At 44.1% G+C, this 144,179-nt stretch overlaps 1 protein-coding gene across 1 annotated transcript; it reads right to left on the reverse strand.

Annotated features, from left to right (window-relative positions):
* Positions 1-15,566: 15,566 nt before the first annotated feature.
* alox12 (arachidonate 12-lipoxygenase) lies at positions 15,567-76,219 on the reverse strand. Its single transcript, XM_063048764.1, has 14 exons — positions 75,811-76,219; positions 66,368-66,566; positions 63,503-63,584; positions 60,940-61,062; positions 58,153-58,259; positions 53,698-53,867; positions 51,948-52,091; positions 43,727-43,930; positions 41,609-41,695; positions 32,473-32,642; positions 27,200-27,321; positions 24,653-24,759; positions 21,466-21,636; positions 15,567-18,484 (listed from the first exon to the last, which is right to left on the reverse strand). The coding sequence occupies exons 1-14, from the start codon at positions 75,958-75,960 to the stop codon at positions 18,305-18,307; spliced, it is 2,016 nt and encodes a 671-aa protein (XP_062904834.1). The 5' UTR covers positions 75,961-76,219; the 3' UTR covers positions 15,567-18,304.
* Positions 76,220-144,179: the final 67,960 nt, after the last annotated feature.

Here is a 144,179-nt window from a genome sequence, read left to right on the forward strand (position 1 = left end):
AACACTACCTGCCCCTCCAATAAGTTTTATATCATCTGCAAACTTGGCACCAAAGCCATCTATTCCATCATCTAAATCATTTATGTACAGCATAAAAGGAAGTTGTACCAACACTGACCTCTGCGGAACTCCACAAGTCACCGTCAGCCAACCAAACAAGGATCCTTTTATTCCCACTTGCTGCCTCCTACCGATCAGCCAATGCTCTAACCATGTTAGCAACTTTCCCGTAATACCATGGGCTCTTAACTTGGTAAGCAGCCTCATATGTGGCACCTTGTCAAAGGCCTTCGGAAAGTCCAGATATACGACATCCACTATGTCCCCTTCATCTCCTTAAAGAATTCCAACGGGTTCGTCAGGCAGGATTTTCTCTGAAGGAAACCATGCTGTCTTTGTACTGTCTTGTCCTGTGTCACCAAGTACTCCATCACCTCATCACACCACAGTCTCTAATGCTACCTCTTTCAGAACACTAGGGTGCAGTTCCTCTGGTCCGGGTGACTTATGTACCCTTAGGGCTTTCAGCTTTTTGAGCACCTTCTCTCTTGTAACAGTAACTGCACCCACTTCTCTTCCTTCACACACTACAACATCAGGCACACTGCTAGTGTCTTCCACAGTGAAGACTGATGCAAAATACTCATTTAGTTCATCACCATCTCCTTGTCACCTGTTATTTTTTCTTCTTTCTGATTTTCTCATGGCCCTATATCCACTCTCATTTCTCTTATATTTTTAACATACTTGAAGAAACTTTTACTCTCCACTTTAATATTATTTGTAAGCTTGCTTTCATATTTCATGTTTTCCCTTCTAATGATTTTCTTTTAGTTGTTCTCTGTAGGCTTTTAAAAACTTCCCAATCCTCTATCTTTCTGCTAATTTTTGCTTTGTTGTATGCCCTTTCTTCTGCTTTTACAATGGCTTTGACTTCCCTTGTCAGCCACAGAAGTACCATTTTACCATTTGAGTATTTCTTCATTTTTGGAATACACATGTCCTGCACCTTCCTCATTTTTCCCAGAAACGCACACCTTTGCTGCTCTGCTGACATCCTTGCCAGCAGCTCCCAATTTACTTTGGCTAACTCCTCTCTCATACCACTGTAATTTCCTTTACTCCATTGAAATACTGCTACATCAGACTTTACTTTCTTCCCATCAGATTTCAAGTTGAACTCAATCATATTGTGATCACTGGTTCCTAAGAGTTGTTTTACCCTAAGCTCCCTAATTGCCTCTGGTTCATTACATGACACCCAATCCAGTATAGATGACAAACTGCTCTACAAAGCTATCCCTTCATGTCCTGACTAATCAAGAATCTGTCAACAATCTGCTTTAAATATACTCAATGACCTGGCCTCCACAACTGCCTGTGGCATCGAATTCCACAGATGCACCACATTCTGGCTAAATTCCACCTCATCTCCGATCGAAATGGATGTCCCTCTATTCTGAGGCTGTGCACTCTGGTCCAAGACTCCCCTACTACAGGAAACATCCTATTGACATCCACGTTACCTAGGCCTTTCAACATTCAATAGATTTCAATGAGATCCCCCCTCATTCTTCTAAATTCCAGTGAGTACAGGCCCAGAGCCACCAAATGCTCCTCATATGATAAGTCTTTCAATCCCGTAATCATTTTCGTGAACCTCCTTTGAACCCTCTCCAATATCAGCACATCCTTTCTTAGATAATGGGCCACAAACTGCTCACAATACTCCAAGTCAGGCCACACCAGTGCTTTATAAAGCCTCAGCTTAAATTCTTGCGTTTCCATTCTAGTCCTCTCAAAATGAATGCTAGCATTGCATTTATGTTCCTCTCAACAGACTCAACCTGCAAATGAACCTTCAGGGAAACCTGCTTGAGGACTCCCATGTCCCTTTGTACCTCAGAGTTTTGAATTTTCTCCCCATTTAGGAAATAGTGTTGGGCATTTGGCCAAGTGGTTAAGGCGTTCATGTAGTGATTTGAAGGTCGCTAGTTCGAGCCTCAGCTGTGGCAGTGTGTTTGTGTCCTTGAGCAAGGCACTTAACCACACATTGCTTTGGTGTCTGTGCGAGGAGTAGCACCCCACACAGACTTCCAATCTGCGCTTTGTAAGGCATGAAAATGCCCGATGCAGGCCTCTCATGGTCTGAGTTGACGTTCCCTCCCTCCCTCCCTAGGAAATAGTCTGCATTTTTATTCCTTCTAGCAAAGTGCATGACCATGCACTTCCAGACACTGTATTCCATCTGTCATTTCTTTGCCCATTCTCCTAATTTGTCTGTCCTTCAGCAGCTTATCTGCTTCCTCAACACTACCTGCTCCTCCACCTATCTTCATATCGTCCACAAACTTGGCCACAAAGCCACCAATTCCATCATCCAAATTGTTGATATACGATATAAAAAAAGGCAGTTCCCACACTGACCCCTGCAGAACACTACTAGTCATCGGCAGTCAATCAGAATGGGAATCAGGTTTATTATCACCAGCATGTATTGTGAGATTTGTTAACTTAGCAACAGCAGTATAATGCAACATAGAAAGAAAAGAGATACATAAATCAATCAATTATAGTAAGTATATATGTGTATTGGATAGATTAAAAACAGTGCAATAACAGAAATAATATATATTAAAAATGTGAGGTAGTGTTCATGGGTTCAATGTCCATCTAGGAATCAGATGGCAGAGGGGAAGAAGCTGTTCCTGAATCGCTGAGTGTGTGCCTTCAGCCTTCTGTACCTCCTCCCTGATGGTAACAATGAGAAGAGGGCATGCCCTGGGTGATAGGGTCCTTAATAATGGACGTCGCTTTTCTGAGACATTGCTCCTTTAAGATGTCTTGGATACTGCGGAGGCTAGTACCCAAGATGGAGCTGACTAATTTTACAACTTTCTGTAGCTTCTTTTGATCCTGTGCAGTAGCCCTCCCCCCATATCAGACGGTGATGGAGCCTACCAGAATGTTCTCTGCAGTACATCCAAAGTAGTTTCGAGTGTTTTAGTTGACAAATCAAATCTCTTCAAACTCTGAATGAAATATAGCCACTGTCTTGCCTTCTCTTTCGCTGCATCGATATATTGGGGCCAGGTTAGATCCTCAGAGATCTTGACACCCAAGAACTTGAAATTGCTCTGTCTCTCCACATCTGATCCCTCTGTGAGGGTAGGTTCATGTTCCCTCATCTTACCCAATCAGAAAGGGCTCCCTTTATTGCCACTCTTTACTTCCTGCCCATCTGATATTGCTCTGTCCATGCTGGTATCTTTCCTTTATTATCATAGGCTCTTATCTTGCGAGCAGCCACTTCATCAAAGTCATTTTGAAAATCCAAGTACACAACATCCACTGATTCTTCTGGCCTATAATTTACTTTCTTCTGCCTCCCTCGCTTAGAAACATAGAAACACAGAATACCTACAGCACAATACAGGCCCTTCAGTCACAAAGTTGTGCCAAACATGTCCCTACCTTAGAAATTACAGGACTTCCTCATAGCCCTCTATTTTTCTAAGCTCCATGTACCTATCCAAAAGTCTCTTTAAAAGATCCTATCCTATCCGCCTCCACCAACGTTGCTGGCAGCCCATTCCACGCACTCACGACTCTCTGAGTAAAAAACTTACCCCTGACATCACCTCTGTACCTACTCCCCAGCACCTTAAACCTCTTGTGTCCTCTTGTGGCAACCATTTCAGCCCTGGGAAAATGCCTCTGACTATCCACATGATCAATGCCTCTCATCATCTCATACACCTCTATCAGGTCACCTCTCATTCCCCATTGCTCCAAGCAGAAAAGGCTGAGTTCACTCAACCTATTCTCATAAGGCATGATCCCCAATCCTGGCAACATCCTTGTAAATCTCCTCTGCACCCTTTCTATGGCTTCCACATCCTTGCCGTAGTCAGGCGACCAGAACTGAGCACAGTACTCCAAGTGGGGTCTGACCAGGGTCCTATATAGCTGCAACATTACCTCTCGGCTTCTAAATTCAATTCCACGATTAATGAGGGCCAATACACCGTATGCCTTCTTAACCACAGCGTCAACCTGCGCAGCTGCTTTAAGTGTCCTATGGACTCAGACCCCAAGATCCCTCTGATCCTCCACACTGCCAAGAGTCTTACCATTAATACTATATTCTGCCATCATATTTGACCTACCAAAATGAACCACTTCACACTTGACTGGCTTGAACTCCATCTGCCACTTCTCAGCCCAGTTTTGCATCCTATCAATGTCCCGCTTTAACCTCTGACAGCCCTCCACACTATCCATAACACCACCAACTTTTGTGTCATCAGCAAATTTACTAACCCATCCCTCCACTTCCTCATCCAGGTCATTTATAAAAATCACGAAGAGTAAGGGTCCCAGAACAGATCCCTGAGGCACACCACTGGTCACCGGCCTCCATCCAGAATATGACCTGTCTACAACCACTCTTTGCCTTCTGTGGGCAAGCCAGTTCTAGATCCACAAAGCAATGTCCCATGCCTCCTTACTTTCTCAATAAGCCTTTTATGGGGTACCTTGTCAAATGCCTTGCTGAAATCCATATACACTACATCTACAGCTCTACCTTCATTAGAGAGTTTAGTCACATCCTCAAAAAATTCAATCAGGCTCATAAAGCACGACCTACCCTTGACAAAGCCATGCTGACTATTCCTAATCATATTATACCTCTCCAAATGTTCATAAATCCTGCCTCTCAGGATCTTCTCCATCAACTTACCAACCACTGAAGTAAGACTCACTGGTCTATAATTTCCTGGGCTATCTCTACTTCCTTTCTTGAATAAAGGAACAACATCTGCAACCCTCCAATCCTCCGGAACCTCTCCCATACCCATTGACGGTTCAAAGATCAATGCCAGAGGCTCAGCAATCTCCTCCCTCACCTCCCACAGTAGCCTGGGGTACATTTCATCTGGTCCCAACGACTTATCCAACTTGATGCTTTCCAAAAGCTCCAGCACATCCTATTTCTTAATATCTACATGCTCAAGCTTTTCAGTCTGCTGCAAGTCAGCACTACAATCACCAAGATCCTTTTCCATAGCGAATACTGAAGTAAAGTATTCATTAAGTACCTCTGCTATTTCCTCCAGTTCCATACACACTTTCCCACTGTCACACTTGATAGGTCTTATTCTTTCACATCTTATCTTCTTGAAGAGTTGAGTAACATTTGCAATTTTCCAGTCCTCCAGAACCATTCCAGAATCTAGTGATTCTTGAAAAATCATGACTAATGCCACCACAATCTCTTCAGCTACTTCTTTCAGAACCCTCAGATGTAGTCCATCTGGTCCAGGTGATTTATCTACTTTCCAAGCACCTTCTCCCAAGTAATAACAACTGCACTCACTTCTGTCCCCTGACACTCTTGACCATCCGGCATATTGCTAATGTCTTTCACAGTGAAGACTGATGCAAAATACTTTATCAGTTTGTCTGCTCTTTCCTTGTTCCCCCATTACTACCTTTCCAGCTTCTTCTTACCATGGTCCCAGTATCTACTCTTGCCTCTCTTGTATCTTTATATATCTGAAGAAACTTTTGGTATCCCCTTTTATGTTAATGGCTAGCTTACCTTCATATTTCATCTTTTTGCTCCTTATGGCTTTTTAGTTGCCTTCTGTTGGTTTTTAAAAGCTTCCCAACCCTCTAACTTCGCACTAATTTTTGCTACTTTAAATGTCCTCTCTTTTGCTTTTATGTTGGCTTTGACTTCCCTTGTCAGCCATGGTTGTGTCATCCTGCCTTTAGAATGTTTCTTCTTTAAGATGTATCTATTCTATGCCTTACGAATTGCTCCCAGAAACTCCAGCAATAATCCCTTCTAGTATTCCCTTCCAATCAGCCTTGGCCAGGTCCTCTCTCATACCGCTATAGTTCACTGTAGAAACATAGAAACATAGAAAATAGGTGCAGGAGTAGGCCATTCGGCCCTTCGAGCCTGCACCGCCATTCAGTATGATCATGGCTGATCATCCAACTCAGAACCCTGCACCAGCCTTCCCTCCATACCCCCGATCCCTTTAGCCACAAGGGCCATACCTAACTCCCTCTTAAATATAGCCAATGAACTGGCCTCAACTGTTTCCTGTGGCAGAGAATTCCACAGATTCACCACTCTCTGTGTGAAGAAGTTTTTCCTCATCTCGGTCCTAAAAGGCTTCCCTATTGTCCTCAAACTGTGATCCCTCATTCTAGACTTCCCCAACATCGGGAACAATCTTCCTGCATCTAGCCTGTCCAATCCCTTTAGGATTTTATATGTTTCAATTAGATCCCCCCTCAATCTTCTAAATTCCAACGAGTATAAGCCTAGCCGATCCAGTCTTTCATCATATGAAAGTCCTGCCATCCCAGGAATCAATCTGGTAAACTTTCTTTGTACTCTCTCTATGGCAAGAATGTCTTTCCTCAGATTAGGGGATTAAAACTGCACACAATACTCCAGGTGTGATCTCACCAAGGCCTTGTACAACTGCAGTAGTACCTCCCTGCTCCTGTACTCGAATCCTCTTGCTATAAATGCCAGCATACCATTCGCCTTTTTCACCGCCTGCTGTACCTGCATGCCCACTTTCAATGACTGGTGTATAATGACACCCAGGTCTCGTTGCACCTCCCCTTTTCCTAATCGGCCACCATTCAGATAATAATCTGTTTTCCTGTTTTTGCCACCAAAGTGGATAACCTCATATTTATCCACATTAAATTGCATCTGCCATGAATTTGCCTACTCACCTAACCTATCCAAGTCACCCTGCATCCTCTTAGCATCCTCCTCACAGCTAACACTGCCGCCCAGCTTCATGTCATCCGCACACTTGGAGATGCTGCATTTAATTCCCTCACCTAGGTCATTAATATATATTGTAAACAACTGGGGTCCCAGCGCTAAGCCTTGCGGTACCCCACTAGTCACTGCCTGCCATTCTGAAAAGGTCCCATTTATTCCCACTCTTGGCTTCCTGTCTGCCAACCAATTCTCTATCCACATCAATCTTACCCCCAATACCGTGTGCTTTAAGTTTGCACACTGATACTGATACATCTGACTTTAGCTTATCTCTCTCAAATTGCAGGGTGAATTCTATCATATTATGATCACTCACTCCTAAGGGTTCCTTTACCTTAAGCTCCCTAGTCAAATCCGGTTCATTACACAACACCCAAAGCTGATCCCCTCGTGCACTCAACTGCAAGCTGCTCTGAAAAGTAATCTCTTAGCATTCCATAAATTCTCTCTCTTGGTATCCAAAATCAGTACCATCCTGAGTTTCCCAATCTACTTGCGTATTGAAATCCCCCATGACTGTCGTAACATTGCTCATTTGATTTGCAGTTTTTTAAATCTCCCATTGTAATTTGTAGGCCACATCATGGCTACTGTTTAGAGGTCTGTATATAACTCCCATTAGGGTTTTTTAACCCTTGCAGTTCCTTAACTCTACCCACTATGATTCTTTATATTTCAGTCCTCTGTCACCTCTTTCTAAAGATTTGATTTCACATTATACCGACAGAGCCACGCCACCCCTTCTGCCTACCTGCCTGTCCTTTTGATACTATATGTATCCTTGGGTGTTAAACTCCCAACTATAATCTCCTTTCATCCATAATTCTGATGTCCACAACATCACCTGCCTGCTATTCCCTAACTGCACTGCAAAATACTTTATTTCATAAACTGCGTACATTTAGATATAACACCGTCAGTCCTGTATTTAGCACCCTTCTTGATTTTGTCCCCATGTTACACTGCAGCTCGTTCCACTGACTGCAGTCTTGCCCAATTATCTGCCTGTCCATCTCATTACACACTGCCTCTGCTTGTATACCAACTGCCCCGTCCTCAGCCCTGTCACTCAGTTTCCCACCACCAAATCAGTTTAAATCCTCCCCAAAGTTCTAGCAAACCTGCCACAAGGAAATTGGTCCCCTTTGGGCTCAGGTGTAACCTGTCCTTTCCCGTACCTTTCCCAGAAGAGATCCCAATGATCCAGAAATCTAAAACCCTGCCTTCTGCACCAGTTCCTCAGCCACACATTCATCAGCCAAATCATCCTATTCTTAACCTCACTGGTACGTGGCAGACAATATTCTAAAGATTTCTACCCTGGAGGTCCTGCTATTCAGCTTTCTACCCAGCTCCATAAATTCGCTCTTCAGGACCTCCTCCCTTTTCCTACCTGTGTCACTAGTGCCAATATGTACCAGGATTTCTGGCTGCTCACCATTCCCTTTAGAATACTGTGAACCCAATCCAAAGCATCCTTGATCTTGGCACCTGGGAGGCAACATATCATCTGGGTGTCTCTATCAGATCCACAGAATCGCCTGTCTATCTTCTAAATGTGGAATCCCCTATCACTACTACAGTCCTCTTCTCCGCCTTTTCCTTCTGTGCCATAGCGTCAGATTCAGTACCAAACACCTGACCGTTGTGGGTCCCCCTGCCAATAGTATCTAAAGAGGCATTCTTATTGAGGGGAAAAGTCACAGGGGTACTCTCTTGACAATCACCCATGTACCACCCTCCTGCGACTCGTGGATGACCACCTACCTGTAGCTCTATCTATCACCTCCTCAGTTTCCTGTATGAGCTGAAGGTCATTGAGCTGCTGCTCCAGTTTCTGAGGAGCTGCAGCTCGGTGCACCTGGTGCAGATGTGGTTATCCAGGAGGCTTGATGTCTCCCAGAATTCCCACAATACAGTCTCTGGAGCCATTCTCATTGTACTAAAGAGGAATAATGAAGAAGAGAAACCTTGCTAGATACTTGCCTCACCCAAGCCTGATGAGCCAAAGCTTCCCCACTCTAACACTGGTCCGCTCACACAATGGCTGCTCCGCCTGTCCCTGCCCTATTTTTATTTTCCCGTGAACGAATCATGATTTCAGCGGACTGCCAGAAAACAGTGAAAGCCCCAGACACTCCTTTTTTAAATCTCACTTACAGACTTGTGAGTAGCCTCCCCTCTTGTTCCTGATTCAACTAGGCTGCCGGAAAAACTGTGCTGTGCTGCTGTTTTCAAAAACTTAATGCTCATAGCATTTATACCCTGGGCCTTTGTATATATGACAATAAATTTGATGTTGAACTATATTTCTAATCTTGGTAGTGTAAAGCTGCCTCAGAGATCCAGAGCAACACACAACATGCCTCAGCAAGCCAGGCAGCCTCTATGGAGGGGAATGAACAGTCAATGTTTTGACCCAAGACCCTTCATCTGGGCTGGAAAGTAAGAGGATAAGAAAGTAGGAGAGAGCAGGTGAGGGGGAAGGTGGGGGAGGGATATGTTGTGAGAAGCTGGGAGGTGATCGGTGGAAGAGGTAGGAATCTGATAGCAGAGGACAGTGGACCTACCCATCACCTCTCTCTGGTTCTCCACCTCCAACCCCTTATTCCATGGTCTACCTTTGGAGCTGTCTGCGTGGAGCTTGCATGTTCTCCCTGTGACCATATTCCTCCCTGTGTATATAAACAGGGTCATCGAGCACTTCAGCAAAGAAACAGGCCATTAGGTCCACCGAGTCCACGTTGACCATCAACCACCTATTTCAACCGATCCCATCTGGGTCTCCCCGCATTCACATCAACCCCAACCCCCCAAATCCTACGTCTCACCTACACACTCGCTGAGATTTGCAGTGGGCAATTAACCCGCCAGCTTTGCACATCAGATAGTTGTAATGTGGGAAGAAATCGGAGCACCCAGGTGAAACCTGTGTAGTTACAATGAGACCTTGCAAACTCCGCATAGACAGTGCCAAAGGTCAGGATTGAGCCCAGGTCTCTGGCACTGTCAAGCAGCCACTCTGATGCAGCACCACGTGTTGAATGCAGAGCACCCTAATCTGCATGTAAGACCATAAAATATAGGAGCAGAATTAGGCCATTTGGCCCATCGAATCACCATTTCATCATTGCTGATCCATTTTCCTTCTCAACCCCGATCTCCCGCCTTCTCCCTGAATCCATTCATGCACTCTCTAATCAAGAACACTATAGTACACTAACATGGGCTTTATTATGGTTTTCAAATGTTAGCTTCAGTGTAATCAAAAAAATACAGTTTCCAGTTAAAATGGTGATGGTGAAGCTAGGCAACTGCTTATCGGTGGTAAACAAAACAAAGAACACAAATACATACTTCTTAATAACACTTTTCCTTGTAAAATTTATGGCAAATGATTGCCACAAACAACGGAGAGGTGGGTGAAGGCAGGTTTGAGGTGAGACAAAGTCGGGGAAGCAGGAGCGAGGCAGAGTCGAGGCCCGTCAAGACTGAGGAAAAATCTGAGGTTTGATCGATCTAAGCACTGGGCCGATTTGGAAAGGTTGGGTATGGCTGAACCGTGCCAGTGGGGTCCAGGCCCAGAGTGTATCTAGGCCTGGGTGCTGGAGCAAGGAACGACCCATTGTTTGGGCAGTCGGAACACCAGGACAGATTGAAAGGCAGGGTGTTAGGACCAGAGGCAAGGATTGGGCCTGTTCCGCCCACTGCTCAGCAATGTTTACTTGACTCTGCCTCTGCACTGAACTGAGGTTGTGGCCTGTTCCAGGCTTCATGACTGTGGAGTCACTTTCATTCTGAATGCCATTTGTTTACTTTTATTGTTTGCACAATTTGTTTTTTTTTCCCCTCTTTGCTCATTGGGTGTTTGATGGGTTGTTTTTTAATGGGTTCTGTTGGGTTTCTTCGTCTTGTGGCTGCCTGTAAGGAGACAAATCTCAAGGTTGTATAATGTATACATACTTTGATAATAAATGTACTTTGAACTTTGTACAATTCTTATATTAAAATAACACCTTTAACACTGCCCCTAAGGTTACAAATTAATAACAAAGAAAAAAATCTCTGTGGAAACCTGATTTAGAAACAGTTTCTTCCCTTCTGACATCAGATTTCTGACCAGTCCATGAACCCATAAACACCACCTCACCATTTTACACAATTTATTTATTTATTTATTTTTATTTATTATTGTAACATGGTAATTTTTGAATGTATGGAAATATATCTGAATCGCCAAAGTTTTTATGAATTTATAACTTTTGTGAAATGTAATGTGACAAAATGGAATCTATGTGACCCCAAGGTGCTTTGCTGGTTTGCTGATATGGTTGGATGGGAAGTTTGCAAGGATATGTTATTTATAGCAGGGAGTGTTTTGACATAACATGATTGAAAGGTGAGAAAAACTGGATGCAGCTTTTGGGGGAGAAGCCTCAAAGATAAATGGGCTTACTCAAGACAGATAAGACAGGAATGCAATTAAGGGATGAAATTACCTCAAGGACATGGTCGATGAATTACTGGACTCTGTTAACGTACAAGGTTATCTGTTTTGAGTTGGGAGATTGAAGCTATTTACCGATGACTTAACGTACGGTGGTAGTCTTCCCTTGAAAGTAATAAACTTCCCTTGAAAGTAGTAAGGATAATTTGATCCACTCCGAGTTTGTTGTTGTTTCTTACTGTCTGTTTAGAAGACCTAGCTGAACAGTACATGAGAAATGTATCGCACTATACTGCTAGCCTCAAAGCAACAAATTCCACAACAAATACAAGGAAATCTGCAGATGCTGGAATTTCAAGCAACACACAAAAAAAAATGCTGGTGGAACGCAGCAGGCCAGGCAGCATCTAAAGGAAGAGGTACAGTCGACGTTTCGGGCCAAGACCCTTCGTCAGGACTAACTAAAAGAAGAGATAGTAAGAGCTTTTTTTAAATGTCAGTGGTAATAAACTTGATTCTGATTGTAATCTGTCTGCTGGATGAACCAGGATATTTGTGATTTGTATTGTTTATTCATTGAGGTAACAGTGTGGAATAGGCACTTCTGTCCCACTGAGCCACACTGCCCATCAACCCCCGATTTAACCCTAACCTAATCACGGGACAATGACCAATGACCAATTAACCTACTAACGGGTAGTTTTTTTGGCCTGTGGTAGGAAACCAGAGCACCCAGAGGAAACCCATGGAGTCACAGGGAGAACGTACAAACTCCTTTACAGATAGTGGTGGGAATTGATCCTGCATCGCTAGTATTGTAAAGCGTTGTGCTAACCGCTACGCTACCTTGCCACCCTGATTTTCAAGTTCCTTATTTACATGGTCAATCACCAATCAGTATGGTAATACAGGTTTTAATAACCAATTGAATCTACTCATTAAAGGCTAATAATACTTCAGAAATAGTACAGTAACTGACCAATAGTCAAGTTTATTGTCATTTAACTATATACCGTCAAACAAGACAACATTTCGCCAAACCAGAGCATGAAACACAGTAGTATACATAAAACACATAAGACGCAATAACTTATGAAAGTAACGATGAAATCTACAGATGGATTACACATAAACGAGCCAAAGTTCGTAAATTATATATTGTAAGGTACAGAGAAGATTATCCAGTGACACTTTGAATGTGAAGCAGCAGGGAGTTCAGAAGCCTAATGGCCTGAGGGGATAAACTGTTTCCCATTCTGACCGTTCTTGTTTGTATGCAACTTCGTCTCCTGCCTGATGGTAGAAAGTCAAAGAGGACGCTGGATGGATGGGAGGGATCCTTATTAATACCAAGGGCCCTGCAGACATAACGCTCCTGATAAATGTCCCCAAATGTCCCTATGATCCTCTCAACCATACTCACAGCTCTTTGCAGGGACTTCCGGTCCGATGCTCAGCTGCTCCCATACCAGATGGAGATGCAACTTGTCAGGACACTCTCGACGGTGCTCCGAGGTGTCACTCTAGAATTCTTCGTTTGTGTTCTTGTCGTGGTATGCCAAATGGATCTGGTTCCTGCTGTGCGAAGGGAAGCCCTAAATCTGTGGCATCTAGAGCTGGCACCCAGATTCATATAAGGAGTCCAGGTACTACCTTCGAGAGGCCATTGCAAGCACAGAAATGATTTTGCACTAAACTGCAATGACAGATAGTTGTCTGAAAGCAGTGGTGAGTGTTGCACAATATAACTTCCTACAAGGTGAAATCCATGAGCAACTCAGTCCCGGAGAGGTCAATGCACTTTATACATGGTTTGAAGGGGAGGGAGAACTATTTTACACCCTCGAGTGGCCCCACATCTCCAGATGACCCTGTAATCTCTTCTCAAAAATGACATTAGAGCATCCTTCAAGAAGGTGGATCTGGTCCAGGCAGAGTACTGAAGACCTGTACAGACCAGCTGGCTGGTGTCATTACAGACATAAACAACCTCTCACTTTTGCAGTCTGTGGCTCCCTGCTTCAAGAAGGCCTCTATTACCCTTCAACCATCAGAGTCCCAAACCTGGCTCTTGTATCAGCATGGATAACTTCACTCACATCTGCACTAAACTGATTCCAGAACCTATGGACTGGAACACAGAGTCAAAAGTCAAAGTAAATCAGGTGTTCCCGACCTTCTTTATGCCATGGACCCCCACCATAAATCGAGCGGTCCATGAACCCAGTTGGGAACACCTGAAGTAAAATTATGATCGAGGTACATATGTATAACCATATACTACCTTGAGATTCAATCTCTCGTGGACGTTTACAGTAGAACAGAGAAATACAATAGAATCAGTGAAGAACCACACACAAAGACAGACAAGCAACCAATGGGCAAAGGAAGACAAAGTGTACAAATAGAAATAAAGAAATAAATAACACTGAGAATACAAGTTGCAGAGTGAGTCTGTAGGTTAAGGATTCAGTTCAGAGTTGAGGAGAGTGAAGCTATCCTCGTTGGTTCAAGAGCCTGGGAGTCGAATGGTAATAACTATTCCTGAACCTGCTGGTGTGGGTCCGAACACTCTTGTACCTCCTTCCTGATGGTGGCAGCAAGAAGAGAGCACATGCTGAATAGTGGATATCATCTCGAAATATACTACCTTGAGATTCATTTTCTTGTACGAATTTACAGGAAAGTAAAGAAATACAATAGAATTTGTGAAAAACTCTGCATTAATTTAAATTAAGATTGACAATAGATAAACTGTGCAAATTAAAGAAATACATATACATAGTATACACACACACATATGTATATGTATGTATATATTTTAAAATTTATTTATTTATTGAGATACAGTGCTGAATATGTTCTTCAGGCCATTTGAGCTGTGTCGCCCAACAATCCCCCTATTTATTCCTAGGCTAATCATGGGACAACTTACAATGACTAACTAACCTACCGACTGGTAGATCTTTGGACTGAGGAAGGATAATATACACATACATACACACAGTATATCAAGGATTATATATATGAATCTTGAGAGTGAGTACCTAGGAAGTGGAATCAGGCTCACCTAGAGTCTGTGTGTTAAACCCCTACTTTAATCTCCATATATACTGTGTGGCCAAGCACAACTCCATTACCATATATAAATTTGCCTACAGTGACGCTGTTTTCAGAAGAATCACAAGTTGTCTCCTTCTTAAGTACCCAGAGATCCAGCCTTTAGCTCCCTCTGGGATAGAGAACTCCAGAGGCTCACCATCCTCTGCAATAAGCGGTCCCTCTGCACCTTAGATTCAAATGCCGGTGGTAAAAGACCAGATATAAATGAGAGTACAGTTACAATGGGCCAGATGGCTTCCTCTGACTTCCACATCTTGAAAAGTGAAGTCAAGAAATCCCTTTATCTTTGGGAGAAGGCTCAGTCCTTTCCTGTTCTTTCACCATCTCCTCTCCCCTCCTTTATTAGTTTTATTTGAGGGTGAGATGTCCATTGGGGATGAGTGCATGCGGTGAAGAAAAAGGGAGAGGACGTTTGGAATCCCATGTTCCTTTAAAGTCCTTTCAATATCCCATTAAAGCTTGATGTTGAATCCATAAGTAATCCAAGAGTAATGTGAAGGGTTAGTTTACTTGTTGGCCAAAAGCCAGCTGTCGATTGGCCATTTGAAGATACAGCAGCTCTTTCCCATTGGATGCCTTGTGTGCCATGGCACTGGTGTCCAGATTTGGGCATCTCACGGGTATAAAATAGCACATGCCAGAGACTCACTCTGTTTTCTTTGTCACCAGGGGCTCCTCTTTGCACTGAGATTGCGACTATGCTGAAGTACCATTGAGAAAGTGCTGGAAATAAAGGAGGGCCCACACGCATACTTGGTTAAGAATCTGTTGAATGTTTAGCCTTGTAGTTGTGTAACTTGAGACTTAATGAGGTACCTGTTGAGTTTGAAGTGTCACTGAATGTTTAGTGTCATAGTTTATGTAACTTAGGGTGACTTAGATATTTGGTTGAATGTTTTACTGTTTGTCTGTATATAACTGGTTAATATGCTTATTCATAATCAGTGCCTTCTGTCTCACTCACCAAACCTGTGAACCTACTTCTAATACCAAGTTCTAATACCTACTTCAAAAACCCACCTTCTCATCACTACTTCCTCCTGTTCGAGACTTTCCCATGAGTGGAAACATAAAACCATAAGATATAGGTGCAGAATTATACCATTTGGCCCATTGAGTCTGCTCTGCCATTTCATCACAGATGATCCATTTCTCCCTCTTATCCCCAATTTCTTGCCTTCTCCCCATATCCCATCACGCCCTGACTAATCAAGAATTTATCAATCACTGCTTTATACATCTCACCATCTAGCCTCTCATAGCTTATCTGAAGATCTTATTAAGATCACCAATCATTCCTTGAAATTCCAGTAGTATCAGAACTGTTTTAGATCATCTTAAGACACAGACACAGCAGCTGGAGAATTGTGTTTTATTGGCTATCAGCAGTAGTGAAAGAAATGAAATTAATTTTAAAATAATAATGCATTCTTCAATCAATAACAGGGATTATTGGAAAGTTACAAAGATCTATAGTAATCTTAATAAAAAGGTCTTTGAGAGATCTGGTTACATTACCCAACTCATTCTGTAAGTGCAAGAGATTAATTATCTCATCACTGACAAAAAGCTTAAAGGATGTGGTTTAAAGAGCTTTAAAAAATTTGGTATGACACAGTGGTGTAGCTTGTAGAGCAGCTGCCATACAGCTTCAGGGACTGTAGTTTGATCCTGACCTTGGGTACTGTCTGTGTGTGGAATTTGTACTTTCTCCCTGTGATCATGTGGATTTCACCCTGGTGCTCTGGTTCCCACCCACATCATGGAGGTTTCATCCCACATCCCAATGATGTGTGGGTTAATGGGCCCTGCAAATTGAGTGATTGAGGGGTAGAATCTGGAGGGAGCCAACGAGGATGTGGTGAAAATAAAATTAATTAGTGTAAGTGTTTGGTCGTCAGCACAGGCTTGATGGGCTGAAGGGCTTGTTTCTTTACTGCATCTCGGTATGACTCTAAGCCTAAGGGAAATCAAGGGTTATGGGCAACACACACAAAATGCTGGAAGAATTCAACAGGTCAGGCAGCATCTATGAAGAGGAATAAAGCCAATGTTTTGGGCCGAGACCCTTCATCAGGACTGGAAAAGAAGGGAGAAGAAGCCAGAAGCAAGTCTCAGCTCAAAATGTTGACTGTTTATTCTTCTCCATAGACGCTGACTGACCTGCAGAGTTTCACCAGTATTGTGTGTGTTTGTTCTGGATTTCCAGCATTTGCAGAACGTGTGAAGTGTTAAGGAGTCAGTGAGGGGAGGTGACACAGAGATAAAAGAAAAGCTCTGAATGGGACAGCAGGTATGATGGGCCAAATGGTCTTCTTTTCCTTCTGTATCTGGGAAAGGTAAATGTCTAGAAATCCTTCAACATCTGGAGAAGGCTCGCTCTCTCCCTATTCTTACCTCATCTCACCTCCCCTTATTAGGGGGACAGTTCGGAATGAGTGGATATATTCGAGAAAGAGGGAGAAGATGTTTGGAGTCCCATATCCTGCGTTAAAGAATGGTGTTGAAACCAGAAGGTACCAACAGCATATTGTCTTCAACCAAAGGGCGTTCGTGCAAAGTCAGATCATCAGTACGAGACTGGGAAAGTTTCACTACCTCAACTCTAACCCTAATGTTCACCTCTCTTAAGAATTGGCCAGTCTCAGCTCCAGCAACTCCTACCTCTAACCACAAATCCTAACCTTTAACATTGATCCTTAATCCATGATCCCAAAGCTTGAGTCACAAGCTTTTTCCTCTATTTAACTGAGGCAGAGCAGGAAATTATAGTCTTACAAACACAACAAAAAATCTGCAGATGCTGGAAATCCAAAGCAACATACACAAAATTATGGAGGAACTCAGCAGATCAGGCAGCGTGTGTGGAAAAGAGTAAACAGTCGGCATTTCAGGCTGAGACCCTTCTTCAGGATTGGAAAGGAAGGGGAAAAGACAGCGTAAAAGGTGGGGGGAAGGGGAGGAAGAAGTACAAGGTGGAGGGTAACAGGTGAAACTAGCGGGCTGGTAAAGTGAAGAGCTAGGAAGTTGACTGGTGGAAGAGATAAAGGGCTGGAGACAGGGGAATCTAATAGGAGACCATGGAAGAAAAGGAAGTGGGAGGAGCACCAGAGGGAGGTGATGGGCAGGTAAGAAGAAAAGGTGAGAGAGGGAACCAGGAATGGGGAGTGGTGAAGGAGAGGGAGGGCAATCACTAGAAGTTCAAAAAATTGATATTCACACCATCAGGTTGGAATATAAGGAAAATATAGCCTTCTATCAGTGGTAGGGATATGATTAGAGAAAATCTTAAGGGGTAGATTCTACTCGTATTTGGAATGGCATCAATTTATTTGGGATAGTCAGGATGGCTTTGTGCAGGGAAGCTCATATCTTACGAGCTGGAAGGAGTCTTCTGAGGAGGTCCCGAATGTCTTTGGGACATGGAGGAAAAGGAAACTGAAGCATCTGGGGGATACCCACATGGTCATGGGCGGAAAGTACAAACTCCTTACAGATGGCGATGCTGCAACAATGTTACACAAATCACTATGTGCCACGCCGCATATACAAGGAAAGGTTGAATAGGTTTGATCTTACAGAGGCATACTAAATTATGAGAGTATAGATATACCTGTGTTCCTCCTCTGCTGGAGTGAGATTACAACTCGATGCCATAAGCTAAGGGTGAAAGGTGACACCCCGAAACATAGGACCCAGGAAGTGAAGGGGTACTCTGGTTCCAGTGGTTGGGAAATGGGGAGGGTCCCGGTGGTGAGTAGTTGGGACATGGGGATGATCTCTGGTTTTTGGTTGACATGGGGAGGGTCCCAGTGGTGAGTGATTGGGACATGACAGGGTCTCTATTGTGAGTGATTGGGATGTGGGGAGGGTCCCACTGGTGAGTGGTTGGGTCCTGGTGAGAGTTGATTTCAAATACTGATGCTGTTCTCAATGTTAGTAGGCAGCAGATATTGGTACTTGAGTTCAAGGTTCTGGTTTCGGTCCTCAATCTGTCGCTTGATCTTCTCCAGATCCCGCTGGAGCTCCACTATGATTTTCTTAGCATCTGGCTCGGTGAAGTACTCCTCCTCGAAAAAGCCCAGGAGGATCTGGGGGATGGGGTAGAAATCCTATTGAGATCGAGCGATTGAACATACTCACCAGCCACCACCCTATGGTCCCATCAGCTAGGCTGCCCCCCTTTCTGCGTAAAAAGATCATGTGCGGGAAGTGCCCATTGTCCCAGGACAGGGATTTGACAGGAGGGGAAGGGGAGGTGGTGGGAGAGAGAGAAATAAACAATAGACAATAGGTGCAGAAGTAGACCATTCGGCCCTTCGAGCCTGCACCGCCATTCTGAGATCATGGCTGATCAACTACTATCAATACCCGGTTCCTGCCTTGTCCCCATAACCCTTGATTCCCCTATCCATAAGATACCTATCTAGCTCCTTCTTGAAAGCATCCAGAGAATTGGCCTCCACTGCCTTCTGAGGCAGCGCGTTCCACACCTCCACAACTCTCTGGGAGAAGAAGTTCCTCCTCAACTCTGTCCTAAATGACCTACCCCTCATTCTTAAACCATGCCCTCTGGTACTGGACTCTCCCAGCATCTGGAACATATTTCCTGCCTCTATCTTGTCCAATCCCTTAATAATCTTATATGTCTCAATCAGATCCCCCCTCAATCTCCTTAAATCCAGTGTGTACAAGCCCAGTCTCTCTAACCTCTCTGCGTAAGACAGTCCGGACATCCCAGGAATTAACCCAGTGAACCTACACGCTGCACCACCTCCACAGCCAGGATGTCCTTCCTTAACCCTGGAGACCAAAACTGCACACAATACTCCAGGTGTAGTCTCACCAGGGCCCTGTACAAATGCAAAAGGATTTCCTTGCTCTTGTACTCAATTCCCTTTGTAATAAAGGCCAACATTCCATTAGCCTTCTTCACTGCCTGCTGCACTTGCTCATTCACCTTCAGAGACTGATGAAATGGAGGGGAGGGGGATAGGATGAGAAGGAAGTGTGAGAGATGGAGGGGAGGGTGGCGACGGAACAATGGCAAGCAGAGATGGAAAGGTGTAAAGGACAAGAGGGGAGAGGAATGGTGGGTTATGGAAGAGGGAGTGGAGGGGATCAGGGAGGAAAGACGAGTGGGAAAGGAGAGTGGAAGGGGAGAGTGAGAAGTGGGAGGGAGAGGGAGGATAAAAGAGTGAGCGGACAGGAGAGAGGCCAGGGAACAGGGAGAGGGAGGGAGGCAAAAGGGGAGAGGTGGAAGAATAGAGAGGAAGAGGGTGAAGAGGAAGAAAGAGGAGAGAGAGTGGAGAGGAAAGGGTAGAGTAAGGGGAGGAAAAGAGAAAGGGAGGGGAAGAGGTGAGATGGGAGAGTGAGAGAGAGATGAGTGGGAGAAAGAAGGAGGGGGGAAGGGAGAGGGGGAGAGGGGGAAGGGAGAGAGGAGAGGGGGAAGGGAGAGAGGGAAGGGAGAAGGAGAGAGGGGAGGGAGAAGGAGAGGGGAAGGGAGACGGGCGGAAGGGGGAAGGAGAGGGGGAGAAGGGGAGAGGGAGAGGGGGGAAGGGGAGAGGGAGAGAGGGGGAAGGGGAGAGGGAGAGAGGGGGAAGGGGAGAGAGGGGAGGGGGAGGGGAGAGAGGGGAGGAGAGGGGAGGGGGAGGGGAGAGAGGGGAGGGGGAGGGGAGAGAGGGGAGGGGAGGGGAAGGGGGAGGGGAGGGGGAGGGGAGGGGAAGGGGGAGGGGAGGGGAAGGGGGGAGGGGGAGGGGGAGGGGGAGGGGGGAATGAGGAGTGAGGGAGAGGGATGGAGAGATGAGAAAGTAAGGGGAGGGGAAGGGAAGAGGTAAGGATGAGTGGAGGAGGAGGGAGATGGATGGGAAGGGTAGCAATGGAGGGTGGAGCCATTTGTTGTACCATTCCCAATTTGATGGACAAGGTATCAGGCAGGGAGCAAACGATCAGGATGAGTGATTGTGGCTAACTGGCTGAGGATACCACCCCCCACCCAACAGTTTCTTCGCCCTCTCAATACACCCAGACAGCCCTGGAAAACAATCCATGTGTTCATACAACACGCATGTGCATGGGCATCAATGAGTGAGCGTTGTTTACATGTCCTGACGTACACACCAAGGTCGGTCGGATGCTGGGCAGCAGTGAGTGGCCACTCTGACTGGAGGATGGGGAGGCAGGGGTGGGCTGAGGTTGTGTTTGGTCTGGGGTATTGGACAGACAGGGTGGCCAGTTGAGGCAGTGGTGAAGAGAGATTGGGATGGAGAGCAGGAAGCAACCTTGGGAGGGAGAGGTGTCACAGCAGCCTCTCATTCTGTGGGTGCGGAGGGTTAGTAGGAAGGGAATACACCCCCTCCCCAACACTCCTACCAACCCCTGGGGTTTGGAGGGGCTCTATATCGGATACCAATGAGGCTCCTGCTCCAGCCTCTATGGCTGTGCTACTTATGATATACATGTATTGTATAGGTAAAGGTAGATGCATAGCTTGGGAGGTATGACACTATCCATCCCTCTGCTGCTATCCTGGGATGCCGGCAACATTCCCAATCCATGAAATATTATTCCAAGCTCAGTTCTTGAGCTCCCATCACTCATATGAAAAAAATATACACATGTACACATACATACACACAAGTACACACTCACACCCATATACACATGCAGGCACACCCTCTAAGAGGACCACAACCTTGTCATAGGGTTTGGAGGCTTGCATGCTTCAATGACCCGGAGGGCTGTTTTGGTTGGTGTCAGGGCCTTGTGCTTTGGCTCTCGGTAGGGTCACCCATGCCAAATATGTCAAAGGGTAGAGGCCAGACTAAGAGTGGCCCACCAGTCCTCCTGGTTTAGGGTTCAGCTCAGGATTAACAACCCTGAGTGGTCAAAAAAATATTGTAACAGAAACACCAATGAAGAATCCTTCTATTTCTGTGTCCGATGGTATATGGCCAAGGAAAACAGAGATGGAGGACCTTAATTTCTCCCCTAAGTGCCAGAGGTGTAAAGGGCAATAACTAAGTAACTACACACACATACAGACATGCACACACATAGCTGCACTGCCCACCTTGTCGGGTAAAGGCCGACCCAGGTGCCATGTGAACGCCATCTGAAGAGCGGACTGACTCATATCGGGTAGCGTGTCCATGAGCTGCTCGATTGAGAGGTCTTCCTTGGAGGAGGGTGGAGGCTTCCTCATGGTGCAAGGCGAGTTTGGCACCCAGCAGCTCCAATCATACTGTTAGGGGCAAGGTCAAAATTCAAGGGTCAGAGAGTAATGGTGAAATAGCATGAAAACTACAGATGCTGGAAACCTGAGACAAAATAAAAAACATGCTGGAAACACTCATCAGATCAGGCAGCATCTGTGGAGAGAGAAACTCAGTTGATGTATTCAGATTCTAATTGAAGGTCATAGAACTAATTAGCACTGTTCCTCCTTCTGCAGATGCTCCAGAGTGCTTCTGGTGTTTCTTGCTTTGATTAGTTTTAATTTGGAGAGAAGATGTGGGCAGGGATGGGTTAGATTTTTAAGATAAGATTAGCACTACTTGTCACATGTACATCAAAACGTCGACAAATACTGCAGAAAGGCATCATTTGGCTACAATGACCAACACAGTCCAAGTGTCGCCAAGCTTCCAGTACTAACATAGGATGCGCACAGTTTGCTAACCCCAGCCCAAACCCTGAACATCTTTGCAATGTGGGAAGAAACCGGAGCAGCTGGAGGAAACCCACACGGTCATAGGGAGAACATACAGACTCCTTACAGACAGTGGCGGAATTGAACCCGAGTTGCGGGTGCTGTCATAGCATTACATTAACTGCTGTGCTACTGTGCTGGCCTATGGATGTGGGCAGGAATGGATAGGACAAAAGGGGTATATGTGATAGGACAGGTTAAGTAAGTACAAGTTGTTAATGGTGTAGTTAGAGGGTGATAAAGAAGTGGGCTCTGTTGCAGATAGTAGGTCAGGGTGTTCAACAGGACATGGAAGATAGCTGGTCCAAAGGAGGAGGAAGGGGGAGACAAGAGGCAGCAGGAGATTGGTAGACTGAGGAGGGGTGAAGGATGATGGACAGGTGGATGAGGGGGAAAGGTATAGAGTTGGGATGAGATGGAGGTAGACAAGGGGAAAATAGAGCCAAGTGAGGGGAGGGTGATGGGGCAGACACAGGCTAGGTGGTGGTGATGATAAAAGTGAACACAAGGTTCAAAGTACATTTATCAAAGTGTGTATACATTGTAGAACCTTGAGATTCATCTCCCTACGAGCAGCCACAGAACCAAAAAACCCAAAAGAACCCATTAAAGACCGTCAAACACCCAGTGCGCAGAGAGAGAAGAGGAACAAATCGTGCAAACAATAAAAGTAAGCAAATAACAATCAGAATAAAAGTGAGTTCATAGACACGAAGTCCGGAGCAGACCACAGCCTCAGTTCAGTACAGAGTCGAGTAAATGTGTGTCCGACAGAGTGATCAGCAGCACTGGGGCTCCACAGGGGGCTGTCTTGTCTCCCTTTCTCTTCACCATTTACACCTCAGACTTCAACTACTGCAGAGTCTTGTCATCTTCAGAAGTTTTTGGATGACTCTGCCATAGTTGGATGCATCAGCAAGGGAGATGAGGCTGAGTACAGGGCTACGGTAGGAAACTTTGTCACATAGCGTGAGCAGAATTATCTGCAGCTTAATGTGAAAAAGACTAAGGAGCTGGCGGTAGACCTGAGGAGAGCTAAGGTACTGGTGACCCCTGTTTCCATCCAGGGAGTCAGTGTGGACATGGTGGAGGATTACAAATACCTGGGGATACGAATTGACAATAAACTGGACTGGTCAAAGAACACTGAGGCTGTCTACAAGAAGGGTCAGAGCCGTCTCTATTTCCTGAGGAGACTGAGGTCCTTTAACATCCGCCGGACGATGCTAAGGATGTTCTACGAGTTTGTGGTGGCCAGTGCGATCATGTTTGTTGTTGTGTGCTGGAGCAGCAGACTGAGGGTAGCAGACACCAACAGAATCAACAAACTCATTCGTAAGGCCAGTGATGTGGTGGGGATGGAACTGGACTCTCTGACGGTGGTGTCTGAAAAGAGTAAGCTGTCTAAGTTGCATGCCATCTTGGTCAATGTCTCCCATCCACTACATAATGTACTGGGTGGGCACAGGAGTACATTCAGCCAGAGACTCATTCCACCGAGATGCAGCACAGAGCGTCATAGGAAGTCATTCCTGCCTGTGGCCATCAAACTTTACAACTCCTCCCTTGGAGGGTCAGACACCCTGAGCCAATAGGCTGGTCCTGGATTTATTTCATAATTTACTGGCATAATTTACATATTACTATTTAACTATTTATGGTTCTATTACTATTTATTATTTATGGAGCAACTGTAACGAAAACCAATTTCCCCCGGGATTAATAAAGTATGGCTATGAACTATGACTACTATGTCGTGGAGCAGCAAGCCTACCATTTCCAAGTAAGGAGGGTGACAGTGGGAACTATTAGGGGTAAGATGTAGGGCAGATGGAACCAGATGGTGAAGGGATCCAGTGGTGAAATGTGCGGCTGATAGGTGCAGAGGGTGGTGAAAACAGGTGATAATCTCCATATTGCAGCATCTGTAACCTCTTGGGTTTACTGATTACTTTAAGTGATGCTTAGCAGATGCTTAGTATTCATCTAAGGAAGAGAAGCTCTTCCCATTGGTGCTCCAAATGCTTCTACTGAGGCAGGGACCTCACTCACCCTGGGACACCACAGCTCTGACTGGCTTGTCTAACTGTCAGCAGTCTCCCCTGCTACGTGTCCATGGAGCAAGAATGACAATGGAGTAGTATGATAAAACGTTTTTACTGAGTAATGTGCAGTCTTAACTGAGTCATGATGGTACAGGCTGTGTAACTTTCAGTGCGGGAGCTACAAACCAAGGCCACTGAGGTGAAAGGCCTGTGCACTTGAAAGCCTGCGTGATCTGGAGGCCCAATCAATTTACTACAGGATCAACTGACCGCATTTGAACTAGCCACCTTCTCGCAATTGATCTGATATGGTTCATTCCCCACCACCACTTTTATCCCCCACCACACCCCCTAGATCTTTCCCCTCCCACACCAAGGTCAGACAGCCCAACCTGGAACAGGTGACCGAGGGATCCCCCGGGTGCAGAGAGGTTGAAGAAGAGATGGGGGTACATTGGGGACAGGAGGATGTAGGAGGAGTTGATAAGAGACCCAGCCCTTACCTGACCATTGTTCACCGCAGCATGCTGGGCCGAGCAGATGAAAATCACCACAGTGAGGAACTTGAACAGCTCCTCCCTGGTCTGAAAGCTCGTCGGCATCCCTGAAACTAGTACAGACAAGATTAGATGCTGGACACCAAAAAAACACCTCGGGGCGCTCACTGTAAATCAGCCGTTTGGCTCTGTGGTTTTATCAGACATTCAGACATAGGACATACCTCTCTTCAGCCCCATACTCAATCCTAGCCTCAACCCTCCACACTTTCCTACTCCTTTACCCTGCCTTTCTTCCTCCCCTCTCCGGTAGCTGATCCTTCACATAACTGTGAGCGAGAGTGTGCTGGGCTTTGAATGTGGATGGGCTTGGACCAGTCACGTGGCAGATTGTAGCTGTTGGAGGGAGGGGTGAGGGGTTGTCTGAGATGAAGTGTTGGGATGGACAGTAGTTTCTGATGGACTCTAGATCATGGTCTCTGTGGGCTTGCTTTTGCTTGCACGGTGGGTGGGGGGTGATGCGTTTCGATGAACAAATCAGGGGAGGGTTGATGCTTTGCTGATGCTTGTGTGTGGGAGGGAGGCTTTGAGGTTCTAACATTTTTCTGTCACCCATTCTGTTTCAAGGATGTTTGTGAAGAGTAAGGATTTCACGTTGTATACTGTACACATTCTCTGTCATTGCATTGAACCATTGAACCATGCATCTGTCTTGCCCTCTCTGGGAACACATGGTTACTCCAGGAGTTCCCAGGGAGGGGGAGGGTTCTCCAAATTTGAAATTCCCGGTCTCCGAAAGGCAAAATTCTGCAGGTGACAGAAATCCGACAGAAAGTGCTGGGAACTCTCAGCAGGTCAGTCAGCGGTTGAGGAGACAGAACCAACAGTGATGTGTCAGGTTCTGGTGGAAGGCCGTCAGACTGACTCATCCACTCCCTGGAGATACTGCCGGATCTGCTGAGGATCTGGATTTGAATTACGGTAACAACCCCTTCCACCCCACCGAGTCCACACTGTCAAATTACACTCACGTAACCAATTAACCTTCTAACCTGTAGGATTGGGAATGTGGGAGGAAGCTGGAGCACCTGGAGGAAAGCCACATGATCATAGAGGGAACATACAAACTCCTTGCTGACTGTGCCGGAATTGAACCTAGGTCTGTTCTTATTATTCAGCCTCCGACAGCATCCCTCACACTGAAATTCCTTCAATACCCCTCTGGTTCTGAGGACCAGTACCTCCTTATTGCAGACCCCCTTTGGCTACCTACAGTACTGTGGAAAATTCTTAGGCGCATATATATTTTATATAGCTAGGGCGCCTAAGACTTTTGCACAGTACTGTAGTTAATTTTTGTATTGCACTGTACTGCTGCTGCTGCAAAAAAAGCAAATTTCGTGACATATGTGAGTGATGATAAACCTGATCCTGATATGGGTCCCTATTGTGGACTGAGAGTGGGAAAGGCCTGAGTACATTACAGTATATCCCAAACTCTGGTACTCCCTCCCTAAACTGCTCTCTCCGTTCCACCTCCCCCGAACCACCTGAGGAAATGTCATCAATAAATCTATCTCTTTGGCCAAGCTGTTGGTCAGATCTCCCTGTATTGCAAATTGCCCCGTGATTAGGCTAGGATTAAATTGGGGGATTGCTGGGCCCTGTGGCTTGGAGGTCTAGAAGGGCTTATTCCGTGCTGTATCTCAATAAACAAACAAACAGCATTCAGCAACATAATTTGCTAAATTAATCCTAGTATGTAAGGGTTAGAACCTGGGGACAGCTAATGGGAATTTGGGGAGAATAAATTGGGATCAGTGTAAATGGGCGCTTGATGGTTAGTAAGGACTCAGTGGGCTGAAAGGCCTGTTTCAATGCTCCATGATGCATAGACACCTAAGGGAAATCCACTTGGTCACAAAACAGGAAAACTCCACATACAGATATTACCCAAGGTCAGAATTGAACCCAGAGTCGCTGAGACACGGAGGCAGTAACTTTATCACCTGCACCAGGGTGCTGCCCTCAATACTGTGGCTACATTCGGGTCATCAAACAGACATCAGCGAGAAAGCAGGGAAAAGTTATGAGCCAAGTGTCTGAGCGGCTGGAACGTGTATCGAGGCACACACCCACAGTACGGTAGCTGGAAAATTTATGGCCTTTAATAAACCTACTCTAACACGCCGACCCTGAAGTTACAATGAAAACCCCGGGGACAGAGACCAGCCACTCTTCCTCCTCTCCCTTCTACATGACTCCAGACCCAGAACGACAGCTGAGACTTAAACACCACTCACCACCACACCCCCCCCCCCCAGGGGGCAATGAACAATCGGTATTGCTGACAGCGTCCTTATCTCAAGAGAGGTAAAACCCTGGTGGTCACTTCATCTCTTTGATCCAGGTTCCAAACAGAGAGGATACAGTGGTTCAGGACAAGATCCATTTTTTGGAGAGGTTGACAATGGGGCATCACCTGGAGCTTCTCTTTTCTCACCTGATTGCTGTCCCTCCCAACTATACCTCAAAACCAGAACTTCCACTCACCAATTCCAGGGAGCTCTGCAAATCCCTCTTGGACCACATCCTTCAGCCAAGCCTGCAACTCCACGTCTTTAAGTACGTCGGAGTCACTCTTGTAGTAGAGCCCCATGATGTTCTTCACGTACCTGTGGGACAGAAACATGATTAAGCAGCCCCCTTCATCTTGTCCATCTGCAAGACCCTTCTCTGAGAAACCCCTCTGTCTAACTCTATCTCTGGTCTCAGCCTGGAAATACATTGCTGTTCCTCCATCGTCCATGGGTCCAAACCCCATGACTCTCTTTCCAACATTACTGTTCACCAGAGGAGTGACATTTAAGCCAGATGTGTGCAGGAGAGCAGAGATAACTGGTAAATTTGTGAATTGATAATTGGCTTTATTATTGCCCCCGTTGGAAACCACTGTTTTTTAAAATAATGCTTTTTATAAGACTTGTACTTTTTAACAAACTTGTGTACTTTCCAGAGTATGTGATGGTTCATCTTCACTCACTGGCAGAAAGTGATATAAAGGCTAAACAGTTTATGACCCATCTCATTTTTCATTGGCTAAGTATTAGCACATTACCCACATGATGTAATTGTTTTAATTATGTAGCCTATTAACTAGTTTATGCCTATCTAAGGAATTTTCCTCAACTTATCTATAAAAATGATGCAAGTGCGAGGAGCTAAAGATAGCACCAGGTGTTTTTGAACCTGGGTGACTACTTCAAGTTCATTGGCGAAACAGTTTAAATCTTCTGCTCTCATGTCTTTTTTCCACTTTTCAAGGTGGCTGAGGTCCCGTCAGAGTCTATAATCTACATCTGCACTCAAATTATGTTCTTCACGGACGGTAGTTTCTTTCTCTTCAGAACTTGCTGAGTTTCGGGATCTCCAGGATCTTGGAAGATGAACACCTTTGGGGTGCCACCCTGAGGGCGACCCAATTCCTCACCAAAGTCGCCTGCTGAAGCATCATGGGAGATTGAAACATCAAGACAGTGGGTGCAGCCGTTGGAAGCCCCTGCACACGAGCAACAAGAGAGTCTGCTGATTCTCAAGTCGGGGAACTCGAGTAAACAGCACTGAAGACTGCAACGTCGAAACGTGAGCTGTTGGCCTCCTCTTTTACTGTGGCAGGAGTGATATCTCTCTCTCCCCCACTAGAAAGAGAGACGGTGCCTGCTGAGATGTTGATGTGTTGGGATGGACAGTAGTTTTTATGGTCTCTGTGGGCTTGCTATTGCTCACATTGTGGGTGGTGGGGTGGGGGGGGGCTGATGCTTTTTGATGGAACAAATGGGGGAGGGGGAGGATTGATGCTTTGCTGTTATTGTGCGTGGGAGGGGAGAAAGGGGGCTTTGGGATTCTAATGTTTTTCTATCATTCATTCTTCGTTTTTTTCCCCCTCTGTTTTGTGGATGTCTGTGAAGAGTAACAATTTCAGGCTGCATATTGTATACATTCTCTAACATTAAATTGAATTACTGAAGCCACTGATTTTTCTAAGGCATCATCTTTATTCCTTTTGTCTTCACATTCATTTATTCATCTCTTAGCATTGTTTCTCAGCTCTTTATTTAGTTTGCTTAGTATCTGTATGTTTGCTGTACTCTAAAGTGAACTATTGCTAGAATTAAGACTGCTCATCATTCCTGACACCCAGAAGAACCCTAGGGATCAGAAAATAAACAGAGTTCCAACACCATATATACTGATCCATCACATGCCATCCATTTCATCACATCAGTACACTGAGGTAGTGCAAGCGAAAAGCAACAACAGGATGCAGAATAGAGTGTTACACTCACAGAGGAAGTGCGGCACAGACAGACAACATGGTGCAAGGGTCATAACGAGGTAGATTGTGAGGGCAAGGGTCTATCTTATTGTACTTGGGATATGTTCAGTAATCTTCTAACATCAGGATAAGTGCTTTCAGGCTTTTGTATCTTCTGCCCAATAAGGGGAGGGGAAGATGGCTCCAGAGGTTTTTATCGACCCAGGCAACTTCTTCCAGATCGTCCACAAAACAGCTCATTCTTCCTTTCTCATGTCTTTCTTTTCCTTTCATGGTGACTGGGGTTCCATCGGAGCCCATGATCTGCAGTTCAAACTACGGTTCTTTGCAAGTGGTCCTGGCATTTCGATATCTCTGTAGCGCCTTGGAGATGTGCGCCTTTGGGGGGGGGCAGCCCATTGGATAACCAGATTCCTCACTGATTTCGCTGACTGAAGCGTCGTGGGAGACTGAAACATCGCTCGAGCAGGCAGTGTGCGCTACTGTCGGTAGAAGGGGGGCGAGCGATACCTCCCCCTTCCCCCCTCGATAGTGAATTACAGCCTATCAGTCCTTGAGTCAGAGGGTGGGGGAGCTTGGAGAAGTGACACAGAAGACTGTAACATTGGAACAGCAAGTTGCTGCTCTCTCGCTCCCGTTGTTGCAGGAGTGATCAGTCTCTCCCTCGCTGGTGAGAGAGAGCCTGTCTGAGATACCATAGTGCTGGCTTATGAACTGTAGTTTGATGGACTCTGGATCAAGGTCTCTTTGGGGGATTTTGCTATTGCTTGCATGGTTGGGGGGGTTGGTGCTTCTACTGGGTAAGTGGCTGGGAGGGGCGAGGAGGACGGTCGATGCTTCTGCTGCTGCTTGTGCGTTGGGGGCGAGAGGGAGCTTTGGAGTTCTGATATTATCATCATTCATTCCTTGGGGTTTCTTGTGACATGCATGTCTGTGAAGAGTAAGAACTTCAGGTTGTATACTGTATAATTTCTCTGATATTAATTTGAACCATCTGAAAGATAGGATGTCTGAGGTGTGTGTGGCCATTGACTATGCTGGCTGCTTTAGCGAGAACTGTAGACGAGACTGAATTCTAGACCAAGCTATGTCCACAACTCTCTACAGTTTTTTTGTTTGTAGAGTATGGAATTTTGGGTTGAAGGGAACAAGAGACTTTTGAGAAAATATGTGAGAAAGCTGCAGAGAGTCACCAAGATCCAGGTGATAGAAACAGGAGGCAATTGACACTTTCTAAAGTGAAATTGGAGAGGCAAGAATAATTTGCCACACTATTGTGAAAGTACAGGCAAGTGGGCTGATGGGATTGTTCTACCAGCATAGAGTCAATGGGCAGAGTGGCCTTCTTTCCTGCTGTGACAAGTCCTCTCATTTCTGCAGGCCAGCCCATAGCAACTGTGAACCAATAACAATCTTCTGAAGCAATTCAGCAGGTCAGGCAGCATCTTTGCAGGGAAACCGACGGAGGAATGTTTCAGGCCAAGACCCTTCATCTGAAGAAGAGATCTTGCTCCCTCTCAGATTAGAGTGGCTGCCAGTGTGTTGGCTTCTTCCCAACGTGGAAACCCATATTGATGCAGCTACAAAGAAGGCACGGCAGCGGTTGTATTTCATTAGGAGTTTTAGGAGATTTGGTTTGTCACCAAAGACGCACATCTGTACAGATGATCATGGAGAACATTCTAACTGGCTGCATCACTGTCTGGTATGGGGAGGGGGGGCTACTGCACGGAGCAAAGTAATCTGCAGAGATTTATAAACATAGTCAACTCCATCGCAGACACTGGCCTCCGTAGTACCCAGGACATCTTCAAGGAGTGATGCCTTAAAAAAACCAGCTTCTATCAATAAGGACCCCATCACCCAGGACATGCCCTCTTCCCATTGCTACCATCAGGGAGGAGGTACAGGAGCATGAAGGCACACACTCAGTGATTCAGGAACAGCTTCTTCCCCTCTGCCACCCGATTTCTGAATGGACATTGAACCTGTGAACACCACCTCACTACTTTTTTTATTTCTATATTTTGCACTACTTATTTCATTTAACTATTATTTATATAGTGATACACATTTTTTTCTGTATTATTGTGTTGCTGCCTCAAAGACGACAAATTTCACGACACATGACAGTGATATTAAACCTGATTCTGATTCCTGAAACGTCGACTGTCCATTTCCCTTCACTGATGCTGCCTGACTCGTTGAGTTCATCCAGTGCTTTGTCCATTGCCCTGGATACCAGTGTCTGCAGTCTCTAGTTCAATGTTGAAAGTAATTTTATTATCAAAGTATGTACAGTATTGTGCGAAAGTCAGGCACATACTATGGTAATTTTATGTATTGCACTATACTGCTGCAAAACAAAACACACACCACAAATTTTGCGACATGTGTGAGTGATAATAAACCTGATTCTGATATGGGTCTCTATTTTGGACTGAGTGTGGGAAGGGGGCAGGGAAATCATGGTTGGGAAAAGGGGAGGGAAGGGGAAGCACCAGAGAGACATTTTGTAATGATCAATAAACCAATTGTTTGGAATCAAATGACCTAGCCTTGTGTCTCAGGGCTGGGTGTGTCTGCATCTGCACCATCCCCCACTCCAGCACTCCTCTGCCACCCGTCCCACCCCCCCCCCACGATGCTCCACCCTCACCATTCCCAACATCTTTTGCTCCTACCAGATTTACAAACCCGCTCTTTGCTCCATGTTGACAAATACAGTGCAAAAGTCTTAGGCACCCTTTCGGACTGAGACTGTTCATCAAGTTAGATATCGGCTAAACCTTGAGAGGCAACTGCTGGTGTTATACAGTATGGAAACTGGCCCTATGGCACATCCTGAATCCACAATGACCACCATTTACAGCCTCCCCTCCACAGACTATTGTCTGCACTTCTTGCTGCTTCAGTGAAGCAGCCAGTATAATCAAAGACCCCACCAACCCTGGCCATTCTCTCTTCTCCCCTCTCCCACTGGTGAGAAGATACAAAAGCCTGAAATCATGTACCACTCCTGAGGTAGACTCTTGATTGATAAAGTAGATTCTTGGCCCCTTGACCTCACAGTCACCTTGTTATGATCTTGAACTTTATTGTTTACCTCCACTGCATCTCTTCTGCTGCCTTCCCACTCTCAGTCCACAATAGAGACCCATATCAGAATCAGGTTTATCATTACTCACATCTGTCATGAAATTGGTATTTTTTTGCGGCAGTAAAACATGAATACATAAAATTACTACAGTACTCTGCAAAAATCTTGTGCATCCTAGCTATATATATGTGCCCAAGACATTTGCACAGAAGCATATGTGACTATATACTACCCCAGGTTCATTTTATTGAGGGGGTTCACAGTAGAACAAATAAATACAATATATTGAAATACAAAAACAAAATGAAACTCTACAAACAAAGACTGGCAAACAACATGTCTCCAATTAAAGATGTAATCCAGTTATCCCTGACTTCCAAAGGAACTTACTTGCTGATGGCAGCCCAGATTTGGAGTCCATCAGCCTGGTAGAAGTATTCCTTCAACCCCTGGACTCCACGATCCTCCAAGTTGTCAGGGAAACATATGGACCTGTAGGTGAACGTCTTAAAGGCTTTCTGGGCAACAGCATCCAGGCCAGGGCCACCCGAGGCCACTACCTGGGAGGAAGAAATATCAAAGCAGATTTCTCCAATCAGAATTTAATTGTTTCTTGGAGACATAGAGGACTTAAGTGCCTCTCAAACCTGGTCCACTGCATAATAGGATTAAGACTGATCTCATCATTACCTCAATTCCCTATATCCATTTATTGCCCCCTTCCACCGTAAGCCAACACCAATCATTTTTCACCCCCCTTACTTAGCAAGAACAGTAGCATAGTGGTTAGTAATAACAGTATTACGCTGCCAATGAACCAAGTTCAATTCCCATCACAGTCTGCATGGAGTTTGTACATTGTCCCTGCGGGTTTTCACTGGGTGCCCCTGTTTCCTCCCACATTCTAAAGATAGGTTAGTGGGTTAATTAGATCTATTGAGATACTGTGTGGAATACATCCTTCCAGCCCTTTGAGCCACACCGCCCAGCAAACCCCGGTTTAATCCTAGCCTAATCATAGGACAATTTACAATGCCCAATAATCTACCCACCGTCTTTAGACTGTGGGGGTGAAACAAGAGCACTCGGAGAAAACACACGTGGTCACGGGGAGAACATACAAACTCCTAACTGGAGGGGCGGGAAATGAACAGGCTCATGAGTGCAATTGGGTAGTGTGAGCTCATTGAGCTGGAAGGGCCCGTAACTGTGCGAAATAAAGAAAGAAAGAATTGAATTCCCCTTCAGCCAGTTGAGCCGCTGCTGTCCCATTTGCACTAATCCTACATTAAAAATGTCCTCATCTGCCCCTCACCTCCCTCTGGTGCCCCTCCTTCTTCCCTTACTCACATGGTCCTTTCTTCTCTCCTATCAGATTCATTCTTTTTCAGCTCTCTCCGCTCCCATCTATCTTTCTTTCCTCCCTTGTTTCTCTCCTCCCATCGCTTCTTCCCTCTGCAATAAACTAATTTTTTCTCTAATTCTTGCATCCTTTCTGGTTTTATTTTTTCTTTTCTCTAAATTTTGCCTTGTTTCTTTCTCTCTTTACATTAACTCCCTTTGTCCTCCCTTAATACAATACACAATAGGTGCAGGAGTAGGCCATTCAGCCCCTCGAGCCAACACCGCCATTCACTGATCATGGCTGATCATCCACAATCAGTACCCTTTTCCTGACTTCTCCCCATATCCCTCCATTCCGCTATCCCCAAGAGATCCATCCAACTCTTTATACAATACCTTCTTGCATTCCTTCCATCTTTCCATTCTTTATTCTTTCACCCTTCTTTCCTCCCCTTTCTCCCATGGTGTACTCTTCTCTCCTATCAGTTTCCTTCTTCTTCAGCTCTAACTTTTCCACCTATCACCCCCCAGCTTCTAACCTCTTCCCCCCCCCACTCCACACTTACCTCACTTCAACTCACCTATCCTGCCATGTACTTCTTCCCTTCACACCCCTTAGTAATTTAGGCTTTTTTCCTCTTTCTTTCAAAGATTCAAAGTCGAAGTACATTTATTATCAAAGTACATATACAGAATACAACTCTGTCATTCTCCCTCCCATAGACAGCCACAAAACAAAGAAACATCATGGAACCTGTTCAACCAAACATCAAACAAAGTGCAAAAAAGAACAAATTGCACAAATGGCAAAAAGCAAGTAGACAACACATAGAATATCAAACATCAAACCAGGAATCCAGTAGTATTCAGGTTAGTTCAGTTCAGTGCTGTGCCGCTAGCCCATTGCAGGCTGCAAGGCAAAGTCCACATTGATCACCCCAATCAAACTGCTTAAAAACAGCAAAAAGAAAGTAACCAGAATCGATCATGGGCTTGCAGCCTCAATGCCTCAATCAGAGAGAAGTAATGGACTTAATCATGGGCCCACGCCCTATCTCCAGGCTGCAGACTCCACTCAAGTCTTCACAGAACTCCTTCAGAGGCAGCAAAGCACCAGAATTCTCAATCAGCCCCCAAAAAAACCCCATCAAAATGTAAATCACAGGTTCCAATTGCACTCAGCTTAGCCGTAGAATCATATTTTAAAGAAGAATAAGTAAAAGAAGTAGTTTTGTGAATTGTCTGAAGGATGTCACCATTGGTCGCCTTGTTTGATGGGTGCCATTTTGAAGCTTCCCAGGTTTGGCCCAAAATGTCAATTGTTTTCCTCCATTGATGCAGCTTGACTTGTTGAGTTTCTCCAGCACTTGTGTGTGTTACATTAAAACCATTTTTTATTCTCCCCACAGTCTTAAGGACTCCCACCCGGATTCTACCAATTCAGCTCCACTTACAAAGGCAAATGAACCCATGGACGCTGCAATTTGGTGAGATGTGGTAGGAAACTGGAGCACAAGGGAGAAACCCACGCGGTCACGGGGAGAAGGTTCAAACTCCACAAAGAGACAGTGCCGGAGGTTGAGATCGAACCTGGATGTCTGGTGGCAGTCCTGCGAGTTGCACCACTGTGCTTTTCTCACATGTTCATAGACCCTGCAGCCACACCACCCTTTGAGGTAGAGTGTCCCAAAATCTCATCATAGTCTTAAATGGAGTCTCCTTCTTTTAGGGATCTTGGGCTACAAGTTGGGAAATATATCAATAAGATCAAAAGAGTGTAGAAAACATTCATGAGGATGTTGTCAGGACTTGAGGACCTGAGTTATAGGGAAAGGTTGAATAGGTTAGGACCTTATTTCCCTGGACCGCAGGAGAATGAGGGGAGATTGGATAAAAGTATACAAAATTATGGAGGGTATTGATAGGGTAAATGCAAGCAGGTTTTTTACCACTTTGGTTGTATGAGACTAGATCTAGCGGTCATGGGTTAAGGGTGAAAGATGAAATCTTTTAGGGAAACATGAGGGGCAGCTTCTTCACTCAGAGGATGGCGACAGTGTGATGCAAGTTGCAAGTGGAAGTGGTGGATATGGTTTCAATTTCAATATTTAAGAGAAATTTGGATAGGTACATGGATTGGAGGGTTATTGAAGGCTATGGTCCAGGTGCAGGTTGATGGGATGAGGCAAATTAATATTTTGGCATGGACCAGATGGGCTGAAGGGCCTGTTTCTATGCTGTAGTGTTCTATGACTCTAGCTCCCTGAAAGTGGCAACACAAGCAGATAAAAAGCTTGCCTTCATACATCACGGTGTTGACTATAAAAGTTGGAATGCCATGTTGTAGCTGTATAAAACTTCAGACATGCCACATCTGGAGTCTTGTGTGTAGTTCTGGTTGCCCTATTACTGAAAAGATGCGGAGGTTTTGGAGAGGGTGCAGGAGAGGCTCATACAAATGCTGCCTGTACTGGAGAGTACTAGGTATAAGAAAAGGTTAGACACACTTGGGTTGTCTTCTCTGGAGTTTCAGAGGCTGAGTGGGGGTATGAAACCTGATAGAGCTACGGTACTGTACAAAAGTCTTAGGTACATAAATAGAGTCAAGAATCATTGAAAAGTACAATACAGAAACAGCCTCTTCAGTGCATCTAGTCCGGACCGAACCCTTTAAATTCCCTAGACCTGTCCACGTGCACAGGGACCATTGCCCTCCATACCCCTCCCATCCACGTACCTATCCAAATTTCCTTTAAACAGTGAAATTCAGTTTACATGCACCACTTGTGCTCATTCCACATTCTCCCTGAGTGAAGTTTTCCCTTAAATATTTCACCTTTCACCCTTAACCCATGAATTCTAGTTGTAGTCCCACACAACCTCAGTGGAAAAAGCTTGCTTGCATTTATCCTATCTGTATCCCTCATAATTTTGTATACCTCTATCCCTCATGTAGCTAGGGTACCTAAGACTTTTACGCAGTACTGTATTTGTCAACGTGGAGCAGATAGCAAGTTTGTAAATCTGATGGGGCCAAAGAATGGTGGGAATGGTGAGGGTGGAGCACCATGGGAGACGTGTGGGAAAAGTGGCAGTAAAGGAGTGTATGGCTGGGGGAGGAGTAATGTGGGTGCAGACACACCCAGCCCTGAGACACCAAACAATTGTTTTACTGATCATTACAGAAAGTCTCTTTGCTGCTTCCTGCTCCGTCCTGTCTCCCTTCCCTTTTTTCCCCAACCATAATTCCCCTCTCCTTACCCACTTCCCACTTTCAGTCTACTATAGAGACCCATACCTGAATCAGGTGTATTGTCAATCACATCTGTCATGAAGTTTGTTTGTTTTTTTTCCAGTGCAGCAGTACAATGCAAAACATAAAATTACAGTACTGTGCAAAAGCCTTAGGCACACATATATAGTAATAGTGCCTAAGACTTTTCCACAGTACTGTATACAAAGTTATGAGTGACTTGCTGATCAATTACCTAGGGTGAATATGTCAAATACTAGAGGGCATAGCTTTAAGGTGAGATGGGGAATGTTTTAAAAGAGGTTTCTGGGACAAGTTTTTTTGTTACACAGAGTGCATTGCCTGCGGAGGTGGAGGAAGCAGGAATTTTAAGAAGTGTTTAGACAAGCACACGGACAGGCAGGGATATAAATTATGCACTGGTTAATGTGCATTTTAAATTGGTGTCATGGTTAGCAATGACGTCATGGCCAAAAGGCCTGTGCCTGTACTGTAATGTTCTATGTTTGAGATTGTCCACACAAAGAAACAAAATCTTCACATCTTCCCTGCCCCCTCTGGAACTATCCAAGGTGCTGAATTCAAGATCAGCCATTAAAGGACACCAGGTGCACTGAGATGCAGCTCCCTAAAGACTGTTAGGGAATTGGAGCTGCAGCTCAATGACTTTCAGCTCATTGGGGAAAGTGAAGCTGTGGTAGACAGGAGCTACAGGGAGACAGTCACCCCAAGGCTACAGGAGACAGATAAATGGATGATTGTCTGGAGAAGGAAGACAAAACATCAGATAGTGGAGAGCACCCCTGTGGCCATCCCACTCAACAATAAGTACCACATTTTGAGTGTTGTGGGGGTCGACCTATTTGGGGAAAGTGACAGTGGCCTTGACTCTGGCACTCAATCTGGCCCTGTGGCTCAGAAGGGCAGGAAACTGAAGAGGATGGCAGCATCAATAGGGGGCTCTATACTTAGGGGGACAGATAGGTGATTCATAAAAAAGAAACATGGATGGCAGTTTGTCTCCCAGCTGCCAGGGTCCATAATGTTTCTGAACACATCCATGATCTCCTGAACAGTGAGGTTGAGCAGCCAGAAGCTGTGGTACATATTGGTACCAATGACATAGGTAGAAAAAGGGAGGAGGTCCTGAAAACAGAATACAAGGAGATAGGAAGGAAGCTGAGAAGCAGGACCTCAAGGGTAGTAATCTCAGCATTGCTACCAGTGCCACGCGACAGTGAGGATAGCAATAGAATAAGGTGGCAGATAAATATGTGGCTGAAGAATTGGAGCAGAGGGCAGGGATTCAGATTTCTGGATCATTGGGACCTATTCTGGAGCAGGTGTGACCTGTACAAAACAGACAGGTTGCAGTGAATCCGAGGGGGACCAATATCCTTGCGGGCAGGTTTACTAGAGCTATTGGCAGTGATTTAAACTAATATGGCAGGGGAATGGGAACCAGTATGATAGAGCTGAGGGTGAGCCAGCAGGTTTACAAGTAGATGATGTAATATGTAATATGAAGGAAGGAGAAGCTAATAATTGGGTACATCTACAGACTGAGCAAAGAGTTAAGTTGTACCACAGAGGCAAAATTCATAAGGATGAAGAATGCAGGACTGAAGGTGCTGTATTTAAATGTGCATAGCATTTTGAATAAGGTGGTCAAACTCATGGCATAATTAAAGATTGGTCGGTATGACATTGTGGGCATCACTGGATCGTGGCTGAAAGAAGGTCATAGTTGGGAGTTCAACATCAAAGAATATACTTTGTATCGAAAGGACAGGAAGGCATTTGGCGATGGTGTGGCTCTATTGGTAAGAGATGGAATTACATCTTTGGAAAGACATAACATAGGATCAGAGAATGTTGAATCTTTGTGGGCGGAGTTAAGAAACTGCAAGGGTAAACCATTACAGGAATCAGATATAGGCCTCCAAATAGTAGCCAAGATGTAGGGTTGAGATTGCAAAGGAAGCTAGAAAAGGCATGTAATAAGGGTAATGTCACAATTATAATGGGGGACTTCAGTGTGCAAGGGGATTGGGAAAATCAGGATGGTGTTTGGATCGAGAGAGGAGGAATTTGCTGAGTGCCTATGAGATGGCTTTTTAGAGAAGCTTGTGCTTGAGCTTACTAAGGGAAAGGCTATCTTAGATTGGGTGTTGTGTAATAACCCAGATCTTATTAATCAGCTTAACGTAAAGGAACCCTTAGGAGGCAGTGATCATAATAAGATTGAATTCATACTGCAGTTTGAGAGGGAGAAGCATAAGTCACATGTATGAGTATCATAATGGAATAATGGGAATTACAGACACATGAGGGAGGAGCTTGCCAGGTGGATTGAAGGGGGTTACTGAGGGGAATGATAGCAGAACTGAAGTTTCTGGGACTAGTTCACAAGGCACAGGATAGATATGTCCAACAGAAGTTGTTCTCAAATGACAGGGCTAGGCAACAGTGGCTGACAAGGGAAGTTAGTTAAGGACTGCATGGAAGCTAAGGAAAGGGCAAATAGGGTAGCAAAAGTGAGTGGAAGTTGGACAATTGGGAAGTTTTTAAAATCCAACAGAAGGTAACTAAAAATGCTATAAGAAGGGAAGAGATGAAATACGAGGGCAAACTAGCCGATAATATAAAGCAGGACACCAAAAGTTTTTTCAGTTATATAAAGAATAAAAGGGAGGCGAGAGTTGATATTGGACCACTGGAAAATGACACTGGTGAGGTAGTAATGGGGGACAAAGAAATGGCAGATGAGCTTAATAAGTATTTTGCTTCAGTCTTTACTGTGGAAGACACCAGTTGTATGCTAGAGGTCTGTAGGTGTCAGGGAGCAGGAGTGAGTGCCATTGCTATTACAAAGGAAATAGTGCTAGGCAAACTGAAAGGTCTTAAGGTGGATAAGTCACCTGGATGAGAAGGACTACATCCCAGAGTCATGATAGTGGTTGCTGAAAAATAACAAATGCATTGGTCATACTTTTTCAAGAATATCTTGATTCTGGTATGGTCCAAGAGGATCGGAAAATTGCAAATGTCACCACTCTTTAAGGGGGGAGGAAGACAAAAGAGAGAAAACTATAGGCTACTTAGCCTACCGTTGGTGGTTGGGAAAGTGTTGGGAGTCCATTATTAAGGACAAGTTTTCAGGGTACTTAGAGACTAATGATAAAATAAGTCAAAGTCAGCATGGTTTATGTAAAAGGGAATCTGTTAGAATTCTTTGAGGAAGTAACATGGAGGGTGGACAAAGACAAGGCAGTGGATGTCATTTACTTGGATTTTCAGAAGGCATTTGATAAGGTACCTCACATGAGGCTGCTTAACAAGATAAAATCCTATGGTGTTACAGGAAATATACTACCATGGATAGAAAAATGGCTGACAGACAGAAGGCAGTGAGTGGGAATTAAGGGGGCCTTTTCTGGTTGGCTGCCAGTGACTAGTGGTGTTCCTCTGGGGTCAGTATTGGGACCACTACTTTTCACATTGTCTGTCAGTGATTTGAATAATGGAATTGATGGCTTTGTGGCAAAGTTTGCAGATGATACAAAGATAGGTGGAGGGGTAGGTCATGCCGAGGAAGCAATGTGTTTGCAGCAAGACTTAAATAAATTGGAAGAATGGATAAAAAAAGTGGCAGATGGAATACACTGATGGGAAATGTATGATAATGCATTTTGCTAAAGGAACAATATTGCAGACTATTATCTAAATGGGGACAAAACTGAGGTGCAAAGAGATTTAGGAGTCCTCATGCAAGACTCTCAGAAGGTTAATTTACAGGTTGAGTCTGTGGTAAAGAAGGCAAATGCAACAGCTTCAAGGGGAATAGAATATAAAACAAGGAGATAGTGCTGAGGCTTTATAAGACACTAGTCAGGCAGCACTTGGAGTATTGTTTTGGGCCCCTTATCTTAAAAAGGATGTATTGTCATTGCAGAGAGTTCAGAGAAGGTTCATGAGGATGATTCCAGGAATGACAGGGTTAACATATGAGGAGTGTTTGGCAGCTTTGGGCCTGTACTCACTGGAATTTAGAAGAACGCCTGGGGATCTCATTGAAAACTACCTAATGTTGAAAGATGGATGCGGAGAGTATGTTTCCTATGGTGGGGGTATCCAGAACTAGAGGGGACAGTCACAAAATTAGAGGGGCAACTTTTAGATCAGAAGTAAGGAGAAAATTTTCTAACCAAGGACTGGTGAATCTGTGGAAAATTCTGCCAAAGAATGCGATGGAAGCCAAGTCTATGGGTATATTCAAAGCAGAAATTGATAGATTCCTGATTGGTCAGGGCATCAAGGGATATGGTGAGTGGGCAGGGGTATGGGGTTGAATGGAATCCAGGATCAGCCATGATGAAATGGTGGAGCAAACTCAGAGGGCTGAATGGCCTAATTCTGCTCCTGAGTCTTATGGTCTTATGGACCCCATCTGTCCAGTCAGAAGATTGGGGAAGACTGCAACGAGATTCTGCATGTGTTGAGTGTGGTTCAAACAGATTTTGAAACCCCGCATTGACAGATTTGAATGCCCTTGATTCAAGATTAAAGATAAGCTTTATTTGTCACAGGTACATGGAAACCTACAGTGAAAAACGCCATCTGCATCAAACCAAACCAGAGAGATTGTTCTAGGCCACCTGCAAATGTCACCATGCATCTGGTGTCAATATAGGATGCACACAACTCACTAAACCCAACCCAATGTCCTTGGAATGTGGAAAGGAACTCAAGCACCAGGAGGAAATCAATGTGGTCACGGAGAGAATGTAGAAACTCCTTACAGACCGAGGGTGGAATTGAATCACAGCGCTACGACCAGCTTTGTAGTAGTGTCACAGTCACCACTACACTACCCTGCAGCACAAAATTTCAGCAGTTTGTGATCAAGGCTGCAAAGGAGAAACTTACTCTGGCAATGACACCATGCTCACCCAGGAGCTCGTTTCTGGCCCTTGTGTTTATCTCCAACGTGTATCTCATATGTGGAGACAGAAGCTGAGGAAAGAAAAGAAGGGTCACCAGGTTGTTTGACACGAGGTTGGGACTGCAACCTAACTCTGGCCTGTGCTGACAAAGGAGCTTCCACACAGAAACATTGGAAAAGATGGTGGAAGGTGAGGCCTATTGTTGGTGAATTGCCCTCTCTCATTATCTCACCAGTAGATGAGGTAAAAAGGGCAAGGAGAGTGTGTATACCATGGTTCTAGCCACTCACACAAATAATCCCTTTTTATTTGTCATTAAGGAAGCTTCAATTGGGACCAGGAAAATGATCTTCATTCAGTAATTTTTCATTCAAATTAGGTCTCAGTACAGTTTCACCCACCATAGCCATGAGTGAATCTCTGCCCATCAATATCTAGTGAAGCTCTGCCCACTATTGTCCCCGGTGAAGTCCAGCTCCCATAGCCCACAGTAGTCATCCGCAAAAGTCCCCAGTGAAGCCCCTTCCACCATAGACCACAATGAAGCCCCTCCCTTATGGTTCCCCAAACCCCTCCCACCATAGACCCCAGTGAAGCTCCTCTCACTATAGTCCCAAATCAAGCCCCTCCTACCATAGTCCAAAATCAAGCCCCTCCCACCACAGACCCAAATCAAGCCCCTCCCACCACAGACCCCAGAGAAGCCCCTCCCACCAGTCCCAAATCAAGCCCTTCCCACCACAGACCCAAATCAAGCCCTTCCCACCACAGACCCAAATCAAGCCCCTCCCACCACAGACCCCAGAGAAGCCCCTCCCACCATAGACCTGAGAAGCCCCTCCCACCATAGACCTGAGAAGCCCCTCCCCATAGACTCAAATCAAGCCCCTCCCACCATAGACCCAAATCAAGCCCCTCCCACCATAGTCCCAAATCAAGCTCCTCCCACCACAGACCCAAATCAAGCCCCTCCCACCATAGACCCCAGAGAAGCCCCTCCCACCATAGTCCCAAATCAAGCCCCTCCCACCAGTCCCAAATCAAGCCCTTCCCACCACAGACCCAAATCAAGCCCCTCCCACCACAGACCCAAATCAAGCCCCTCCCAAACCACAGACCCAAATCAAGCCCCTCCCACCATTGTCCCAAATCAAGCCCCTCCCACCATAGACCTGAGAAGCCCCTCCCACCATAGACCCAAATCAAGCCCCTCCCACCATAGACCTGAGAAGCCCCTCCCCATAGACTCAAATCAAGCCCCTCCCACCATAGACCCAAATCAAGCCCCTCCCACCATAGTCCCAAATCAAGCTCCTCCCACCACAGACCCAAATCAAGCCCCTCCCACCATAGACCCCAGAGAAGCCCCTCCCACCATAGACCCAAATCAAACCCCTCCCACCATAGACCCAAATCAAGTCCCCCCCACCGCAAATCCAAATCAAGCCCCTCCCACCATAGTCCCATTTAATGTTGCCCTCCAAAGCCTCAGTGTGTCTCCACCCTCTATTGTTCCACCCATGTAGGTAGCAGTGAAAACAGGGTAATACAGGGAGGGAGGGAGAGTAGGAATATGGAGGGAAAGGGTAAGAGAGGGGCCAAAGGAGGGAGGAACAGTGGGGGGGGAGGAGAGGCAGAGGAGGAGCACAATGGGATATCTACAGTATCAGCTGATGGGCAGGGAGATTGATATCTGTGGGGCAGTTCACAATCTGGGTGTGAGAGCTGCAGAAAGCACTCCACAGACTGACCTGATATACATAGAGACGGGAAGGGGGAGGGGGAGGGGGAGGGAAAAAGAACAGAGCGAGAGAGAGAAAAAGAGAACAGAGAGAGAGAAAGAAAATAGAACAGAAACTGGGGAACAGAGAGGGAGACGGGGAGATATACAGTCACAGAAAGATAACCAAATGAAGGGAAAGAAATAGAGATGGAGAGGAGGAGATGGTGGTAAGTGGGAATGGAGAATGGAAGGGAGAGAAAAGGACAGAGGGATCCTGTGAGTGAGAGAGAGAGAGAGAGAGAGAGAGAGAGAGAGAGAGAGAGCAAGAGGGATAGATAAATGAAGAGGGAGGGAGAGTGGGGGGGGGTGTTCACTCACCTTGAAGACGGGATGCACGGCAGGAAGCTGCCTCAACATGGCGATGCAGAACACCTCCCCCAGGAGGTGAGTCCCACACAGGTGGAAGCCGACCTGATGCAGCTGGAAATCGGAGCTCCGCACCCAGATCTTGGCCAGCAGCCAGAGGTTCTCCGGATCCGAGGGCAGAAAGATAGGATTGTTGGGCCCAGGGTTCTGGCCTAGCTGCAGGGGAGGGAGGGTGAGGGTGTGAACCAGTATGAAATGTTGGCCTGGAATAAGAGCCTCTGACCCTAAGCTCCTGAAGGCACCCAATGCTACTTACTCACCCTTTCTGGTTGTTGTACATTGCCAGAGAACACAGAAGGTCATTCTCTCCACCTAACTCCCTGTCACTTTCCCTCTCCCTCAGCTTCAAGCTCACTTTTACTTGCATTGCCCCATGGGAGCCCTTCTCTTTCTCCAATCCAAAGCTCTTCTCTCTCTCTCTCTTTCACACACACTCATGCTCTCTCTCACACTCTGAGGCACTCTTCTGTGGCTATTTGACTCTTCTCTCCATATATTTTATATTTATATTTGCTTGGCCTCTGTGTCCTTACTGTATCTCTGGTAGTCTGGTAGCCAGAGGTGTTAGCCATTGCTTGACAGTTTCCAGGCTTTGGCTATGGACATATCTCTGTACTTCCTTAGTACCTGGAAGAGTCTTTGATCTTCACAACTTTCTGCAGCTGAGAGAGTCTGCTGACTTCACCCTTGTGGTTGTCATCTTGGCTTCCAATTGTCGTCTTCGGGGGAGGGAGTGGGGGGGCGCAGGTTATGACAGTACTCTCCACTGTATTTCATTTGGTAGCCCAGCATTTCTAGAATTGTTGCTGCTGATGCATAGATCAGGTTATTGGTCTCAGTTATGTTGGAGGCTGCAATTGTGAGTAGTGCTTCATTGGTTGCCACTAGCATGCTGTTTGATGGAATTTTATAACCAAGTCTGGGAAGCCTAGTTCATTGAGAAAGTCACCAGTTTAGCCATGATCTTCTCTTTGATTGCAGCAGCCAGTGTCGATATGCCCCGATGTGATATTTCAACTTGCATTTCCTGTGTACAAGGAAATGCTATTACCTTTTTGCCATCTGTGAGTTGTGGAGGTGGGGTTTGAATTTGTGTTTCCTGATCGGCTCAGCTCGGCTCTGCAGTGATGTTGCTGTGGTGCATCGTAATTGTACATCTTCCAATTCAAGATGTGACAGCAATCCTCTGTTGACAATATTTGATCACTGGGTAACCAATTGTTTTTCAGTGAATGCGAACGACGGTCTTCGTTGTTGCCAGAGTCCCCACATGTGTATCCTCTTTCATGTGAGTTGCTGTTAAAGTAGCATTCCATTAATTCCATTTGTCCAGTCTAGTCTATTTGTGGTTTGATCTGGTAGCCAATTTCTCACTAGACGGCAAGAACCATTGGCACAGACCCACAGACCTTATTAATCCAACAAGGGTGTACAGCAGAGACGTTAGATGTCATTTCGACTGGAAATTGCAGCCGGATGGCAGTGAAAAGAGGCAAACTCATCAAGACTGAAGGAGTCAAGTTACCTGAAGGCCACATTCAAGGAGTACAGGACAGTTACAAATACCTGGGGATCCTGCTGGGGCATGAAAACCACGATGAGGGCACAACGAAGGCTGCAACATCCAAGTACCTTCAAAGAGTGAGACAGGTCCTAAAAAGCCAGCTGAATGGGAAGAAGATTAGAGCCATCAACACATTTGCCTTACCAGTCATCATCAGAGGGGTAGCACCTCTGGTGACGGCGGGGGGGGGGCGCCTTCCGTGCCCTTTTCAGGGCAGCTCGTCCACCTTTGGTCCCCACCTGGCGCTCAGCTCTCACCTGTGGCTCCAAGGAGCTACAACACACACAGTGGCCACACCCCGGTAAACATGAGGAATTCTGCAGATGCTGGAAATTCAAGCAACACACATCAAAGTTGCCGGTGACCGCAGCAGGCCAGGCAGCATCTCTAGGAAGAGGTACAGTCGACGTTTCAGGCCGAGACCCTTCGTCAGGACTAACTGAAGGAAGAGTTAGTAAGAGATTTGAAAGTGGGAGGGGGAGGGGAAGACCCAAATCGTCTCGGCAGACGGGGCAAACCAGGTGAGGGTAGCCGACAGGTCTTCGACCCTTGGTGAGGTGGGGGATCTGTCTATCCCAGCGTGTGAAGTCTGGCCCTGGCAGCTTGAGTGGAGGAGACTAATTAATGGTCCAACTGTTAAGGAGGCCGGCCCAGCAGGCGTTGTGGAGCGCTAAGAGCACGGCAAGACACTGCCTGATTTGTACTTCTGCACAACACGTCGCCGGAGGTACTGCGTCGCCGCAAAGCCGACGCGGAACCCTATGTGGGAGCCTGTGTTGCTGCGACGTGCACCTCTCCTAACATGTAACCGCACGTCGCAGCAACGCACAGCCGTGACTGGTCCGCTTGGTAGCATCGCATGCAGTAGCTTCCCATTGGGCGACTGAAGGGCAGGGAAGGAACTCTGGCTGCAATGCTTTCCATAAAGCTTTACAGACCTCCGAAATTAGGAGGACACATTTTGCTTTTACGAAAGAAGACGATCGCATCTTGTTTACTCCGAGAAAGACTACCATGACCATGAAGCCTTGCGCGGGCAGGTGTGTGCACATGCGTGGCATGCGTGAATTGCAGAGCGACGCAGACACAACAACGCACAAGTATAAATGCTCAAATTGCGCGTAAGTCACTTGCGTAGGTTACGGCGTACTGTTAACGCAGAAGTATAAATCAGGCTTTAGACGTCCTGGTCATCCACTGCAGCAGGAAAGGTCTCCAGCCGTAACGGTTGTCCGTGCACTGGATCAAGGTCTCTTCTGCCGAGAGAGTGGGATTGCCCCTGTGCAACGGCTGTTACACTTCAAACTCCATCACGCACAGGTTTCTGTTGTGAGATTCATCTCAGTCCAAACCCAACTCATCAAGTCCTGTGGCGACGGGGGTGTGGCGAAGCGTCACATAGCAACAGGTGGAGATGACCTTTGGCAGCTGCAGTCACAAACCCGCACGTAGGCAGCCTTTGGACCAGTAGTCGTTCGTCTCTGTACCCGGGGCAGCAGAGATGTCCGGCAGCATCCAGGGCGACTGGGCAGCCCTTTTTAGGACAGCACTGCCCATCCTTGCATGAGGGAGGGGGTTATAAAAGGTACCCTAAACATTGCCGGCCCCACAACATCTGGCTAGCGAACCAAGGCTGGCGGATTATCTCCTTAGCGGTCGACATGCATCAAGAAAAACAAATCAAAGAAAACTCATCTTTGGAGCCTGGAATGTCCACACCTTGCTGCAAAGAGACAAGGTGGCAAGGCCTGAAAGACGAACAGCACTCACAGCGGCTGAACTTCGCCGTTATCACATTGACATCACTGCACTCAGTGAGACCAAGCTTGCACACGAGGGTTCATTACAGGAAGCAGGATATATGTTCTTTTGGAAAGGGAAATCACAGACTGACGACAGGTTCCACGGAGTAGGTTTTGCAATCAAAACTGCTCCATTGAAGAACATCCCTACTCTACTCACTGGAATAAATGAACACATCATGAAGTTCCGCTTTCCCCTCAACAAGTCCCGATATATCACCATTGTCAGTGTCTATGCACCAACTCTGTGAGTCCAGATGAACACAAGAAAAGTTTCCCCGAGGACCTGGACCAGAGTGTTTGGACAACCCCCTCCAGTGACAAACTTGTCATCTTGAGCGACTTCAACGCTAGGGTGGGGACAGACAGCGACAACTGGGACAGAGTCGTTGGCAGACATGGGGTGGGAAAACTAAACAGTAACGGCCTGCTGCTTCTGAGCAAGTGTGTCGAGCATAACCTGTGCATCACTAACACCATGTTCAGACTTGCAAACAAATACAAAACACCCTGGATGCATCCTCTTTACTCTCTCTTCATTGACCTGACAAAGACATTTGACACTGTAAACAGGGAGGCTGTCTGGATCATTCTGAGACGTTACGGGTTCCCGAGGAAATTCGTGAAGATGATTCAGCTGCTCCACGACGGAATGACAGGACAGGTCCTTCGCAGTGGTGATACGTCAGCTGCATTTGCCATTTCCAATGGGGTGAAGCAGGGCTGTGTACTAGGCCCAGTCCTGTTCAATCTGTTCTTCACTTGCATGTTGCCACGTGCTGTCCAAGGTCTGAGGGAGGGAGTGTACACCAGGTACCGATTGGACGGCTCTCTCTTTGACCTTCACCGCTTGAACACACGGACAAGTGCCTCCATACAGTCATTCAAGAAACCCTTTTTGCTGATGGCTGTGCGCTCCTGGCGCACAAAAACAGTGATCTACTGTTGATGTTGAACAAATTCTCAGAAGCTGCTACGCCCTTTGGTCTGACTATCAGCCTGAACAAGACTGAAGTACTTCACCAGCCCATGCCAAACATCAACCCCACAGAACCAAAAATCACTGTTGACGATGTCTAGCTGACAAATGTAAACAGCTTCAAATACTTGGGAAGCATCATCTCAAGTGATGGGTCTTTGGACCAAGAAGTTGACTCCAGGATCAACAAGGCCAGCCAGTCTCTGGGGAGGCTGTGTACCAGAGTGCTCAATCGACACAATGTCTGCATCTCCACAAAGCTGAAAGTCTACAGAGCTGTGGTCATCCCTTCTCTCCTATATGGATGTGAGATGCGGACTCTGTACCGACGACACATCAAACAATTGGAGAAATTTCACATGCGAACCTTCCACTCCATCCTTGGCGTTCGTTGGCAAGACCGTGTCTCCAACCTGGTGGTCTTGAATGGCGCGGATTCTACCAGCATTGAGTCCCTGATCATCAGAGCCCAGGTGCGGTGGGTGGGACACGTCATCAGAATGGACGACCACCGTGTGTTGCAATGAGCGAATGAGGCGAGTCCAGGACACAGGCACGGAAATCTGGTTTGGATGCAGACGCGAACGGCAAACAGGAGGGAGAGCAGTTAGGCAGGAGACGGACAGAATTTATCTTGACTCGGAGCGTAGAGAAAGAAATGGCGGACAAAACTCTTCTTAGTACGGAGAGATGGAGTTACACTGAAGTAAAACTTTAGAAGACATATCTTGGCGCGGAGAGGCTGGGTTTCACAGGTAAACCTCTGAACTGGAGTTGAACTTAGAAGACTGACACAAAGAGACTGAATTCACAGGTAATGCTCAATACTGGAGTAAAACTTAGAACATACAGTCCTAAGCGGTCGGGAAACATTAATTATCACACAGGCAAAACCAACGATCTGGCAACTAGTGGTTGTAACGCCAGGGTTCTTATGCTGCAGATCCTGATGGAAACCAGTTGTGCCGTCGTCAAAGAGAGTTAGGAGCAAATAGGAAATTAACGGTCGGAACCATGGCCCAATCAAAGGAAATTGGGAGAAAACAGGGAATTAACAATCGGGACCGTGACACCGTATGCCTCGCCAGCTGCTCTATGGTGAACTGGAGACCAGAAAGGGACCTCAAGGTCATCCACGCAAGCGCTACAAAGACGCTGTAAAGGAAACCCAACTCTACTGTGACATCCGACCAAGGGAACTAGAAGCTGCGGCTGCCAACAGAACCCGCTGGTGAGCCCTGTGCTATGAAGCCTACACCAGTTTTGAAGACAGGCGCTGCCAAAAATTGATGGAAAACCGTGAGCAGCGTCACAGAACAGCAGCCACAATTATTACAACAACGGACTTCCAGTGCCCCCATTGTGCTAGACTATATGTTTCCAGACTGGGACTGCAGAGCCACCTCCATGTCCACAGATGAACTGCACAATGGTGTGTCTTCTTCAAATCCGAAGGACTACCACTACATCAGATATCCAGCCGCAATAGCGTGCTGGCCTGGCCAAGGAACAAACTGAAAGCCGCTGACATCAAGACCCGGAAACTACTAACAATACATGGAGGATTCCATCGAAGTCCAACATCGCATGATTGTATACCACTGGAATACAGGAGGACGGGGATTTGGAAGTGTCAAGGCCACTGTCCTGGAAGAAATGTGAAATGTCCATGCGTATGTCAGGAAGATGGCCCCTAAGGACGACCTGCAAGGAGAATTCCTCAGGGGATATGGAAATGGAAGCAGAGCCAGAGGACCAGAGGTCGTGGCAGGACAAGGCACTGCATCACCAGATATCAGAGGTGGCGGACATAAGAAAGTCCTATCAATGGCTGGAAATGGCAGGGCTGAGGGATAGCACAGAGGCGCTGCTCATGGCTGCACAAGTACAGGCACTGAGCGCAAGAGCAACAGAAGCAGGGGTCTACCACACCAGACAAGAGCCAAGATGCAGTCTGTGCAAGGAATCCTCTGAAACCATCCAGCACATAGCAGCAGGGTGCAAGATGAAGGCAGGGACAGCATACACTGAATGACACAACCAAGTTCCAGGAATTGTGTACAGGAACATTTGCATTGAGTATGCATTGGACAGTCCCAAGTCCAAATGGCAAACATCCGAGAAGGTAGTGGAAAATGACAAAGCTAAGGTCCTGAGGGACTTCCAAATGCAGACTGATAAGCAGGTACTGGCCAGCCAGCCGGACATAGTAACACTAGACAAGGAACAGAAGAAAGCAATAGTAATAGATGTGGAAATCCTGAATGACAGTAACTTCAGGAAGAAAGAATATGAGAAGCTAGAGAAATACCAGGGCTTGAAAAAGCAGATAGAAAGGATGTGGCAGGTTAAAGCCGGAGTAATCCCGGTGGTGACAGGAGCACCTGGACCTGTGACACCTGGACTGGGAGAGTGGCTGCAACAAAACCTTGGAACAACATCTGAAATCTCAGTCCAGAAGAGCGCACTACAGGGAACAGCAAGGATAGTGTGTCGAACCCTCAGGCTCCCAGGCCTCTGGTAGAGGACCTGAGATTGAGGGGAAAATACATGTGTACACCTCCCAAAATGGGTGAGGAAAATAAATAAATAATATACAAGTAACGTACTGGTTAGCGTGACACTATTACAGCGCAGGACATTCGGAATTCAGAATTCAATTCCGGCGTTGTTCTGTAAGGAGTCTCTGTACATCCTTCCCGTGGAATGCATGGGTTTTCTCTGGGTTCCCACAGTCCAAAGACGTACTGGGTAGGTTAATTGGTCATCGTAACTTGTCCCATGATTAGGTTAGGGTTAATCAGTTTGTCAGGGTGGCATTGAACGAAGGACCGAAAGGGTCTACTCCGTGCTGTGGCAGAAAATAAAACTCAGTCGTGCAAAATGATAGCCAAAAAATAGTGAAGTAGGGTACGTGGGTTCAGAAATCTGAAGGTGGAGGGGAAGAAGCTGTTCATAAAACAGTGAGTCTTCAGGTTCCTGTACCTCATTCTTGAGGGTAGCAGCAAGAAGGCATGTCCTAGGTGAGAGGGGTGCTTACTAATGGATACCACCTTTTGAGGCATGGTCTTTTGAAGATGCCATTGAAGCAAGGGAGGGTAGTGCCCATGATAGAGCTGGCTGACCTTGCAAATTTCTGCAGCTTTTTGTGATCCTGTACTGTGGCCCCTCTATTCCAGACGGTGATGCAACCAGTGCTATTCCTGTCTGTCTCCACATCTCTCTATCCACTCTCCTATCTTCCCTCTATCTCTTTCTCCTCTTGTCTCCTTCCCTCTCTTCTTTATCTCCCATGTCTTCCTTCTCCTCTCCACTCACTCCCTCTATTCTTCCCCTTTCCCCCAGACTCCCTTTCCCATCTCCCACCATCTCTCTCCTCCCTCTTTCCTCTGTTTCTTAGAGGTTGATAGATTCTTGATTAGTCAGGGTATAAAGGGAAACAGGGAGAAGGCAGGAAATTGGTGCTGAGAAGGAAAATGGATCAGCCTTGATGAAATGGTGGAGCAGACTCATTGGGCCAAATGGCCTAATTCTGCTCCTCTATTTTATGGTCCTCATGTTTCCTCACTCCCTTCGTTTTCCCCACCACCCCTTTCCATCCCCTCGCTCTCCGCATCTCTGACACTCACAGATCTCCATCTCCCCTCTCCCTCTCCCTCCCCCTCTCTGTCTCCCTATCTCTTGTTCCCTCTCTCCATTCCTCTTCCAGCTTCCAAACTTTCTCACTCTTTCATACTCTCTCTTCCTCTCTGTCTTCAGATCATTACTGTGCAAAACTAATGGTCCTTCCATCAATCCCAGATCCCACATGCCCACTCCCCCAGCTACCTGGATGGCTAGAGGCATCAGCCTGTTCTGGGGGTCCTGGAACAACAGACAGAGGGGGGCTGCCACGTATTGCTGTTTCCCCTTAATCACGTTTCCAATAGTTCCATCCAAGATCTTGTAGTCCACGATGTAAATATTTCCCTTCTGTGAATGGACACAAGAAACACACATAGGGTCATAGACAAGAGAGAGAAACGTCCCCACTACAAACAACACAAAATGCAATAAAATGCTGGAGGAAATTAGCAAATCAGGCAGTATAGATGGAAAAGAGTAAACAGTCAATGTTTCAGGCTGAGACCCTTCATCAGGACTGGAAAGGAAGGGGGAAGATGCCAGAATAAAAAGGTGAGAGGGGAGGGGGAAAGAGACTAGCTGGTGAAGAATCGGAGGGCAGCAGAGATTACAGCGGGGGAAGCAGTGAGAGAAGTTTTCACTGAGCTCCCGAAGAGAAGATTTAAACTTCAGGGTAGGGGTCCCTTGAAGAGATTTCGCAGTGGAGCAGCAAATCATAAACAGGAGAAAGTCTGCAGATGCAACACAGACAAAATGTTGGAAGAACTCAGCAGATCAGGCAGCATCTATGGAAATAAGTAAACGGTAGGTGTTTTGGGCAGAGACCATTCTTCAAGACTCGAAAGGAATGGGGAAGATGTCAGAACAAAAAGCTGGGTGGAGGGGAAGGAGGATATATGGAAAGTGATAGGTGAAGCCAGGTGGGTGGAAAAGGTCAAGCATTGGAGAAGAAAGAATCTGATTGGAGAGTGTGGACAACAGGAGAAAGGGAAGGAGGAGGGGACCCAGAGGGAGGTGATAGGCAGTTGAGAAAAAGTGGAAGGTCAGAGTGGGGAACAGAGGAAGGGGAGGTGGAGAATTTGTTCACCGGAAGGAGAAATCGATTTGCATGCCATCAAGTTGGAGGCTACCCAGATGGAATATAAGATGTAGCTCCTCCTCCCTGGGGGTGGCCTCATCTTGGCACAAGAGGATGCCATGGATTGACAGGTCGGAATGGTAATGGGAATCAGAATTAAAATGTTTGGCCACCCGGGAAAAAAAATAAAAATAAAAGCCAGCAGAGAGGGAATAAAAGCCCTAATTGTGGCACAAAACTGCTGTACATAGCCATGACAATTCAGGAGGCTAGAATGATCTAACTTCTGCTTTCTCTGCCCTTTTTTTTAAAAAAGGGGTTATTTCAAGTACTCCAAAACTACAACCAAAACTAGAACAACAAATAAACTCCAAATAAATTAAAACAGACCCATTTGCACCAGGATGCTATGCATTCCTCACAGTTCCCAATGGGTCTGGAAGACCTGCATGGTCTGCGCATTCTGTTTCCAGGGATACCTGGGAACGAACATAGATCTTGCAAGGTATTCAGTTTGAGCAGAACCCTCAGCTGTCTTCCAGACATTGGGAGTGCGTGATGGTACAGTGTAGAGGGAACTTCACTCTGTGTCTGAACTTGGGAATGGGAACTCTGTATCTAAGCTGGCCAATTAACCTGCAAACCAGCACATCCTTGGAATGTGAGAGGAATCTAAAGAAACCCACGTGGTCACAGGGAGAACGTGCAAACCTTTTTCCCCCCCCCCACATACACAGACACACACACACACCCCAGAGGTCAGGATTGAACCCAGGTCTCTGGCATTGTGAGGTCGCAGCTCTACCCACTGCTCTATTGTGCCACCCTGGTAGTCCTTTGACCCTAATGCAGTAAGTACCAGCCACATGCACGCACCTTCATTTCCTGTGCCAGTGTAGAGCATCCGAGGAACTGGTTGACCATGGTGGCTGTCACAGGGAATTTCTTTGGGATCTCCGTGCATCTCTCGATCAAGCAGGGATTGCAACCATTTTTGAACTGGTACCCAAAGAACCAGTCTTCCTTCCAATGTTTCGCCACGTAGACTGGTAGATAACGGAAATGGGTGAGGGGCGGGGATAGAGAAAGAAGGAGAGATAAGAAGAAATTCATCACATGAATAATGATCTCCTGTAAAAAAATTCCTTCTATTGGGTTGTTCCTTGACTTTAAAAGTACACAGAGACAGTGACCACTGGTGAGCTGCTGGTTGCTGTTTGTCTGTTTTCGTGTGCACTTTAGGATGGTGGTGAATATCGGTAGCTCGGGATGAGGTGTTTGATGTTGCGGTGTTCACCGAGCTTGGCAATTAGCTTGCAGACGTTTCATCACCCGTTGAGTTGACATCCTCAGGGCCTAGTTGTTGGTGTTTCTCTGGGAATGCTCGCATTTATATAAGTCCTCATTCGCTTGCCTCGGTCCTGGTTAGCTACCCCTTCAGTTGACCTTTGAATTCTATTGGCTCATGTTTCTTTGACCCTTGACCTTTGAATTCTATTGGCTTGCATTTCTTTGGCTTGTATGTTTTTAAATAGAGACCATCTATGAATATCTAAGGGCCAAAGAAACGCAAGCTAATAGAATTCAAAGAGTACCCAAGCGAACTGAGGGCCTATTTAAATGCGAGCACATCCAGGGGAAACACCAACAACTGTGCACTGAGGATGTCACCTCGACTGGTGATGAAATACCTACAAGTTACTTGTGTGCAAATTTTCATTGCCTCTGTTGTATTTCTTTGTTCGACTGTGAATGTATGTAAGAAGTTGAATCTCAGGTTCTTATCTGGTGACCTATAGGTACTTTATGGTTTTTGAATTTTCTTGCTGCCTTCAAGTTCCAACAATAACCTCTCATTGGCCATTTTGTGTAGAATCCTCTGTAATTTATGTAAGTAACTTGGACAAAACCTCCAAGGACAGTGTTATTGAATGTGCTGATGATGCCAAGGTGTGTGGTACTACTGGAGGGTCTGAGTGGGTCAGGCAGCATCTATGAGGGGCAATGGACAGTCACAGTCAATGTTTCAAGTTGAGACACATGCTGTCCAAAACGGGGTCTTGGTCCAAAATGTTGAGAGTCCATTTCCCGCCACAGCTGCTACCTGAATCACTGAGTTCCACCCACAGACTGTTGTACCAGAACCCACCACCTTGTGTCTTTGCGGAAGCCAGGAAGGGGATGTCTGAGGCTACAAAGAAATACAGGCAGCTTATGTGAGTGGTCTGGCAATGGGGTTTCATATGGAAATATCAAAATTGATGGGGGAAAAATTTAAAGAGACACTTTACTAAATTGGCAAATTGGTCTCTAACCCTGCCACATGTACTGAGGTATAGTGAAATGTCAGATTTGTATTCCATCCACACAGATCATTTCACCGCCTCAGTGTATTGAGCTAGTTTGAGGGGAAACATAGAGCAGAATGAAGAATAAAACATTATTCTTCTATTCCCCACTCTGGCCTCTTGCCGCTTCTCCTCACCTGCCTAACACCTCCCTTGGTGCCTTTCTCCTTCCCTTTCTCCCATGGTCCACTCTCCTCTCTTATCAGATTCCTTCTTCTTCATCCCCTTACCTTTCCCACCCACCTGACTTCATGTCTCATCTTCTAGATAGTCCTTCTTCCCCTCCCGCTCCCCACCTTTTCTATTCTGGCATCTTCCACCTCCTCTCCAGAGACAGAGAGAGAGACAGAGAGACATGGGAAGGCAGAGAGAGCCAGAGAGGACGAAACAAAGAAACTGAACTCTTTCTGTCAGAGGATTCAAAGTTTCTTCCTGAAAGGGTGGGGGCAATAGGAATGTTTGAAAAGGTTGAAGGGAGATATTTGATAAAGCAAATGGGTGAAGGCTACTGGGTGTAAGAGTTGACTTTACAATGTGATCAGAGGTAATGTTATTAAATGGTGGGACCAAAATGGGGGCTTCTCTCACTGCCCCCCCATTCATACTGAAACCTCACTTCCTGTGACATCACACACTCAGCCATAGAGACATACAGCAGGGAAACAGGCCATTTGGCCCATCTGGTCCATGTTGACCACAATTCCCATCTAAGATCCATTTGCCCACATTTGGTTCATACCCCCCTCAAGCTGACAATAAGTTGGACTCTCAAGCTAACAGTCTGTACCCTCATTGTCTACCTGCACTGCACTCTCTCTGTAGCTGTTACACTTTATTCTGCACTGTTATTGTTTTACCTTGTTCTACCTCAATGCACCGTGTAATGGTCTGTATGAACAGTATGCCAAGCAAGCTTTTCACTGTAAGTTAGTACATGTGGCTCTAATATACCAATTAAAATTCCATTTCTATTACCATCAATTTCTTTTTAAATGTTATTAATGTATCTGCCTCAACTACATCCTCTGGCAACTCATTCCATATATGGATCACACGCTAGGTAAAGAAGTTGCCACTCCAGTTACCATTAAATCTTTCTTCTTTTCACCTTCAATTTATGCCTCTGGTTCTTGATTCACCAACTCTGGTGGGGAAAAACTGTGTGCATTCACCCTTTCTGCACCCCATTATTCAAAGTAAATTTATTATCAAAGTACATATACTACCCTGAGATCCAGTTTCCTGAGGGCATAGTCAATAAATCCTTAAAAGAATAATAACCATAATAGAATTGTTAGAGCATTTTTCAGAGTTATGGTATCTAGCAAATACTAATTTCAACAGCAGCCAACCTTCAGACCTGAATGTGGATTGTATATTGAATTTAAAATGCAGCTCTTACAATGGTCTTCCTGGAGCTGGAAACTGGGGTTGATTGCAAACAAAGAAACCGTCCATTTGATCACAAGTGCCCGCATATGCTTGAATGCAGCCCAGAGTCAGTGAGAATTAACATTCATTTTGGGTGCCTGGAGTGTGGATGTGAAGATGGAGAGATTTGGAAAACTATTATTTTAATCAAAGGAAGCATTGTAGATGCATTGTGTCTGTCAAATTGTCCTGCTCTTTACTTTGATCTTTAGCATATAAACATGTCATATAATATTGGATCAGGCAGGCCACTTCTTCCAAAAGTGCCTCCTATATGATGCCTGCTGCTTGCTTTGCTGAACAAAGACTTCTACATCCATCAGTGTCAGTGTCTTTGCGGTGACTTTCTTCACAGTCACAATAAGAATCAATAAGAGACTGCACCAAACCACTCCACTGACATCACAGGATGATTTGCCGCAATATTGAACATTGTCACCACCCATTCAGGCCCAAAGCTCTCTTATTTCCTTCTTGGCTGCTCTCAGTGTAAAGGGTCAGGATGAGGGCAATGTGGGAACCGTTCCCACACATGGGGCAGAGGTGTTGGGCAGATGTTGAAGTGATATACTCCTCAGGCACGCCCACAGTGTCTCGGTGTGTTCCTAATGCGCGGTTTTAAGGTTGTCAATACCAGTTTCCTCCAAACAACTCTTCCAAGAGACCATGTGACCACAGTTTATGGGCTGTGTATGAGGGAAGGGTTAGAATAATTGAGGAGCATGGTCAAAGGTCAGTGCAACATCGTGAAGTAATGGGGGTGGCTGCCAAGCTGAGCTTGCACCAGCGCTCTAATGGTGAAGTTTCACATCTTTAACCAGTGGTCGACCATGAAAGACTTAGACCAGTGGACCCAAGTCCAGAGGAGACTAGAGATGAGGATGGAATCCTCACTTGTTGATTTGTCAGTAGGGAGTACAGGCTATGACTCGAGAAGCACTCCTCACCAGGGTAGGTAAACTGAAGGCAGAGCAAAAATGAACAAAACAGAGAGAACTTAAATAGACAAACAAAACAAGGCACAGGTGCACTGATAACTAAAACAAGACATAGGTAAAAATAATCAACTACTAATCAGGGAGAAGGGTTGTCAGAGCCAGGAGGACTCCAACGCCTCCTGGTGGTCAGATTAAGGCATGAGAAATCAATGGAGAACCAACAGACGGGAAAACCATGAGCTCCAACATGTGCATTAGACTGTTTCATTAAAATGGGCCCTTTTCTTTTTTTGCTTTCTTTACTAACCCTATAGTCAAATTAAGAATTATAAAGCTCAGTCGTTTAATTGCATATTGTATACTGTTTGTTATTTCGTGGTACTGATTTGTAACAGGGGAACACATCACGCGGCATCCACCCAAACAAGATTTCTTACGTTTGGCCGGGCCAAAGGCTATCTTCCCCTAGATTAACGCCGCTAACTGAATCTGGGGGTTACACTTGGATTTCCAGTATCTGCAGATTTTCTCTTGTTTGTGCTTGGAGTAAATTTGCAAGATTCCTGGACACCCGGATGTTGTGCTAATCAGTGCTCAATTTACTAAACCCTTACCTCCTATGGCACTCCTGATTCTCCAGAATATCCTCTGAAAGCTCTCCAGACTGTCCCAGGAGTTTCCAAACATATTCACAAACTTCTTCAGAAACAGTTCCCCTAAACTGAGAAGAGATATCAAAGAGTGTAGAATACAGAACATAGAACAGTACAGCATAGGAATAGGCTCTTCGACTCATAATGTCCATCAGATATATAAGCAGAGTGAGACCATTCAGCCCATCAAGTCTACTCTGCCATTTGATCATGGCTGATTTATTTTGCCTCCCGACCCCATCCTCCTACCTTCTCCCTGTAACCTTTGACCTTTGCTAATCAAGAACGATTAAACTTAGTTTTAAATATGCACAATGATTTGGTCTCCACAGCCATCTGTAGCAATGACTCCCACAGATTCTCCACCATGGGAGAAAACAGGGGTACCCAGAGGAAATGTACACAGTCATGGGGAGAACATACAAACTCCTTACAGGCAGCGGTGGGAATTGAACCCAGGTCGCCTGTACTGTAAAGCATTGTGCTGCACATGACCCATATCCCTGCATGTTCATGAGACCAACAGCCTCTGAAACGTCACGTCCGTATCTGCTTCCACCTCCACCCCGGCAGTCCGTTCCAGGCACCCATCACTCCCCGCGTAAAAATAAATCTTGTTCAGAGTCATTGAGTAACACAGCACGGAAATAGGCCATTCATCCTGACAGTCCATGCTAGCCCCTGTATCTTCCCAGTTGCCTGAGTTTGTACCGTAATCTACCAAGCCCCTTCCCTCCATGTACACATTCAAATGCCACTTAAACACTGCAATGGTACCCTGCTTGACCACTTCCTCTGGCAGCTCATTCCAGGCACTCACTGTCCTACGTGTAAAGAAGTGCCCTCTTAGGTCTCTTTTCAATCTCCCCACTCTCACCTTGAATCTTGCCCCATGTATATCCTTGACATTTTCCTCCTCTCACCTTGGGTAAAGTAATGTCAAACTTTACCCAAGTTTGACATTGGGTAAAACTTCTGACTGTCTACCCCATCTCATCATTTTATTAATTTCCATCAGCTTCTGATGTTCCAGAGGAAACCCAAGTTTGTCCAATCTCCCCTTATGGCTCATATCCTATAACCCAGGTGGCATCCTGGAAAACTTCTTCTGCACCCTCACCAAAGCCTCCACATCCTCCTTCTAACGGGGCAACCAGAACTGCACACAATACCCCAAGGGTAGCTTAACCAAAGTTTTATACAGCCGTAAAATGGCTTCCTTGTTCTTCCATTCAAAGCTCCAACTAATGTAGGAAAGCATACCGTTCACCTTCATCGCCACTCTGTGCAGGAAACTATACATACATGGAACCTAGGAGTCCTCTGTACATCAAATCCTTCTGAACATTGTTAATGTCAAAAATGTTCCCTGATTTGTGATCCTGTGGAAATTATGGAAATCCCACAATAGGCCAGTTTTCCCCAACTATTCGTACTCCCAGGGACAATAACCTCCCTCCTGGCTAATCCTGGGATCACTGTGCAACACACACAAAGGAGAAACTCAGCAGGTCAGGCACTATCCATGGAGGGGAATGAATAGTTAGCATTTCAGGCTGAGAACCTTCACCAGGACTGGAGTGGAAAGGGGGTAGAAGCCAGAATAAGAAGGTGGGGGAGGTGGGAAGGAGAAGGAATACAATTCGGCAGGTGATAAGTGAGACCAGGTGAGGGAGAAGATGGGTGGGTGGGCAGTGGATGTTGTACAATGCTAACAGGTGATAGGTGGAAGAAGTAAAGTGCTGAAGAAGAAGAAATCTAATAGAAGAGGTCAATGAATGATGAAAGAATGGGAAGAAGGATGCTCCATTACAAGAAGAATATGGAGGCTTTATAGAAGGTGTAGGAGAGGTTTTCCAAGTTGCCAAATGGGTTAGACGGTATGTGCTATAAGAAGTGGTTAGACAAACTTGGGTTGTTTTTCTCTGGAGGAAAGGAGGTTGAAGGGAGACCTGACAGAAATTTATAAAAATATGAGAAGCATAGATAACATTGACAGTCTGAATCTTTCTCCCGGGATCGAAATATCAAACGCTGGAGGGCATGCATTTAAGATGGAGATGATGGACAGATGAGAAGAGATGGGGTGAGCTAGGAACCCAAATGGAGAATGGAGAAAGATAGAATGAGCAGAGGGGAGTAATTATCTGAAATTAGAGAAATCATTGTTCATTCCATCAGGTTGGAGGTGAGCCAGATAGAAGATGAGATGTTGCTCCTCCCACATGAGATTGGCCTCATCGTGGCACTAGAGGAGGCCAAGGACTGACAGGTCAGAAAAGGAATGTTAAGCAACCAATATTCTATTTGAATCCTTATGAATAAACTTTTGTTTCTGTCTCTACATGGAGTTGGTCCTTCCTCCGCGCCTCGGTCCAGTCGTCTGCCAGTGCACAACATGACAATGGCGTGGTAGCAGCGTAGCACTTTACAGCATCAGTGACCCGGGCTCAATTCGCACCGCTGTCTGTCAGGAGTTTGCACGTTTCCCCGTGACCGCATGGGTTTCCTCCGGGTGCTCCAATTCCCTCCCACATTGAGAAAGACGTATGGTTGAGTAGGGTCATTGGTCACATACGTGTAGGTGTAACTGAGCAGTGGGCGAGAAGGGCCTGTTACCGCCCTCTATCTCTAAATAGAACAAAATGAATAGAATCCTGGAGGAGGGGCTCCCCATTCCCACACTCCCAGTCCCAAACTGCTTCAACCGCACTTTAAGCAGCGACTCAGAGCGAACACTGAACTCACGCCAAGTGCAAGGAGTTCTCGAAGTCGGCACGCTTGCTGTTGTTGAACTTGACGTCCGGGTGGAGGTCGTCCTCGGTTTCAGCGGCAATGCACTTGCTGACGCCAGTCTTCCAAACCTTCCACCTGCACAACACAAAGCGGGCTGCGTTGGCACACTGTGTGTCATGAGCCCTGTGGGCCTGTGCACCTGTATTTGTTAATAGCTGTCTGATCAAGGTTCAGAATCAGGTGTAACTTTACTGGAATATATCATGAAATTTGTTGTTTTTGCAGCAGCAGTGCAATGCAATGCATAATAATAGAGAGAAAAAACAATACCATGAATTACAGTAAGTACATATATATTAAGTAGTTAAGCAAAATTTGAAAGTTAAAAATGTAGTGAGGTAGTGTTCATGGGTTCAATTATCATTCAGAAATCAGATGGCAGAGGGGAAGAAGCTGTTCCTGAACTGCTGAATGTGTGTCTCCAGGCTTCTGTACCTCCTTCCTGATGATAGCAACGAGTCATTAAACCCTCCTGCTTTCTGTTAAATCTTGTTCACTTTAATTTGACTGGCACGGATTTTCTGCATGCTGTGATTATTTAAAGCGGACTCCCCAAGAGTGGGGTCCCTGTTCTGAGAATAACTCATCTTGTGGTGTTGCTCCGTCGAGCCACTGATGTTCTGTTGCAACTCCTCTGAATAAACTCTTGTTTCTGTGTCTACATGTGAGTCTGGTGTTCCTCTGCACATGGGTTCAGTCGCTTGTCAGGGCTCACTGTGATATTGTGGGGGCGGTGGTTGCGGACATCCCAACACGTGCTCACTGGGAAGGATTCTTCATTCAAGTTCATAAGGTTATCTGCCCTCTAGAGACTCGAACCTGCAAACCTACAGGGAGTCAGAGACATTGTGCTAGTGCTACACTGGGACCTTTATAAGGTTGTGCCCACTATTTGCAGTATATCAATTACATCAGACAACAAATTTTTTTCAAAGGTGTTGCTTCCTCAGATTTTTTTTTGAAGCTGAACACAAATATAATTTCAGACTACCTGTATCACATAGGAATTTGGAGAAACAAAAATTAACTTTTATTGAATATAATGCCTTTAATTGCATAATAGTCTGATGCTTTGCTTAGACAACGAAGCTAAAAATGTTTTGTTGCTGAATTTTGTTTGTACTCAGTGTCTGAGGCTTCCTGCTTAAGTCAGCCACAATAATCAGCCAGCATTGATGGATTCCAGTTACCCTGACACTGTTTCTCCATGACTGCAATGTCTTGTTGAAAACTTTTACAAGGCTCATCACTGACATCTCCAAGATCTGCTGGGAAGAAGTCTCGATGGGAGTGCAGAAAATAAATCTTTAGTGACATGTTGCACTTCATGGTTTTGTATGCTGAAGGGTGTTGCCAACCAACCACACATAGTTTGTGCTCTGTAACTGCCAAGAAATTTTTCAACAACGTCCTTGAATGCCTTACATGTAATTTTCTCTGCTCCCACTTGGAGTTCTTCGAATTGCCTGTCATTGACGATCTGTTTAATTTGTGGACTAACAAAAATGTTTCTCTTGATCTCACCATCAGTTATTCTGACTTAAATTATGAATTGAAATAACAAATATAGAGGATTTAAGAAAATAGTGCGTGATAGGGAAGTTTCACAGTGATTTTCATGATCAGCAGCCCAAAATCCATAAGATAGACCCAGAAGTATTCAGGAAGCAAAATCTTTGTTGTCCAGTTTTAGCAACCATGCCAGCCGTCAAATAGGTCATTAGGTTTTTTTTATAAAAGTTTCTACCCGCTGTTTACTTTATCATATAGCTGGCCCTTCACCCCACTGAGTAGATACTGGCCCTGTAATACTAATAGATCAGTGGTCACATGTACTGAGATACAGTGAATTTTTTTTTGTTTTGTCTACCATCCAGACGTGCATCATTCCATACCCAACACCAAGATGTCTACCTAAGCTTGTCAATTTCCCTGGTAAATAGTTTCATGCTTTTTACATCTTTGCACCGTGCTGCTGCAAAACAGAAACTTCACATCATATGTCAGTGATAATAAATCTGACTCTAAATCACTGAATTGCAGATTCTTTAAAGACTATTAAAACTGATTTTACTATTTTAATATTAAGCAATTCTAAAAACAAGAACACTAATAAATAATTAAAAACTTTAAAATAATGAAAATCAAATGCATCTTAGATCATAAGACCATAAGATATAGCAGCAGAATTTGGCCCATCCAGGTCTGCTCCGCTATTTCATCGTGGCTGATCCATTTTCCCCCTCAGCCCCAGTCTCCTGCCTTCTCCCTTTTTCCTTCTAATCTGAAAGTAAGGGATCCCTGCTTAACTGGACGGGGATTCCGAGCACATAACAGGTCAGGCTCCTGTGGGATTAGGGAAGAAAATCCTCTGATATATCCCCACAGAATCTCAACGCCATGATGGAAGGGAGCTAGAAGTGTGGAGTCTGGGATTTGCCTCCCTGGGGAAGAAATCACTGGGAACAAATCTGGCCGCTTACCCTTCCACAGGTGAGCTGCCAGCCACCATTACCTGTACAGCTTCTGCCTGTCCTCGAGCTCCCTCTGACGATGCGCTTGAAAGGCAGGTAATGTGTCATCAATGGGTCGCCTAGCTGTGGCGAGAAGAGATTACACAATCAAGTTCACAGGCATGCTTGGCAGATCATACTTACAAAAGCCGATTCAAAATGCACATAGTCTGACATTAACATATATATATATTTACTTTGCTCCTGCTGCCTGTAACCTACACAGGACTGTTGTTCCCTGTACTATAAAGTGAGACCCCTACTCTCTCTAGTCTAAAGTATATTCATAGGTTGCATTTTATAATATGCACATGAACTTCTGTTGTATGAAATATATACAAGAACTGTCACTTCATGTACTATGCAATGGGACTACTGTTGTCTGTAATACACACAGGAACTGGTTTTCTCTGTGATATACAGACAGACTGATATTTATAACGTTATATATGTGTCACTGCTCTCTATCACATATAGGGACTGCTATTTTCTACAGTAAAAGTGCAAGAAACTGCAACCTCGATCATATACATGGAAAGCACCACTCTCTGTAGCAGGGTTTCTCAACTGGGGTTCCCCTGAACCCTAGGGTTCCATGAGAAGTCATGATTAAAAGAAAATAAACATCATTTTTTGAACTTCACACATGCTGGGATACTAAACACAAAATAATCTGCAGATGCTGGGGTCAAAGCAACACTCACAACACGCTGGAGGAATTCAGCATGTCGGGCAGCATCCATGGAAAAGATCGGTCGACGTTTCGGGCTGGAACCCTTCGTCAAGACTGCAGGGGCTCCAGCAAAATTGAAAAAGACATTGAACTACAAATCACAGCCATGTGACACGTAAGAGTGCTGATTATTTTAAATGGGTATTGGAATCTCAAAAGGGAGTAAAATTTTTGTGAATAAAGTCGCAGTAAAAAGAATCAGGAAGCAAGTTATTTAGTAGCAGAAGTTATTACCTAGAAAAGGAAAAGTCACACAGTTGGTGAGAACCTAATAATACCAGCACCATGCACAATTCTGATTTGATGGAGACAGACATGAGAAGCACAGAGGAACATCTGGAGAAATTTCTGAAATGCCCGGTTCGCTGCCGCTGCTACTGTGCGATCGAGAATCTCTGGAGGGAAGGCCCCAAAATCCCCGGCTTTGCCTGCTGCTGGCGACTGAGGCTAGGGCCGAAGCGTTTGGCAGAGATGGTGCTCAGTACTTGGTGTCGGACGGCTGATGGGAGCTCGAAGTTTTCGGATGATTCAGAGTCGGACTGTAGTCGGGTATGGCAGGGAGAGTTTTCTTCCTTCTCCCGTCTGCGTGAGATGTGGGACTTTTGAGAGACTTTAAACTTTGTTACTGTGCCCATGGCCTGTTCTTCATCAAGTTATGATATTGTTGCACTGTTGTAACTACAAACGTTCCTATATGTTATAACTATGTGGTTTTTGTTCGTTTTTCAGTGTTGGTCTGTCCTGTGTTTCTGTGATATCACACCGGAGGAATATTGTATCATTCCTTAATGCATGCATTACTAAGTGACAATAAGAGAGGACTGCATGTCCTCATAATCTAAACAAACCTAATCTAATCTAATGTAAAATTATAGTGGATAAAATGCTTGTAACATAATTCAGTACGAGAAATGGAAACGGTTTCATTCTCAAACAGTACGGTAAATTGGTGTATTGACTACATGTCACATGATGCTGAAGAAGTTTTGTGTGATAAACTGAACAGCAACAGTTTCTCTATCCAGGTTGATGAATCCAGATTTCACCAATAAATGTCGTGTTGTAGCATTTGTAAAATTTGTAAATGATAGTGAAATCCAAGAAAACGTTTTCTACTGCAAGGAACTGCCCAAAACAAGTAAAGGCCAAGATATGTTTAATGTTGCGTCTTCATATCTGGAAACAAAAGGTCTGTCTTGGAGGAATCATGTTGGCATCAGTACTGATGGTGCCCCATCAATGATTGGCTCCAGGAGAGGTTTCCTTTCTCTTGTAAAACAAAATTCTGACATCGTCACAACACACTGCTTCAACATTGTCAATAACATTTCATGTTGTAAATAGCATTAATTGAAATCAATCTACAACCTTTATTTAAGTTAAATCTACCTTTGGTAAAACTAAATGCCATTTTGGCTTAAGCCAGTTATTTAACAGAAACTTATGTTTGCCTTGTGAGTTTTTAAAATTTAGAAAAGGAAAGAAAGAGATTAATTTCAAGAAGGGTAAGCTAAGCTTAACCACCTATTTTTTCCAACAACATTTAGCTAAAATTCATTTTCTACCGAAAAAAGCATTAACAATTATTTTTGGATCATTATAGCTGCGACTTACAGATCATGCTAACGTACTGCGAGTTGTAGATATAATAATTTTTACGTTAGGATTCCCCGAGACCTGAAAATTATTTCAAAGGTTCCTCCAGGGCAAAAAGGTTAAGAAAGGCTGCTCTATACAGAGACTGTTACTCTCTGTAATATACACAGGGTCTGCTACCCTCCATAACATACATAAACACTGTTATTCTCTATTTTATACAACGGGAACACTACTCTCTATAGTACCCAGATTCCTGCTGTTATCTATAGTATGCATAGAGAGTGCCACAAGCACGAGTAACTTAAACATTTACTGCCATTCTCCATATTACACACCAGTACTGCATTTTATACAGCAGCAGATGCTCACTGTAATGGATGCAGTGGCTGCGGTTCCCCACAACCTTCTAAGTGATCCATGTTCCACCAGTTTCAGCCTGCAGCTCACCGCCACAGTGTCTGTGCCTCCGATTCCAACCTCTGGAATCCTTTCCTGATCCCTCGCCACCTCCCCAACCCTACTCCCGCAGTCTCACCTGATCCTTCCCGGAGAGAGACACTGTCATTGTCACACAACCATCTGTAGCAGGGGAAGACGAGGCTCTCTCCCGAAGGCGTCCATACCATCACGTAGCGGCAGAACCAATCGTCCCCCATCAGGAACTTCTCCTTGTCCAGTTGCACCCACCAGATGCAACCCAGGTCCTTCTCACTTTCCACCCCGTATTCATGCACCTGGCCAATCAAATCAGAGGTCGCGTCACAAAATAAGACAGCGCAATGCTATTAGAGCTCGGGACATCGAATTTGGAGTTCAATTCCAGCACAACCTTCAAGAAGACTGTATGGTCTCCTTGAGAGACAGTGTGGATTTCCTCCAGGTGCTTCCTCCCAGACTCCAAAGACGTACCGGTCAGTAGTTTAATTGGTCATCATAAATTGTCCCATGATTAGGCAAAAGTTAAATGGGAGAGTTGCTGGGCAGCGTGGCTCACTTGGCTGGAAGGGCCTATTCCATGAAATGTATGAAGGTGGATGGAGAGAGAGAGATAGAGGGAGAGAGAAAGAAAAAGAAAAAGAAATGGAGAGAGAGTGAAAGAGGGAGAGAGAGAGTGGGGAAGAAAGAGGGAGAGAGAGAGGAAGAGGGGGAGAGAGAGTGAGAGAAAGGGAGAGAGAGAGAGAAAGAGGGAGAGAGAGAGGGAGGAGGGAGACAGAGAGAAAGAAGAAGTGAGAGAGAGAGAAAAAAAGGAAGGGAGAGAGAGATAGAGGGAGGGAGAGAGAGAGGGGGAGAGAGAGAAAATGGGAGAGAGAAAGAGGGGGAGAGAGAGAAGGAGGGAGAGAGCAAGAGGGAGAGAGAGAAAGGGGGAGAGCAAGAGGGAGAGAGAGAAAGAGGGAGAGAGAGAGCAAGAGGGAAGAGCGAAATAGGGGAGAGAGAGAAGGGGGAGAGAGTGAAAGAGGGAGAGAGAGAAAGAGCGAGAGAGAGAAAGGGAGAGAGAGGGCAAGAGGGAAGAGAGAAATAGGGGGAGAGAGAGAGCAAGAGGGAAGAGAGAAATGGGGGAGAGAGAGAAGGGGGAGAGAGTGAAAGAGGGAGAGAGAGAAAGAGGGAGAGAGCAAGAGGGAAGAGAGAAAGAGGAAGAGAGAGAAAAAGAGAGAGAGAGAAAGAGGGGAGATGGAGAGAAAGGGGGAGAGAGTGAAAGAGGGAGAGAGAGAAAGAGAGACAAAGAAGGAGATAGAAATAGAGAGAGACAGATGGACAGAGGGACAGAAATAGGAAGGACTGAGTAGAATCCCCAAGGTGACGATTTGGAGCAAATTTAATCAGTCTTGGTTGTCCACAGCTCTGGAAGTCTCCCCTTAAATCTTGTTTTTTTTATGCATTCACTGGAGGTGGAAACAAATATATTGCTCATCCCTAATTGCCCCAGAGGGGCCATTTGAGATTCAAACTGCAATTGCCGGAAATCTGAAATAAGGTCAGAAAATTTCAGAAGGACTCAGCAGGCTAGGCAGCATCTCTACAGAGAGTTAAACCAGGTTGATTTTTCACCAGAAAGAGTCTAGCGCAATATCAGAATAGAAGAGTATCCACTTAGAACAGAGATGAGGAGGAGTTTCTTTAGCCAGAGGGTGGTGAATCTATGGAATTCATGGCACATACAGCTGTGGAAGCCAAGTCATTTAGTATATTTAAAACGAAGGCAGATAGGATCTTGATTAGTCAGGGTGTCAAAGGTTACAGGGAGAAGGCAGGAGAATGGGGTTGAGAAGGATAATAACCCAGGATGGAGAGTCAATGGGCCGAATGGCTGAATGTCCTGTGGTATTAAAAACCACTGCAAGAATATGTTAAAATTACATGGCTGTTTAAAACTTTAAAAAACAGTATTTAAAATTTTCTTCTGTTATTTCAGCTTCAGTATTAACTTCATAATCTGATGAAGGATCTTCTCCCTTAGACATTAACTCTGTTCCTCTTTGTATTGACTCTGCCTGAAGGCACACACTCAGCAAGTCAGGAACAGCTCCTCCCCCTCTGCCATTCAATTTCTAAGTGAACATTGAACCCATGAACACTACTTCGCCACTTCTTTTAAAATTCTGTTTTTGCATGACTTATTTTAATTTAACTATTTAATATAAATATACTTGCTGTATTCCATTTTTCTGTATATTTATCCTGTATTGCATTGTACTACTGCTGCAATGTTAACAGGTTTCACGAAATACGTTGGTAATATTAAACCTGATTCTGATAAGTGCTTTTCGTCATTTTCTGGGTTTTGACAACATCCCATTAGTTACTTGGATACCGTTTCTAAGACCTTTCTTTTTTTAAAACTAAATTTAAGTTCTCCAGCAACATGGAGGCATGAACTCACAACTCTCAGCCAACAATACAGAATTTTGGCTGCCAGTACCAATTGGTCAGAAATCAAATAATTGGAATTCCAGAGCTGGATAGCTGTAGGTGCATATGGCAATGGCAGACCAGTATTGGAATCAGAATCAGGTTTAATATCATCAGCATATGGTGTGAGATTTGTTATCCTTGTGGTAACAGTACAGTGCAATGCATAATATATAGGGAAAAAACTAAATTACAGTAAGCGTGTACATGAATATTAAATAGTTGTTAAAATAAGTAATGCAAAAACAGGAATAAAAAAGTAGTGAGGTAGTGTTCATGGGTTCAACGTCCATTCAGAAATCGGATGGCAGAGGGGAAGAAGCTGTTTCTGAATCACTGAGTGTGTGTCATCAGGCTCCTGTACCTTCTTCCTGACAGTCACGATGAGAGGGGGGTCCTTTATGATGGGCAACAGTGTAGGAGGTGTAGTTCCATGTACGAAAGAAGCCAGCCACTCTGGTACGAGAGGAAGCGAGCCAACTTCCAAGGGAGGGTCTCGACCCAATAGGTAGTCCATCCATTTTCCTTCACAGATGCTGCCCCACCCACTGAGTTGCTCCAGCAGTTTGCCATATCTTCCAGCTTGTGCACTTCCTTGTCTCCAAGTTTACATCTATTTGCCAAGAATATTATGTGGGCAGCTCAAGAACTGCACCCACTTACACAAACACTAGCAATCATTCCAAGAAAGATAACACCGGTCATAATCCACACTCATATCTGCCAACATTTCCAGCAAGGTCAGAGAATATTGAGCATTTTTTTAAAACAAGATTTGAGTTTGCTTATCAAACATACCTCGACATACACAGTGAACAATCTTGCATGCAATGTAAGTAAGACCAAAGAGCTGATTGTGGACTTCAGAAGGGGTAGGACGAGGAAACAAACCATTCCTCATAGAGGGATTAGAAGTGGAGAGAGTGAGCAATTTCACTTTCCTGGGTGTCAATGTCTCTGAAGATCTAACCTGGATCCAACATATTGATGCAGCTATAAAGAAGGCAAGACAGCGGTTATATTTCATCAGGAGTTTGAGAAGATTTGGTTTGTCAACTAAAACACTCGAAAACTTCTACTGATGTACTGTGAAGAACATTCGGACAGGCTGTATCACTGAGGGGGTACTGAACAGGATCGTAGCAAGCTGTAGAGAGTTGTAAACTCAGTTAGTTCCATCATGGGTACTAGCCTCCGTTGTATCCAGGATATTTTCAAGGTGCAGTGCCTCAGAAAAGCAGCTTCCATCATGAAGGAGCCTCATCACCCAGGACATGCCCTCTTCTCATTGTTACCATGAAGGAGGAGGTACAGGAGCCTGAAGGCAGACACTCAATGATTCAGGGACAGCTTCTTCCCCTCTGACATCTGATTTCTGAATAGACATTGAACCCATGAACACTACCTCACTAGCTTTTTTTGGATTAGATTTATTTGCATGACATGTACATTTGAACATACAGTGAAATGCTTTGTTGGCATCAAATCAAATCAGAGAGGATTGTGCTGGGAGAGCCTGCAAGTATCGTCATGCTTCTAGCACCAACATACCCTGCCCACAGCTCATTAGCCCTAACCCAGGGGTTTCTAACCTTATCTGTGCCATGGATCCCTACCATTAACCAGGGGGTCCATGGACCGCAGGCTGGAAACTCCCTAGTGTGCATCTCTGGGAAGGAGGAGGAAGCCGGAACACTCAGAGGAAACCATACGGTCATGGGAAGAAGAACGTACAAACCGCACCTTAGAGGCAGTGGTGGGAATTGAACACTGACCTTACAGTCACCAGATTGTAAAAACATTACACTAACCGCTATGACACCGTGTCATTTTGCCTTCCAACAATTTGTTCCCTGACATATAGAGGCTATAAAAAGTATTCACCCCTCCCCCCCCTTGGGCATTTGGCCAAGTGGTTAAGGCATTTGTCTGGTGATCTGAAGGTCTCTAGTTCCAGCATCAGCTGTGGCAGCGTGTTTGTGTCCTTGAGCAAGGCACTTAACCACACATTGCTCTAGTGTCTGTGTGAGGAGTAGCACCCCACACAGACTTCCAATCTGTGCCTTGTAAGGCATGAAAATGCCTGACACAGGCCTCTCGTGGTCTGAGTCGACGCTTCCCCCCTCTTGGAAGTTTTCATGTTTTATTGTTTTACAACATTGAATCACAGTGGATGTAATTTGGCTTCTTTTGACACCATTCTACAGATAAAGACACTTTCGTGTCAAAGTGAAAACAGATCTCCACAAAGTGGTCTAAATTAATGACAAATATAAACACAAACTAACTAATTGCTTTAAGTATTCACCCCCTTTAATATGACACACCAAATCATCACTGGTGCAGCCAATTGGTCTTAGAAATCACATAATTAGTTAAATGGAGATCTGTGTGCAGTCAGGGTGCATCAATTGATTATAGTAAAAATACACCTACAGTATATCTGGAAGGTCCAACTGCTGGTGAGTCAGCATCCTGACACACGAAGACAAAAGAACACTCCAAGCAATTCTGTGAAAGGGTTATTGAAAAGCACAAGGCAGGAGATGGATACAGGAAAATTTCCAAGTCACTGAATATCCCTCGGAGTACAGGTAAATCAATCACCAAGAAATGGAAAGAGTATGGCACAGCTGTAAATCTGCCTAGAAAAGGCCGTTCTCAAAAACTGAGTGACCGTGCAAGAAGGGAACTAGTGAGGGAGGTCACCAAGAGACCTCTGACAACTCTGGAGGAGTTACAAGCTTCAGTGGCTGAGTTGGGAGAGACTGCGCATACAACAACTGTTGCCTGGGTGCTTCACCAGTCACAACTTTATGGGAGAGTGGCAAAGAGAAGGCCACTGTTGAAAAACTCTCACATGAAATCTTGGCTGGAGTTTTCCAGAAGGTATGACGGAGACTCTGAAGTCAGGTGGAAGAGGATCTATGGTCTGATGAATCCAAAATTGAGCTTTTTAACCATCAGACTAAACGCTACGTTTGGCATCAGCCAAACACCACACTTCGTCAAAATAACATCATCTGTGAAGCATGGTGATGGCTACATCATGCTGTGGGGATGCTTCACTGCAGCAGGCCCTGGAAGGCTTGTGAAGGTAGAGGCTAAAATCAATGCAGCAAAATACAGGGAAATCCTGGAAGAAAACCTGAAGCAGTCTGCAAGAGAATTGCGACTTGGGAGAAGATTTGTTTTCCTGCAAGACAGTAGTCCCAAGCATAAAGCCAAAGCTACTCAGGAATGGCTTAAAAGCAACAAAGCTAATGTCCTGGAGTGACCAAGTCAGAGTCCAGACCTCAATCCAAATGAGAATTTGTGGCTATACTTGAAAAGGTCTGTTCACTCATGACCCCCATGCAATTTGACAGAGCTTGAGCAGTTTTGTAACAAAGAATAAGGAAAAATTGCAGCCCAGGTGTGCAGAGCTGATAGAGACCAATCCACACAGAGGTGAGTAATTATGCAATTATTTTGTGTTTTATATTTGTAATTAATTTAGATCACTTTATAGAGATCCATTTTCACTTTGACATGAAATAATCTTTTTCTGTGTCAAAAAAAGCCAAATTAAATCCAAGGTGATTCAATGTGAAACAATAAAACATGAAAACATCTGGGGGGGGGGAGTGGTAAATACCTTTTATAGGCTCTGTATGCCTATCAAATCCTATTTGTTTGTTATGCTCCCTATCTGCACCAAGGGATAACTCAGAGCAAGAGGATCTCAATAGGAGTGAGTTTTGGGAGATGTAACTTCTTTAGGTGTATCCTGCAGGAGGAGTAACGCACGAGTGGCAACTTACAACAGAGTAACACATTAGAGCCAATTTACAGCAGGGGTAACACACCAGGGATAACTTAGAACAATGTTTTACAGTCCAGGTGATTCAGGTTCAAATCCCACTGCTGCCTGTAAGAAACACACATAAAAGTTGCTGGTGAACGCAGCAGGCCAGGCAGCATCTCTAGGAAGAGGTGCAGTCGACGTTTCAGGCCGAGACCCTTCATCAGGACTAACTGTAAGCTGCTTGTAAGAAGTTTGTACGTTCTCCCGGTGACTACGTGGGTTTCCTCTGGGTGCTCCAGTTTCCTCCCACTGTTCAAAGGCATATGGGTTGGTAGGTTAATTGGTCACTAGATTCACTAGAATGATTCCGGGAATGAGAGGGTTAACATATGAGGAACATTTGTCCGCTCTTGGACTGTATTCCTTGGAGTTTAGAAGAATGAGGGGAGACCTCACAGAAACATTTCGAATGTTGAAAGGCATGGACAGAGTGGATGTGGCAAAGTTGTTTCCCATGATGGGGGTGTCTAGTACGAGAGGGCATGACTTAAGGATTGAAGGGCGTCCATTCAGAACAGAGATGTGAAGAAATTTTTTTAGCCAGAGGGTGGTGAATCTATGGAATTTGTTGCCACGGGCAGCAGTGGAGGCCGAGTCATTGGGTGTATTTAAGGCAGAGATTGATAGGTATCTGAGTAGCCAGGCCATCAAAGGTTATGGTGAGAAGGCTGGGGAGTGGGACTAAATGAGAGAATGGATCAGCTCATGATAAAATGGCGGAGCAGATGCGATGGGCTGAATAGCTGACTTCTGCTCCTTTGTCTTATGGTCATTGTAAATTGTCCAATGATTAGACTAGGATTAAGTTGGGGATTGCTGGGTGGCGGGGCTCAAAGGGCTGGAAGGGCCTATTCCGTGCCGTATCTCATTAAATTAAATAAATTTGTCAATTTTGTCAAAGAAATAAATAAATGTGTCATTTGCACCACACCCAAGGACGTGCAGGGGGCAGCCGGCAAGTGTCGCCACACATCCACTCTCATAATCCAATAGACCTCACCTTTCAACCTCCTTCACTCCAAAGAGAAAAGCCCAAGCATGAAAAACGAGTGGCTGAGTGGTCCACTTTTAGGGACACAGTCATAGAGTATGACAGCATGGAAACAGGCCCTTCTGTCCATCTAGTGCTTGCCGGCCTGATTTTCTTCCTCGTCCCCATCTACCTGCTCCCAGACCATAGCCCTTGATACCTCTTGTCCACGTAGCTATCCAAATTTCTCTTAAATTTTACATTCATCCCGACTCTACCATTTCCGCTGGTGTCTCTTTCCACACATGCACCATCCTTGAGTGAAGTAATTCGCCCTCAGAATCCCCTTAAATATTTCACCTTTCACCCTTAACCTATGACTTCTAGTTCTAGTCTCACCCAACTTGAGGGGAAATAAGCATACCTGCATTCACCCTATCGATAGCTGATTATTTTGTACAGCTCTGTAGGATCTCCCCCATTCTCCTGTACTCCAGGGAATAAATTTCTTCTTAACAGACAAGATATTGGAGGAACCCAGCAGATCAGACAGCATCATTGGAGAGGAATAAACAGTCGATGTTACGGACCAAGACCCTACATCAGGACTGGAGAGGGAGGGAGAAGAAGCCAGAATAAATAGGTGGGCGGAGTGGAATCTGGCAGGTGATAAGTGAGACCAGGTGAGGGGCAAGGTAGGTAGGTGGGTGGGTGGGGTGGGAGATGATGTGGAAAGCGGGGAAGTGATAGGTTGAAATGGTCGCAGTCTGAAGAAGTAATCTGATAGGAAAGGAGAGTAGACCATGGAAGATAGGAAATGCAGAGGAGCACCAGAGGGAGGTGATAGGCAGGTGAGGAGAAGAGAAGGGGTGAGAGAGCAGAAGAGAAGAGGTAAGAGGGGAGCCAGAATGGGGAATGGAAAAGAGAAGGAGGGGGGGCGGAAATTACTAGAAGAGAAATGGATGTTCAAGTTGAAGGCTATCCAGCCTAAAGATGAGGTGCTGCTGCTCCAATGAATTTCTGTCTGTGTCCTTGGACATCCCGCCGTTGCTGGGGGTTGACCTGACTCACTCTCCACCCGGACGGTCAGTATCACTGGACACGTTAATAACCAGCGCTCTCGGCCGAGCCCGCGCTCGCTTTAACAACAGACCCCAGGGCTCCGAAGCAAAGTTCAGGAAGCGGCGAGGAGAGGTGCGCACAGAGAGGGGTGGAAATCCATACTCGTTAACACCCACTGTTAGTGTTGTCAGGGCCTCCCAGGTAAACTGAAGCAACAGGGTATTCAGAAAGAGAGGGAGCCCTGCCAGCAAAACCTTTTCAAGGATGATCGCAGTCAAGGAGAAATTTTGTAGCCAGTGCTGAAGCGAGGGAGTGCCCGTGGGGGATGGTTAGTCAGAAAGGTATTACTGTTACCGGCAGATTTCACTGCCTCCGTCTTTTACACACAGCCACGTCCTTTCTTATCTCTCTCTTTCCTTTTTTCTCCACACACTATCTCTCCCCACACACATACACACTCTTTCTCCGTCCAAACTCCCGTCATTTCCTCTGTTTTTCTCTCTCAAAGCGAATTTATTATCGAAGTACATATTCTGTATGTCACCACAAACAGCTCTGAGATTCATTTTCTTGTGGGCATACTCAATAAATCCATAATAGAATCACAGCCATAACAGAATCATTGAAAGACCGTTTGGGCGTTCAACCAGAGTGCAAAAGACAGCAAACTGTGCAAATACAAATAATAATAAATAAGCAATAAATATTGAGAACATGACATGTTCCATACACTCTCTCTTTCCTCTCTCTCTCGCCACACACTTTTTCCTCCTCTTTCCACACTCTCTTTCCATTTCCGCACTTTCTCCACACACATGCTCTCTCTCACCCCACGCACACTCTCCATCTCCCGCCACACACAAACTCACTCCCCACACACTCTCTCGCATTCCATGCTCACTCTCTTTCTACATGTGCTTTCCCGCTCTCCTCACACACTAACCCCGCCCCCCCCCCGACACGCTCTCTCCCATGTACCCTCTTCCTCTCAAACGTTTACACTCCGTTTCTTCCTCGGGTCCTGTCTCCCCTTCCCCCTCAGACACACAATCTCTCTCCATCTCTTATATCCTCAGCCACGCTCATATATTCTCCCTTAACCTCGCACACAGAAACCCTTTCCTTTACATCCCTCTCTCCCGCCATACTCTCCTTCACACTCTCACTCTCTCCCTCCCTCCCTCACACTTACGCTCCCCCTCTCCAGGTCATCGTACAGCCGCTTGTCGAGGAGAGTTCTCTTGCTGGACCCTCGCTCTCCCACTAGAGTGACATAGACGTAGTCGTTGGTTCCCGAGTATTCTGACGTTCCAGTGGCTACCGTGACCCTGTAGGTGACCATCTCTCCTGTCTAGGTGAGGAGACGCGGAGCCAGAACTCGGAGTCCAGTTACAGATAAACACTTTACAAGGCAGGGGCGGCGCACTTTGTATAAGTAACAACCGCATTCATGTTGAAACGAGTGCTCCGAGTACCGCCTGTTGGGACACTTCCAGTGACTCTGTGGTTTGTGGGCTTGGCTCGCGTTGTTTTGGAAGTTGCCGCGATCAGTTCCGACTCCGTCATCTTCAGTAGGCGACTGGAAACAGACAGCTTCCCCGCCGCCAAACTGAACCGGTGACTCTCGCAACTTGGACAGAACAAAAAGGGTAGATCAAGGAAAGGGTAGAACGTGGGCACAGCAAATGGTGCTGTTGCCTCAGAAATCCAGAGAAACATGTTCGATCCCCACTTCCGGCGCTGTGTGTGTATGTGTGTTTTTATCCTTGATTGTGTATGTCCCTGCTATGCATTTTATGTGTGGTTGTGTATGTGCGTTGTGCGTTTGTTGTGTGTGCATGTGTGTTTTGTCTGTGTGTGGCGGTAGTGTGTATATGTATTTGTGTGCCTGTGTGTGTGTGTGTGTGTGTGTGTGTGTATGTGTGTGTGTGTGTCTGTTCTGTATTTTAGTGTTTATGTATTGTGTGTTTTTATGTGCGTATGTCTGTGTTGTGCGTTTAGTATGCCTGTGTATTGTGTGTGTGGGGGGGGGCGCATGTTGAGTGTGTCTGTGCATAGGTATGTGCGTATATGTCTGTGTGGTGTGTTTTGTGAGCGTGTGTGTGTTGGTGTAACAGTATATAGAACACAGTGTCACAGTTACAAAGAAAGTGCAGTGCAGGCAGACAATAAGGTACAAGGTCTATAACAAATCTTTTTTATTTGGGAGGGAGGAGAAGATGGCAGCACGACGCAGCGCGCGCGGCCTCTCCGGTGAATGATATTGTATTTGTAAGTAGGATGCCGTGCACAATTCTGATTTGATGGAGACAGATGTGAGAAGCACAGAGGAACATCTGGAGAAACTTCTGAAATGCCCGGTTCGCTGCCGCTACTACTCTGCAATTCAGAATCTCCGGAGGCCCCAAATCCTCAGCTTTGCCTGTTGCTGGCGGCTGGAGCTGGGGTCGAAGCGCTCAGCAGAGATGGTGCTTGGTGCTCGGTGTCGGAGGGCTGGTCAGAGGCTCGAAGTTTTTGGACGGACTCAGAGTCGGACTGTGATCGGGTGCTTCCAATGGTGCGGCATCGGCAAGTTTGCAGCGCTGGAAGCTCATGGCAGGGAGAGTTTTCTTCCTTCTACCATCTGCGTGAGATGTTGGGACTTTCGAGAGACTTTGAGACTTTATTTTTACCATGCCCATGGTCTGTTCTTCATCAAATTACGGTATTGCTTGCACTGTTGTAACTATATGTTATAATTATGTGGTTTTTGTCAGTTTTTCAGTCTTGGTCTGTCTTGTGTTTCTGTGATATCACACTGGAGGAACATTGTATCATTCCTTAATGCATGCATTACTAAATGACAATAAAAACCATTCTTAATGCATGCCATCTTGGACAATGTCTCACATCCACTACATAATGTACTGGTTGGGCACAGGAGTACATTCAGCCAGAGACTCATTCCGCCGAGATGCAACACAGAGCGTCATAGGAAGTCATTCCTGCCTGTGGCCATCAAAATTTACAATTCCTCCCTTGGAGGGTCAGACACCCTGAGCCAATAGGCTGGTCCTGGACTTATTTCCTGGCATAATTTACATATTACTATTTAACTGTTTATGGTTTTATTACAATTTAATTATTTATGGTGCAAGTGTAACAAAAACCAATTTCCCCCAGGATCAATAAAGTATGACTATGACTATAAGAGGACTGCGCGTCCTCATAATCTAATCTAACCTAACCTAATTTATTAAGATACAGCACAGCAGATGATCTTTTGATCCTTCTGGTGCCACGTCACCCAGCAGTTCCCCGATTTAACCCCAGCCTAATCACAGGACAATTTACACTGACCAATTCACCTACGAACTGGTACGTCTTTGGACTATGAGAAGACACTGGAGTACCCGTGGGTCACAGGGAGGACATAGAAACTCCTCACAGGCAGTGGCGGGAATTGAACCTGGGACATCTGTACTGTAATGTGTTGTGCTAACCACCACACTACCATGCTGACCCAAAGTAGACTGTGAGATCCACAGCCGATCTTATTGTCCCTGTGAGCAGTTCAATAGACATGTAACAGCTGGATAGATGCTGTCCTTGAGCCTGGTAGGACGCTTTCCTGAGGCAATGTGAGGTGTAGACAGGAGTAGCAGTAGTTGTGTGATCAATCGAGTTGAGTACGATCTTCCCCTAAGGGGTTGTCTACTGGCAGGTCCTCAGGTGTCTGTAAAGGCTGAGACAGATCTATTGCCCCACTAACTACCCTCCACCAGAAGCTGTAGGTGCATAAGCCCTGTGTCTATTGTCCTTTGTCTCAACCCATGAAGAGGGGATGGAGGAGCAAATGGTCACAGCATCTACAACCTCTCCAACTGCCCTCAGTGGGGGCTGAAAGTACACACAGAACCAGAGCCTGTTGCCCCTCCTAACTACCCCTGGTGGGGTCACATCTTGGAATCACTAGCCCAGTATGACACTCCATAACTCCATTCATTCTTGCTGGGAAGATAAAGAAAATGTTTCCATTCACCTCCTCCCTCACCTCCATTCTGGGCCCCAAACAGTCCTCCACATGCGAATCTGCTGGGGTTGACTATTGTGTCTGGTGCTTCTGATGTGGCCTCCTCTACACCAGTAAGACCAGTCGTAAATTGGGACACTGCTTCATTGAGCACCTCTGCTCCATCTGCTAACTTGGGACTTCTCTGGGCAAACATTTTAATTCCCATTCTCATTCCAGGTTCCGACATATCAGTCCATGGCTTCCTCTGTGCCAAGATGAGACCACCCTCAGGGTCAAGGAGCAACACCTTATATTCCATCTGTCAGCCTCCAACCTGATGGCATAAATATTGATTTCTCCTTCTGGTAAAAAAATTCTCTCTCCCCCTCCACTCTTCCACTATTCTCCACTCTGGCCTCTTAGCTCTCCTCACCTGCCTAGATCGAGATAGATAGATAGATAGATACTTTATTGATCCCAAAGGAAATTACGGTGGTACAGTAGCGTTATAAGTGCATGGATATGAATATTAGAAGAGAAGTAGAAAGAATAAAAAAATAAGTTATCACCAACAGTCTAACAGGAGGGAGTCATTACTTCCCTGGCTATAGTTGACTCATTATAGAGCCTAATGGCCGAGGGTAAGAATGACCTCATATAGCACCTCCCCCTGGGCCCTCTCCTCCTGCCCTTTCTCCTATGGTCCGCTTTCCTCTCCAATAGGATTCTTTCCTCACTGGCCCTTTACCTTTCCCACCCACCTGGCTTCACCTATCACCCTCTATCTAGTCTCTTTCCCCTCCCCGCATATTTGTATTTTGCTGACTTCCTCCTAACTATCCAGACCTGAAGAAATGACTCAACCCAAAACGTTGACTGTTTATTCATTTCCCTAGATGCTGACTGAGCAGTGGCATTCCTCCAGCCTTTTGTGTGCGCTGATCTAGGCTTCTCTTATCACTCGGTGCTGATATCTGTTTAACAGGACATCACCTAAGGATTTCTAATGATTAACAGGACAACCCAGGATGTGCACCAGATGCCGGGGCTCTCAACAATTCCATACTTTAGAAATAAACACAGAATAACTTTCCTCCCAACATGTGAGAGGCTTCAGCTGATCCAGGGATGGGGTGCTGCTTCACTTCTGCAGGTGTTATGCAGACCCCAGGAAGAATGCTGCCTGTGCACAGCAGGATCCCACAAGCAACTCTCCAAGTGCAACCAAAATGCTAGGCTTGCTTTGGGACTGGCCATTCAGCCAGTCCTCATTAGGAGATTGGAAGTGAAGTAGTCAGTAACATTAAATTCCTTGACATTACCATATCAAACAGTCGGTCCTGGGACCAGCACTTAAGTGTCATCACAAAGAAGGCATGACAGTGCTTCGGATTTCTTAAGGTTTGCATAGATTCAGGATGTTATCTAAGACTGCTGTAAAATTCTATAGATCCCCAGTGCAGAGATTTCTGACCAGTTGCATCATGGCCTGCTATGGAGACACTGATGCCCACAAATGGAAAAGCCCCTCCAAAATTGGTTGACACAGCCCAGTCGATCACAGGGAAAGGCCTCCCCACCATTGAGCACATTTACAAGGCGTGGTGCCCCAAGGAAGCAGCATCCATCATCAAGACCATGCTCTCTTCTACACACCACCATCAGGAAAATTGTACAGAAGCCTTAGAGCCAACACCACCAGGCTCAGGAGCAATTATAACCCTTCAGGCTTGTGAACTGCTGTGGATAACCTCACCCACCACAACACTGAGCTGATTCCATGACCTAAAACTCACATTCAAGGACTCTGCAACTCATGTTCTTAGTTTTTGTTATTTATTTGCTTTTTAAAGTTCTTTGCATAATTTTCCTTCATTTGCACATTGGTTGTTTGTCAGTCTTTGATCAGAATCAGAATCCTTTATTATTGCCAAGTATGTGGACACATACAGGGAATTTGATGCCGGTTTCCCTGAGCTTTCACTGTACAGAATCAAAAAGCAAACAAAACAATAGTGCAAATAATCGTGAACTATATACAATGAGGTATACCTGCATTTATAATAGATTAAAAATCAAGTGTTCATAAGGCTGATGGTATACGGAAAGAAACTGTTCTTGTACCTATTTGTCCTGGCATACAGTGATCTAAAGCACCTACCAGAAGGAAGGAGTTGGAACAGGTGACGTCCGGGGTGTGATGGGTCTACAATGATGCTGCTTGCTCGGTTCCTGACTCTAGATGCATAGAAATCCTGGATCGAGGGCAGCTTCACACCAATAATCCTTTCCACGGCCCTGACTGTTCTTTGGAGTCTATTCTTGCCTTGTTTGGTAGCTGATCCAAACCAGACAGCGATGGACGAACAGAGAACAGACTGAATTATTCCTGAATAGAATTGAATCAGCAGCTCCTGAGGCAGGTTGTACTTCCTGGGTTGATTAAATGATTAAAATCATAAATCATAAATCAGTTTTTCCATACATTCTGTTGTATTTATTTTCCTGTGCAAGAAAACTACTCTAAAGGTAACATATGGTGATATAAATATACTTTGATTATACATTTAGTTAGAGCTTTGAATGTGGAGGAGAGGGGATGGTTAAGGCTTTGTACAAAGACATGAATTAGTACTGGGAGCAGGTCACTCAGTCCCTCAAGACCACTGGACTTGTCATAGAGGGGGGTGCTGGGAGCAGACCGAAATGCAAGACACAGACACTGAAGCACTCAGAACAGGACTAGACATGATACGGAAGCAAGGGAAGTGGGGAAGAAAGGACGCTGGACATGACACAGGCCCTGGACGAGACAAGGATACAGGGCTGGGCTAGGACTTGACTAGGATAGTGGAACCAGGACATGGAACTTGGAACTAGGAGTTTGGACTTGGACTCCGAGCCAGAGACTGGACAAGGACTCAGGACCTGGGTCTTGTCTTGGGTTTGGACCCTGGATCTAGGCAAGGACATGACGTGGCTGTAGGACTGGACATGGCTTGGGTTTATTCGAGGCTTGGGTATGGACTCTGAGCAAGAGACTGGGCAAGGACCCAGAACCTGGGTCTTGACTCGGGTTCGGACCCTGGATCTAGGCAAGGACATGACGTGGCTGTAGGACTGGACTTGGCTTGGGTTTATTCGAGGCTTGGGTTTCTTCGAGGCTTGGGTATGGACTCTGAGCAAGAGACTGGGCAAGGACCCAGAACCTGGGTCTTGACTCGGGTTCAGACCCTGGATCTAGGCAAGGACATGACGTGGCTGTAGGACTGGACATGGCTTGGGTTTTTTCAAAGCTTGGGTTTCTTCGAGGCTTGGGTATGGACTCCGAGCAAGAGACTGGGCAAGGACCCAGAACCTGGGACTTGATTCGGGCTTGGACTCCAGAACTAAGCAAGGACAAGACGTGGCTACAGGATGAGGAGAGGCAACAGGACTAGACGTGAAACTCCCGGACGGGACAAGGGAACTCCAGCACCAGGCTGGGCAAGGTACTCCTGGGCTGGGCAAGGCACATGGACAAGACCAGAACACAAAGCAATGGCTTGGATGGGACAAGGTTCTTGGATCATGGCTAGGGCTGGATGAGACCCCAAAGTCTTGACTTGGTTGAGGGAGAGACAGGAATGCAGAGTCTTGGTCGAGGGAGAGACAGGAACATGGAACCTTGGTCAAGGGAGAGACAGGAACGCAGAGCCTTGGTCAAGGGAGAGACAGGAACATGGAGCACAGAGCAGGGACCCCTCCTTGGAAACAGGACATAGGCCCGGGACTCATATGCAGAACACAGAGCCAGGACCCCTCCTTGGGTACAGGATGTCGGGCCGGGACTCATTACACAGAATGTAGAATATGACGAGATGGTTCCCAACACTAGGTAGTGGCAAACGGCCGAACCTACCTAGCGAAGGCATTATACAGACAGTTCCCAACACTAGATAGCGGCAAATGGCCGGACCTACCTAGTGAAGGCATGGACACAGAGACAGTTCAAAACAACAATAGACAGCTTCTTATCTTGCTCCAGTGATTGAACTAGACAGCAGTGCAGGCAAGGGTACAGGCGAGGCGAAGCAAGGCAACAGAAGGCAGGAGAAGGGAAGGGATTCAGACAGGGGGTATGGACAGAAACAATCCAGCAGCCAGAGGCGGCGGCCTCTTCTTCTTCTTCTATTTCCGGCTGTTTAGACGCATCTAGGCGTATTACCGCCCTCTGCAGGATGTATAATTAATTATAGAACTTCAAGGAACTCAAATTCTCGAATACAACTTAGTCTCACGTATAAACTGAATGATAGAATCTTCAATCAGATGTTGATTATCTTGATGGCCAAACAAAAATTGAATAGAAAACCAAAATAAATTTAATCCAGATAGCCTCTTGAACAGCATGCTTCTTTCAATTTTGTATCAATTACAGCTCAGCAAAACATGCTGGACTATCTCTGGACTACCACAGTCACATAATCCAGTAGGATGTTTTCCTATTATCTTTAAATAATAGTTTAGCCCACAATGCCTCAACCTAAGTATTTCACCATATAAATTTCACCATATCTCTATGACTTAAAAGGTAACAGTCTGAGACCTTTTTAACTAGTGAGTGACTAGAAAAATAATGCCTGCCCCTTAATTCATTTTTCCAATCATCCTGCCACTTCTTCGCTATACCTTTTTTAATCCTACTTCTCAATTCTGCTCTGCCTAGGGGAACTCTCATTTCTACTTGCCTGCTCTGTAAGGAGGACTTTTCATGCTATCCACAATTTCATTTCCCTCCACCCCAGCATGCCCAGGTATCCATGAAAATCTGACTGCACATCCATCTTCCCTACTCTAAACAACACTAAGAGAATCTCAATAACTATGTCAGGATGAGCTTTTGATTTACTCCCTTTTATAGACTCTAAGGCAGCAGCAGAATCCAAACAGATGATAACCCTACGTGGTCGAGAGTCTTCTACCCACTTTAAGGCCCAGAGGATTGCTAATAATTCTGTTGCAAAGACAGAAACACCATCTGAAACCTGGTGCCCAATCTTAACTCCAAGTTGAGACACATACATCCCAAATCCTGCCCTACTTCTCTCTGGGTCCACTGAGCCATCAGTAAGAATCTTCAGATAAGATCCCCATTTATTATTTAAATATTCATTTGTGATCAACACTGATGAAATTGCACTGCTTCCTTTAAGCTGAAAAACGAGGAATAGGTCTACTTCTGGTTCTGGAAAGAGCCAAAAAGGGACAGGTGCAGGCAAATTTGGCCAACTATGTCTTCCTCAGTCAGTTTCAATTTCACAGCCCAGTTATTAACCAAATCTAAAAATGGGTATCTTTTAATTTTACTTTGGCACTCCAACTTCCCCTGCAAAAGACACTTTAGCAGACAGCTGTGATTGAATCAGTTTAGTTTTGCCCAATACAGCAGGCCCAACTGAATTTGTCTTAAATGTAGAGGCACTTCTCCCATCTCCACACATAATGCCGGGACTGATGTTGTTCTGAAAGCTCCACGACAGAGTCTAAGTGCTTTGGACTGCACAGTGTCTAGTTTTCCAAGCACTGCCGTAGCAGCAGAACCATAAACAATACAACCATAATCTATAACTGATCTAATCATAGCTAGATATATTAAGTACATAGTTTCCTGCCCTGCTCCCCAGTTGTATCCAACAATACTTCTCATAACATTTAACTTTCTCACACTTTTCAATTGTTTTATCTATATGAACCCTCCAAGCAAGTCTTTCATCAAACCAGACACCTAAAAACTTGAATACCTTGACTCTTTCTAGTGGAGAATAATATAGACACAATTCACAATCAGGAAACTTTCTTCTAAAGCCAAAAATCATGTATTTGGACTTAGAAGCAGAAATCCTGAAACCCCATTTATTAGCCCAGTTTTCAACTGACCTTAAAGCCTTTTGTACCTGCCTTAATATATACTTGATGTTTCTTCCTCTTTTCCAGATTACAACATCATCTGCAAACAATGATTTGCCAAATCCTGTCCATACCTGATCAAAGATATCGTTGATCCTGACATTAAAAAGAACTGGACTAATGACACTTCCTTGAGGGGTACCATTACCTATTTTAACTGACTTGGAGCTTGTTCCGCCTATTCTTACTTGAATTGTCCTTTCCTAAAGGAAATCTTTGATTCAATTAAACATTCTACCTCTAATTCCCGCATCATAGAGTTTAATTAATAAGCCATCCTTCCATAGTGAGTCATATGCTCTTTCAATATCTAGAAATACACTTACCATTAATTCTCTATTTTGAAATGCTTTTTTAATATCATGATCTAAAAGGGCAACAGATTCCATTGTTGATCTTCCAGTTCTAAAACCATTTTGATAGGCAGCAAAATGTCCTTTATTTTCCAAAAAAATAAACAAGTCTGTTGGTGACCATTCGTTCCATAGTTTTACAAAGCACTGACATTAAAGCTATAGGCTGATACGAACTAGGACTAGACGCGTCCTTACCTGGCTTTAAAACTGGAACTACCACTGCATGCTTCCATTCTACTGGTAGTTTTCCTTCTTTCCACACTGAATTAAACAATGCTAGAATTTCTATTAATACAGAGTCATCTAAATGCTTAAGCAATTCATAACACAGTCCATCCCTACCAGGAGAAGTGTTTGAACCTGATTGGACAGCTTCCTGCAATTCCTGAAGGGAGAAAAACAAATTTATGGAGCTATTATCATCCAAACTCCTGTCCAATTTCCAACTTTCCTTTAACATAACTTCCTTTCTCAAATCACCTAACTCTCCAGAACTGTGTAACGCTTGGAACACTTCTACAAACACATCAGTCTTTTCCTTGTCGGTTACAGCTTCAATATCTCCATCCAGCAAAGTTGGGATAGATGGTTTCCTATATATCCCTGACACTCTGTGAATGATCGCCCATAGCTATTTTATAGGTGTCTCAGGACCCAGGGTTCCACAAAATCTTCTCTAACTATCCCTCTTTGCATTTTTAATTACTCTCCTTGCTACTGCTCTTTCCTTTTTATACTCCATAACATTATCTAACACTGGGTACTTCCTTAATTTCCTGTAAGCTCTATTTCTGTTTCTTACTGCTATATCACAATTTTTATTCTACCACGGAACTAATGCTCGAGCCTTAAGTACATTCTGTAGTGGAATAGTCAACTGAGCAACTTTATGAATTATAGAACAGAGGGATTCATTCCAATCGTCTATGGAGCCCTCACTATTAATTTCTTCTATTATATCCACAGCTTTCTCCTGGTACTCATCCCAATGGGCCAAAGAAAAATTATACCTAGCAAACCTCTCCTCAACTTCTACTATCAAATTTCTACCAAATCGACATAATATAGGATAGTGATCACTTCCTAGTGTGTATAACCCTAGCTAAGTTTGAGGAAGTGATAGATAAGTCTAAGTGACTACAAGTATTCTTTACAATATTAAATCTTGTAGGCCTTCCGTCATTTAGCAGTACCGTGTTGTATTTATCTAGAAACTCCGCTATTACTGCTCCATTACTATCTTTACTTTCACTACCCCTTATAGGATTATGGGCATTGAAACCTCCAACCCAGATTACTGGGGATCTTACCTTATTCATAATTTCGTCCAAATCTGATAACATCATATTACCTGGATTATAAAAGTTAATCAAAGTTATTTGACCATGAGAGCTCCAAATCTCCACAGCCACAATTTCAAGGTTAGATTTAATATCAAGTCTTCTAAACCGGAGTGCTGTTTTTATGAAAGTTGCACACCCTCCACCAGATTTACCCATTCTGTCAGCTCTCAAACTATCATATCCAGGGATCACAAAATCTATATGAGGCTTTAATCATGTCTCCTGTATACAGATCAAATCAGGCTTGTCCCTAAAAGTTCCAACAAATCTTTTTAATTCTTGACTATTTGCAGATAAACTTGCATTCCATTGTAATGTTAAAAACATCAAAATACTAATTATTGGCTTCTTCATCCACATAAAGCTCCTCCGTACTCTCTGATCCCGACAACTGGGAAGTATTCAGTGATTGTTTGTCTGTCATAGACTCAATTTTTCTGGCGAAATCTGTTTATTATCAAGGAATCTCTCTGCAGCTCCAACAACTACTTTTATCATATCCAACCTCTTGGCTGTAGTTTTAGCCCTGGCCAGTACATCAACAACAAATGCCAAAAAAGACTCTTTAGTCATCAACAACATGCCTGAAGGAACCATAGTTGGAGAACTCGAAATGAACTGACTCTTCCAATCTTTTCTTTACTTATCCTTTGCTCTCTATCAACTTTCTTTACTGCTTCAGCATAAGATAGTTTTTGTTGGATACTAACATCCTGAATCTGCTTTGCCTTACTAAGATACTCACATCCTCTGAACGCCACTATATGGTCCCCTCCACATTTACAGTACTGCATTTAGGCACCGCTGCCTTACATGCTTTAATATTATGATCCTCTCCACATTTCATACATCTTCTTTTACCTCAACATGAACCAGCAACATATCCAAACCTCTGGCAATTATAACAGTGTAAGGGAGGCCTAATGTATTCTCTAACTTGATAAGACATGCACCCAAGATAGACTCTAGTTGGAAGAACATCACCTGCAAAAACCAGAAGAGCAGGAGAATCCCAATTACCACCTTCTCTTGATTTTAATCGTTTGGCTTCAATCACTTGACCACCTTTAATATTGTCCAAAATTTCCTTTTCAGTCATGCCAGACGGAATACCGTACATTATCCCCCAACTCCCTTCCTTTCTTTCAGAGTAATACACTCCACTTTCACAACCAATTTTCCCACCAGTTTAGCACTGTTATATTGGTCAATATCTTTGCAACAAATTTTCAGCAATCCATTAGACAAAATCTTGGCCTGGAATCCTTTATGTACTTGGTTCTCTAATACTGCTGCCACTTTCAAAGGATTAAGGGCTCTAAATCCTCCTTTCCCTTCCTTTTGACCTTTGATTTTATACAGAACGATAAACTCCTCCAATTCACCCATTTTCCTGAATTTGTTGTTCCCCATTACTTCAGGTCTTTCACGATGCATCACTTTTTTGGCTACCCTTACTTCTAGAGTATTCCACAGCCTCCTGCCCTCCCCCTTCAATCTCAACCCCGCCCCCCCCTCCCTTTTGCGGCCATAGGCTACAAGCTAACCATTTCCAAACTACTAGGCTCCTCCACACCAAAGTCCCCACCCACTCAATCAACAGCCCCAACTGCCAGTCTCTCCCTGAAACTCTCCTCCTGCTCGTCCCAGGTCCCAGGTCCCAGGTCCCTCTCCAGCCAGCCCAAACAGACACTGAACTCCAGCCCAGCCAGAGGCTCTCTCTCTCTCTCTGTATCTTGTTTTACGGCGGTTGGCATCCAGCTTAATGGTGCATTATCGCCACCCTCTGCTCCAGAATGTGAACTAGACATACATTCTAAATCCCTTCACCCAATCACACACACACACACACACAAACCTACACTTCACCCTCCCATCTTTGACCATCCTAGTATCCTATTCCTGTTTATTCGTCATATTCTATAAAAAACCCCTGTACCCCTTAAAAACGCTAAAAATACCCGGACTTGTGCTCTCTCACCCATGCCCAGCAACCCTTTTAATGTGAATTCCTGCATCCCCAACTCCCTTAATTTATTTCTCATCATCTCTCTCTGTATCCCATACTTCATGCAACACAAAACTATATGTTCTACTGACTCCTCTTCCTGACATTCCTCACACAATCCTGTCTGGTGTTTCCCTATCATTTTCAATGTTTTGTTTAATGCACAATGCCCCAGCCTTAACCTAGTCCACACAATTTCCTCTCTTCTGTTTCCATTACCTACCCTAGTAACTGCAACACTCTTTTGTATTTGATATAAATACCTCCCTTTCCCCCTCCCTGTCCCATCTTTCTTGCCACATTCGGTTGACTTTTTCCCAGATTACACACTTAACCTCTGCTTTACTGATACTAATGTGCATTTCCACATTTTCTTTCTTTAACGCCCTCTTTGCCAACTCATCCACCCTCTCATTCCCCTTCACCCCTACATGTGCTGGAACCCATAGAAATTTTACCTGACCTCCCTGATTTGCAATCCTTGTAACTAACTGAAGGACTTCATAAAGTACATCTTGCCGACTGTTTGTGTGAAAAGACCTTAAACTTGCTAGAACTGAGGATGAATCTGAACATATCAATGCTTTGACTTGTCTGGCTTTCTGCACCCATTGCAACGCAACCAACACCGCCAGCATCTCCACTGTAAACACTCCTAACTTATTAGATGTTCTTCTGCTGATTCCAATTTCTTCTGCTGGTATGACCACCCCAAACCCTGTCACTCCTGTTTCAGGTTCCTTCGCACCATCCGTATAAATGTGAGTATAATCACTATACTTTTCCATCACATGGCAGTTAAATGCATTTACCAAATCTGTTTTATATCTTTCTTTCCTTTTTACCTCTAACAAATGCCAGTCTATGTCAGGCCATACAAGCTTCCATGGAGCTACAACCGGATAAACTACTGAAGGACTTATCCTCAGATCAAATACTCCACATTCTTTCGCGATATCATTCCCTACCCGACTAAAGGTATCCCTCTGAAACCGCCCATTTTCCCAGCACTCCTGCAACACTCCTTTAGTAGGGTGAGAATCATTGTGCCCCTGCAAGTTAGCCCAGTAGTTTGCCATCAGTTGCATCCTTCTTAGTTCCAAAGGCATTATTCCCATTTCTACCTGTAGGGCTGACACTGGTTACGTTTTAAAAGCCCCACTGCACACTCTCTAGACCTGAGCCTGAATCACATCCAGTTTCCTTATAAGAGACCTAGCTGCTGATCCATATACTATATTTCCATAATCCAATACAGATCTTACTAAAGCCACATACATTCTCTACAAAGCTGAACAACTTGCTCCCCATTCCCTACCAGTCAAACATCTCATCACATTTATTACTTTTTTACATTTCTCCTCAACTTTCCTGATATGGTCTGCCCATGTTAATCGTGAATCAAATATAACTCCCAGAAATTTAAATAATGCAACCCTTTCTAATTCAACCCCATACATCCTTAACTTCTTCCCTACCTCAACCCTTTTCCTGGTAAAAAATACAGATTGAGTTTTGTCTACTGAAAATCTACATCCCCAATCATAACCCCACTCCACCACTTCATCAATTGCTTCTTGTAGTTTCCTGATTATATGGTCCATGTTCCTGCCTCTTTTCCAAAAGGCAAACAGTGACCTACCTATATCCACTGGTACCTTTGTGAAGACATCATTGATCATAATCATGAAAAGTAATGGGCTAATCACACTACCTTGAGGTGTGCCATTTTCCACTATGTACTGTTTTGATAATTCTGATCCAATCCAAACTTGAATTTTTCTACCAAACAAAAAATCTTTAATCCAATTAAAAACTCTCCCACCAATCCCCATCTTGTGCAGTTTAATTAATAATCCTTCCTTCCACATCATATCATAGGCTTTTTCAATGTCAAAAAACACTGCCACTACTGACTCTCTATTTGCCTGGGCCTTCCTTATTTCAGTCTCTAAAATAATCACTGAGTCCATGGAATTCCTTCCCTTTCTAAAACCACTCTGATAACTTGCCAGCATTCCCCTTTTCTCAAGCTCATATGATAACCTTTCTGTTATCATCCTTTCCATTATCTTACATATACTTGATGTTAATGCAATTGGTCTGTAGCTAGTGGGTTTTGACAGATCCTTGCCAGGCTTCCTTATTGGAATTACTACTGCTTCTTTCCATGCACTTGGTAATCTTCCCTCCTCCCACACTCTGTTATAAAAATGCAGCAACTTCAAGAGCACTCCTTCTCCTAGATTTTTTAGCATCACAGAGCATATCAGATCTTTCCCTGGGGAGGTTGGTCTCGATCTCTTTATTGCTCTCACCATTTCTGCTGATGTAAATGGATCATCAATTATATCATCTGTTCCTTCCCTCCTGCTTAACACACCTGGGTGTTGGCTCATTATTCTTTCCCTTCTTCTTCTCCCTTCTTCAGACAGATTTTCTGAACTGTGTATCAGTACAAATGACTTGGCTATGACCTCAGCCTTATCCCTACTGGAGACTGCAGTTTCCTCCTCAGATATCATTACTGGATATTCCCATTCCCTTCTATCTCCTCCCATCCTCTTAATCATTCCCCATATCTCTCCCACAGGTGTTGTTCTTCCTACCTTGTCACAAAAACTCCTCCAACTTGCCCTTTTAGCTTGACGTATAGTTCTTCTCACCACTGCTTGTGCTTTCTTATATTGAACCAAATGCTGCATATTATGGGTTCTTTTAACTAGCCTGAATGCCCAGCCAGAGGCTGAATCCTGAAGCTATTTATGAAGCCAGCCCAAACGAGAATCAGCTGCCTCAACAGAAACTGGGGAAAACCAGAAAAACTGGAATAAGGAACATGGACCAGACCGTGAACCGGAATGCAGATTTCACGGACCAGACCATGACAGGACTATTCAATGAGTCACAGCTAATCTATTTGTACCCTGAAAACACTTAGCATCAACTCAAGAGCATCTTCTATTCCCCTGTTATCAGACTCTTAAACAGACTTCTTGTACAGTGTGATGGACTCTTGACCTCACATTCTACCTTGTTATGGTCTTGCACTTTATTGTTTACCTCCACGCCACTTTCTCTGAAGACATTACACTTTGTTCTGCATTGTATTATTTTACCTTGTTCTACCTCATTGCACTGTGTCATGATTTGATTTGTATGAACAGGATGTTAAACAGTTTTTTCACTGTATCTTGGTACATGTGACAATTATACACCTAACTAATATCATACATCTCCTTACCCTTTATGAAATGTTCCATATCTTTTAAAAAATGATTAACTTTATTTTTGACTTCTAAAGGATTTCAGAGGACAACGGGAAGATCGACGGCGTCAGCTCACCTGAAGAATCAAATCTCTCTCTCTCTCTCTCTCTCTCTCCATCACTACTCAACTCAATACCATGAACTGAACTGAACTTTATTCATCATCATAAGACTGTATCTATTCACCCCTAGACTTGAAGAAGCTTGATTTTTCATATATTTCCACATGTATTATTTCTACTTATGTATAATCATTGCTAACCTGTTTTATATATCTGAATTTATATTACTATTGCGTAGTTACTAATAAATTCCATTAGTTAATAGCAATACTGGACTCCAAGGTGTTTTCCATTTCCGCTGGTTCTTTAACCTGTCACAGGGTACGTGACAAAACTGGGGCCTGTGTCCGTGATATGAACAAATTGTGTGGGAGGCTTGTTTGAATTGATTGGGGAAAACCCCTTTCGATTTGCTTGTGTGGAATGTCAGCAGAAATGGAGTTTGAGTTTAGTAAGTTTGCGGCAGAACCAACCTCTGAGGCGTTGGATGATGCTAAAAGGGATGTGCTGTTTGCAGTTGCTCAAAGGTTAAGACTAAAGGTGACACTAAAATGAGGAGAGCTCAGATACAGACGGTAATAGCCCAGCGTTATATAGATAAGGGAGAGTTTGGAGACGAGGTGTTAGAGTTACTCGATGGAGGTAAACTTACTGAGCCTGAGGTTCAGCTTCAGGTGGAGCAATGCAGGCTGGAGGCTGAGGAGAGGAAAGGAGAGGAAAAGACAGCATGCATGAGTTGCAACTGAAACATCTCGAGGCCGCAGAGGCAGAAAAACAGAGAGAAGAGGCAGAGTGACAGAGACAGTTTGAGAGGGAGACATGGCAGCTGAGAGGTTTAGTGTTGGACCCTAATGATTTTTACAGCTCCTCAGAAGAGCTTGTTCTGTTTGATGAATTTAAAAGTTGTGTCCCCTATGATGTAAGGGCATACCTAGATGAAGAGGATGCCGCCACCCTGCGGGGGTCTGCTAAGAAAGCAGGCAAAGTTGTTTTAACCCACGAGGTTGAGTTTACTCCAGATGAGAATTATCCAGAGAGTAGCTGGGAGGTTTGGGGTGACCTTCAATTTGAAACTTGGACAAGTGATGAAAGCCCAGAAGAGGCAGCTGTCCTGATTGCCTGTGTTCGGGTTGTTGAAGTACCTGTGGATTCACAGGGAACTGAACCTTGTGTTGAAACTCAGTTAAGGTCTAAGGTGTCTGACTTGGTTGGAAAGAAATGCAGTTCTTTTGTGTCAGATGGTTTTGGTTCAGTGAATAAGGGGTTAACCTTGGTACCAGTGGAAATTGAGAATTCTCAGTCACTTGTATTAGACAGTGTTCTAAAGATTAGTGATGAGATAAAAATTGGTGAGGTAAGTGTTAATAAAAATAATGGGAAAAGTGTTGTTCCTGGACTTTTGAATAAAGTACTGGGGAAGGTTGGATTGGTTGCACAACCTTTGACCCTGCTTGCAGGACAAAGGCCTGCTGAGGAAGTATGAACCCCTTTGTTGAATTTTGCTTTGACATTTGGAGGTAAGCACCTTCAAGGTTATGATGTTATTCATGATGATGTTGTTCAAGTTTGGGGTGTGGGGAGACAAAACTTGAAGTGTTGTTGTGACCAGGAGGGACTAACAGTAGTTGTTGCTATGGAGACAAGCCGAAGTAAAGGTCATAGAAATGGGATAAATGGATTGTTTGGCCTCTTCCACAATGTACATATGGTTCTAATAAGTCTGGTGATTGTGCTAAGTTTAGTAAACAATCTGGGGATGTTGACACCTCTCCAAGATAAGGGTGATTTAACACTTCAACTAATGAGCAAAGCTGTTGCTAGTGAACCACACAGAAAGACTGATGTTTATCCCACATGCGCAGTTACTCAAAGCATGTTTAGGAAGTCTGCTGAGGTCCTAGATGGCAAAACCAGAGGTTTAAAGTATGATGATGTGTCACAGACTTCTCTACCTTCTATGTTACAACAGGATTTGGAGAGTAAGGTGTATGAGAAAGGTTTGTCCTTATCGAGGAAGGAATTTATAGAGGAACAGAATAAGGATTCTGAAATGGTGGCTTTAAAGGAGACAGCTCTCACAGAAGATGAGGTTCAGAGAGAGTCAGTGGGATATTATCTTAAAGATGGGGTGTTAATGAGGAAGTGGAGACCAGCCACTGTGCCTGCAAGTGAGGTTTGGGCTATTGTGCATCAGGTAGTGATTCCGAAGGTTTACAGGCACAGTTTACAGGCAAGGTTTACAGGGCTGAAATTTTAAACATGGTTTACAGTATGCCTTTAGGTGGACATTTTGGAGTGAGAAAGACAGTGAACAGAATTATGAAGGAATTCTACTGGCCTAATTTAAGGGAGGATGTTGTGAATTTTTGCAGGACTTACCATATCTGCCAGGTTGAGGGGAAACTTAATCAGGTTATGCAAGTAACACCACTTAAACTGATACCTGCTTTTGGAGAACTTTTTTCTAGGGTCATAGTGGATTGTGTAGGCCCATTGCTAAAGACTGCAGCTGGTCATCAGTATCTGTTAACAATTATGTGTGCTGTGTCTTGGTTCCCTGAAGCCGTGCCTCTTGGAAACATCAAGGCCAAAACTGTGGAAAAAGCATTCAGTAAGTTTTTCACACTGAAGAAATTCAGTTTGACCAGGGTAGTAACTTTACTTCGAGAACATTCCAGGGGATAGTTGGAGAGCTGGGAGCTAAGCACATTGTGTCATCTGCATATCACACAGAGTCCAAGGGAGCCTTGGAACGGTTCGACTCCACTCTTAAGACCATGATTAAAACATATTGTGTGAAAAATGGGAAAAACTGGGATGAGGGGGGTTCCCCTACTCTTATTTGCTGTTGGAGATAGGATACAAAAATCATTGGAGGATAGTCTGTTTGAACCTGTGTTCGGTCACTGGCAAAAAGAACCTTTGACCCTACTCAGAGAACTGTTGTCTGATTTGGAAATATGGGTCAATGTGCGGAAAAGATTTAATAAGGTTTGTGACCTTGCAAAGGAAAGTTTACAGAATGTTCAAATTTAAAAAAAAACATTTGTTTGATAAGATGGCACCTGTGGGTGCTGTTATAAAAACAAATGGAGTCATGGAGGCTGAAAATGAGATGAAAAATCATTTTTACCCACCGAATCTAGTATCAACAAGATTTAAGAATTCCATTGTTTTGGAAAATATTACTGATAAGGTCCATCAGTTGGAACCTACGTCACAAAAACAATTGAAGGAATTAATTAGCAAGCATAAAAATTTATTTCCTGACATTCCAAGACGGTGCACAGGTGCAGTGCATGACGTCATTATAAATTCAGCCCAACCCATAGAACAGCATCCTTACAGAATGAACTTTGAGAAAAGCAAAGGGGTTGAAAAAGAAATTGGTATCATTAGACAATCTACCTCAGACTGGGCGTCGTCCTGCGTCTTTGTCCCTAAGCCGGACAGTAGCATGAGATTCTGTACTGACTACAGGAAAATCAATGCAATAACCAAGACAGATGTTTGTCCTATCCCGAGAGTCGATGACTGTATTGGTAAAGTGGGAAAGGCTAAGTACCTCACAAAAATTGATCTGTTAAAAGGATATTGGTGTGTTCCTTTGACCGATAGGGCCAGAGAAATCTCGGCATTTGTCACACTTTCGGGGCTGTATGAACTTAATGTTTTACCCTTTGGGATGAAAAATGCTCCAGAGACATTTCAAAGAATGATCAATTCTGTGATTAGAGGTTTAGAAAACACAGGGGCTTATATTGATGATTTAGTGGTCTGGAATTACACGTGGGAAGAGCATATTGCAGGGGTAGAAAAACTGTTTGACGGACTTTCCAAGGCCAATCTTACTGTGAACCTCGCTAAAAGTGAGTTTGTTCATGCCACAGTTACATATCTGGGCTATGTAGTAGGCCAAGGCCAACTGGCTCCTGTACAGGCCAAGGCTCAAGCTATTGCTGAAGTTCCTATTCCAACCAGCAAGAAAGCCCTAAGAAGATTTTTGGGAATGGTTGGGTATTATCATAAGTTTTGTAAGAACTTTGCTGACATCACTCTCCCCCTAACAAAACTTCTAGGGAAGAGTGAAAGATTTATATGGAGTGATTTTTGCCAGGAGACATGTGAACGTCTGAAAACCATCATGTGTTATCATTCTGTGCTCAAGGCACCTGATTTTTCCAAGCCATTTTCAAAAGCAACAGACGCTAGTGATGAAGCTGCTGAGGCAGTACTGTTACAGAAGGGAGTGGATGACATTGAACACCCAGTAGCCTATTTCTCAAAGAAATTTAATGGGCACCAGAAAAATTATTCCACTGTTGAAAAGGAATTGCTAGCACTTATTCTGGCTTTACAACATTTGGAAATCTATATTTGTACTGCCCAGAGACCACTTGTGGTTTACACGGATCACAATGCGTTGGTGTTTTTAACTAAGTGGAAGGATAAGAATAGAAGGTTATTAAATTGGAGTCTGATTTTGCAAGAATATGGCCTGACAATCAAACATGTGAAAGGTACTGACAATATTATAGCTGATTGTTTATCCAGATGTTAAGTTGGAAATTGTACACGTTTTTCTCTGTCATCTGATGATTATACTCGTATTGTTTCAAACTCTGAAATTTCCAGTTAAACAAAAATTTTGCCTTCGTCAAAATTTTTTCTCTGAAGGAAGGGGGTGTGATGGGGTCCTGATTTACCCCTCTGAACTGTGCTCGATTATCCCTATGACCTATGCTTTTGAAAGGAGAGAGAGAGAGTTATTTAACACCGACATTTTGTTCTTAAGAGAGAGAGAGAGAGATGAACACCTCACAGTTTGTTTATACCATCTACAAGGACATTACCTGCTTGTATGTTCTTACAGAAAGAGAAGGGAGGAGCTGTTATTTGAGAGACAGTTGGTACTCAGTACGGGGAGATAAATAGAAGGTCAGATGATAGACCTCAGACACACGTTTTTAGACACTGAATGAGCTTTGTTGTGGCCACAGAAAAAGTGGGTTTTGGAGGATCTATCAGGCAGATCAATCAGTGGCTCTCACAGTGTGAACACGGCGTGACCAGTGGGGAGTTATTTGTGTGTCCAACCCTCACCTGGGTTGATATCTCCACCACAGAAGAGCAGTCCCCTTTGTTGTGGTCATGGTCGGTGACTTCTAAAAGATTTCGCAGGACAATGGGAAGATTGACAGTGTCAGCTCGCCTGAAGACTCAAATCTCTCCCTCTCTCTCTCTCCATCACTACTCAACTCAATACCATGAACTGAACTGAACCTTACTCATCATCGTAAGACTGTATCTATTCACCCCTAGACTTGAAGAAGCTTGATTTTTCATATATTTCCACACTTACTTACATATAATCATTGCTAACCTGTTTTATAGATCTGCATTTATATTACTGTATTGCGTAGTTACTAATAAATTCCATTAGTTAATAGCAATACTGGACTCCAAAGTGTTTTCCATTTCTGCTCATTCTTTAACCTGTCACGGGGTACATGACAGTACATAAAAACATACAGTGAACTGTGATGCTTGCATCAAATCAAATCAGTGAGAATTATGCTGGAGAGCCCGCGAGCGTCACTTTGCTTCAGGTGCCAACATAGCATGCCCACAACTCACTAACCCTACCAACTGTACAAGTGGTTCAATTTAATATCAGAGAGTTATACAGTATACAACCTGAAATTCTTACTCTTCACAGAGACATCAACGAAACAAGCAGGATTTTTTATTGGAACTTGGGAGAAAACCAGAGCATCCAGAGTTAACCTACATAGTCATGGGGAAAATGTGCAAACTCCTGGCAGACTGTAGTGGGAATTGAACCTCAATCCTACAGCGGGCACTGTAAATCGATATGCTAACTGCTATTTATCTATCTTATGGTAGCGTAGTAGCATCAGCGTCGGACTTCGGGACGAAAGGTCCCGGGTTTGAATCCAGTCAGCTGGCTCCCCTGCACACTTTCCATCTGTGCTGGGTTACGAGCTGGTGATCTCTTTGGAAACTCACCCAGCAGAAGGAAATGGCAAGCCACTGCTGTAACTTGCCTTGTATGTAATTCCCCACTCGTCCGCTAACTGGAGTAACTCCGGATGCAATGTACCTTTCCTTATTTCCCTTTGTCAAAAATATGTTCCACTGCCTTTTATTAACAGAATTCCAAAGACAGGCAACACTCTGGGAGACAAAATATTCACCTTTTCTCTGCACTTCGCTGTACACTACCCAGGAAAATAAAATGTTGTTCTACCAGTTTGGGCTTGGCGTCTCCAAGGCAACGGAGAAAGCCTAGTTCAGACAGGTTAGTGTGGGAAAGTGGAGGAGAGTTAAAGTACACAAAACTGAAGACAGCCATTGTCAGATTGTAGGTGCCCAGTGAAATGGTCAGTAATGTAGAGGAGGCCACACCATGACCACAGGAGGTACTCAGCCCTGTTGGAAGAGGTGAAGGTGACCCGCTTGGTTCTCTGCTTCATTTGAAGAAGTTGCTTAGGTCCTCCTGGAAGGCAGTGATGGAAACAGATGTGACATCCCCTATAGCGGCACAGGAAAGTGCTTGCGGATGGGCAGGGGAAGAGCAGCAGGGGGAATCAGAAAGAGGGAGCTCCCTGCGGTAAACAGAAAAGGGGTAGAGAGGGAGGAAGATGGTGGGGGGGGGGTCACAGATCAGGTTCAGAAAAAGCTACGGAAGGTTGTAAACTCTGCCAGCTCCATCACGGGAACTAGCCTCCCCACTATTTAAGGTAACATCAAAAAGGCAGCATCCCTCATGAACGACCCTTCCCACCCAGGAAATGCCCTCTTCTCATTGCTGCCATTGGAGAGGAGGTGCAGAGCCTGAAGGCACACACTCAACATTTTAGGAACAACTTCTTCCCCTCACCATCAGATTTCTGAACGGACAATGAAGACATGAACACTACCTCACTATTTTTGCTCTCTTTTTGCGCTAGATATGTTTCACCCTGGGAGTTCCACTGCTGTTACACATATTTAATTTATTTTAAGGTATGTTTCTTATTGTAAATTACAGTTTATTTATGTCTTATGCTGTATAACTACCTTCAAACAACAAATTTCATTGCATACACTCAGTGGCCTCTCCACTAGGTATCTCCCGTACCCAATAATTTGGCCATTGAGTGTGTCCATGGTCTTTTGTTGCTGCATGTTCATGGTTTGACGTGTTGTGCATTCAGAGATGCTCTTCTGCACACCACAGTTGTAACACGTGCTGGCATCGTGTCATCGTGAACCAGTTCAGCCATTCTCCTTTCATCTCTCTCACTAACAAGCCATTGTCACCCACTGCCACTCACTGGATAATTTTGTTTTTAGGTTTTTGAACTATTCTCTGTAAAATCTAGAAACTGTTGTGTGTGAAAACCCCAGGAGATCATCAGTTTCTGAGATACTCAAACCACCCTATCTGGCACAAGCAATCACTTCAGAGCCAAAGTCACTTAAATCACATTTCTTCTCCATTCTGATGTTTGGTCCAAACAACAACTGAATCTCTTGGCCATGACTGAATGAGTTTAGGCATTGAGTTGCTGCCATGTGATTGGCTGATTAGATATTTACATTAACAAGCAGGTGAACAGTTTACCTAATAAACTGATCACTGAGTGTACGTCAGTGACAATAAACCTAATTCTGATTTTGGAGCTGGTGGAAGTCGTGGAGATGCTGTGCTGGATGCAGAGGTTGGTGCAGTGATACAGTGAGGACCAGGGTCTCTATCACTGTTCTCTCTGGGGAGGAGGGAAGATGAGAGCAGATGTGTGCAATGAAGGAAAGTTTTCTTTTTTTCCACACTCTCTTAGATAGGTACAGGTATGTTCAGAGTTTGGAGTGATCTGGATATTGTGGAGGTAGAAGGGACTCATTGGGTTGGGCATTTAATTACCAGATTTGGATCTCTCCGGCTCAGGGGCTGATGGAAGCGGAGTCTGTGAATGTCGTTAAGGCATTAATGTCATTAGGAAATAAGCAGAGGGTGAGGGGATGATAAGTGATTGAGACGAGGCAGGAATGTGAGGCTGATCATGAGCAGGTCACTCAGATCAGAGCAGACAAGAGGAGACAAGTGGCCTTTACCTGCTCCTAGTTTGGTGACTGGTTACACAGATAGGAAAGTAAGGAGTAATCAATTTGTATCTGAGTTTAGGTCAGTCATCTATTGGACTCCATGCTGATTTCAGTGACAAGTTGTGTCAGGTTACAGAAATGCTTCTTTGCAAATAATGTTCTGAGAAATGATTCCTGCCCCAACCTGCTGAGAATTGTGCAGGCCACTTCTAGCACCTCAGGTGGGACTTTCTCAGGAGGGACAGAAAAGAACAGCCATCGAACATAGAGCAGTACAGTACAGCACAGGATCAGCTGCTCCAGCCAATTTCTGCTGAATGTGTTAAACTTGTAATTAAATGCTGAAGTAAACTAGTTCCATTGGCTACATATGTCCATACCCTTACATTCTCTGCATGCCCATTTGCTGCTCTAAGAGCCCCTTAACAGCTCTCATAAACACGAGTTTCTGCAGACGCTGAAAATCTAGAGAAACACATGCAAGAAATGCTGGGGATCTCAGCAGGTCGGACAGCATCTATGGAAGAATATAAATAATCAAACAACTCTATTTTATTTGCTCACACCACCATTTCTGGCAGCACATTCCAGGCATCTCCCACCCTCACTGCAAAAAAAAACTTATCCTTTTAACTTTCCTCCTTTCCTCTTCAAGCATGTTAGTTACTTCAACTCTGGGAAAAACCGACTGTCTACTTATGCCTCCACGCCCATGGATCGCCAGTTTTCACGGACCTCCAGCCAGTCCCATCAACCCAGCTCCCTCCAGTCTCTTATGAGCAAGCCAGGTTCAAATCTAAACTGACAAGTCACTGTACATCATGGGCAATCTTTGGGATTGAGATAGAAACATAGAAACATAGAAAATAGGTGCAGGAGTAGGCCTTTCGGCCCTTCGAGCCTACACCGCCATTCATTACGATCATGGCTGATCATCCAACTCAGAACCCTATACCTGCCTTCTCTCCATACCCCCTGATCCCTTTAGCCACAAGGGCCTTATCTAACTTCCTCTTAAATATAGCCAATGAACTGGCCTCAACTGTTTCCTGTGGCAGAGAATTCCAAAGATTCACCACTCTCTGTGTGAAGAAGTTTTTCCTCATCTCGGTCCTAAAAGGCTTCCCCTTTATCGTCAAACTGTGACCCCTCATTCTAGACTTCCCCAACATCGGGAACAGTCTTCCTGCATCCAGCCTGTCCAATTCCTTTAGAATTTTTTATGTTTCAATCAGATCCCCCCTCAATCTTCTAAATTCCAGAAAGTATAAGCCTAGTCTATCCAGTCTTTCATCATATGAAAGTCCTGCCATCCCAGGAATCAATCTGGTGAACCTTCTTTGTACCCCCCTATGGCAAGAATGTCTTTCCTCAGATTAGGGGACCAAAACTGCACACAATACTCTAGGTGTGGTCTCACCAAGGTCTTGTACAACTGCAGTAGAACCTCCCTGCTCCTGTATTCAATTCCTCCTGCTATGAATGCCAGCATATCATTCGCCTTTTTCACCGCCTGCTGTACCTGCATGCCAACTTTCAATGACTGGTGTACAATGACACCCAGGTCTCGTTGCAACCTCCCCTTCTCCTAATTGGCCACCATTCAGAAAATAATCTGTTTTCCTGTTTTTGCCACCAAAGTGGATAACCTCACATTTATCTACATTAAATTGCATCTGCAATGAATTTGCCCACTCACCTAACCTATCCAAGTCACCCTGCATCCTCTTAGCATCCTCCTCACAGCTAACACTGCCACCCAGCTTCGTGTCATCCGCAAACTTGGAGATGCTGCATTTAATTCCCTCATCTAAGTCATTAATACATATTTTAAACAACTGGGGTCCCAGCACTGAGTCTTGCGGTACCCCACTAGTCAGTGCCTGCCATTCTGAAAAGGTCCCGTTTATTCCCACTCTTTGCTTCCTGTCTGCTAACCAATTCTCTATCCACATCAATACCATACCCCCAATACCGTGTGCTTTAAATTTGCACACTAATCTCCTGTGTGGAACCTTGTCCAAAGCCTTTTGAAAATCCAAATATACCACATCCACTGGTTCTCCCCTATCCACTCTACTAGTTACATCTTCAAAAAGTTCTATGAGATTCGTCAGACATGATTTTCCTTTCACAAATCCATGCTGACTTTGTCCGATGATTTCACTGCTTTCCAAATGTGCTGTTATCACATCTTTGATAACTGACTAGCATTTTCCCCACCACCGATGCCAGGCTTACCAGTCTATCACTCCCCAGTTTCTCTCTCCCTCCTTTTTTAAAAAGTGGGGTTATATTAGCCACCCTCCAATCCTCAGGAACTAGTCCAGAATCTAAAGAGTTTTGAAAAATTATCACTAATGCATCCACTATTTCTAGGGCTATTTCCTTAAGCACTCTGGGATGCAGACTATCTGGCCCTGGGGATTTATTTGCCTTCAATCCCTTCAATTTACCTAACACCACTTCCCTACTAACATTTATTTCCCTCAGTTCCTCCATCTCACTAGACCCTCGGTCCCCTACTATTTCCAGAAGATTATTTATGTCCTCCTTAGTGAAGACAGAACCAAAGTAGTTATTCAATTGGTCAGCCATGTCTTTGTTCCCCATGATCAATTCACCTGTTTCTGACTGTAAGGGACCTACATTTGTCTTAACCAATCTTTTTTTCTTTTCACATATCCATAAAAGCTTTTACAGTCAGTTTTTATGTTCCCTGCCAGCTTTCTCTCATAATATTTTTTCTCTTTTCTAATTAAGCCCTTTGTCCTCCTTTGCTGGACTCTGACTTTCTCCCAGTCCTCAGGTGAGCCACTTTTTCTGGCTAATTTGTATGTTCCTTCTTGGGAATTGATACTATCCCTAATTTCCCTTGTCAGCCATGGGTGCACTACCTTCCCTGGTTTATTCTTTTGCCAAACTGGGATGAACAATTGTTGTAGTTCATTATGCAATCTTTAAATGCTTGCCATTGCATATCCACCGTCAATCCTTTAAGTGTCATTTGCCAGTCTATCTTAGCTAATTCACGTCTCATACCTTCAAAGTTACCCCTCTTTAAGTTCAGAACCTTTGTTTCTGAATTAACTATACCATTCTCCATTTTAATGAAGAATTCCACCACATTATGGTCACTCTTATCCAAGGGGCCTCGCACGACAAGATTGCTAACTAACCCTTCCTCATTGCTCAGTCCAGAATGGCCTGCTCTCTAGTTGGTTCCTTGACATGTTGGTTCAGAAAACTATCACAGGAGATGCACAGGATCATGTGATCCCATGTGGGGCCTTGTCAAACACCTTACTGAAGTCCATGTAGACAACTGCCACAGCTCTACACTTATCAGTCACCTTTGCCACCTCCTCAAAAAACATTGAAGTCAGTAATCAATGCAGGAGGACCACAGACCACATCAGCATAGATTCAGCAGAAAGCATTCTGATTGGTTTGCCCTCTTCTCAATGCTGACATCAGGAAGGAGCTACAAGAGCTTGAAGACCCACAACTCAAAGTTCAACAGCATCAAAGTTCAAAGTAAGCTTATTATTAAATTACATACACTACAATATCCAATCACCATATACTACCCTGACTGTCATTTTCTTCCTGGGACTCACAGTAGAAGAAAGAATTACAATAGAATCAATGGAAAACTATAGCTAAAGACTGACAAACAATCAACAAACGTCTGTTAATGTTTCCTTTTTGTTTTATTTTTTCCTCTCTTACTGTACCATTTAAATGGCCGTGGTGTGCTCTTCGTGCCGGATGCTGGAGAACTGGGAGACCCAGACTCTCCCAGAACTACATCTGCATGAAGTGCATCTCGCTGCAGCTCTTCGAAGACCGTGTTAGGGATCTGGAGTAGCAATTGGATGACCTTCAGTTTGTACGGGACAGCGAGGATATAATTGATCAAAAGTTACAGGGAGGTAATCACCCCGATGTTGCAGGAGGCGAGTAGCTGGGTGACTGTCAGGAGAAATGGAAATAGGCAGTTAGAGCTGAGCACTCCTGTGGCCATCTACCTCAGAAACAAGTACACCGCTTTGGGTACTTTTGTGCGGGATGACCTCCCAGGAGAATGCCATGGTGACCGGGTTACAGGCACTGAGCATGGGTCTGTCTTGCAGAAGGGAAAGAGAGAGAGAGAGGGGAGAGCTAGTGATAGGGGACTCAATAGTGAGGGGAACAGACAGGAGATTCTGTGGATGTGAACAGGAAACCCGGTTAGCCTAACGTCGGTGGTGGGGAAACTGCTGGAGTCAGTTATCAAGGATGTGATAACAGCTCATTTAGAAAGCGGTGAAATCATCGGACAAAGTCAGCATGGATTTGTGAAAGGAAACTCATGTCTGACGAATCTCATAGAATTTTTTGAGGTTGTAATTAGTAGATGGATAGGGGAGAACCAGTGGATGTGGTATATTTGGATTTTCAAAAGGCTTTTGACAAGGTCCCACACAGGAGATTAGTGTGCAAACTTAAAGCACACGGTGTTGGGGGTAAGGTATTGATGTGGATGGAGAATTGGTTAGCAGACAGGAAGCAAAGAGTGGGAATAAACGGGACCTTTTCAGAATGGCAGGCGGTGACTAGTGGGGTACCGCAAGGCTCAGTGCTGGGACCCCAGTTGTTTACAATATATATTAATGACTTGGATGAGGGAATTAAATGCAGCATCTCCAAGTTTGCGGATGACACAAAGCTGGGTGGCAGTGTTAGCTGTGAGGAGGATGCTAAGAGGATGCAGAGTGACTTGGATAGGTTAGTTGAGTGGGCAAATTCATGGCAGATGCAATTTAATGTGGATAAATGTGAAGTTATCCACTTTGGTGGCAAAAACAGGAAAGCAGATTATTATCTGAATGGTGGCCGATTAGGAAAAGGGGAGGTGCAACGAGACCTGGGTGTCATTATACACCAGTCATTGAAAGTGGGCATGCAGGTACAGCAGGTGGTGAAAAAGGCGAATGGTATGCTGGCATTTATAGCGAGAGGATTCGAGTACAAGAGCAGGGAGGTACTACTGCAGTTGTACAAGGCCTTGGTGAGACCACACCTGGAGTATTGTGTGCAGTTTTGGTCACCTAATCTGAGGAAAGACATCCTTGCCATAGAGGGAGTACAAAAAAGGTTCACCAGATTGATTCCTGGGATGGCAGGACTTTCATATGAAGAAAGACTGGATGAACTGGGCTTGTACTCGTTGGAATTTAGAAGATTGAGGGGGGATCTGATTGAAACGTATAAAATCCTAAAGGGATTGGACAGGCTAGATGCGGGAAGATTGTTCCCGATGTTGGAGAAGTCCAGAACGAGGTGTCACAGTTTGAGGATAAAGGGGAAGCCTTTTAGGACCGAGATGAGGAAAAACTTCTTCACACAGAGAGTGGTGAATCTGTGGAATTCTCTGCCGCAGGAAACAGTTGAGGCCAGTTCATTGGCTATATTTAAGAGGGAGTTAGATATGGCCCTTGTGGCTACGGGGGATCAGGGGGTATGGAGGGAAGGCTGGGGCGGGGTTCTGAGTTGGATGATCAGCCATGATCATAATAAATGGCGGTGCAGGCTCGATGGGCCGAATGGCCTACTCCTGCACCTATTTTCTATGTTTCTATGTTTCTATAGTATGTTGCCTCCCTGGTGCCGGGGTCAGGGATGTCTCAGATCTCGTCCACAACATTTTGGAGAGGGAGGGGGAACAGCCAGATGTCTTGGTACATACTGGTACCGATGACATAGGAAGGAAAAAGCAATGAGGTCCAAAAAAGAGAATTTAGAGAGCTAGGTAGAAAGCTGAGAAGCAGAACCTCTAGGGTAGCAATTTCTGGATTGTTGGCTGTGCCACGTGCCAGTGAGGGTAGGAACAGGATGATTTGGCAGATTAATGCATGGCTGAGAAGCTGGTGCAGAGGGCAGGGCTGCAAGTTCTTGGATAATTGGGATCTCTTCTGGGGCAAGTATGACGTGTTCAGAAGTGACAGGTTGCACCTGGACCCGAGGGGTCTGATATTCTTGCGGGCAGGTTGGTTAGAGCTGTTGAGGAGGGTTTAAACTAATTTGGCATGATAGTGGGAACTGGAGTGAAGGAACTCAGGAAAGGACGGACGGCAAAAAGTAAAGATAGCGTTCAGTCAGATTGTCAGGAAGGGCATTGACAGGTGATGGAACTTAGTCGCAGCCAACAGGCTGAGTATCAAATCATTAGGGATACAGAATCAGAAAGGATAGCAAATACGGTACTCATGGTGTTGTATCTAAATGCACATAGTATAAGAAAAAAGGTGGGTGATCTTGTTGCAACATTACGGATTGCCAGGTATGATGTTGTGGCCATCACTGACTCGTGGCTGAAGGATGGTTGTAGTTGGGAGCTGAATATCCAAGGTTACACGTTATATCAGAGGGATCGGAAGGTAGGCAGAGGGGGTGGTGTGGCTCTACTGGTAACAAATGGCATCAAATCAGTAGAAAGTTGTGACATAGGATCAGAAGATGTTGAATCCTTGTGAGTTGAGTTAAGAAACTACAAGGGTAAAAGTACATTGATGGCAGTTATATACAGGCCTCCCAACAGTGGCTGGGAGGTGGACCACAGATTACAACAGGAAATAGAAAAGGCGAGTCAAAAGGCAATGTTATGGCAGTCATGGGAGATTTTAACATCCAGGTCGATTGGGAAAATCAGGTTAGTAATGGATCTTGAGTTTATTGAATGCCTATGAGATGGCTTTTTAGAGCAGTTTGTCATTGAGCTGACGAGGGGTTCAGCTGCACTGGACTGGGTGTTATGTAATGGAGGCACTTAGGGTGCTTAAGTTAAAAGAACCCATAAGAAACAGTGATCACAATATGATTGTGTTCAACTTGAAATTAAAGTCTGATGTAGCAGTATTTCAATGGAGTAAGGGAAATTACAGTGGTATGAGAGAGGAGTTGGCCAAAGTAAATTGGACGGAGCTGCTGGCAGGGATGTTGACAGAGCAGCAATGGCAGCGTTTCAGGGTAAAATGTAAAAGGTGCAGGACGTGTGTATTCCAAAAATGAAGAAATACTCAAATGGTAAAATAGTACAACCATGGCTGACAAGGGAAGTCAAAGCTATTGTAAAAGCAAAAGAAAGGGCATACAACAAAACAAAAATTAGTGGAAAGATAGAGGATTGGGAAGTTTTTAAAAACCTACAGAGAGCAACTTAAAAAATCATTAGAAGGGGAAAGATGAAATATGAAAGCAAGCTAGCAAATAATATCAAGGTGGATAGTTAAAGTTTTTGCAAATATGTTAAAAATAATAGAGAAATGAGAGTGGATATAGGACCACCAGAAAATGAGGCAGGGGAAATAATAACAGGGGACAAGGAGATGGCTGATGAACTAAATAAGTATTTTGTGTCAGTCTTCGCTGTCTAAGACACTAGCAGTATGCCTGATGTTGTAGTGTGTGAAGGAAGAGAAGCGGCTGCAGCTACCATTACAAGAGAGAGGGTGCTCAAAAAGCTGAAAGACGTAAGGGTACATAAGTCTTCCGGACCGGAAGAACTGCACCCTAGGGTTCTAAAAGAGGTAGCATTAGAGATTGTGGTGGCACTAGAAATGATCTTTCAAAAATCATTGGACTCTGGCATAGTGCCAGAGGACTGGAAAATTGCAAATGTTACTCCACTCTTTAAGAAAGGAAGAAGGCAGCAGAAAGGAAATTAGATTGCAGCAAAAGAGTTCAAAGTCTCTCGAATGTACCACATCTCACGCAGACGGGAGAAGGAAGAAAACTCTCCCTGCCATGCCCGACCACAGTCCGACTCTGAGTTGTCCAAAAACTTCGAGCCTCTGATCAGCCCTCCAACACCGAGTACCGAGCACCATCTCTATCTGAACAATTCGACCTCAGCCTTAGTTGCTAGCAGCAGGCAAATCTGGGGATTTTGGGGTCTTCCCTCCGGAAGATTCTCAATCGCCCAGTAACAGCGGCAGCGAGCCGGCGTTTCAGAAATTTCTCCAGGTGTTCTTCTGTGCTTTCACGTCTGTCTCCATCAAATCAGAATCGTCCACGGCCTCTATTTAATGGATACGATATCATTTTCACCGGAGGGCTGCGTGCACGCGTTGTGCTGCCATCTTCTCCTCCTAACTGATAGACCAGTTAGCCTGACCTCAGTGGTGGTTGGGAAGATGTTGGAGTCAATTGTTAAGGATGAGGTGATGGAGTACTTGGTGACACAGGACAAGATAGTACAAAGGCAGCACGGTTTCCTTCAGGGAAAATCCTGCCTGACAAACTTGTTGGAATTCTTTGAGGAGGTTACAAGTAGGATAGATAAAAGGGATGTTGTATATTTAGACTCTCAGAAGGCCCTTGACAAGGTGCCAAACATCAGGTTGCTTACCAAGTTAAGAGCCAATGCTATTACAGGGAAGTTACTAGCATGGTTAAAGCATTGGCTAATTGGTAGGAGGCAGCAAGTGGGAATGAAAGGATCCTTTTCTGGTTGGCTGCCAGTGACTAGTGGTGTTCCGCAGAGGTCAGTGTTGGGACCACTTCTTTTTATGCTGTATATAAATGATTCAGATGATGGAATAGATGACTTTGTTGCCAAGTTTGCAGATAATACAAAGATTAGTGGAGGGGAAGGTAGTATTGAGGAAACAGGTAGGATGTAGAAGGACTTTAGATGAGGAGAATGGGCAAGAAAGTGGCAAATGAAATACAATGTTGGAAACTGCATGGTCATGCACTTTGGTAGCAGAAATAAATGTGTGGACTATTTTCGAAACGGAGAGAAAATCCAGGAATCTGAGATACAGAGGGACTTGGGAGTCCTTGTGCGGAACACCCTGACGGTGAACTTGCAGGCTGAGTCAGTGGTGAGGAAGGCAAATGCCATGTGTTACGTACCCCGTACCTGGGTTGCCAAACCAGCAGAAATGGAACACTTGTTGGAATCTGGATTACTAGGAACTAATAAAGTTTTATTAAAGAAACAAATAATACAGTACTATAATCGTAAGGATATAAATGTAACAGGTTAGCAATGATAATACACACCTATACAAAGAACTAGGGTAATAGGAATCAACCAAGCTGTATCGCAGTCGAGGGGTAAAATGATCAGTCTTACAGTGACACAGAGCTCAGTTCAGCTTAGTGCAGTTCGCAGTAATCGCTGTTGTACCGTTGGAGAGAGAGAGAGAGAGAGAGAGAGAGAGAGAGAGAGGGATGCAATTTGGTTCAGGCAGACCTTTGATGTCTTCACAGTTGGTTTCGGGCAGACCCTTTTTGTTGTCTTCTATCCCGCTGTGGTCACCGACTGTGACCCCTCTGTTCCGGATACGATTGTTCTTCCGCGGTGAACCCGGCACCTAGGCAAGGGCGGACACACACCCCAGGTTCCCACCGATCGTACCTTTACACCTTGTAAGCCTATGGTCGGTTCCCGTGAATCAGACCTCCAAACTCCCACCACTTGTGGGGGCACACTGCTCTTTCCAGGGTCTCATTGTCTCGTGGTCTCGTGGTGTCGTGTGCCTTAGCGAACCTGCTCTTTTTAATCCTCCTGCTGGGGTATCACCTGTCCGTCAAACTTCAAACAGTTCAGGTTCAAAGCAACCAGTCTGTCAATATTCTGAATTGTGTTTCTTTTCTGTTAATCCCTCTCTCCTCTCTTATTAGCATTTGAATGTTTCTCCATTGTCTCTCTTATCTCTCTCATTAGCATCAATCGTCCGATAGCTTGGTTTGGCGTCACACATGTTAGCATTCATTTCAAAAGGTCTAGAATATAAGAGCAAGGATGTGACGCTTGAGTCTTTATAAGGCACTGGCGAGGCCTCACCTTGAGTATTGTGATCAGTTTTGGGCCCTTCATCTTAGAAAAGATGTGCTGGCATTGGAGAGGGTCCAGAGGAAGTTCACAAGGATGATTCCAGAAATGAAAGGGTTATCATACGAGGAACATTTGTTGGCTCTGGGTCTGTACTTGCTGGAATTTTAAAGGATGAAGGGGGGATCTCATTGAAACCTTTCAAATACTGAAAGGCCTAGACAGAGTAGATGTGGAAAGGATGTTTCCCATGGTGGGAGAGTCTAGGACAAAAGGGTACAGCCTCAGGAGAGGGATGCCCTTTCAAAACAGAGATGCAGAGAAATTTCTTTAGCCAAAGGGTGGTGAATTTGTGGAATTTGTTGTCACATGCAGCTGTGCAGGCCAGGTGGTTGGGTGTATTTAAGGCAGAGGTTGATAGGTTTTTGATTGGACATGGCATCAAAGGTTACAGGGAGAAGGCCGGGAACTGGGGTTGAGGTGGAGATAGAAAAAAAGTTTCAACCATGATTGAATGGTGGAGCAGACTCGATGGGCTATATGGCCTAATTCTGCTCCTACGTCTTACGGTCTTATGGTCTAAGCAAAAGACAAACTGTGCAAATAAATAAATAAATACATACATACATACATACATACATACATACATACATACTGAGAACACGAGTCTTCCTGGTCTTCTTTCCGACTGCCATCAGATTCTTGAACTGACCTGAAAAACTCTAACAGTGCCTTGGACTATACTTCCTTCAACTTAGACTAATGTTGTTATGTCTATGTACGTTTGTTTTGTTCTGTAAGTTGTGTTGTTTCTTAAGGGGCAGCTAGGGATAGGCAATAAGTACTGGTCTTGTCAGCAACACCCACCTCCTACATTTCTAAATGATCAACCTTAGATTTAGACTTCCAAAAACATGAAACTTACCCAGGTAGAAAGAAAGTTTGGCAGGTAGTTCATGAGACTTAGGCAGGTAGTTCATAAGACATAGGAGCAGAATTAGGCCATTCAGCCAATCGAGTCTGCTCCACCATTTGCTGATTTATTTCCCCTCTCAACCCTATTCTCATACCTTCCCCCTGTAATGTTTAACACCCCTACTAATTAAGAACCTACCACCCTCTGCTTTAAGAATAAACGCAGTGTCTGTGGCAATGAATTCCACAGATTAGCCACCCTCTGGCTATGCAAATTCCTCCTCAGCTCTGTCCCAAAAGGGACATCTTTCTATTTTGAGGCTGTGCCCTCTGGTTGTAGACTCTCACACGATGATATAGCGTGGTGGCGTAGTGGTTAACATAACACTTTACAGTAAGAGCGTCCCAGGTCCCATTGCCACTGCTGCCTGTAAGGAGTTTCTATTTTCTCTCTGTAACCATATGTGCTCCGGTTTCCTCTCACAGTTCGAAGATATGCCTGCTGGTAGGTTAATTGGTCATTGTAAATTGTCCCATGATTAGGCTGGCATTAAACTGAGTGGCGTAGCTCGAAGGGGATATTTTGTGCTGTATCTCAATAATTAAATAAATAAAATTTGACTAAAATCCAACCTCAAATATCAATGGAAAGTGACCATTAGAATTGACAGTCGAGCCATCCACCTGCTGGTGGTGGAGCAGCTTCTCAAGTGACAAGAGCTACTGGAGAGATTGACTCGATCAAATACCTCAGGCAGAAGCAGGCCGCTCAACCTTCATAATTTTCATGCTCCTTGAGTGATCGATCTGAATCCTTCCGCTACATCTTCCTCTTCCTCACCACCTCAAACCTTCAACGGATTTCTCCCTAAATGAGTTGAGGGGTTCATTTAAAAAAGTAAGTAGGATAGTTGTATTGGTTTACAAGACGCAGAAAACATCCTGTCTTGCATATTGTTCAGACAGAACAAATTATTATGCAGTGCATTGAGCAAGAATGAGGTAAAACAATAATGCAGAACGCAGTTGAAAAGCTGCAGAGGAAATGCAGCACAATAAAGTACAAGATCATAATGACTGTGAGTTTGAGAGTGCACCTGATCGCACAAGAGCGCTGTTCAAGGTAGAAGCTGAGTGTGGTAAAAGATGAAAGAGACAGGATAGAAAGAGGGAGACAGAGAGAATATCGCCATAAGACTTAAAGACGTAGGAGCAGATTTCGGCCATTTGGCCCATCAAGTCAGCTTCGCAATTCAAACACAGCTGATTTATTAGCCCTCTCAACCAACAAAGCCAACGTTTAATGTCTGCCCCTAACTGCTCCTGAGGAGATAAGTCAGTTAAAGCTCAGCTGGACTGGTGGGTTTGGAGTCACAGAAAGGACAAGGATGATCTTTTTTTCTCTTTCCTTAACACTTCATCAGACTAAGAGGGCAGAAAGGATGAAATCGCCCCAGGCATCCACAGTTGAAAGAGAAAGCAGCAGCAAAAAGTGTGTCAGGACAACGTCTGTCTGATTTGTTCCGTACTTTCCATGATTGTTGTCTTTAATCTGCAAATTTCTGTCAAAGGCAATAACAAACTTGTGGATGCAAAGGCAGGAGGAATAATTTCTGATGACACTTTGGGTTTGTGAATCATCGAGATTGGAGTCTGAGGCCTGATGTTCGGCGATTGATATGGCCTGGGGTCAATACTGAGGACTGAGGCCTGAGGGTCGAATTGGAAGTTTTGGAAGTCCAAGCCCATAGCCCAGAGCTGATGCTATAAATCTCTGGGTCTGCTGGGGAGGTCAAATCCGCTCGTCCAAATCCATGTCTGGTAGAGACTGAATGCAGAAGCCTGTCCTGGGGCTAAAGGACTGTATATGTGTGGGTGAGAGTGAAGAATGGGCCTTGATTTTGCTGTTGCTGTTTCATCGTTTGTTGTGTTGTGGGTTGTTCTACTGTTTGCCATGGAGGAGTTAAAATAAGAATGAAAATGCCAAACTGAATGGTTCAAGAATGGTGGAAGCAGACAAACTTATTGTTTTTGTTCTTGTCATGAGGTCGAAAAAATGGAGGCTGCCATTTTGTGAAGCAGATCTGCGTCCTCCATTTTGTGAACTGAAGTTGTTTGGCATGATTAATGCTTTAAAGTAGACCAAATGGTGCTCCAGGTAATTTGCAGGACCAGGGATTATTTCCAAATAAAAAGTTATTTGAGAAGTGTTCTTTGGTTAGATATAATATGCAGGCTTCTCTCTGTGGGGTTGGTGACTTCCCTGAGTGATTCAAACTGGCTACTGGTTTGGTAACTGATTTAAGATAAAAAGCCACAAATTACCTGTTGTCACTTTCAGAAGGGGGCCAATAAACGGATGCAGGCTTGGACCAGAGCCAATAAAATGTTAAATGTTAATCCGATGACGCACAGCCAATAATACTGAAAGGCAACATTTGAACTAGCAAGGAGTGCACATAAAGCAGAGGTTTTCAGGTACAAGGTAGTGATACCTCTCTTCAGAGACTCACCATTGCAAGGAAGAGCCTCCACATCAGGGGCTGGGAGAAGAAAGGATCGATCATCTGGCTAATTGAGATCCAATATTTTGAAAAGCGAAACGTGGTCTGATTTGAGTATTGGTACAGAGGGAACAGTAGAATTCACATTTTAAGTTGTTGGCCCAGGGTCAATATTGTTGTTAAAGTGCCTGCTTCAATTAATTAGGAGTTAATTTCTGAAACTACTTCCTCTGATAAATGGTCAACGTATTTTGGCATCCCTGGGTAGGTTTGAATAAAAAGTATAAGGGTCTGGGACCCTAGTTTTGAGTTGAACCACCCACTAGGTTGGGATATTAAAATGGGAAAAGCACAAGAAGAACCCAGGGGGTTTGAAGTATCAGAGAAATTACTTTCCTAGTTATATATTAAGAAAATGGCCCAATTATGAGGAGTGGATAGGTAAATTTGAGAGTGGAAGGTTATGGACCCTGGGGGATGCATTGTGAAAAACAGTTAGTGAGAGAAAATAGAATAAATTACAAGAGATTTTAAAAAGCTATCATAATTGCTATTATAATTGAGGTGGAGAGAGAAAAAACTAAAACTGGCAGGAGAATTGTGTAAGTGTAGATAGGAGCTGAAGTGAGAAAGGAAAGGAAATGAAATCCTGAGGGAGAAGGGCCAGGCGGATTTGATACACATGAGTCTGTTTCAGGCTCACTGCGAATGCCTAACGAGAGAAAAGGAGAAACAGGAAGAGGAATGTTAAAAGGCAAGTACAGGAGCAGAGAAATGGAAAAGTCTGTTTCAGGATTTACAGGCTGCTATAAATATTTTGCAGGAAACAGCAGCTAAGAAGAAAGGCAGCGCTGATCACACCAAATGTTCAACATAGAAACAGAAAACCTACAGCATAAATCAGGCCTTTCGGCCCACAAAGCTGTGCCGAACATGTCCTTACCTTAGAACTACCTAGGCTTACCCATAGCCCTCTATTTTTCTATGCTCCATGTTTCCATCCCGGAGCCTGTTAAAAGACCCTATCATTTCCACCTCCACCACTGCCGCCGGCAGCCCATTCCACGGACTCACCACTCTCGGCATAAAAAACTTACCCTTGACATCTCCTCTGTACCTGCTTCCAAGCACCTTAAAACTATGCCCTCTCATGCTTGCCATTTCAGCCCTGGGAAAAAGCCTCTGACTACCCACTCGATCAATGACTCTCATTACCTAGTACACCTCTATCAGATCACCTCTCATCCTCCGTCGCTCCAGGGAGAAAAGCCCGAGTTCACTCAACCTATTCTCATAAGGCATACTTCCCAATCCAGGCAACATTCTTGTAAATCTCTCCTGCTTCCTTTCTATAGCTTCCACGTCCTTCCTGTAGCGAGGCGACAAGAACTGAGCACGGTACTCCAAGTGGAGTCTGACCAGGGTCTCAATAAGCCTTGCATGGGGTACCTTATCAAATACCTTGCTAAAATCTATATACACTACATCTACAGCTCTACCTTCATCAATGTGTTTAGTCACATCCTCAAAAAATTCAATGGCTCGTAAGGCACGACCTGCCTTTGACAAAGCCATGCTGACTATTCCTAATCATATTTTGCCTCTCCAAATGTTCATAAATCCAGCCTCTCAGGATTTTCTCTATCAAATTACCAACCACTGAAGTAAGACTCACTGGTCTATAATTTCCTGGACTATCCATACTCCCTTTCTTGAATAAGGGAACAACATCTGCAACCCTCCAATCCTCTGGAACAACTCCTGTCCTCATTGATGATGTAAAGATCATCACCAGAGGCTCAACAATCTCCTCCCTCACTTCTCACAGTAGCCTGGGGTACATCCCGTCCGGTCCTGGTGATTATCCAACTTGATGCTTTCCAAAGCCTCCAGCACATCCTCTTTCCTAATATCTATATGTTCAAGCTTTTCAGTCCACTGCAAGTCATGCCTACAATCGCCAAAATCCTTTTCCGTAGTGAATACCGAAGCAAAGTATTCACTAAGTACCTCTGCCATCTCTTCCGGTTCCATACACACTTTTCCACTGTCACACTTGATTGGTCCTATTCTCTCATGTCTTATCTTCTTGCTCTTCACATATTTGTAGAATGCCTTGGGGTTTTCCTTAATCCTGTCAGTCAAGGTCTTCTCACGGCCCCTCTGGCTCTCCTAATTTCATTCTTAAGCTCCTTCTTGCTTGCCTTATGATCTTCTAGATCTCTAACATTACCTAGTTTTTTGAACCTTTCATAAGCTCTTCTTTTCTTCTGGGCTAGATTTACAACGGCCTTTGTACTCCACGGTTCTTGTACCCTACCATCCTTTCCCTGTCTCACTGGAACATATCTATGTAGAACCCCACGCAAATATCACCTGAACATTTGCCACATTTCTTCCGTACATTTCCCTGAGAACGTCTGTTCCAATTTATGCTTCCAAGTTTTTGCCTGATATCCTCATATTTCCCCTTACTCCAATTAAACATTTCCCTAACTTGTCTGTTCCTATCCTTCTCCAATGCTATGGTAAAAGAAATAAAATTGTGATCACTATCTCCAAAATGCTCTCCCACTGAGAGACCTGACACCTGACCAGGTTCATTTTCCAATACCAGATCAAGTACAGCCTCTCCTCTTGTAGGGTTATCTATATATTGTGTCAAGAAACCTTCCTGAACACCCCTAAACAAACTTCACCCCATCTAAATCCCTTACTCTAGGGAGATGTCAATCAATATTTGGGAAATTAAAATCTCCCCCCACAACAACCCATATCTGCTCCTCGATGTCCCTGTTACTATTGGGTGGTCTATAAAAAACACCGAGTGGAGTATTGACACCTTCCTATTCCTAACTTCCACCCACAGAGACTCAGTAGACAACCCCTTCATGACTTCCTTCCTTTCTGCAGTCGTGACACTATCTCAACAGTGCCACGCCCCACCTCTTTTGCCTCTCTTCCTGTCCTTTCTGAAACATCTAAAGCTTAGCACTTGAAGTAGCCATTCCTGCCCCTGCACCATCCAAGTCCTTGTAATGACCATAACATCATAGCTCCAAGTGCTGATCCGCACTCTAAGCTCATCTGCTTTGCTCGTAATACTCCTCGCATTAAAATAGACACGTCTCAAACCATTGGTCTGAGTGTGTCCCTTCTCTATCACCTGCCTATCCTCCCTTTCACACTGTCTCCAAGCTTGCTCTATTTATGAGCCAACCTCCCTTTCCTCAATCACTTCAGTTCGGATCCCATCCCCCAGCAATTCTAGTTTAAACTCTCCCCAATAGCCTTAGCAAACCTCCCCGCCAGGATATTGGTCCTCTTCAGATTCAAGTGCAACCCATCCTTTTTGTACATGTCACACCTGCCCCAGAAGAGGTCCCAATGATCCAGAAATCTGAATCCCTGCCCCCGCTACAATCCCTCAGCCACACATTTATCCTCCACCTCACTCTATTCCTATACTCACTGTCACATGGCACAGGCAGTAATCCTGAGATTACTACCCTTGAGGTCGTGCTTCTCAACTTCCTTCCTAACTCCCTGTAGTCTGCTTTCAGGACCTCCTCCCTTTTCCTACCTATGTCGTTGGTACCAATATGTACCACAACCTCTGGATGTTCTCTTTCCCACTTCAAGATATCGTGGATGCAATCAGAAACATCCCAGACCCTGGCACCTGTGAGGCAAACTACCATCCACGTTTCTGTCCTGCATCCACAGAATCGCCTGTCTGACCCCCTAACTATAGAGTCCCCTATCACTGCTGCCATCCTCTTCCTTTTCCTACCCTTTCGAGCCACAGGGCCAGACTCTGTGCCAGAAGCACAACCACTGTTGTCTCCCCCAACAGTACTCAAACAGGAGTACTTATTGTTAAGAGGAACAGCCACTGGGGTTCTCTCTAGCACCTGCTTCTTGCCCTTCCCTCTTCTGAGTGCTACCCACTTATCTGTCTCCTGAGGCCCTGGTGTGACTACCTGCCTATAGGTCCCCTCTATCACCTCCTCACTCTCCCTGACCAGATGAAGGTCATCAAGCTGCATCTTCAGTTTCCTAAAGCGGTCCCTAAGGAGCTGCAGCTCAATTCATCTGGTGCAGATGTTGCCACCCAGGAGGCTGGGAGTCTCCAGGACCTTGCACTCCTGACACCGAGCACAGAAAACTGGCCTCAAGACATATTCTTTCTGTCTGTATTCTAAACAGATAACCTACCTTGCTTCGACCCTTTATTGCTGAAGTCCCATTGAGCCAAGGTCTTCCTTCTCTGTCTCCCTGTACTCTGTCACCCGTTCCTCTGATGCCCGCTCTGTAAAACTGGCTTCTTTTTAAACTCTTCCTGCTGTCCTCACTGGTCGACCTCCACGCGCTTGTGCAGTCGTGCCCCGTTCAAACTGCTGAAGAAACAATTTTAAAACAAATCAAAAAGATGCAAAGTCAACTCTGTGCTCAGGTAGGAGTGATAAGTGCACTTGGTGCGAGGGCTGATGATGATTGTGATGTAGATTGATATAATTTAGCACATGAGGGGATACACTATAATAGTGAGAATGATTTTGAGGAAGTGGTCAGCCTGCCCCAATGATGTCCATGGTGATGAAGAGAGTTCAGGTTACACCACGGCCAGGGGGATCAGGATGACATGATTCTATCCCTTTTGATATGGCCCAATTGATTACTGTAGCCATGAATACACCAAAGTGTGGGCTGAGCGATGTTCCCCGGGAACTTTTCCAGTGTACTTGGCAGTACCAGATAATTCATAGTTTAGATGACACACATAGAACATAGAAATCTACAGCACATAACAGGCCTCTTTGCCCTGTCAATGTTGTGCCAAAGCGTAACCTACTGTAGAAACTGCCTAGAATTACCCTACTGCATAGACCTGTATTTTTCTAAGCTCCATGTACCAATCTAAGAGTCTCTTAAAAGACCCTATTGTATCCACCTCTACCACTGTCACTGGCAGTGCATTCCATGCACTCACCACTCGCTGTGTGAAAAACTTACCCCTGACATCCCCCTGTACCTACTTCCAAGCGCCTTAAAACTATGCCCCCTCGTGTTAGCCATTTGAGCTATCCACACAATCAATGCCTCTGATCATCTTACACACCTCTATCAAGTCACCTCTCATCCTCCATCACTCCAAGGAGAAAAGGCCAAGTTCATGCAACCTGTTCTCATAAGGCATGCTCCCCAATCCAGGCAACATCCTTGTAAATCTCTTCTGCACACTCTCTATAGCATCCTTCCATATCCTTCCTGTAGTGACGTGACCAGAACTGAACACAATACTCCAAGTTGGGTGTACTTAGTTGTAAGATTACTTCGTGGTTCTTGAATTCAATCCCACAGTGGATGAAGGCCAACACACCATAAGCCTTCTTAACAACACTGTCAACCTGCACAGCAGCTTTGAGTGTCCTATGGACACGGACCCCAAGATCTCGCTGATCCTCCACACTGCCAAGAGTCTTACCATTAATATTACATTCTGTCTTCAAATTTGACCTACCAAAATGAACCACTTCACACTTACCTGGGTTGAACTCCATCTGTCACTTCTCAGCCCACTTCTGCATCCTATCAATGTTGCACTGTAAATTCTGACAACCCGCAGACTATCCACAACACCCCCAACTTTTGTGTACTTACTTACCCTTCTACTTCCTCATCCAGGTCATTTATAAAAGTCACAAAGAGGAGGGGTCCCAGAACAGATCCCTGCAGAACACCACTGGTCACCATCCTCCATGCAGAACATGAACCATCTACAACCACCCTTTGCCTTCTGGATCCACAAAGCAAGGTCTCTTTGGATCTCATGCCTCATTACTTTCTGAATGAGCCTCACATAGGGAGCCTTATCAAATGCCTTACTGAAATCATATATGCCTCATCCACTGTTCTACCTTCATCAATTGTGTTTTGTTACATCCTCAAGGAATTCAATCAGGCTTGTAAGGCATGACCTGCCCTTGACAAACCCATGCTGACTATCCCCAATCAGATTATGTCTCTGCAAATGCTCATCCTGCCTCTCAGGATCTTCTTCAATAACTTACCCATCACTGAAGTAATAGTCACTGGTTTGTAATTTCCTGGGTTATCTCTACTCCCTTTCTTGAACAAGGAACAATGCCTGCAACGTTCTAATCCTCTGGTACTTCTCCCATCCCTATTGATGATGTAAAGATCATCGCGAGAGGATCAGCAATCTGCTCCCTCAATTCCCATAGTAGCCTGGGGTATATCTCATTTGGTCCCAGTGACTTATTTAACTTAATACCTTTCAAAAGCTCCAGCACATCCTCTTTCTTAATGTCTACACATTCAAGCATTTCAGTCCACTGTAAGTCATGTTGAGAATTTACTGGTGAATACTGAAGCAAAGTATTCATTAAGTACCTCTGCTACCTCCTCCAACTCCATGCACATGTTTCCACCATCAGTCCTGATTGTCCCTATTCTCACACGGTTCATCCTCTTACTCTTCACATACTTCTAGAATGCCTTGGGGTTTTCCTTAATCCTCGCCAAGGCCATCTCATAGTCCTTCTAGTTCTGCTAATTTCATTCCTGAACTACTTCCTGGCACCCATGTAATTTTCTAGAGCTCTAATAGTACCTAGTTTCTTGAAACTTTCATAAGCTTTTCTTTTTTTCTTAACTAGATTTTCTACATCCTTTGTACATCATGGTTCTTTTACCTTACCATCCTTTCCCTGCCTCAATAGAACATACCTATGCAGAATGCCATGCAAATGTTCCCTAAATATTTGGCACATTTATGCTGTGCATTTCCCTGAGAACATCTGGTCCCAATTTATGTTCCCAAGTTCCTGCCTAAAAGCATCAAACTTTCTCCTACCCTAATTAAATATTTTCCCAAATTGTCTGCTCTTATCTCTCTCCAGCATCATTGTAAAGTTAGCCTTCTGTGTCTAACTTCAGTGTTACACTCTGCCCTGACGGAGGAACAGGCACCAGGCCAGGGGTCATGTAATCTACATCCTAACACAGTTAGAGATTGGAATTACAGAGGGTCATGGGATATGTTGGAATTTTGGGTGATTTCATGCTTTACACTTGCTGAATGTTATTTACTTGTACATGATTAATAACTTCAAGGATTTCTTTATTCTGAAGTAATGGATTTCCTCAGTTTTGTCAGATTGTAACTGGATGTTTTGATAACAGTTTAACCCCTAAGAATAAGAATTTTTCTAAAATGGTTTAATGTGTGAATGGTTTGTATGCTTTAATTCTGTGAAGTATAGCCACATGTGAGTTTATTTGAGGGTGTGTGAGCATGTCTGTGTGAGAGAGAGTGCAAAGACTGTTCTGTGTTTGCTCAATCGATATTGGGAGGAAGTTTCAGACCAAAAGGTGATTAATGCAATTAATTTCCTACTTTGGAGCAATTTCAATCTTGTCTTAAGAGCCTGTGCCTTTAACAGGTTCATGAATTTGTTAATGTGTTGGGGGCCCCCACCTAACTGAATTGTTTTTTTTCATTTGTCCTTTGGAGTATGTTTCAAGCGTGGAAATTAAAAGTTTATTCTAATTTTTGCAGTTACTTGTAGAGGATTTGAATGAACAACAGTACAAGTATGGATTTTGTATTTTGTCTTGTCTGTGTTTTGGGTTTTTTTCCATTTATTTTCCATGGAATTGTTTTCAGAGAAACCAAGATTCCATACTGGCCATGTGTAATCTATGTTGAGATGGAAATTTGTGCACCTCTGTTCTGGATATGAGATGCCCCCATTTCAGAGGGAAATGGACATTTAGGGGAATTGCTCATTGGTGAACTGTTAAATTAAGAATTTGAAATTAATGATTTTGGGAAGATTAGAGTATTTGGAGACTAATCCTAAAGTTGTTTTACTAACAAGACTGTTTCCTTTTACAGAAGATAAAAGATGTTGCCCGTAACCTTTGACATATGGATTTTGAATTGCCATTCCACGGTAAATTGTTTTAATGTAATCAGTATTTTGTCATATAAATTGCAAATGAAAATTCGATTTAAATATTGGACTGGTCAAAACAGTATTTCAGCATTAATTCACTTACTATCTTAAAACACATATTTATCTAGCTACTGCTGGATGTTCGAATTAAAATGTCTTGATCAGTCAGCCTTGGCACTGAAGAGTTCAGTTGTAGCTAAAAAGGGTATTAAAATTTCTACCTTCCTTATAAATAATCTTCATTGGACTGGAGAACAGCATGGGCATCAGGATATGATACCAAATGACCCCAAGGGACCATTTGTATCAAAATAATAAGAAGGGGAGGTAGAAGGAGATCAGAAAGCAAAACCAAAGAAGGAAGACACAAACAAAGGAAGAACTTTTTTCGATGGTTCCTCACATGTACAGGATGCTGAGAGGAAAGCCAACTGTGGGATATATGTGAAGGAAAAAAAGAACACAGTCATAAAAGTGGAAGCTCACATCAAGTATCACAGAGGGAATAATAGTCACTTTTTAGATCCAATTATTGAGCAACCGTTAGATAATGATGGTCATGGTAAGATTATAGATCTATGGGATCACACTTGTGCAAATATCAGTGGGGCTGAAGTTCACTCAAGATAAATTTATTGGAGTGCCTACAGCCAAATATTTTCCAAAGGATACTATTATTAACTGTAGACAGGAAAACATTGTACAGTGGGAAAGTAGAGTGAAAACGTTCATTAATGTGACAAAACTTACAAATTGTGTTATCTGTTCTTATGCAAAATTTTCATTGCTTGAGAATAATCAGTTTATCTGACTATATCCATATTGTATAGTAACCACAACAATGAGTTATACCGAGGGATGGAAACAATATCCTTTGAAAAGTCACAATGTCACAATTGAGAATGTGATTTCAGATCTGGCTGTTGGAGGACAAACATTCTTAGCTAGCAGTAAATGTGGTAATGAAGGAAAACCTCACAATGCAACGCAGTGATGCAGATCAATATTTTTGGGACTATGTTGTTATCAAGTTGCCACTGATCTGTCACTTGACTGCAGACCAGATATGTGTTGTGAATGAGGCAAAGGAGATAATCTATCAATGAAGTAAACACATTGAAGTAATTAAAAGATACACTAGTGTTCGGAAATGATTGGTGTTGGAATACTATTGATGAGTGGCCTCAGTGGTGGAAGATTACATGTACTATGAATGAACTTGTGATGAACTGAGATGAGATTGCGTAAAGGAAATGAGATTGATGTTTTGTGGATACTTGTGGCCAAATATGGGAAAAAGATGGGAGTGCTAGGATAACAGTGGGAAGTCATGTTTTTTTGGGGGGTCCTGCTTTAGGAAAAAAGGGGTTTATAATTTGAGTACAACTTTATTATGAATGTAGTGGCACGTTGACACAAATTAAAAACAAGATCATGGACTAGTATGTGCCCCAGGCAGATGAATCTCAGCAACACACATCAAAGTTGCTGGTGAACACAGCAGGCCAAGCAGCATCTGTAGGAAGAGGTGCAGTCGACATTTCAGGCCAAGACCCTTCATCAGGACTAACTCTTCCTTCAGTTAGTCCTGACGAAGGGTCTCGGCCCGAAACGTCGACTGCACCTCTTCCTACAGATGCTGCTTGGCCTGCTGCGTTCACCAGCAACTTTGATGTGTGTTGCTTGAATTTCCAACATCTGCAGAATTCCTGTTGTTTGAGATGAATCTCAGTGTCTCTAGAGCTCCACAATCTTCCATATATACCTTACTCCAATGTGGAATTGACAATAACTGATACCACAACCATTGCAGTGCCAAATTCTGCTAGTCCTTTGTTGTGTGATGAGGTCTGGAACTACAAAGAGAGTAAATTTGGCTTCTTGTCATCAAGAAGGAGATTATTGGGTTTGTCTAGTGAATTTCATTAAGAATCGGTTAACAGGTTGTAGGTTTGTTCCTTATGATTATTCTCTATTCATTTTACCTGTCAATGACAGTACATTGCTGAAATTTGCTTGGTGAAGGATACTAATTACATTGATACTTCAAGCACACATTACAAGAAGGGATTCTTAAGTAATTTTCAGTTTTTAATGTTTTGCAGGACTTAGTTTTGACTGGGCAAATATTACCATAACCTTTGGTAAAACCACCAGTTCAACTGTTCTTCCACCTATAGCAGTGAGATATGCCAGCTATTTGAGTGGTGTCACAGCAACAACCTTTCACACAACATCAGCAAGACCAAAGAGCTGACTGCGGACTTCAGGAAGGGTAAGATGAAGGAACACAAGCCAATCCTTATAGAGGGTTCAGAAGTGGAGAGAGTGAGCAATTTTAAGTTGCTGGGTGTCAATATCTGAGGATCTACCTGGACCAACATATTGATACAACTATAAAGAAGGCAAGACTATATTTTGTTAGGGGTTTGAGGAGATATGGTTTGTAAACTAAAACACTCGAAAGTTTCTACGAATGTCCCGTGGAGAGCATTCTGACTGGCTGTATCACCATCTGGTATGGCGGGGGGCTACTGCACAAGATCAAAGTAAGTTGCAGAAACTTGTAAAATTAGTCAGCTCCATCAAGGATACTAGCCTTCGTAGTATCCAAGGCTTCTTCAAGTTGCGTTGCCTTAGGAAGGCAAGGTCCATCATTAAGGCCAACACCAACCCCCCCCTCCCCCCCACCCAGGCATGCCCTCTTCTCATTCTTATCATCAGGAAGCTTGAAGGCACACACTCAGCAATTCAGGAACAGCTTCTTCACCTCTGCCATCCGATTTCTGAATGGACATTGTATAAAAAACTCACTACTTTTTATTTCTGTTTTTCGCACTGCTTATTTTAATTTAACTATTTAATAGACATATATATATACTTACTGTAATTCATTTTTTCTCTACATTTATCATACATTTCATTTTACAGCACAGCGGGATTGACTTACTTACTAGAATGAAGCTATTATTAAATAATTTAATGAAGTTTCCAAGGCAATTAAAGATAATGTGGATTTAGTTAATGATGTTCTGCAGAATCCATTCTTTTTGGAGTAAAGTTTGGAACTGGGGTTTAAACATTAATGAACATTTTTGACAAGAACAGTCCATTAGGTCCAAAAAAGCCTGCCAAATTCCTATTCACATGGTGTTGAAAGAATTATCGAGCTTAGATTGAAAATCTCTACAGAACTGCTCTCAACTACACAACTAGGTATTATGTTTCAAGTGTCCACAACTCGCTGTGTAAAGAAATTCTTCCTGATGTTAGTCTGAAATCTCCCTTTAACCAGTCTCTACCTGTGCCCTGTGTCCTTGATGATGGATTAATTTTGAAGTAGCAGTTGGCATCCACCTTACTTACATCCTTCCTGAGTTTGAATGCTTCTATCATGTCTCCTCTCATTCTACAAGTGCTTAGGCTAAAAAGATTTAATTCTTCAAATCTTTCTTCATAGCTCATACCCTGTGGACCTGGGATGACTCTCACTGCCCTTCTTTGAACTCTCTCCAGTGCCTTCATATTCTTCACACAAAATAAAGACCAAAATTGTGTAGAATACTCAAGGTGTAGCCTCACAAGTGTATTATACAGCTTAAGGAGAATGTCTCTGGACTTGAACTCCACTGAGTGCATTATATAGCCCAACATTCTATTAGCCTTCCTTCTCGCTTCTGTGCATTGTCTAGATGTTGATAGTGATGAGTCTTCCTGGATGCCCAAATCCTCCTCATACAGTGCATTTTCTAACTCAAAACCCCCATTGTGTATTTATACCTAATATTTCTACTTCCTATATTGTAATATTTACTTACATTAAATTTCATCTGCTATTTATCTGCCCACAGCTGGACTTTGTTTAGATCTAACTGTATTGATTCACCTGCCTGAATGTTATTAGCCTGTCCCCCTAATTTTTTGTCATCAGCAGACTTTACTAGTTTATTTGTTATGTGCTTATCCAAATTATTAATGTAAATTAAAAACAGCAGCGGCCCCAAAACTGGTCCCTAAAGAACCCCACTCTTAACATCTTCTGGTGTGAAAATGATCCTCTCATCATAACTGTTTTGTTTTTGAGCCAATTCTGCACCCTTTTGCACACCTTACCCTGAGATCCTCCTATAATTTGATTATTACCCTCGTGTGGTGTACTTTGTCAAAAGCCTTCTGAAAGTCCAAGTAAACGATATTAACCACTCTATCATTATCATAAATTTTAGTTGTCTCTTCATAGAATTACAGAATATTTCTAAAACAGAATTTCACTTTCTGAACCCATGTTGGCTTTCTGCTAACATGTCTGTTCTTATCAACTGCTTTCCTAACTCATTCTTTATTATTGTTCCATTATATTAGTTATGATACATATTAAGCTTACTGATCTAAAGTTACTATAGTTAAATGCAGTCACCCCTCTTATATACTGAGACAATGTTAACCCAATTCTAGTCCTTGGGGATATCACCAGTCTTCAATGACTTTTGAAAAATACGTGTTAGGGGCTTGTTTATATAATTACAGACTCCTTTAAGTACTTTCGTATACATGTTGTCTGGCCCTGGAGGTTTGTTAACTTGCAGCCTTTTCAGCTGAAGCAGGACCTTGTGTTCTAAGATCTCTGTCACTTAAAACAACCTTATTTTTCTCTGCACTTACTGGCATATTGCTAACATCTTTAGTAAAATATGAATTAAGAGTATCCGTTATGTCATTCTCTGCATAACTTAACACCCCACTATTATTCCTAATACACTTAACTTCCTCCTTGACTTTTACCACTAAAGTATTGAAAAAAATCTCTTGGGGTCAATCTTAGCATCATCAGCAATGTCCTTCTCAACCTCAAAGGTTTCAAAGGTACATTTAATGTCAGAGAAATGTATACAATATACATCCTGAAATGCTTTTTCTTCACAGCCATCCACGAAAACAGAGGAATGCCCGCAAAAAATGAATGACAGCTAAATGTTAGAACCCCAGAGTCCCTCCCCAGCTCCCCTCCCTCCCGTGTGTAAGGAATACAGAAAAATATAGTAATGATGTTAACTGTAAGGCATATGAAAATAAGAAAGCTATAATCAAGAGGGAAATTCGAATTGCCAAAAGGCAGGTTTGGAGGAGCATAGGGGGAGACAATGGTGCCTAACGATCCCCCCTCCTCCCACCAGCAAAACAAAAGCATTGGTACCTGCAACCGAGAACTCAAGCATACAGCAAAGCAACAGCAAAGACACAGACTTGCAATACCCCAAAGTCTACTCATTCAACCAGTATTTCAACATACCACAGGTGCTCTCTCTCCCTAATAAGGGAGAAAGAGATGTCTCCATTCCACAGTGAGAAGGGAGACATAACAAACAACTCACTGGTTTACGATGTTAAAAGTCTATTGCTTTGCTTTTTCTAAGCTCTGTGCCCGAAGATCTCAGATCTCAGATCTCTGGGCACTCAACCATAGATCTTCCGACTCCCACGACACACTGATCTGCCAAGACCCCGACCTTCGATCCGCCCTTCTTCAGAGCCACGAGATGAGCTGAGCTCTTAGGCTGCACCCTTGGTGTGCTAAACAACGGCCAGTCGTGAAATCCCAAGAGTGGGTCCCATTCCTATAAAGAACTGAAGTCAGCATGTAACTCCAGGTCAGCGCCTTCAAAAGAACCCCGAAAGGGAAAAATTAAAGCTGGAAATAGAGCTGCTTCCGAAGATGCAAGTAAAGGAGTCACCGTTAGGCGCCATTGTCTCCACCTAAGCTCCTCCAAACCTGACATTTGGCAATCCAAATTCCCCTCTTGATTATAGCTCTCATATTTTCATATGCCCTACGGTTAACACCATTACTATATTTTTCTGTATTCCTTATATTGTTGTCTTTAATAATTTTTATGTTTACCTTTATTCATCCATGTAGTTGATTATTATTTTTATTGCTTCTCCCAACCTTGGGTTTGAACATTTCCTGCACGGTGTGTATTACCACATTAAATCAACCCCATTGTTCCTCAACTGACTCAGCATCAATCAGTTCCTTCCAGTTTACCTTCTGAAGTCTTTGCCGCATCTGCACAAACATTGCCTTTCTGAAATTTAATTTAATGGCTTTGGTTTTTACTGATAAACTCTCCCAAAAAACTTCAAGACTAACAATATTATGATCATTTGTTCCTAAAGGCTCAACAACTTCTGTACTCAATGTGCTATCTTGATTGTTACAGAATATCAAACCTAGACAGAATCCCCTCTTGTTGGTGCATTAACACACTGGGTGAAAAAACACTCATTCAATAACTCAATGAATTCACTTTCCTATCATCCATTAGGCACTGGGTTCTCCCACTTAATGTACATCCTTTGATGTGCATGTTATTATTGTTCTTCTCTTTGTTTTAATAGTTATCCAATGTATTTTCGTAAGTGTTTTTGATGTCAACTTAAATAACTTAAGAATTTGCATAAAATTGGGTACATGCTTTTATACTAATAATATTTTTGAATATGACAGTGTTTTGATATTGTTTTTATCCATGTTTACAGCCAACAATATTTTGCTAGTATCTTTACCAGTATTATTTGATGTAGTCATGAAAGCTGGTATTCCTTGTGTACTGTATTCACTCAGACATAGTGTGACCTCCGAGATTATCCTGTGGATCAAAAGGGGGGAGATGTTGACATCGAGGAATTAAAATAAGAAAGAAAACATTGAACTGGGAAGGGTCAAGGACAATGGAAGCAGTCTTCCATTTTGTGAACTGAACTTGCTTGGCTTGATTAATGTTTTAAAGTAGACAAAATTACACTGCAGGTAATTGCAGGACCAGGGATCTGTCATACTGGCGGGGGGCATTGGGATGCAAGACACATCTTGTGAAGTTAATTAAATTTAGTTTATTGTTCGATACCAGGAAAACAAGACAGGAGCAGGAGTAGCGAACTGGACAGGGACTCAGGACTACGATTTGGCTGGGACTAGGGGTCTGGGCCTGGACTCGGAATCAGATCCCCAGAACTAGAGCAGACATGAAGAGGCTAGGGTATGGACTCCGAGCCAGGGACTGGGCAAGGACCCAGTACCTGGGTCTTGCCCTGGGCTCGGACCCCAGAACCAGGCATGGACATGACATAGGCTGGGGAGAGGAGGAACATGGAAAAACAGAGCCTCGGTCTTGGGAGAGCAGGTACTTGGAACCATGGACAGATACACAGAACACAGAGTCGGGACCCCTCCTTGGGTACAGGACATAGGGCCAGGACTCATGACCCCCCGTGGGGCAACAGCAAGACGGCCTGACTTACCCCACGGAGGCGAAGACAAGACAAGACCAACACGAAAGAACACCAGAGAGTACCTATCTAGCTCTGGCGATAGAACTAGACAGAAGTACAGGCGAGGGCAGCGGACAAGGGCTAGAGGCGAGAGGGGCAGAGAAGGGATTCAGACAGGGGGGTAGGACAGGAATCACAGACCGCTAGGGCCAGGACTTGACTTGGTACTTGAATGCCCCCGGAGCCAGCACTAGACTTGGAGCCTCCAGGTAGTGGCGAGCTCTCGACTCGACTCGGGAACAGTAGACAGCAGCTCCTGATTCTCTCCGGCGGGTTAACTGACGGACCCACCTTGATGAGGAAACTTTGCAGGCTCACTTCGGCGAGGTAACTGGACAGGGTTGCTCCGGTGAGAAAGGGCGAATTACCGGCACTCGCTTCGGCAGAGACTAGGCTTGCTCTGGCCAGATGACATCGGCAAACCGTACCTTTGATGACTTTGCAGACACTCCCCCGCCGAATGGTTGAAAGCCAGAGCCTATAAACTACCGGTTCAGCCGAGCGTTAATTGCCTCTAATCACCAAAGCTGAGGGACACGGGAAAACCGGGATTTAACGGTCCGGAACGTAACATAAACAAGGTAAATTTAAAGGGATCCCGATCCGGACCATGACAGGATCATTTTCAAATAAGAAGTTATTTGTGAGGTGTTCTTTGCTTAGATATGTAACATGCTGTAGGCTTTCACTGTTAATGTAAAGGTTTCTCGGTAGCAGCAATATTTGGGGTATGACTAGAGATAATGGGGTTTGGAATGCTGTTGTTCTTTCTTGTGAGCTGGATAAGAGATTTTTGCGGTCTTTTGCCAGGGAGAGATGAGGAGAAAAGAAGCGAATGGAGAGATTTGATAGACCATCGGAAGGGGTGGACTTGGAGCAAGGGTCCGAAGGGCAGCGACGATCAGAGGAGGTCGATGGTGGATGATCGACTTATCAGTGAGTGCCAACATTGCGCAACAGACTGTTCAATAAGATTGGGCTCTTTTTTTTTCTTTTTTTTCGTTTCTTTACTAACCATATAATCAAAGTAAGAATTATAAAGCTTAGTTGCTTAATCACATATTGTGTACTGTTTGTTATTTCGGGGTACTGATTTGTAACAGGGAACACATCGCGCAGCATCCACCCAAACGAGATTTCTTACGTCTGGCCGGGCCGGGGGTTATCACCCCCTATATTAAGCCACTAGCCGAAGCGAGAGTTACAGATATAACTTGCAGGTTTGTGACTGTAGGGTCTGTGTCTGCCCTGAGTGATTTAAACTGGCTACTGGTTTGGTAACTAATTTAAAATAAAGAGACACAAAATACCAGTTATCACTTGTGGAAGTGGATGCTGGCTTGGACCAGAGCCAATAAGATGTTACAGATCAGTCAGATAACCCGTAGCCAATAACACTGAAAGGCAACATTTGAACTGATAAGAAATGCACATAAAAGCAAAGATTTTCAGATGCAAGGTGGTGATAATTCTCTTCATAGACCCGCTATCGCAAGGAAGAACCTCCGTACCAGGGACTGGGGGAAGAAAGGATCGACCATCTGGCCAACAGAGATCCCCCTATTTCAGTGTTATAAATTGAAAAAGCGCAGACTAAGTATTGGCACAGAGGGAACAGTAGAATTCATGCTATAAGTTGTTGGCCTATGGTCAACAAAAAGCGCAGACTAAGTATTGGCACAGAGGGAACAGTAGAATTCATGCTTTAAGTTGTTGGCCTATGGTCAACAAAATTACATTGTTGTTTGTGCAGAGACAATACAGTGCAAGTTTCAAGTAATTATAGATAGATTATAGATTATGAGGACACGCAGTCCTCTTTTATTGTCATTTAGTAATGCATGCATTAAGAAATGATACAATGTTCCTCCGGAAAGATATCACAGAAACACAAGACAAACCAAGACTAAAAAAACTGACAAAAACCACATAATTATAACATATAGTTACAACAGTGCAAAGCAATACCATAATTTGATGAAGAACAGACCATGGGCATGGTAAAAAAAAGTCTCAAAGTCTCTCGAAAGACCCATCATCTCACGCAGATGGTAGAAGGAAGAGAAGAGAAACTCTCTTCCTGCCATTAGCTTCCAGCGCTGCAAACTTGCCGATGCAGCATCCTGGAAGCACCCGACCACAGCCGACTCCTGAGTCCGTCCGAAAACTTCGAGCCTCAAACCAGCCCTCCAACACCAAGCACTGAGCACTATCTCTGCCGAGTGCTTCGACCCCGGCCCCGGTAACAGGCAATAGGCAAAACCGAGGATTTGGGGCCTTCCCTTCTGGAGATTCTCGATCGCACAGTAGCAGCAGCAGCGAAGCAGGCATTTCAGAAGTTTCTCTAGACGTTCCTCCGTGCTTCTCACGTCCGTCTCCATCAAATCAGGATTGTGCACAGCATCCTACTTCACAAATACGATATCATTTTGGAGCAGCTGTGCGTGCTGCGTCGCACCACCATCTTCTCCTCCTCCCCTAATTAAGAGTTGCATATCTAGTTTCCTAACCCATAACTATTAATGAATGGTTAACACTACAGAGCATGGTTGGTTCTGGAATATGTGAGGAATTGGTGTGCTGCCCCCAGCACATCATTGGCTGTGTTGGACATTAATGTAATTGACACATTACATTATATGTTTTGATATACACATGGTAAATAAACTTGATTTGTGAATCAGTGGGATCAGACTCAGTGATCAGGCTGGCTCCTTCCCTTATCCATTACCCTTTTCATCTCCCCCACTCTTTCTCCCTTCCTCGTCTTGTTTGTCAAACCAATAACAGATTGAAATTCTGACCAACTGACTGCTTGAAACTCAAGAGCTCACGTGCTAAAAGGATCTTGGGAAAGTTGCAGGAACTTTAACAACAAAATGCGCATGAATGGAACAAGGACTTGGATTTGATTTGGTTATCCCAACTGTAGAGAGTGCCATTTTGTTAGGTACCCCCCAGATTGCTCATTCTCTGAGATATAATAAGATACAGGTGCAGAATTAGCCATTCATTCATTATGCCTTCTCTGACATTCAGTCAACGTTGATTTATTTCCCCCCTCAAACCATTCTTCCATCTCTTCCTGACAATCTTACTAATCAAGAACCTATCAACCAGCACTTTAAATATACCCAATGACTTGGCCTCCTCAGCTACCTGTGGCAATGAATTCTAAAAATTCATCACCCCGTGGCAATACAAATGCCTTCTCATCTCTGTTTTAAAGGGACAGCATTCTATTCTGACGCTGTGCCCTCTGGCCCAGACATTACCACTATTGAGGGATATGGGTCAAATATCGGCAAATTGGACTAGCTTAGACATTTTGTTCATCATGAACCAATTGGGTCGAGAAGCCTGTTAACGTCCTGTAAGCCTCTCCAAGAAAATTAACTTTCAAATCTTAAAACAGAAAAGGCATTAGCAAAAGCCATTCAACAATCCCGAGTTTTTGGGGTTAATGTAACTTCTTCATTTTCCAGATCGTTAACTGATTATCCCTGATTTTTAGAAGTAGAAACAGATGTTGAGAGAGAGCATGGGTAGGTTTGGTGGAGGAGAGGGGGCGTGCTGGATGGAGAACAAAGATGTAAAGGACGCCATAGGAACCTGGTCAGAAATGAATCTGCCAACATATGAGACTGGTGAGGGCTGATGAATAATGAGAAAGTGTCGTTAGAGGAATAAATCAGAAACTCCAGGAAACATGAGACACAAACTGGATTCGCTTGCTATCTGAAATTGGTGAAGGGCATTCTGAGGGCTCCAACATACCTCAACAAAAGAAGAGATGTTGTATCTTGAACTTCATTGCAACAGTATTATAAAAGAGGAAATAATGAGCTTAGGACAGAGGATGAAAATGGGAGCGACTGAGAAGTCAGTTTTAGGTGGTGAAAGTTCATCTGAGGTTGACAGGAATAAGATTACAGTCCCAGACAAGGTGAACTCTACTGCAGTCCATTTTAGTAAAGGGGTCCAGTCCCTACAATCGAGCAACCTGTAAGATCATAAGACATAGGAACAGAATGAGGACATTTGGCCCATCAAGTATGGTCCATCATTCCACCATAGCTCAAATCCATTCTCTTGCTTCTCCCCATAACCTTTGACACCCTCACTAATCAAGAACCTACACTTTAAATATACCAAAAAGCTTTGCTTTCACAGTCTTCTTTGGAATTGAATTCCACTGATTCACCATTGTCTGGCCAAAAAATGCCTTCTCAACTCTGTTCTAAAAGGATGTCAATCTATTCAGAGGCTGTACCCTCTGGTCCATTATAGGAAACATCCTCTCCACATCAGCTCTATCTGAGTCTTTCAATATACGATGGGCTTCAATAAGATCACCACACACACCCCCAGCCCCGTGAGTCTTCTAAACTCCAGAAAATACAGGCTCAGAGTATTTAAACACTTCTCATATGTTAACCCTTTCATTCCAGGATCATTCTCATGTACCTCCTTGGACATTCTCTGATGCCAACAGATCCTTTCTCTGGTAACACTGGACAACAAAGATTTTGCTTCCTGAATACCTTTAGGTGTATCTTATGAATTTTGGGCTACTGATCATGAAAATCACCATGAAGTTTCCCTATCAGGCACAATTTTTAAATAAACTTATGTTTATTATTTTAATTCATAATTCAAGTCAATTAAAATGTTGCCTACAATGTAAGCTGGAAAGATTCCTATCTTGTCTAGGCATGCTTGGGTTTGCTTAGGCAGCACGGCTGCTGCATGGCAGGACAGATTTTAGTAATAATTACTGGGTTCAGGACTGTAAGGATGGAATTGGCTATCACCAGGCACAAAAATTTCTATGAAGGGGAGAGTCACGTGGGCGCCGGGCAAGATGGCCGCACATTAGCGGAGTTCCGACAACCCACCATGAAATTCTATTAATTAGAGCATATTTATCCCGCCTTCTCCAGATACAGCTGTCCTGCAGTTAGAAACTCTTTGTTTTCTTCACGACCCAAAATACTCTGCAGATGCTGGGGTCAAAGCAACACTCACAACACGCTGGAGGAACACAGCAGGTCGGGCAGCATCCGTGGAAATGATGAGTCGACGTTTTGGGCCGGAACCCTTCATCTGAACTGTAGAGGGAAGGGGCAGAGGCCCTATAAAGAAGGTGGGGGGAGGGTGGGAAGCAGAAGGCTGGTAGGTTCCAGGTGAAAAACCAGTAAGGGGAAAGATAAAGGGGTGGGGGAGGTGAGACAGGGAGGTGATAGGCAGGAAAGGTGAAGAAGGAATAGGGGAAAACACAATGGGTAGTAGAAGGAGACGGAACCATGAGGGAGGTGATAGGCAGCTGGGGGAGGGGGCAGAGTGAAACTGGGATAGAGGAAGGGAGGGGGAGAGAATTACCAGAAGCTGGAGAATTCTATGTTCATACCAAGGGGCTGGAGACTATTTAGATGGTATATGAGATGTTGCTCCTCCAACCTGCGTTTAGCCTCATCATGGCAGTAGAGGAGGTGTAAGGACAGGTGGTTTCCCTTCTGCCGTCATCAGTGATGCCCTCACCTGCATCTCCTCCATTTCCCGCACTTTGGCCCTCACCCCATCCTCCCGCCACCACAACAGGGACAGAGTTCCCCTTGTCCTCACCTACCACCACACCGGCCTCCGGATCCAGCACATTATCCTCTGCAACTTCCGCCACGTTCAACAGGACCCCACCACTAAGCACATCTTTCCCTCTCCACCCCTCTCTGCTTTCCCAGGGATCAGTCCCTCTGCGACTCCCTGATCCACACGTCCTTCCCCACGGATCTCCCACCTGGCACTTATCTCTGTAAGTGTAAGTGCTACACCTGTCCCTACACCTCCTCTCTTACCACCATTCAGGGCCCCAAACAGTCCTTCCAGGTGAGACAACACTTCACTTGTGAGTCTGTTGGGGTCATCTATTGCATCCGGTGCTCCCGGTGTGGCCTCCTCTACATCGGTGAAACCTGACGCAGATTGGGGGACCGCTTCTTCGAGCACCTCTGCTCCGTCCACCACAACAGACAGGATTTCCCAGTAGCCACCCACTTCAACTCTGCTTCCCATTCCCATTCAGATATGTCCATACATGGCCTCCTCTACTGCCATGATGGGGCTAAACTCAGGCTGGAGGAGCAACACCTCATATACTGTCTAGGTAGTCTCCAGCCCCTTGGTATGAACATTGAATTCTCCAACTTCCAGTAATTCCCTCTCCCTCCCTTCCTCTATCCCTATTTCACTCTGCCCCCTCCCCCAGCTGCCTATCACCTCCCTCATGGTTCTGCCTCCTTCGACTACCCATTGTGCTTTCCCCTATTCCTTCTTCACCTTTCCTGCCTATCCCCTCCCTGCTTCCCCTCCCCCACCCCTTTATCTTTCCCCTTACTGGTTTTTCACCTGAAACCTACCAGCCTCCCCCCACCTTCTTTATAGGGCCTCTGCCCCTTCCCTCTACAGTCCTGACGGAGAGTTCTGACCCGAAACATCGACTCATCATTTCCACAGATGCTGCCCGACTGCTGAGTTCCTCTGGCATGTTGTGAGTGTTTTCTTCACTAAAAGTGTTGATAACAACTTTGTGAGATAACTCTGTATGATGTCAAGACCTTCTAAGAATGCTACAACGAGCTGCGTGGCTACAAGACAGAGCCCACAATCCGAAGTTCAAGCCGCAATAATGACACAGACGAACCAAGGCTCCAACATGGAGAATTTACTGGCTGAGGTTAGTTGTATGAGTTCCACTCTACCCGTGGTGGCTGCTGATGTATCTATGATTAAGGAAATGACAACGGAGCTGAAGAACTCCATCAATGCCATTCAAGAGAAGCTGACAGAAGCCCAGGGCCACCTCTCCAGTGTGCAGGACACCACTGTGCAACTGGTGGGTGCCAGCGAGCAGAATAAGAAACGCTTGGACCTGCTGTGGAACCGTGTCAAGGAGCTGGAGAACAGGAGCAGACGCAACAACGTCAGGCTGATCGGTCTAAAGGAGGGTGCGGAAATGGGCACTCTGATTAAGTGTGTGCAACGAATCATGTCCAAGGGATTTGGCATCGAACTGAACACAGAGTTTGAGATTGAGAGGGCACATCGGGCCTCGGCTCCTAGGCCAGGCGAGAATCGCCCTCCCAGGCTGGTTCTAATACCATTCTTGCGCTCTTCAGCCAGAGAGAAAGTGCTGCAAGTGGCCAAAGCAAGGAAAGGAGTTCAGTGGGAGGGATGCAAAGTTTCCTTCTTTCCAGATATGTCCAGAGAATCAGCTGAAAAATGAAGGGCATTTACTACGGCTTGGAAAATGCTGCAAAAAGTCAGTGTGAGGTATGCACTTGCTTATCCAGCACTTCTACGCTTCACGTGGAAAGGAAAGAACAAGTTTTTTACTACTGCTGCATAAGCAGAGAAATTCACTCAGTAAAAGTGCAGCACTGGCACTGACTGAGAGACAGGATATGATTACAGTAACGGGTGCTGATAACTTTTTAGGTACAACAGGGTGGGTGGGGAGCTGGTTAAAGCATCTGATTAGGGCTAGGCTTACTAGCTGGCACGGCACTTTGCAGACCATATCATGTGTCTTTTTCTTTTCTGTTTCTTTGTGGAGTTTATCCTGCCTGTTTGCTTTTATTTGTTAGTTAATCTGGCAGGAATATATTACTTCTATGTTTTTGGGTTATGTTGGTTGTTTACTTGTTGTTTGGGAGTGCAGCATTTACAGTGTTTGTTGATAATAATTGAGCATGGGGATAGAGTTCAGATTTTTTTTCAGAGTTTTCATTTTATTGCATTCTAGACTCAGCCGTCTGGGTCAATGTATATTTTTGCACGTGTGCATGAAGTTTAGGGCATAAAAATGGTTAATTTCATATTATGGGACATTAATGGGTGTGGAAATCCAATCAAGAGGAAAAAGATTTTATCATACCTTAAAGGTAATCAAATTGATGTTGCATTTGTCCAAGAAACACGTTTTAAAGATGTTGAAGCACTGAAATTTAGAAGGGATTGGGTGGGCCAGGTATTCTATTCATCATTTAATAACAAACAAAATGGGACAATGGTTTTAGTTAACAAAAAACTTAGTTTTGTGTTGCCTGGGGAATTTAAAGACAAGGAAGGCAGGATAATTTGTATAGATGCACTTATTAATGGGGTCAAAGTAGTACTTTGTAACATATATGCACCGAATAAGGAAGACCCAGACTTTCTTAACAAGGTGAACGAAATTTTAGGTACCAAGGAAGGAAGAATAATTTTAGCAGGAGACTTTAACCAAGTAATGGACCCTGTTATTGATAAAAGCAAATTTCAGACATCACCAGTACCTAGGGACAGGGCTGCTTTACATCGACTTATTGAGGATATCGGTCTGGTGGATATCTGGCGATTGTTGAATCCATCCGGAAAAGAATATACATTTTTCTCTCTTTGACATAAATTCTACTCTAGAATAGATTTTTTTCAAGTATCCAACTCCATCGTAGAACAGGTGATAGACTGTAAAATTGGCCCAATAGCATTATCAGACCATGCACCAGTTGAAATTCAAATTGATTTAAATACTGAAAGGGGAAGGAGGGGTAGGTGGCAAATGAATACTATGCTGTTAAAAGATAAGGATTTTAGTGATAAGTTGGCTGAGGATTTGACTTTGTTTTTTGAATTGAACATAGGGACCACAGTAAAGCTGTCCTTGGTATGGGAGGCATCCAGGGCATACATAAGAGGAAAATTAATAGCACGAACATCTAAAAGGAAGAAAGAAAGTATGGAGTAAATAAAAAAACTGGAAGCAGAAATAACCACATTGGAAAAGGTCTTAGCAAGACAATATACCGATGACTTATACAAAGATCTGTGCAATTTGAAATTCCAGCTAAATAATATATATAACAAAAAAGCAGAATATGCATTATTTAGATTAAAAACAGGTGGTGACAAAGCTGGTAGGCTGCTGTCACGATATTTAGAGCAGCAGAATACGAATAGTGTTACACCTGTAATTAAGAAAGGGGATACATTAGTGTCATCATCTAAAGAAATATCAACATTTCTATGAACATTTATATGCATCACCGTTTAACCATGACCAGGAGGAGCTGAATCAGTTTTTTGCTAACATAAAATTGCCTACATTATCTCCACAACAAACTGAGTCCTTTTGGATGCCTCAATTACTGAGGATAAGGTCAGATGGGCTATTGCAGCTATGAAAATGGGGAAATCTCCAGGTATGGATGGCTTCCCAGTTGAATATTATAAGAAATCTCTGGAGATATTGGCTCCTATTCTAAAAAAATCTATTCAGAAGCATTTAATTTGGAATCTTTACCTAATACATATAATGAAGCATTAATATCGTTGATCCCAAAAAAAAAGACAGGGATGCAATACATCCTTCCAATTATAGGCCTATAAATTTAATTAATGTGGACTGTAAGATGCTGACTAAAATACTGGCTTCACGATTAGAGAAGGTATTGCCATCTGTCGTTAATACTGACCAGGTTGGCACTTAATACGGCTGAACTCCCCAAGTAGTATCCCAGTTACTGCCATCTCCCTGGATGCTGAGAAGGCCTTTGACATAGTTGAGTAGAGATTTTTAACCACAGCCTTGTCATTCTTTGAGTTTGGCTCTATCTTTAAATCATGGATTAGAATTTTATATAAAAACCCTAAGGCTGCAGTTATTACAAATGGTATCATATTCCCATTTTTCAACATTTCAAGGGGTACATGCCAAGGCTGCCCCCTCTCCCCACTGTTATTTATGATTTTTTTTTTGGAACCATTGGCAATCATGATTAGAGCAGATCCAAATATTAGAGGGGTGAAGGGAGGTGGAAAGGAGCATAAGCTGATGTTATATGCTGATGATATTTTATTACTGATTAGTGACCCTCCGAATTCCTTACTCCCACTAATGAAAACAATTCAATTATATTCTGAGGTATCTAGTTATAAAATCAACTGCAACAAATCTGAGGCTATGCCAATGACAAAATTGTGTTATTCAAATTCAGTATCTCAGTTTAATTTCAGATGGGTGCTAGTTGGGATGAAATATCTAGGGGTCAAACTCAGTCAGAATTTGGATGAAATAATCACTTTAAATTATGATCCATTATTAGTAGGATAAGAAATAATCTGGATAAGTGGGGGGCACTGAGACTGTCACTCTGGGGTAAAGTCAATGTAGTTAAAATGATCATAGCACCTCAGTTTAACTATCTTTCTGTGATGCTTCTTTTAAACATATCAGATTTGATTTACAAGCAATACAACAAAATTATCAGTGATTTTCTATGGGACAAGAAGAAGCCCAGAATTAAAATGAGTAAGATGTGTCTGTCCAGGGACATGGGTGGGCTCAGTCTACCAGACATCAGGGCATATAAATTATCCTTTGAAATGACCAAGTTAGCTAAACATTGGGACAGGGCTGATGTTGATTTAGATTGGGTAATTATAGAACGGAGCCTGGCTGCACAACATTCACCCCGTAACATCCTCTCCCAACATGTGGAAAACAAGACTAATCTAAATCCTATACTGTTTCACTCAAGGAGTGTGTGGAGTACAATTCATAAAGCCTGTAGAATGTCACATTTAAACCAGTTATACTCCTCGCTCTGGAATAACCCTGAGATATGCATTGGGAAAAGAATGGTGTACTGGGAAGAATGGAAGATTAAGGGTGTAAATACAGTAGGTGATCTCTATGAGAATGGGATTATTATGTCATATGTGGATTTGCAGAGGAAATATAACTTTGTAGATAAAGGGAGTTTTTGGAAGTATTTACAAATAAGACATTGCATTAGTAGCATATTTAAGAACGGTGACCTACAAAGTAACTTTTTAACTGAATACAGGACGTTCATAAAGCATCAGTGTTTTATAAAATGTTCAAGCACTCTGTGGGTGAATCGTGTAAAAATCTCAAAGCAGTATGGCAGAAGGATCTTGGAAGCAGTATTGAAGATAATGAGCGGTCAAATATTTTATCAGATGTGGGTAGATGTATTAGGGAAGCGAGAGGGAAATTTATTCAGTATAAGATAGCACACAGATATTATTGGACACCAACTAGACTGTACAAAATGGGGATTGTTGGTAATAATTTATGCTGGAAATGTAAAAATGAGGTGGACATATATTTTCACATGATTTGGGAGTGTTCCATGGTTCGTCCATTTTGGTGTAAGGTTCCTTTTTTATTACATAGTAGTACATACACAGACAATGCATTCCTATTTTAACAAAAGATCTTTTAAGTTAGATATCAAATTTGTCCACATTAAGGTTGTGTTTAGTCGTGCATCATTTACTCTTGCTGATGAAAGTTCCAGGTAAGGAAAGTCCAGAAAGCTCCAAAGCCAGTGAGTATTTGAAATATCACGGGGAGATTTCCAACGCTGGACTACAATCTTCTTATCTACAGTCAGGCCTGCCAGCCAGACTTTGAATGTTTTATTCCATAAGGGAAAGGTGGGAGTCATCATTTAGAAAATGTACAGCGGGGTCCATTGGTAATTGTATCCCTGTTAGTTCTGTAAGAGTACTGATAACCTTCCCCCACAAACCAAAAACCCCTGGACATTCCCATACAACATGTATAAAAGAGCCAACGGTTCCGTGGGGGCAAAATGAACAATTTGGGACAGGAACCAGTCCCATTTGATGTCTAATTCTCGGTGTTAAATATGCTCTATGGCAAAATTTCAAGTGTATATACCAATGATTTGTGTGTTTCAAAGCACCGGCAGCATTATCCCAAATCGCATCCCAGTATAAGTCTTGTCCCAATTCAGATATGTCCCTATCCCAGGCTTTTATTCCTGATGTGGGCATATATTTCTGGGAGTTTAATTTATCATAGATATATGACACTATCTGTCCTGGAGCACTCTGTATCCAACTTAAAATGGGATGGTCCTTTAAATCTGACCCCCATGGAACGCTGTAGGCCTTACAAGCTGACCTTGCTCTAAAGTAGAAGAAAAGAGAGTATTTATCAATATTATATCGCGATACCAATTCTTGAAAGCTAAGAATAGTACTTGCCCCATTAATATCTTGAAGAGTAGTAATACCTTTATCCTCCCAGGTTCTGTTGGTGAATGGTTTCTTTCCCCCCAGATAGAAAATGACTATTGTTCCATAATGGAGATGATTTGGACTGTACGCTTTTAAATTTTAGGAATTTTTCTGCTGCTCTAAACACTTGTAGCATATGGGTTAAAATTGGACTGTAATACAAATCACATTTTTTGGTACTATAAGCTCTTGTTCTATATTTTTCAATGATGAAACTTTATCCTCCTCCATCCAATAGCTAAGATTTTTTAATACAAATGTCCACTGATACAATTTAAAATTTGGACATGCCAATCCCCCATCCGACTTTGTGAATTGTAGAGCTGACTACTTTATATTGGGTCGTTAACCGTTCCAAACATAGCATCGTAGTAAGGAGTCCAGTTTTTGCCAATATCCTGCTGGAGGTGCAAGTGGGATCATTGAGCTGATAAAATTGATACGGGGTAAGATGTTCATTTTAATGACCGATATACGGGCTGGGACTGATGCTGGCAGGTGTCTCCATCTATTAATATCTTCTATTTTTTTCAAAATTAAAGAGTAATTTGTTTTAGCCACAGACAATAGGGAAGTATTAACTTTAATACCCAAGTACAGGACCTCATTTGTAACATTAATCTGGGGAGGGAGAGACACCTTACTTTTATCTGTATTAATCAGAATCAGTGCTGATTTTGACAGATTAACTTTGCATCCTGGAAGAAATCCAAATTGCTCCAGTGTTTTTAAAACATAGGGGAGAGTTTTTGAAACTTTGCCATATAAACTAGCGTGTCGTCCGCGTAAAGTGATATTGAATGTGATGTTGTACCTATTGTAATAGGGGAGATCTGAGCAGAGTTTCTAATTAAATGTGCAAGCGGTTCAATAGATATTGTAAAAATTAAAAGAGACAAAGGGTCCCCTTGTCGTATGCCCCGTCCTATGTCAAATAACTCTGAGAAACCTCCTCCCACACATACCCGGACCGAAGGATTGGCATACAGTGTTTGAATCATATTGATAAATTTATCGCCGAACTTAAATTCTTATAGAACTCTCCAAAGATATGGCCATTCAAGACGATCAAATGCTTTTTCAGCTTCTAGAAATAGCAGGCCACAGGCAGGCGGGATTTTATGTGTTGCACTCAGTATGTGTAAGAGCCGGCAAATATTATCAGATGCACGACGTCCCCTGATAAAGCCCCTTTGACCTGGGCTAAAGAAGAGAAGAGGACAAGATGGCGGTGCGACGCAGCTTGCAGCGGCCACTCAGGTGGTGATGTCATTTGTCAAGTAGGGTGCCGTGCACAATCCTGGTTTGACGGAGACAGACATGACAGCATGGAAGAACATCTGGTTGTAACTTCTGAAATGCCTGCTTCGCTGCTGCTGCTACTGTGTGGTCCAGAATCTCCGCAGGAGAAGGCCCCAAGTCCTCGGCTTTGCTTGTTGCTCAGCGGCCAGGGCAGGGTCGAAGCGCTCGGTAGAGGATGGTGCTCAGAGAGGCTGTGTCGGAGGGGCTGGTCAGAGGCTCGAAGTTTTCGGACGGACTCAGAGTCCACTGTGGTCGGGTGTTTCCAATGGTGCTGCATCGGCGAGTTGGCGGCGCTTGGCGGTTTCATGGCAGGGAGCGTTCCTCCCTACTGCCACCTGCATGAGATGATGAGTCTATCGGGACTTTGAGACTTTTTTTTTAACCGTGCCTATGGTCTGCTCTTTATCAAATTATGTTATTTATTTGCACTGTTGTAACTATATGTTATAATTATGTGGTTTTGTCAGTTTTACTCTGAGTGTCCTCATAATCTAATTCAATCTAATTATTTTCCTAACTACTGTCTCAAGCCTACTGGCTAAGACTTTGGAAAATATCTTGAGATTGGCATTTATCAAGGAGCTGGGACAATAATTGGCACAATCCAAGGGGTCCTTACCGAGCTAAGGTATAACTGTGATCAGGGCTGTGTTTAGATCTCTATGGAAAGCGCCATTTTCAAAAGCATAATTTAATGTTTCTAACCATACTGGTCCAAGAATATCCCGAAGTGCTAGGTAAAGTTCTACAGAAAAGCCATCTATACCTGGCGTACGGCCTTATTTGTAGCTTTGATTGGTTTACACTGCTCACCCAGTGTAATAGATTCTAGAGTTTTGGTGTCCTCTAATTACAACATAGGGAGGTCTAATCCACTAAAAAATTCGGTGAAGTCCTTCTCAGAAGGAACTGAGCCACTTGTATACAGTTCTTTAAAGTAATTCTTGAATGTCTCATTTATTTCCTCTGTCGAAGGTACTACTCCACGTATAGCACATCTGATCGCTGGTATAGACCTTTCAGTTTCCTGTTGTTTGAGCGTTAGAGCTAAAAGATGGCTCGGTCTCCTGCCTTCTGCATAAGACTCATATTTAGTTATATGGATCATATATTCTGCCCTGCTTCTTAATACATCATTTAATTCTGCTTGTTTTGTTTTGAACTCATTTTCTTTTGTTATGGTGTATCTCCTTTTGAGATCATTCTCCAAAACATTATTTTCTTCTTCTAGGGTGGAAATCTTTTGAAGCCGGCTTTTATGTAGGTGAGAACTGAACATTATAGCGTTATTTCATAAGAAACGTTTGATGGAGGCCCAAATCACTGTCACATCTGAGACACTATTTTTATTTAAGTTTATAAATTCTGTCAGTTTTGTTCTCAGTTGTGAAAGAAATTTGTCGCATTTTAGAAGTGTGGAGTTAAACCTCAACCTAGTAGCCTTATTTTTAATTTTGCCATAATTAAAAGCAGATATGACTAGGTTGTGATCAGATAGATGTCTGGGCAAAAATTCTACTGAGTGTACCAAAGGCAGCAGACTGGAGGATATAAGAATGTAATCTATTGGAGAGAAAGTTTTATGTCTTGTGGAGAAGAAGGAATAGTCTTTAGCAGATGGATTATGCACCCTCCACACATCCGTTAAATTCAAATCCTTTAGAAAAAGGTTAAGTGCTTTGGAAGCAGATTCTTGAGAGCTTGATATAGTTGAGGAAGATTTATCAAGGTTAATGTTTACCAAAGCATTCATGTCAGAACAAACATATAGTTGGTAGTCACTTAACTTCAGTAATTGTGAGGTAATTGAGTGAAAAAATTCAACCTCGAATATAGTTGAGGCATATAGGCTAATGAATGCAACTTTTTTACCCTGAATGGATGTACAGCAAAAAGCTAGACGTCCTTTATTGCCAGCGCCAGTCCTTTCAATTGAAACATTAATACTACATCTCATTAATATCATAACTCCTTTCATACGAGCACCATCAGCTGATGCCACAATGGGTTTATTCATAAAAGCAGTTTTGAACCCTGGGAACGTCATTAGGTTTAAGATGTGTTTCCTGTAACAGCGCGATATATATTTTCTTTCTGCGTAAGAAATCTAAAACCTTTGAACGCTTGTAGGGAGAGTTTAATCCTCTAACATTAAATGATACAATAGTAAGATTTTCTAATTTATCCGTATTGCTCATCTTTCCCTAGATCTGTTGTTGTAAGTTGGTGGTGGAGCCCTGAGTTACTCTCTTCCCACTCCCTCCCATCACCCCTCCCATACAACCCTTTACATCTGTGAGTGTCACTTAGCAATGTCTAACACTGAACATTAACCACCCACCTCTAGCACCAACTCATTAGAAAGGCAAAGCAGTTCTCACAGACAACCATATCAAAGAGACAAGAAAAAAAACCTGGACAAACCCGTTAACCTATGTAATTAAAATATAAAACCACTTCCATTTCAAATATAATATAACACATAATCAGGAC

The sequence above is a fragment of the Mobula hypostoma genome, chromosome 5 (genome assembly GCF_963921235.1).
Source record: "Mobula hypostoma chromosome 5, sMobHyp1.1, whole genome shotgun sequence".
Taxonomy (NCBI): Eukaryota; Metazoa; Chordata; class Chondrichthyes; order Myliobatiformes; family Myliobatidae; genus Mobula; species Mobula hypostoma.

What these genes read in the sequence shown, in the direction of transcription:
- alox12 (XM_063048764.1), bottom strand. Translation starts at nt 75,960, where the DNA reads ATGGTCACCTACAGGGTCACGGTAGCCACTGGAACGTCAGAATACTCG. An exon ending in AATCAGGAGTGCCATAGGAG is followed by an intron (nt 53,868 to 58,152) that starts GTAAGGGTTTAG and finishes GTTATCTACCAG; the next exon opens with TCTACGTGGCGAAACATTGG. An exon ending in GTCGGCCTTTACCCGACAAG is followed by an intron (nt 18,485 to 21,465) that starts GTGGGCAGTGCA and finishes CCCATCCCCCAG; the next exon opens with ATCCTCCTGGGCTTTTTCGA.